Source organism: Schistosoma haematobium, chromosome 3 (assembly GCF_000699445.3).
Source record: "Schistosoma haematobium chromosome 3, whole genome shotgun sequence".
NCBI lineage: Eukaryota > Metazoa > Platyhelminthes > Trematoda > Strigeidida > Schistosomatidae > Schistosoma > Schistosoma haematobium.
The window spans coordinates 40076855-40207797 of record NC_067198.1 but is presented as its reverse complement, the minus strand read 5'-3'; the positions used below and the strand labels follow the sequence as shown (position 1 = coordinate 40207797).

The window sequence follows — 130943 nt, the reverse complement described above, 5'->3', positions numbered from 1 at the left end:
AATTTTAGAGGTAATGCAGGGTTTACATGAGATTTATGGAATCAAAAACTGATAAGTTGGGTTACGTAATAATTGAATAGCATTCGAAGAGTTCACATAATTTAAGAGAATCAAGTGAGTGGAAATGTATGAGGGAAGGGGTGGTTTAAGAATTCGTTAATGGAAGAGAAATATAGCACAAACTAAACATTAACAAAATAAATCTGATGATTAGAAAAATGGAATTAGCAGGGTAGTAATAGGTTTATTACAGTCTCTTTTTGAATACATGGATCCAGTTTGAGTGTTTTTATCGCGATCACTTTAGCGAAACGGAGAGAAACAGTATTTCATTGTCTGCTAATAATTGTAAAAGCATGGGGGAATGTCAACGGTATGCCCGGTGTCAAGTAAATGCCGAGCTATTGCACGGTTAACAGCCTTTGTCGCTCGCAGTCTCAATTTCTTTGGAACATGCTTGCAAATGCGAACATGTACTCTTCTCTCGGTTCTTCCAATGCATGTGCCTTGACACGTACATGTAAAGTGGAAAATGCGGTTGGAACTACTGAGAAAAGAGCACCTGTTGATTTTAGTTTGTTTGAATGAGCAGTTCATTTCCCATACCGTCGTTAGTTTTGCTGCTGGCTAGGTCACTTTCAACGCGGAATTTACTTTGTGATTAATTATTCCATTGATTTTGTCTGCTTTGAAGCGTAAGTATAAGGAGCAAATTTTCTTTTCCACTCTATCCTACTTTACCTGAGGGTTAGTTTTTGCATATTTCTGAATGAAATTCGCCGGATATACATTTCCAAGTGAGCAATTTGTGATGAGAATAATTTCTTCATCTAGCATTCCTTTGAGCGAATTTTGCGTGCGCGGTCAAAAAGGGTTCGTATGATACTCTTTTAGTAACTCATTGGATAGAAACTGTAGTAATTGAGATGAATTTCACTCTAGGTATTTTTGCGGTGAGCATGTCTTTGTAATTTGTCATTTGATGTTCTTCTGATTCCAATATCCAGGAAATGGAATTTACCTTCTACTTCGTGTTCCATAGTAAAATCTATATCCTAGTATGTTCTACTAAACAGATTGTGTAGGTGATGAATGAACACTGAAAGACGCACACATATATTACCCTTATTTATCCACTAAACTGTAGACTACTGTATAAGAATATGTTTGAATCAACAGTATCTATACTCTGTCATGTACAACATTCATTTTAAGGATCATGAATGAAGAATTTCTTTATTCATTTTTAATGAGACTAATCCTATTCATACATATGATCCATCTAACAACAATTTTATAAATCCCATTCAAAATAAATATTATTTCACATTTAAATTACACTGAACGTCATCTATTTGTGGTGCCACAATAACAAGTATGCAGAAATAAACATTTACTATTATTATTATTTGTTAAGGTGTAAATGTGTTCACTAATTTAAGTGTTAATTGCCAGCTCAATCGGTTTAACTGTAAGACAATAAAAATTCATGTGAATTGAAATCAATTATTAATTATCATTAATATTATTCTATTTGTTATTACAAACAATCTACTTAATGCTCAATTTATTTGAAATGATCAAGTATTACGTAATTATTATCTAGTAATTTACATCATGAACTGAATTGGTTAGACAAATATTGAGAATCTGGACTGAGTGGAAAAGTGTTTCATCATTGTCAAGTACTGTTCAACATTGCTCACCCTTAAAACTACTACAGTATAAATACTAGTAGTTCATGCATTTTAGCTGTCAACCTACTTTCATACCAATCAATCAACATCCTACAATATTTTGCTGATGAATTCCATAATTGGACAAATGAGTTGTTCACTTTTACATGAAACGACTACAGTTTCCTAACTAAATTCAGTCATTTTGTAGATGTGAAGGATAAAATCTATGCCAAACTCAGAATTAGAAATGATATTATTTTAAAGAAAAGAATCGTAGATTGTGTACACACTATAATGATCATAAATAGTGAATTCATATAGCTGTCGTTATTAAGTAACTTGGTAACACACTGTAGACATAGTCAGATTTCAAGATGATAGCTGTGAAATTATGAGGATTCTGAAATGTCACTCAATAATACTGTATCAGAAAAGCTAAGTTAAACAATACAATCAATAAATTGTTCAGTTTCACTCTTTACAACACTTTTGTGTTGAATATTGAATGGCGATCATTGATAACGTGTTTGGTTGTACGGTCTAGTCCTTGCAAAGAACAACGTTTTGTAAAATAGTGCCAATATTCATGATGTTGTGTTATCAGGTTTTGCATCATGTAATGTAATATAATTGATCATTCAACTGACTGTTCATACTAAGCTGTGGTGTTTTCAAATCCAGTAAATTCATGGTAGGAAAACCGAAATATCAAGCTTGGAACGGATCAAAGAAGTATTGTAATCTTATGCTTTTCCAGTCACATGGAAACGTTTATATATTAAAATCTATAACAAAACAAAGAAAATTAACAAGAAGACCCATGAGCTAAAAGAACACCGTTCTGGATAATTCTCTTGATATTTGGTTCTTACTTCTTGCTCAACTAACTGACCTACGATAGGAATTCTTCAAATAACCTATTGTTTTGTGTACGTGGATACAATAACAAAGTGAGAAATATAATTGAAGTGAGGTTTGTAATTAACCGGATATGAAGTAACCGATCCCTAATGTATTCTTCTAGTAAAGAGTTAGTCTAGAAACAGCTTCATGAAAGTTTTATTAGTTTCGTTTAATCATAACAATATTTACTCATTTATTATTTTTATGATTTTACCTTGGAAATTGAAATATAGTTGGTATTGTGAGTATCTTTACGATGGTGTCAGAAGACACATTTTCAATGTGTCATACACACAACGGTAATAAATTGGTTTCTGTTGATAACACGTTCTCTAAATAGGTTAATGAGAAAAGCAAAACTAGAGAGTGGAAGGTGATTGCGAAGTATCACTGATAGGTTGAAATTAGACGTATACACTATTAGATCCGGTTCGTGGTCTAGAGACTAAGCAGCTGCGTGAGAGATCAACAGTCATTTATAATCTTTCTTTGTTAGCCCGATTCACATTAAATAATTTCGTCATATTCGAGTTGCCTCACCTTTTTTATTTGCTTAATTCATCAAATTCAACATCAGCGAAAAATTTGCTTCCATCGCACAGAATCATTTCCAATTTTTTATGCAATTAGACTTGTTGATAACAACAATAAGTCTTCTTTCAGGTTTATGCATAACAGTATCAGTATTTTTCTTCTAGTGTTTTGAAGTCCTAAGATGTTCATATGTCTCTCTATTTTGATCCAGTTAGTTATAAAACGTTTTTAAAGTAAAAATAAGAGTAAGGTGTATTTTTATAATCGCTTAATTATCACAACTACTTACACTAGGTTCTAAGCTCGGATAAAGTAGGTGAGTTTGTTTGGAGTCAGCAGCCTCATCCCATAGAAAACAAACTTGCTGAAAAAAGACATTAGCCAGAATAAACAATTTAAAACATTTAAATTCTGCTGTCTAAGTTGAAAGATCTTTGCTTAGAAGGATCACGACGCCCCATAGGGAAAGCTTAGAATCTACGGTAGTGACGAGGCCGATACTTCTTCAAACAACCAGAGCTACAATTAATATAGGTACATAGAATGTTCAGAAAATGTAGGAGACGGGAAGGACTGTTCAAATAGTTACGGGAATGAAGAGATACAACTCGGTGGTGTTCGGAATCAGTGATATCCATTAGACCGAAGCTGAACAGCGAAGGATAGATTCGGGAGAGATGCTGCTGTACTCTGGTCACAAAGAAGAAAATGTTTCGCATACTCAGAGATTTGCATTGATGCTATCCAATGAAGTAAGTAAAGCACTCAACAAAGCATCATTCAAAACAAAGAAGGAGGAAATCACGATGAATATTATCCAGTGTTATGTATCCACCAATGGTAGCAAAGAACATCATAAAGATCAGTTTTATGAGAGGCTAGAATCAATCATAGAGAAGTGCTCAGGAAAGGAACTGCCCATTCTGATTGGAGGCCTAAACGTCGATGTCGGAATGTACAACACCGGATATGAAGATATCCTGGGACGACATAGACTGGGAGACTGAAATGAAAATGGCGAGAAATTTGCAGATCTATTCGCATTCAACAAATCGGTTTTAGTCGGCACAATATTGCCCCACAAACGCATATACAAAGCTACATTGGTCTCACCGGACCACACCACGGAGAACCAGATCGATCATATTTGCATTAGTAAAAAAATCCACAAGGTCAACCGAAGACGTGAGAACCAGGAGTGGATCTGACATGCTTATATAAGATTCTTCAACTATGCGTACCCACGATCCATGGCGGTCTATCATTTATCGGTTCATGATTTTAATGAAACTCAACAATCTCCACAACCCCACGCTGCTCACTAGAATATTGTTAAATTGACCCACTAACGTCCAACTTTCGCATATAATGTCTCAGTAGTAATATTTATTGAGTCCAGTGTTTATTATATTCTTGTATATGTATTTGATGATACAATGAATTATATATATGTTAGGATAGTCGGAAAAATATACCAATAATTATCGTGTTAAGTCTATGGTGGCCTTGGACCTTAAATGTACATTTCTTATTGGTCGATGTTTATTTCACTTGTTAAATATTTTGTAAATGTTGTTTCCTATTTTATGGTACGAAGTGGTTTGTTTGTTTGGTATATAAATATAGTATGTCTGAAATACAATGATTCATAACTCAGAGGCTGTGACTTGTGTTCTTGACTCAACTGGCTAGGACAGACAGCGAAGCAGGACCAATCAGGGCACTAGGTCGTCCTTACGTGTTTACGTGTCACTGTTACAGAAGCGATCGATAAATACGCTGCTTATCATAACCTGCAGTCTCACACGTTACAACAATATATATGTCCAAGTTCAGTTCTTATTCTTTACTTATCTACTTAAATACCTCTATTAGCATCTGTGGTTCAAAGGGCCCCGGTAAAAGTTCTCCATCCAACTCTGTCCTGGAAAATCCTTTCCACTTGTTCCCATTTATAATTCATCCTTTTTATGTCTGCTTGCAATTATCGACACAACTTATTCTTTGGTCTTCCTCTTCTCTGTTTCCCTTCAAGATTTCAAGTTGACGCTCGTCTCGTGATGTAGTTTGATGGGTTCCGTAATGTATTTCCTATCCACTTTCAGCATACTTGTTGACTGGAATTGGAATTTTATGTAATGTTCGCAATTCACTTTCATGAGATTGCACTTGAGTAATCGATTGTTTGTTATGTTTCAACTTAGTGGTAAGGGTGAATTGTTGTTAGATAAACGACGCAATGCTTTGTGATAAATCTCTCCTTAAATAGAGACTGGAAATGAGATTAAGAAAATGTATACTATTTGCTACTTCCTAAACACTTTTTGATAGATACATCCATTGAGATTTTAGTAAGTACACAGACCTACTCACTGATGAGACTAGTTCTCATTTACGCTAATGATTGATAAATTATTCTGTGAACAAGCAAGTGCTGAATAACCCCATTTCCTGTTGAAGACTATGAATGTGTTTTGAATGGTAAAAATAAGAAATTTTTCTTCATTTTTGAGAATTTCGATCAATTTATTTACAGTTATGTTTTTTTCAAATATGTAATGTATTAGTTGACGACGTATATGTTGCTTTTTGTGTTCTGTTATATTATGATTATCTGTTACTGCCTCATTTTGTGTTTGGTGAAATATTTTTATTGTAAATTTCTATTTCATCTTCTCTTCACACACAATTTAATATTTATACTTTACATAAGTTGACTTTTGTTTTGTAACATTCTTCTGATTTCGTATTTTATATCAGTTGACTAATAGTATTTTAGTATATGGAAATGTTTACTCAAGGAATAACAAATATATCGCTGCTCTTTTTCCCTAGATTCACATTTGATATGCCATAGTCTTTGTGTAGATCAGCATAGAAACATTTTTTTATTTGGTTCGATAAAACAAATTGAGTATTCTGTATCAATTTTCTATGGTTCTAAAGCCAATCTTGCTAATATAAATGTTTCTTGTTGTCCGATCTAGATTTCTGTAATTTTTGGTTTTTATTCTGTTGATAATCTGCATTGTTTATTATTTCTAATACTATGAGAAAGTTTGCTTTGAATTTTTGAACAGATTTATTTACTTGACTTTTTAACTTAATTTTACTGCTGATGTTTTTTAAACTAATCTTTTTAACCATGTGTGGTTTAGTTAATATTCTGTGTTGTTTTCAGATTGTTTTGTCTTGTATTTGATTGTCTTATTGAATAAGCTAATGTCTGTGTATAATCGATTTTGAATGATCTTGTACAGGTGATTGTTTACTGATCGACCGTTTATGATAAAATGTGGTGAAGAGATTTGACATGCATGGAGATAAAAGCGTAGCTGTTATTTATTTATTTATTTTTCAAAGATTGTTTATCCAATGTTTTAGTCTATCAGGTATATGTCTAGTCACAGAAATCAGGCTGCTCGTTCCTTTTAATTAGGAACTCTACCTGAATGTTCATGTTGGGACTTTAACTCGGTAGTTATCGATTTAATCGCTCAACTTGTTATCTTGTGAGTTACTTTATACAGATAGCTACTCGGTTTTTAAATCAGTATGAAATTTGTTATATGGAATGTGTTCGCAATTCCCTGTTTATTTTATTCTGAACTGGAATTCATGAGTTTTTATGAATCCTAAGAAGATAGGAGCTTGTTGATTATACTAAACAAAGGTTTATGGTCATAACCTTCAAAGGAATCTAGAGGAGCAGAGATCTAATCATTCGCAGTTCTGAGTATTCGGAACGGGAAATTATAACCCTTTACTTGTGACTTTACTATGTTTTCACTAAAATAGAAAGAAATACAATAGTTTTCTTTAAATAATGAAGAAATAAACTCATTTTATGCAGAACATGAATAGCGTTTTTTATTAACTACAAAAGTTTTTTGATTATAGTTGGGATTATTTACCGGTTAATGGAATTGATGCATTAGTCGAGTTTCCATAATTAGTAGTAAGGTTTTTGTCTAATGACCTGTATCCATCTTTGAAAACAGGTGATTCTGGATATTCCGGCTTTTCATTCGTGTTATCATTATAATCTTTATTATTAATATAATTTTTTTTTATGTAACTATCTTTTTTTTCGGATTTTGTCAACTGATTTTTATTCTGTGTCATTTTAATACCACCGGTTACATCAAAAATATTAAAAAACATATTTTTACGATAACCATTTGATCGTCCACGTGTTTGAAATCGTGAATAATACTTTCTTCGACCATATCTATCTGTTCCAGTATGTAATGCGAAATATGTACTTTCTGAATAACTGCCACTTTTTGCACTATTACCACGAGATTTTATTTGATTATTCCGATATGCATAATTATGATCTCTAGGACGAATAGATTTTTTATTTCTTTCAAGATGTTCATCATTATTATTACTTTTTTCTTTGTTATATGAATATTGTTTTGATTTACTATCGACATTCTTAGATTGATAGTTTCTTTTATGATTGTGATGATATGAATGTTTATTCTGATTATCATTATCATAATCATTATCAGCTTTAATAAATGTTATAAATAGTGATAATATAATGGATATAAGTAGTAAATATGTGTATTTCATAATTTTAAATTAATCATAAATACGTTTTACATAAATTCTATGTGTTTTATGTATATAATAATATCTTACATACATATTATTCCTTTTATTACTATTATATATTCAATCATATAATTAACTTAATGTTCCCTTAATCAATAATATTGTTCGAATACATTTTCTAGTATAATTAAAGTTCATTAAATAGTGCACATATAAGGTTTTACTGATTATAGAGAAATATGTGTTATTACCATTATTGTTATTATTATTATTATTATTATTATTATTTGATATATCTAATTTAAAGCCACTGTGAAATATTTTGATTTCAAGTTTTCTTTTTTTTATAGAATAGATAGAATGTAGCTAACAATGAAGTCCAAGATATTTATTCTTTCCATTTAAGATTTGTCATTTCGATATACTTATACTCTAGAGTTAATATTCATCCACTTCGTAATCCATTTAGTGATTATATTCAAATAATATATCACTTATGCATTAGGTATGAATTTTAATTCAATTTGTAATGGTTCTTGAATTTTTACGTTGTTATTATTTTTGACTAAATTTTGGTCAGTTTTAGTTGACGTTGAATTGAAAATTATACCCGTTCCATATTGAAGTGGTTGTGGAGAGTCAGTAGCTAAGTTGATAATACAGTTGAGAGAAAGGTTCTGGGTTTGCGTTCAATGATGACACATCAACACTGGAATGGAAATACATCCATCTGACAAAAAAACGCGTCGCACGTTTCCCTTCTAGTCACAAATATGTTTATTATATATTTTTGACTACTGATTGAAGAAGTAGTGGTTCACATGAATTGGTATAAATTTTACAGGAATATCAACGTTTTATCTACTTGACAGATACATGTTTATATATATTTTCATTAAAGTGGAAATCCAAGTTTCTGTACTTCTCAGTAGTATAGATAAAATTATTTGATGAAACATATCAGCTAATTTGTATGATGAACAAGCGTTTATTTTTATAAATGAACTCGGTTCTGAAAGAAGTTTACTTTTCCCAACACGGTGAATTTTTTTTTGACAGAGATTGACTGTGACAAATGCAAAGTAATTTCGATAGGAAAATAAATTGTTTAGCAACAGATGAATTGACTTTTCCTTAGCTAAATGGTGAAGTGAGATACTTTTTAGGAAAGTAGAATTCTACAACTGGAAAATAAATATAACAAAAAAATCGATGGAACCACTTGAAAATAGCTTAATTAAGTGAACCTATGTAGCTGACTGTCAGTAATTAACGTGTATCCTTTAACTGATTATCTTTAGAATTATCTTTATTCTTGGTTACAGTGCTGTCAATCTATATTTCCTAAACAATAGTGCATGTCTGAGAGACGCGGTTCTTACAAAGCAAGCAAATGAAAATGTGAGAAATCTATGTGATGACAGATAATAAGATACCTATAAATGTCATCATTAAGACACTGTTTTCAAATAGTCTCATAAGGTTAAAGGATTCCGTTAGAAGACTGTATTTATTTTACGCAAATAACTATACATTGTCTAATATTATCTGTTAAGCAACTAGATAAGGTTTGAATAAGAATAATATATTTCGGAAATCTCTTCGAGTTTGTATGATACTTGCAGCAGTTCGATATTATTTATTTGAAACACAGGAAGCTTACACTGTGATGGAAGGGTATACCGCAAGACAATTATGTATTATTTTAATCCTTTTAATTAATTTGTACTTATCTACATGATTAGTTAGGAATTTTTATCTATGGATACTTTTCATATGTGTGTGTGTGTGACTGTTCTTATGTTTGTTTATCTTGTCCGAAAAACTATTTCGACTACATAAGCTCGCTCAACGATTAAGATAGCAATTGATGGTCTCACCAATTTACACATATCATATAAAGTAATTCACATTTCCTAATGTAAAACACGACAATAGGCAGGAAGAAAGTGTGCTTATTGCGAGAAGTTACTAGTATACCTAGACTTCAATTGTTTTATTTGCCTTTTTCATTGTGTTCTGCAGTCTTCTGTACTGACTTTTCAACTGGCTTCTAAGTATTATGCCAACGTCTTGAAACTTTTCACTCCGTCTGACAATTGTTGCAACTTCGGTGTCACATTCCGCCACACACTACTTACAAACGATCTTATGGATAGCATATACTACAATACAACCTCTGTGTATTTTACGTTCGGTCGACTGAGTTAGCATCTGAAATACATTTATTATTGAAGCCTTTCACGACACAATTTTAAAATTATTCTGCCAATCGAAATTAAGAACGTAAAAGGAATGGTCTAGGATATATACGAAATGAACCAAGATCTGGGGTAACTTGGGCCAATTACACGCTGAAATATCTGAAATAAATCTGTCATTTATTTTGCTAAAAGAAACCTGATGTAATTCTCTTAAAACTGAAAGATTACTATCATATTTATACCCAATGCGTTGATGGGAATGTTACATTACTTGGTGGTGAATTGAAAATTGATGTGTCGTAACACTATATTTGTCAGAATACACAAATATTAAAGGTCTAGGTGATCAGTAAACTTCGCCTTGATCTAATATTAAATGGAATCCAATGGCTCAAAATTATGTAGCATTATGTTGGATCAATTGAGTGATTCGGATTTCAGATGCTAACAGCTATCTGTCTTAATCAACTGAAACGTTTTCAAATTTCTACCCCTATATTGTTGATTTAAAAGTTTCTGATATCAGATAATACTGATCGGATTACCGACAGCTTGGTTTTCTCATCCGTGATCTAGTTCACCCATGATATACTAGGTTGGTAGATGAGTTTTAAAAATAATAAACTATAGTTACTCCAACTTGAATGCTACTAACAAACATCAATACATATCAATGAATTTTGGAAATATGTGTTTCAATTCATCTAATACAATATATTAAGTAAATATAGGCAGTCACAATCACTCCAACATCTAGCCTGAACACATTTTTATAAGTTTCGAAAAAGTACGGAAAACATGAGCCAAATAATAATTTACTGTTTAAATTGTCATTATCTAACTAGTAAAATTTATTGATAGTGGTGAGTAAAAATTGAAACTATCTCGAGATCACAATTCTATAACCACATAATGACTGAAAACCTATGAAGGAATTGGATATATAAGCTGGAAACCTATGATGGAATGAGGTATATATGCTTAATATAATATTGACAAATGAAATATAATCATGATAGAGTTGATTGGTCAAGTAAGACAGATAGGTATTTGTGATGTTTCTGGAAAGTATACAGTCAAGGTAGAATATGTGCTTTCTTTATTTGCTTAGAGAATTAACATTTTTGATGACAGCTTTTATCACAAACGGAAAACAGTCGAGAAAATATTGAAATTAAAAAACAACATGAAAGTGCAGTGGAATGAATTTCCTGATATATTTAAGGACAAACTATAACCATAGGAAAAAAGTTAGGTTGTAAAGCGATTCACTAAACAGATTGACGTTTGATTGTATTGTACTGATATCAAAATCACGTTTCAAGTAATGAATCAAATAATTCCAACATAATAGTGAAAATTCCCATTTTACCATTTCGTAAATAAAGAAGGAACGAATTGAGCGAAGAAATTTCTTTTCAATTAGTTTTTCATCATGGCTCTACACTAATATATATACGTTTTACAATAATAATATAATACTCATCGAGTGGATACGTTACGTAATAATTACATAATGACATTTAAATTAACATTGATTAATTGGAAGAAAGAGGATTATTAATATTCAAAGTGATCAAGAAGTTGCTACGTTGCGTAATGTAAGAAACAAAGAAGGAACAGAAATTTAACGGATGGTCAATAGGATGGTGTGGAGATATGTCTGACAAGCTTATTTTGTAAATAGTTTTTAATATTATTGGTATTTATTTTGTCAATTTCTCACCGCATGTACATTTATCATTAAATGATTGTACCTGTTGTTTTAGTAAATGACCTTGAAGACTTTTTTAGTTGTGATACGACATAGCGTGACATATCGTTGCTGGTTAACAAATACACTGCTTCCCTCACATTCCTCGTTCTATTTTCATTCGAGATTGAGTTAACTGAGATCTAAAACAAATATTATTTACATTCATAGACTGTGAGAGCGAATATACCATACCTTACTTTGGATTACACCACTGGGTAGTTCATCGATACGTTTGGAATTACCAAGCATCTATAATTGTGGATTTATTGTACCAGATTCAAGCCGAACACGCATCATTTTGGGTGAACTTAAGTGAAGTTCCATTTTTATTGTATTTGTAACATTTAACTGATATATATTAATATTACTATTGCTTTTTATTAACTTTGTTGATGCTTTTAGTGTTTATATATCGTCTGGTCCACCACAATGGTAGTTACGTAAGAATTAAGAGATGAATATTGAGAAGTTATTAAGTTCAAAAGTAACAGAAATAAAATTACAAAGATTTTAAAAAAAGAAATGGAAGAAGTATGAAAAGTAGTTTTTTTTTTGAGGGAAATCTTAAACTGATGGCCAGGGCAGAGAAAGTGGTTGAACGAATCTCTTTTGAATGCAAAGGTCAGGTTTGTGAACATGGATTGCGATGGCTTCCGCAATGTGCAAGACGCGCACTCGTAAACCATGTGGCAAATTAGATGGGATATTGTAGATAACCTTAAAAGCTTTATTCAATTCGACTTGATGACCTGTGTCAACCAAGTGAGAGAATAGAACTTTTAATCACTTTTACCTGTCCTTTGTTTAACCACGACGGATGATGTTCAGTAATGAGATGACGGACTTACCGAATTGTACGCTCAATATAACTGGCTCCACAGGAGCAGTTGAAACGATAGATACACATAGATTTGGCGAATTCAGGCAGTCTGTCTTTGTTGGCTGTTCTTATTTTGGGATAGTTGTAGAAAATGGCATTTAATCTGGCAGCATTAAATGTTCTGTACGGCTCCATCAATTAATTTTACATCAGAAGATGAACAGAACGACAGCATATCATTTCTAGATGTCCGACTAAAAAGAAGAGCAGACGGAACTTTAAAATGATGGGTACACAGAAAGTCTGCATCAGGACAATACACTCATTTCCATAGTGCAGTTCCAATCAGATACAAAAGGAACTTGATAAAGATCCTGACACATCGGGCTAGAATGATTTGCTCTGAAGACACTATTGAAGAAGAATTGAATAATATTCGAAACCTACTTAGTATGAATGGGCATCCCATGAAATTCATCGACAAACATATGATGGAGAAGAAAACAAGGACAAAGATACCCACCGTCCATAAGAAGGTACTATTCATAAAACTACAATTCATAAATGACACCGTTGAAGGAATCTTGACTCAGAAACTAAGAAGAGCCGTACAAAAAACATTTAATACTGCCAGATTAAATGCCATTTTCTACAACTATCCCAAAATAAGAACAGCCAACAAAGACAGACTGCCTGAATTCGCCAAATCTATGTGTATCTATCGTTTTAACTGCTCCTGTGGAGCCAGTTATATTGGGCGTACAATTCGGTAAGTCCGTCATCGCATTACTGAACATCATCCGATATATAAACACTAAAAGCATCAACAAAGTTAATAAAAAGCAATAGTAATATTAATATATATCAGTTAAATGTTACAAATACAATAAAAATGGAACTTCACTTAAGTTCACCCAAAATGATGCGTGTTCGGCTTGAATCTGGTACAATAAATCCACAATTATAGATGCTTGGTAATTCCAAACGTATCGATGAACTACCCAGTGGTGTAATCCAAAGTAAGGTATGGTATATTCGCTCTCACAGTCTATGAATGTAAATAATATTTGTTTTAGATCTCAGTTAACTCAATCTCGAATGAAAATAGAACGAGGAATGTGAGGGAAGCAGTGTATTTGTTAACCAGCAACGATATGTCACGCTATGTCGTATCACAACTAAAAAAGTCTTCAAGGTCATTTACTAAAACAACAGGTACAATCATTTAATGATAAGTGTACATGCGGTGAAAAATTGACAAAATAAATACCAATAATATTAAAAACTATTTACAAAATAAGCTTGTCAGACATATCTCCACACCATCCTATTGACCATCCGTTAAATTTCTGTTCCTTCTTTGTTTCTTACATTACGCAACGTAGCAACTTCTTGATCACTTTGAATATTAATAATCCTCTTTCTTCCAATTAATCAATGTTAATTTAAATGTCATTATGTAATTATTACGTAACGTATCCACTCGATGAGTATTATATTATTATTGTAAAACGTATATATATTAGTGTAGAGCCATGATGAAAAACTAATTGAAAAGAAATTTCTTCGCTCAATTCGTTCCTTCTTTAATTTCAACAATGTGGGATAAAGCGATATACTACGTGTGTGAACTAAAGCTTTTGGAATTGTTGCAGGACGTTATTTTAATGACAAAATGATAATACTGATTCGCAAAATTTGAAAAGCGTGAGAAATTGAGTATATATTCCAAATATACAACTACTGTTTCAGCACAAATATATTACCTAGATAATCTTTCCGTTACTATGATGATAGTTTACGTATGTGATAACATGGATTAGGTGATAGTGTGTTCTGAGGAAAACAAAAAGGTTAGTAACATGGTAGTCTAAAAACGTTGACTGAAAACTCTTTTATAAAATTAGGTGAACTAAATTGCACTGACGAATTCGGTTTTCTATCACCTCGTTTCACTGTCAAACACCATATCATTGAGCTATCCGTGCCTTCACTGACATTCTGTAGGAATGAGGTGTATTTACGAATGCTTGATCATTCGGTAGTGACCAATACCGTTTATCTTTTGTCTTTCATGAGCTGATCGAATTCTATAGATCAAACTGGAATGTGGTTAAGAGTAGTCTAAGTGACTTGACATTTTCATTTCTATCGATCAGCATTATGAAGGACATGAAATACGAGATATTGTTCACTACACGGTGATCAACTTATTGTGAAATGGTTGTCATTTGGTTTATGTTGAATACTGATGTAATCAGCAAGACCTATCGATAATAACTAGATGCATTTGATCTCCGAGTCAATCTTATCCATATCATATCTTTAGAGTAATCACACTTTATCTTGAATAATGAATTGAAAACCAAATGTCGGAAGATTTCACTTGTTAAAGATATTTCATTGCGAATCGATTATCAAGGCATTTCATGTGATGGATGTGAAGTGGATAGATGAATTAAACTCATTGTAATCAACAGTGGTGTGATACTTGAATTATTTGTGAAAGTAAATGTGAAAGGATGGAAGAGAATTACTAAGTACCGAAGACATGTTCTGGTTCAGTTTGAAACCGAATGCATTTGATATGTTGGAACCGAAATTCAAATAGTCGTGTACGGATTAGACATTCATTATAATACTACGTCCTATACGAACAAAATTCAGTTTGAAATGACTACCTTATATAATGTATTTTAAACAGATTTCAATGAATTGTCTACGTGTAATCATCCGTACGTATCTTCTAAGACAATTGAGGATGAAATCATTAGAATTTATACGTAGACAAGTGCATCGAAAACGCGATCATTCTATCATTTTCTTGTTTCGACTATCATGTTCATCCTGTAACATGATTGATAATCCACGTGTGAATAGATTAAATGTACGGTGCAATTTGTCTGGATTGATAGGTGTGAATGAAAGGAAATGTTTGTGGTGTCTTTTGTTTTCAAATACATTTACCCACCTGTTCTTACAATGCATGGTCTGTTACAATGAATTATAAGAGTTTGCAAATGTGATTTAGAAGAATACAAATGGTTTTTAAGAGATTTCATCTTCCAGTGATGAGGGAGATGAAAGTAGTGAATTTTGTAGACGAGGAATCAATATGATGACGAGAGTGAACCTAATGTAGCTAACATACATTGGTTGTGAAGAATGATTTGAAAGAAAAGAATGAGGGATTGGTAGGAACAAAATCATATTGATTGTTGATGTGAACAGATGATGGATGGAATTCATTGTCAGTTTATGTCACTAATTCATGGTTGATATAGTTTAATTTGATGTGATTCACGAAGAAACAGTAATGGGAAATTGAGTATTAATTTCGAACAAGGAATCTTCATTAACGTGTGGACATGTAAATTTAAGATATTTGTTTAATTCATTTTCGACGTCACGGTGGGGTACTCTTTGCAAACCTATGAATTCCTTCAAGATGTTGAGCAGTAGAACTTTGATCACGAGTGTCACTTTCAGTGTGACTTCCGTCCTCACTAGATTTCCTACTGTTTCGAGAAGCTTGCGACTTATGTCCACCTGACATAAACGCATGTTGTTCTTCTTGGATGTATCCACCGAGTTTACTACGCTTCCGACCCTCCGAAATATATCCATTCACATCGAACACATCACGTATTTTCTTTCTATCGAAACTGTCTGCCTCACCATAACTTTCGAATGTGGTAGTTCGTTTCTTTTGACCATTGCGATCGTAGCCAGAACGTTTTCTGAATATGGTTTTCACATGTGATTTACTGCCTCGTCTACGTTTTCCGAGGAATGTTTGGTAACCGGTAGTATAAATATCACTTCTTTTTCGATTTGAGTATTTCAGTTGGAATTTTCGTTGTGAAGATTGGAATCCGAAATCGCCACTTGTACTTGAATGTGAATCTTCATTTTTTTCCCGAGAATGTTTAGTTGTGTTATCTCTTGTAACCATTTCCCTGTGGTCATTATCCTGTTTTGAGTTTCGAAATTCACGTATTTCGGACGTGCGATTAACTATTTTTCCTTGACTGTTAACTTTTACACATAGAAGTGAGTATAGAATAATTGCAAATAACAAACACATGAAATCTGTTCTAATTATAATTAGTTTGTATTGAAAATCATTGAGCTTTATGAATAAATTTATCCTTCATTTCGATACGTCGTACATTGATATTTACTCATTCGTTTATTTATTGTAATTCAGTTGTTCGTAAAAACTGATCATAAATTCGTATTTAATGAACATGTGATGGAATGTGAGCAGTGCATTCTGAGGAATCGATATTCAGCGTATTTTTATTACACTTCACGATGTATTTGAAATTTTCGGAGAATTGAAATATACAGTTTTCTTAATTTTTATGTACAATAAATGATTTTAGTAACTGTGTCTGGGTTCTGTTTCATGTTTACTCATTTTATATTTCATTTCATTGTTGATCATTGATATATCATGTTTGTACAACGTCGAATCCAAAAGCAGAAGTATGAAATACTACTGAGTAAATTCATTTCGCAAGTTACGTTATTAGTAGGCATTCACATTAAAAAGCGACTAATAAACCTTGAATTTTCGCTCGTTAACTCAAAATGTTACCAGTGTGGAGAAAGGGAATGAATAATATAATTAGTGTACAGATACACATATACAGAAAATGTATACGTGAAGAATTACAAGGACAGAAATATCAGAAGTATGTCTATTAAAGGTCACAATAAGCTAAGAAGAGAACTGGAGGGCATAGTTGACTCAATTGTCACATGGTGTCTGATCTATGAAATTCTGTAGAAAATATGTAATGAAAAACAGAGAAGCTGCTGCAGATGGTCAGCGTCTACACTGATTAACGTAAACAATAAAATACTTATGAAAGCTCTTTATGGACGAACTAATAACTACATTACCAAAGTTACCTTTGTGGGATGATTAGAAGTATTCGAATTAATGTGCTTACTAGGAATTCCAAAATAATGCGATTTAAAGCAATTGGAACCAGATGAACACAAGTGAACGTATAATATTTTGGACTCGTGATAAGTGTGCAATCAAGTACAAAGGAATCGTCAATTAGTACAATTACCGCTACCGCAACAGTTTGAAGTGGAATTTAAATTTCTGTAATCAATCGTACTTCTCTTTAGGTTCATTGTATGTTTATCCGACTGTGTATTGGATGTAAATTCTGTATGATCTAGAGTATACCCATTAGTATTAGAATTAACAGCGGAATTGGAACAGACTCACCTGGTTCCGGGGATTGTATTTGATCGAAATGTTAGTTGTGTGTACTTAAATCATTGGTATCTAGAATTCGAACCATAAATTTTCCAATATTCTTCACCACAATCTTTTCGGATGATTGAAGATCCTTTCCACCATGATATGTAACTTCTGCAGATTCAAAAAACCTCATATTCAAACGGGAAATCCTTCCTTTTGATGGCTTTGATTGTGTCTTCTTCACTACGGAATGTTAGGCATTTCTATATTACAGTAGAAATATGTCCACCCCTCTTCTTTAGTTCATCAGATGTTGAGGCACAGTGGAATTAGCAGCGGTTTTTAATGTCCTGACAAACGTTTTTTCTTGATCATTAGAACAAGGAAGCCTGATGTTTAGACGGCATCCGTGAACTATGACGGAGTCTTCAGAAGTAATAGAAGAGGCGAAGAGTTCCACCCAATCAGAACGTAATGAAGCTTTCTAGAATAACAACGCGGTATGCTACTATTGATCAGTAACATAACATGCCTCTTTGCGGATTGGTTGAATTATAATATTAGTTCAACAGACACTAATATTTAGAAAATACTCATGATTTTCTGTACATTTTGATTCTTGCCCAACGAGCACTTTCTTCAATCTTCTGTCTTCTCAGTTGCTATTTGGGATTGTTCTAGCGTCCGAGTGATCAGGACAGAATCTAAGCTTTACATATAACACCTGGAAGCAGTGAACAGATGTCTACGTCCTATACCATCCAACTAGGTAATGACTGTATCCGCAGTGAAATGAGAGCCATAATCGGTCACTAATACCATAGGGACCATCTCCCGACTAAAATCCTTCATAATGCTTGGATTTCAAAGTTTTGAAAAGAGCCTCAGCATCCTTGGAAAGAGAATTAATGGAGAAAAATGTTCAAGTTATTTGTTGGGAAATGAACTACGATAGTCTAAATAAATTCTCTGGCGGGTAACAGACGATATTGGCAAACGACTTAAAATCCTCCACAATTGTTTGCTCTACGACATATATCTGCATTTATCTCCGGTCATCGATATGTAAACCTTGACAAGGATTTCATTTCCTCAACGCTAAAATATCCATTATGAAGACCTTCAAGAACAGATTTACATAATAAAGGAGGAATAACAACACGATCATTTAAACAGAAAACACCATCCGGATTGGTGGATAACTTATCCCGCTTTGAAAAATAGATGGAAAATCTACGTTTCAGATTAGCATTCCAAAATTTTCGAATATCACTAAATATACATCCAAAGTGTCGACGAGTTTCTCGTGTGAGATCTGAACGTCTCGTCGCTAAAGTTTGCACTAATAAACCATCTGCAATATTGACAGGTTTATCTTGCAATGCGTGTCAAGAAATGTGGTCAACATGTTGAATTTGTTTGAGACTTCTTGACTTAATCGTATGGTTATTGGCACTCAGAGCTGTACTCCATCGTTGAACCATGGCAGCTGAGATACGTGCTAAGGATTTTTCAGAATGATAAATAAACTTTAAAGCTTCAAGATTAGTAACAATAGTGAAGTTTTTCGAATAAATATTTATGAAGTCGTTTAGCAGTCCAAAAATCAGCTAATGCTTCTCACTGAGTTTGTGAATAACTTTGTTCAGCAACTGTAAGTTTTCATGGAACACTAATTACTGGTCTACGTTTCTGCTCAAAAACTGCACTAGTTCCTATAGGTGATGTATCAGTATTAAGTACAGAATGTGCACTAGGGGAATAATTTAGATTTAGACTTCCACTAGAATTTCGTTTAACTAAACACTTGAAGAATGGTAGTTTACTATGTTGATCTTCCTTTGTGAAAGTGAATTTGATGTTTTGCGAGAATGTGTTTGTGTTTAAAGAAATCTCCAAAAGGGTTTTTTAAATAATGAAAAATGTGTTATGTACATATCTGCGACAGATGCATAGTCTGTTGTTACTGGCAAAAATATAAGACTCAATTGGAGACATAAATAAATTGGCAACAATCGGCGATACTGGAGATCCCAAGGCTACTCCTTTTGTTTGTTTATTGAAAGTCCCTGTGAAAATGAATATTGTTGAATTCAAGAACAGTTTGAGCGATTTCATGATTGAACTAATGCTTAATGGACATCTGCTAGATAGAGTATTTTCATTCTCTAGTAAATCATTCACGAAGTCTATGCATTTATCAATTGGAATACTAGTGCATAAAGCTACAACATCATTGTTTACCATTGTTTCGTTATCGTTGATGGATAATAACGAGATATTTGATTCTAATTCTTATGAATCCTGTACAACATTAATGAAGCTATGTTGAAGTGGCTTCAGTATGCTTCTTAGATATTAAGATAGAGCATATATGCGGGTACCAAAAATGTTTGAATTTTTCATTACCACCTTCTGACACACAAATTAATACAATGACATATCATACTAATTCAACTTGATCAAACATAACTTGACATTTACATATTCAGATCTATAATGATTTTTAATGTACGCAAAATATTCCACTTTGTTTCTTTTGCACTATTTAAACTTATGTTCATTTTATTTCGGTTATGTATTTACTCTGAAAAAGTGACTTATATTAAGTCCTGAAATATAAGAAATCAAATTTTCTACCTATTAGGGTGTAACAAAATATATACATATTATTGCGTTCACTTATGTTTAAATATGGTTTATGATTGATCTGCATGACAAAATAGGTCTATCACCTTGAATATGATATCATAGTTATTCATTCGTTTTTCTCCTCTGTTTCTTCGTACAATGTATATTTATTTTGCTGAATAATTGAAGCGGTAACTCAGACATGATGTTCAAAAATGAGATCCAATAAGTATATAGACAAATCAGCTTAATGAAATGTTAATATTCAGTTGATGAATATGCTGGTTTCTTCAATTTAACCGTAAACTATGTTACATTTATAGAACTTGATGGTTAAACTAAGTAGACTTTATTGAATGAAAATGTGAAATAAGAGAACAATTGTCAAAACTTTAACAAGGCAAGTGAAATGGAGATTCCTAAATGGCCACTTATTAAATAAAAAATCTTTTTGTATAAATTCATTTGCTCAAAGCAATTGAAACAAATGTAAAATAAATTCCGAGAGAAGTAGTGTGACAGATATATTGAAAATTATTCGATGAGACTATAATTTATTGACGACGTTTCAATGATGTCGTAATGACTTTAAGAAAATTCAATCATTTATTAGGGTCGAAACAAGGTTATGGATTAGTATGAGGAAATAGGATTAGGATTCAGAGTTGGAAAATGAGGTTATTAATTAGATTTGCGGTTTTCTCCACGAAGTGACATCACCCATAATGACAAAATGCTGTTCAACCATATAGACGATTGAATTTTGCGTAAAAATTCAAGACTTAATACCTTAAATCCTATTGACTCATCCATGAATTGTCTTTTCACCGATATTTTTTATTTAAATAAACGTAAAGTAGCTGAAATTTGATGTTTGATTTCGGTTTTTGGTGAAGTGAACTACATACAGATGGTTCGATATTGAGTTAGTTAGTTATTTATGTTAGGTGTATTGTACAGGGATTTCATTGAGTTCATTAAAGAGACATCACATTAAAATGCATTCCCATCACTTGATCTTGAAGAGAGATCTCAAACTAGTTTGTGTGTCTATTAATATTTATTAAGAAATAAATCTGCCTATCATTTCGTTAAAAGAAACGTGATGTAATTTTCTTAAATCTGAAAGATTTCTATTATATTTATACCCAATGCGTTGATGGGAATGTTACATTACTTGGTGGTGAATTGAAAATTGATGTGTCGTAACACTATATTTGTCAGAATACACAAATATTAAAGGTCTAGGTGATCAGTAAATTTTGCCTCGATCTAATATTAAGTGAAATCCAATGGCTCAAAATTATGTAGCATTATGTTGGATCAATTGAGTGATTCGGATTTCAGATGCTAACAGCTATCTGTCTTAATCAACTGAAACGTTTTCAAATTTCTACCCCTATATTGTTGATTTAAAAGTTTCTGATATCAGATAATACTGATCGGATTACCGACAGCTTGGTTTTCTCATCCGTGATCTAGTTCACCCATGATATACTAGGTTGGTAGATGAGTTTTAAAAATAATAAACTATAGTTACTCCAACTTGAATGCTACTGACAAACATCAATACATATCAATGAATTTTGGAAATATGTGTTTCAATTCATCTAATACAATATATTAAGTAAATATAGGCAGTCACAATCACTCCAACATCTAGCCTGAACACATTTTTATAAGTTTCGAAAAAGTACGGAAAACATGAGCCAAATAATAATTTACTGTTTAAATTGTCATTATCTAACTAGTAAAATTTATTGATAGTGGTGAGTAAAAATTGAAACTATCTCGAGATCACAATTCTATAACCACATAATGACTGAAAACCTATGAAGGAATTGGATATATAAGCTGGAAACCTATGATGGAATGAGGTATATATGCTTAATATAATATTGACAAATGAAATATAATCATGATAGAGTTGATTGGTCAAGTAAGACAGATAGGTATTTGTGATGTTTCTGGAAAGTATACAGTCAAGGTAGAATATGTGCTTTCTTTATTTGCTTAGAGAATTAACATTTTTGATGACAGCTTTTATCACAAACAGAAAATAGTCGACAAAATGAATTAGGAGATAGTCTGTTCTGAGTAAAAGAAAAAGGTTAGAAAGATGATGGTCGAAAAACTTCGACTGGAAAATCTTTCATAAAATTAGGTGAACTAAAGTTTACTGACGGATTCGGTTTTCTATGACCCCGTTTCACAGTCAAGCATCATATTATTGAGCTATCCGTGCCTCCACTGACATTCTGTAGGACTGAAGTGCATTTACGAATGATTACTCATTTGATTTATTACTGTTTCTTTTGGTATACAAAGATCTAGTTTTAAACGTTTGATTGCTATCGCTTCGGCAAATTTCAAAAGGTTTGAATTTGATCGTTTGTTGATCACCTTGAAGGACTTCAGTATATCGACTTCGTGTCCTGTATCGAGGAGATGTTTTGTGATAGCGCTGCTAAATGCTTTTAGTCCGTCTGATCTCAAACCCTTCGGAATATGTACTTTGAATCGGACGTAGGCTCTCCTTTCTGTTCTACTAATGTAACTGTTTTAGAACCACTTCGTCAACGATTAACCACTTATACACTGAAGGATTCATTTGTATTTGCTGATAGCATGAGTCACATAATTATCGCTGGCAAGTTTATGGTTTCTTTTGATGTGACATCATTGTTTACAAAAATACCACTTCTTGAAACCATAGACATAATTTGTCAGCATCCTGATATTCTACCTCTACCAGCAATGGAATTCAAACGACTATTACTCTTGTGTAAAAAAAATGTTCAGTTCAAATTCAACAATACTATATACCGACAAACCGATGGTGTAGCAATGGGAAGTCCGTTAGGCACTGTCCTAGCAGACATTTTCATGGCTAACCTCGAAAAAACCAAACTCAAAGGAGCGATTGATGAAATGATATATTATTCGAGGTATGTTGATGACACCTTCATCGTATGTATCAAACAACAACATGCAGCAAATCTGCTTAAATTTTTCAATGAAGCTCATCCAAATATTCATTTCACTATGGAACATGAAAAAGAAAACAAGTTCCATTTTCTCGATATAGCGATGAAACGAAGAAAGGATGGCACAGTTCGACGCTCAGTTTATAAGAAAGACACATGGAATGGGATTTATCTCAATTTCAACAGTTTTTGTCTAATCAATTGTAAAAAGGCACTTGTCAAAACACTGTTTCACAGAACAAAAAGAATACGTACTGCCGATCCACTAGAAGAGGAAGTTATGAGGCTTGTAAATTAAGGCAATATCGAGGCATACGCACAGTATGCACATATGCCAACAAGAGACTGATCAATTTCAGTCTTAAAACATCAATGGGAAGATTCAAGTAAAACAGTATCAAGTGAATTAAACTTCACCCCATTGCACAAGCAAGTGGCTATCAGGACTCAGTAGGTAAGTGGATAACGCGATGGCGTTTGAAGCGAACGGTGCTGAGTTCGGGTCCCAGAGTGAGCACCAACTATGAGATGCAGGTACATCCAGCTGACGAGTCCCAAACAGGACGAAAAGCGCGTCCTGTATTCCACTGCTAGCCACTATCTATCTTTGCTTGTAAAGATAAAATGCCTAGAGAAACTACAGTAAATAAAAAACCTGTTTTTATTCAACTCAAATTCAAAGGCGATAATGTCACAGGGTCAATCAATATGAAACTAAAAACTGCATTGACAAAAACATATCCTGCAGCTAAATTGATTGTCCTGTCCTAAACGAAATGTTCTTTGACACAATCAAAGGTCGACAGGTATCCCTTTCATGATACCACCAACTGTGTATACAAATTTACATGTATCTGCCAAAGCAGTTACATTGGTAGAACAGAAAGGAGAGCCTACGTCCGATCCAAAGTACATATTCCGAAGGGTTTGAGATCAGACGGACTAAAAGCATTTAGCAGCGCTATCACAAAACATCTCCTCGATACAGGACACGAAGTCGATATACTGAAGTCCTTCAAGGTGATCAACAAACGATCAAATTCAAACCTTTTGAAATTTACCGAAGCGATAGCAATCAAACGTTTAAAACTAGATCTTTGTATACCAAAAGAAACAGTAATAAATCTTTCTTTGCCCTGGTAACATTACCCCACCCTTTATTTATTACGTCATTCCAACTCTTTCTGAATTTTATAATTACATCATAACTGACCGATTTCAATTCACATTAATCTATTTTCAGTTGCTTCATTGAAATAATAATCTTATGTGTTTTAATTCCATGATTTCTAATCACTATTTCAATGTTCTGGAACCTTCCCTCACAAACTCTACACATTCGAAACAAAATTTTATGACCTCATTAACTCTAACTAAATCTTTGCTACGTCATGTTACATATATTCATCCTTCATCGCCCTGTTATGTATAAGTATAAGTATGTCAATATCTATAATAACTTTAAATTTCAAATAATTTAGGTTGTAAGCAGTTGATGAGAACCTAACGAAATAAAATGAATTGATATTATTCTGAGCCAACCTTTGTTCATGCTCTCTTTAAAGTAATAAATTACATACATTGGAGTATACTTATGGTGTCCGTTTTAAATTTCTCACTAACATCACAGTCGATCTCGAAATTTTCCGTGATGTGATTTATCTATTAAAAAGATAGGTTCATCAAGATTACTCAACGTTTTAGATCGTACTTTAGTGCATTATCTTCCATATTTTCATAACTTTGGTGTCTATCATGTGGAAGTCAGTTTTCTTGACAGATCGAAATCTAGCAGTGAATACTGAATAACACTAACGGAATTTCACATACTTGATTTTGTCAAAGATAGAACTCATTCTCGATCATTTTTCCTTTGTGCCCACAATGACATATTGTAGAACTGAGGTGTATTTACGAATGCTTGATCATTCGGTAGTGACCAATACCGTTTATCTCTTGTCTTTCATGAGCTGATCGAATTCTATAGATCAAACTGGAATGTGGTTAAGAGTAGTCTAAGTGACTTGACATTTTCATTTCTATCGATCAGCATTATGAAGGACATGAAATACGAGATATTGTTCACTACACGGTGATCAACTTATTGTGAAATGGTTGTCATTTGGTTTATGTTGAATACTGATGTAATCAGCAAGACCTATCGATAATAACTAGATGCATTTGATCTCCGAGTCAATCTTATCCATATCATATCTTTAGAGTAATCACACTTTATCTTGAATAATGAATTGGTAACCGAATGTCGGAAGATTTCACTTGTTAAAGATATTTCATTGCGAATCGATTATCAAGGCATTTCATGTGATGGATGTGAAGTGGATAGATGAATTAAACTCATTGTAATCAACAGTGGTGTGATACTTGAATTATTTGTGAAAGTAAATGTGAAAGGATGGAAGAGAATTACTAAGTACCGAAGACATGTTCTGGTTCAGTTTGAAACCGAATGCATTTGATATGTTGGAACCGAAATTCAAATAGTCGTGTACGGATTAGACATTCATTATAATACTACGTCCTATACGAACAAAATTCAGTTTGAAATGACTACCTTATATAATGTATTTTAAACAGATTTCAATGAATTGTCTACGTGTAATCATCCGTACGTATCTTCTAAGACAATTGAGGATGAAATCATTAGAATTTATACGTAGACAAGTGCATCGAAAACGCGATCATTCTATCATTTTCTTGTTTCGACTATCATGTTCATCCTGTAACATGATTGATAATCCACGTGTGAATAGATTAAATGTACGGTGCAATTTGTCTGGATTGATAGGTGTGAATGAAAGGAAATGTTTGTGGTGTCTTTTGTTTTCAAATACATTTACCCACCTGTTCTTACAATGCATGGTCTGTTACAATGAATTATAAGAGTTTGCAAATGTGATTTAGAAGAATACAAATGGTTTTTAAGAGATTTCATCTTCCAGTGATGAGGGAGATGAAAGTAGTGAATTTTGTAGACGAGGAATCAATATGATGACGAGAGTGAACCTAATGTAGCTAACATACATTGGTTGTGAAGAATGATTTGAAAGAAAAGAATGAGGGATTGGTAAGAACAAAATCATATTGATTGTTGATGTGAACAGATGATGGATGGAATTCATTGTCAGTTTATGTCACTAATTCATGGTTGATATAGTTTAATTTGATGTGATTCACGAAGAAACAGTAATGGGAAATTGAGTATTAATTTCGAACAAGGAATCTTCATTAACGTGTGGACATGTAAATTTAAGATATTTGTTTAATTCATTTTCGACGTGGCAATTGGGTACTGTTTGATTCCCTTTGAATGTTTTCGAAAGTACGATTATTAGACGTTTGATCATGTTTTTCATTTACGAAGTGACTCCCACCCTCACTAGATTTCCTATCATTTCGAGAAAGTTGCGACTTATGTCCACCTGACATAAACGCATGTTGTTCTTCTTGGATGTATCCACCGAGTTTACTACGCTTCCGACCCTCCGAAATGTATCCATTCACATCGAACACATCACGTATTTTCTTTCTATCGAAACTGTCTGCCTCACCATAACTTTCGAATGTGGTAGTTCGTTTCTTTTGACCATTGCGATCGTAGCCAGAACGTTTTCTGAATATGGTTTTCACATGTGATTTACTGCCTCGTCTACGTTTTCCGAGGAATGTTTGGTAACCGGTAGTATAAATATCACTTCTTTTTTGATTTGAGTATTTCAGTTGGAATTTTCGTTGTGAAGATTGGAATCCGACATCACCACTTGAACTTGAACGTGAGTCTTTGCTGTTTTCCTGAGAATGTTTATTTTTAGTTTCTCTCGTTTCCGTTCTACTGAACTCAGAATTGTGTTTATTTGAATCTGACATTCTTCTTTCCATTGTTTCATTTTTTCTCGAATCGTTTTCATCGATTTCATGGTTATTACTTTCTGTTACACATAGTATAGAGTCTAGAGCGATTGCTAATAACAAACACATGAAATTTGTTCTCATTATAGTTAGTTTGAAGTGAAAACCATCGAGTTATATCAATAAATTTATACGTCGTACATTGATATTTACTTATTCGTTTATTTATTGTAATTCAGTTGTTCGTAAAACTCATTATAAATTCGTATTTAATGAACATGTGATGGAATGTGAGCAGTGCATTCTGAGGAATCGATATTTAGCGTATTTTAATAACATTACGTTTATTTCATGTTTTTTATGAGGTGAACTGATTTATCTCGTTCTGTCATTCATAAGTGGATTTCTTTGAGTTTGTATTTTGTTTTATTTCGTTGACTTATTATCTATATGTATATAGATATATTTTACTGATTTTACTGTAAGGGATTTTACATTTCTATTCTTTATCTAGGACTGGTATTCAATAAGTGATGGGTTGATTGGACTGTAAATATATTGTTTGTTTATCTAACGTTTTATTAACTTACATGAAGCAAATATAATGTTATAGAAGAAGATAGTCTTGTTATGCATAACTGAATTGAGGATATATGGTTGATTGCTGACTATTATATACATCGAAACCAAGGTCAGATCATGATGACAATATTGTTGGGATACTTAATGGTTTTTGTAAATCTATTTATGTTTTTCACTAGGTATATACTGAAATGTTTGCTTTATTAAGTTCATAGTATGTTTAGTATCAATCGTGTATTCTTTATTGAAGAAATTTATTTGGTTAGAAATTCCTTGTCATAGATATTTTATATACTCGTTTAGTGATAGCGCGCCAATAATCTATTTTAATTCGTCGCATGTTATAGACTGGGCTTATATTTATCAATTTATTTTTACATTTATTCAAGAGTCATTCAGGTTATCTATTCAACAATCTATGTGCACGGAATTAGTGATATCTCAATGACTGTATTTATCGTTTATTTGTATTTCTAAACAGTACAGAAATATTTGAATGGAGTAAAGAGATTGTGACTAGCAATGAAATTCTAGATAAGTAATTCAGTTTATTTGGGACTCTTCAGTTGGGTTCGCTAGGATCCCAGTTTTAATGTTCGCTTTAGAGTACAAACTAAGTACACAGGATTTGAACCCAGGATCTTAGACCTCGGTCCGCAACCCTTTACTGATAATTATCATGTGCTAACTAGTGACTGGCTTCAAGATAGATTTCCTGGAGTTCTAGTGAGAAGTCTTGATAAGTGGAGTTCATTTATATCTGTTATGAGGCAGTTACTGAAGACAATAGAAGACGTTTGCGCAATATCGTGGATTAGTTGAAGTTAGACATTAACATTGTTGGATGCCGTCTTAGTGGTCTAGAAGTTAAGTAAATGATTTCACCGAGAACAGAAAATTTTCTTCGCTGAATTCTCTTTATTTTTAAATTGATATGTTTCACATGAAATGAGTAAAATCCTTAAATTACAACATGTTTTATGATTAATTCACTAAAATTTTTTGTAACTCACGAGCAGGAAATTTACTTATACTCTCTGATACACGAATTAACATTTTGGCGCCATGTAAATGTTCACCATTTTTAACATGAACCTTACAAGAGAAATAAACATTTCATAAAAAAATACCATACATATATAAGTAGTAGGAAGGGACACTTTTTGAAGTTACTAATATGGACACATAAGTAGTATAAGTGATGATTTAGGTAAAGTTAAACAAATGAAGAAAATTTTAGTGAAGTTTTATAGTGGCTAATATCAGAATACAGAATGCGTGTCTCGTTGTATTTGAGACTGATGAACTAGATGCAATTACATTCCAGTGTTAATATTTATATCGGGACTCAAACCTATTAGTTTTTGCTTGAAACACCGATTGGATTATGTAGTTTGTTACTGAATCCAGATGTTCACTGCTAGCTTATGAATAACATTATAAATAGCTGGAGATATCGTGAAAATTCAATAAAGATACATATAAGTCTAAAGTGATTAATCAAAGAACATTGTAGCGGATAAAAGCTTAATTATAGATAAATGATAAAATATGTAGATTTCAGTTAGTTTAAAGAAGAACTATGAAGTAAAAGAGTGCCAAAAACAGAGGAACCAAATAAAAGAACGATTTGAAATTTACAATAGAAGTAGATGATTTGTTACCATGGTAAGGAAAAATAAAAACACTGGTTTCTTTTTTAGCAATAATTTCAGAAGAGCACGGCTTATTTTTTAATTGGTCGCCTTAAAAGATTTAGTAGTGTCTACTTTATAATCTGATCATGAAAACAAGTAATTACCAAATTGATGCACTATTAAAAGTATGTAGACTACAAGTTTATTGTAAATAGCAGATTCATCTGTAACTACTTAAATAACTGCGTAATTTACCTCGTTCAAAATTGTTTGATGAGGTTAACGAAAAATATTACAAACCTATCTCTCTCAAAAGATTTTAATATCCTAACCTTATCGGTCATCATATGTGCTACCGACATCAGTGTTAGATGTTAAGAAAAAATCCTTGTCCCAAGCATAGTTTGCTCCACATGAATCTGTGTTAAATTATAAATCTATTGAGGTACGGGGTGCAAGTCCAAATTTCTAGAGTAGCATTAGGTCCTTCTCAAGTGACAGATATCCTTTAATGTTCATCATCTATAAGCAAAGAGTTTAACTTCAAGGAGCCATGTCAAATACATTTAATCATTCAGGATTGCACCATATACTTGTGTTAAATAACTTAGCCGTACAATTAGACCTGGAGAAAAGCAAGTGTATGGGGGGGAGCAACACGATATTAAATAGTTTTCATTGACTTATCACAATACACTAGTATAATTTACAATATTTTGTAGACAAAACTAATAACATACCTTTGCAAGTATATAAGAATGTAACAAAGTTAAATTTTCAAACATTTCAAATGGAACATGGATATTTCTTTGTCTTAATTCTTGTACCATACTGAACAACAAATCATGTGCATTTCGATAATTTCCATTGATTTGTTCTTCATTAGCTATAATCACAGCTGTTCTAGCTGCTTGATAAAAATACGCTATTTAGCGTATTTTTATCACACTTCACTATATATTTGAAATTTTCGAATAATTGAAATATATAGTTTTGATTAATTTTTATGCACAATAAATGATTTTAGTAACTGTGTCTGGGTTCTGTTTCATGCTTACTCATTTGATATTTCATTTCATAGTTGACCATTGACCTATCATGTTTGTACAACGTCGAATCCAAAAGTCGAAGTATGAAATGTTACGAAATAACTTCATTTCGCAAATTCCGATATTAGTAGACATTCATATTAAGAAGCGACAAATAAACCCTAAATTTTCTCTCGTTAACTCAAAATGTTACCAATATGGAGAAAGGGAATGGATAATATAATTAGTGTACAGATACACATATACAGAAAATGTATACGTGAAGAATTACAAGGACAGAAATATCAGAAGTATGTCTATTAAAGGTCACAATAAGCTAAGAAGAGAACTGGAGGGCATAGTTGACTCAATTGTCACATGGTGTCTGATCTATGAAATTCTGTAGAAAATATGTAATGAAAGACAGAGAAGCTGCTGCAGATGGTCAGCGTCTACACTGATTAACGTAAACAATAAAATACTTATGAAAGCTCTTTATGGACGAACTAATAACTACATTACCAAAGTTACCTTTGTGGGATGATTAGAAGTATTCGAATTAATGTGCTTACTAGGAATTCCAAAATAATGCGATTTAAAGCAATTGGAACCAGATGAACACAAGTGAACGTATAATATTTTGGACTCGTGATAAGTGTGCAATCAAGTACAAAGGAATCGTCAATTAGTACAATTACCGCTACCGCAACAGTTTGAAGTGGAATTTAAATTTCTGTAATCAATCGTACTTCTCTTTAGGTTCATTGTATGTTTATCCGACTGTGTATTGGATGTAAATTCTGTATGATCTAGAGTATACCCATTAGTATTAGAATTAACAGCGGAATTGGAACAGACTCACCTGGTTCCGGGGATTGTATTTGATCGAAATGTTAGTTGTGTGTACTTAAATGATTGGTATCTAGAATTCGAACCATAAATTTTCCAATATTCTTCACCACAATCTTTTCGGATGATTGAAGATCCTTTCCACCATGATATGTAACTTCTGCAGATTCAAAAACCTCATATTCAAACGGGAAATCCTTCCTTTTGATGGCTTTGATTGTGTCTTCTTCACTACGGAATGTTAGGCATTTCTATATTACAGTAGAAATATGTCCACCCCTCTTCTTTAGTTCATCAGATGTTGAGGCACAGTGGAATTAGCAGCGGTTTTTAATGTCCTGACAAACGTTTTTTCTTGATCATTAGAACAAGGAAGCCTGATGTTTAGACGGCATCCGTGAACTATGACGGAGTCTTCAGAAGTAATAGAAGAGGCGAAGAGTTCCACCCAATCAGAACGTAATGAAGCTTTCTAGAATAACAACGCGGTATGCTACTATTGATCAGTAACATAACATGCCTCTTTGCGGATTGGTTGAATTATAATATTAGTTCAACAGACACTAATATTTAGAAAATACTCATGATTTTCTGTACATTTTGATTCTTGCCCAACGAGCACTTTCTTCAATCTTCTGTCTTCTCAGTTGCTACTTGGGATTGTTCTAGCGTCCGAGTGCTCAGGTCACACGCGGTATATTAAGAAACTAAGCTTTAGATATAACTCCTGAAAGCAGTGAACATATGTCTACCTCCTATACCGTTCAATTAGGTAATGACAATATCTGTAGCGAAATGAGATCCGTGATCGGTCACTAATACCATAGGGACCATCTCCCGACTAAAATCCTTCATAATGCTTAGATTGCAAAGTTTTGAAAAGAGCCTCAGCATCCTTAGAAAGAGAATTAATGGAGAAAAATGTTCAAGTTATTTGTTGGGAAATGAACTGCAATGGTCTAAATAAATTCTCTGCCGGGTAGCAGTAGATATTGGCCATGGAGTCCAATTCGAAGGATGATTTTTAGATTTAATATACTCCATATTTGTCCGCTCTACGACGTATATCTGCATTTAACCTTGACAAGGATTTCATTTCCTCAACGCTAAAATATCCATTATGAAAACCTTCAAGAACAGATTTACATAATAAAGGAGGAATAACAACACGATCATTTAAACAGAAAACACCATCCGGATTGGTGGATAACTTATCCCGCTTTGAAAAATAGATGGAAAATCTACGTTTCAGATTAGCATTCCAAAATTTTCGAATATCACTAAATATACATCCAAAGTGTCGACGAGTTTCTCGTGTGAGATCTGAACGTCTCGTCGCTAAAGTTTGCACTAATAAACCATCTGCAATATTGACAGGTTTATCTTGCAATGCGTGTCAAGAAATGTGGTCAACATGTTGAATTTGTTTGAGACTTCTTGACTTAATCGTATGGTTATTGGCACTCAGAGCTGTACTCCATCGTTGAACCATGGCAGCTGAGATACGTGCTAAGGATTTTTCAGAATGATAAATAAACTTTAAAGCTTCAAGATTAGTAACAATAGTGAAGTTTTTCGAATAAATATTTATGAAGTCGTTTAGCAGTCCAAAAATCAGCTAATGCTTCTCACTGAGTTTGTGAATAACTTTGTTCAGCAACTGTAAGTTTTCATGGAACACTAATTACTGGTCTACGTTTCTGCTCAAAAACTGCACTAGTTCCTATAGGTGATGTATCAGTATTAAGTACAGAATGTGCACTAGGGGAATAATTTAGATTTAGACTTCCACTAGAATTTCGTTTAACTAAACACTTGAAGAATGGTAGTTTACTATGTTGATCTTCCTTTGTGAAAGTGAATTTGATGTTTTGCGAGAATGTGTTTGTGTTTAAAGAAATCTCCAAAAGGGTTTTTAAATAATGAAAAATGTGTTATGTACATATCTGCGACAGATGCATAGTCTGTTGTTACTGGCAAAAATATAAGACTCAATTGGAGACATAAATAAATTGGCAACAATCGGCGATACTGGAGATCCCAAGGCTACTCCTTTTGTTTGTTTATTGAAAGTCCCTGTGAAAATGAATATTGTTGAATTCAAGAACAGTTTGAGCGATTTCATGATTGAACTAATGCTTAATGGACATCTGCTAGATAGAGTATTTTCATTCTCTAGTAAATCATTCACGAAGTCTATGCATTTATCAATTGGAATACTAGTGCATAAAGCTACAACATCATTGTTTACCATTGTTTCGTTATCGTTGATGGATAATAACGAGATATTTGATTCTAATTCTTATGAATCCTGTACAACATTAATGAAGCTATGTTGAAGTGGCTTCAGTATGCTTCTTAGATATTAAGATAGAGCATATATGCGGGTACCAAAAATGTTTGAATTTTTCATTACCACCTTCTGACACACAAATTAATACAATGACATATCATACTAATTCAACTTGATCAAACATAACTTGACATTTACATATTCAGATCTATAATGATTTTTAATGTACGCAAAATATTCCACTTTGTTTCTTTTGCACTATTTAAACTTATGTTCATTTTATTTCGGTTATGTATTTACTCTGAAAAAGTGACTTATATTAAGTCCTGAAATATAAGAAATCAAATTTTCTACCTATTAGGGTGTAACAAAATATATACATATTATTGCGTTCACTTATGTTTAAAAATGGTTTATGATTGATCTGCATGACAAAATAGGTCTATCACCTTGAATATGATATCATAGTTATTCATTCGTTTTTCTCCTCTGTTTCTTCGTACAATGTATATTTATTTTGCTGAATAATTGAAGCGGTAACTCAGACATGATGTTCAAAAATGAGATCCAATAAGTATATAGACAAATCAGCTTAATGAAATGTTAATATTCAGTTGATGAATATGCTGGTTTCTTCAATTTAACCGTAAACTATGTTACATTTATAGAACTTGATGGTTAAACTAAGTAGACTTTATTGAATGAAAATGTGAAATAAGAGAACAATTGTCAAAACTTTAACAAGGCAAGTGAAATGGAGATTCCTAAATGGCCACTTATTAAATAAAAAATCTTTTTGTATAAATCCATTTGCTCAAAGCAATTGAAACAAATGTAAAATAAATTCCGAGAGAAGTAGTGTGACAGATATATTGAAAATTATTCGATGAGACTATAATTTATTGACGACGTTTCAATGATGTCGTAATGACTTTAAGAAAATTCAATCATTTATTAGGGTCGAAACAAGGTTATGGATTAGTATGAGGAAATAGGATTAGGATTCAGAGTTGGAAAATGAGGTTATTAATTAGATTTGCGGTTTTCTCCACGAGGTGACATCACCCATAATGACAAAATGCTGTTCAACCATATAGACGATTGAATTTTGCGTAAAAATTCAAGACTTAATACCTTAAATCCTATTGACTCATCCATGAATTGTCTTTTCACCGATATTTTATATTTAAATAAACGTAAAGTAGCTGAAATTTGATGTTTGATTTCGGTTTTTGGTGAAGTGAACTACATACAGATGGTTCGATATTGAGTTAGTTAGTTATTTATGTTAGGTGTATTGTACAGGGATTTCATTGAGTTCATTAAAGAAACATCACATTGAAATGCATTCCCATCACTTGATCTTGAAGAGAGATCTCAAACTAGTTTGTGCGCCTATGAATATTTATTAAGAAAGGTGTTTGAAGTTGATGTTGAATTTAATTATGAGAGTAAAATAATGAATGACAGCTTTGGATTAAAGTCCATTTCGTTAGTTTTAGGGTTTAGACATATTATTAAGAAACTTTAAGTGGGTTAGAAAAATGTAAAGTGTTTTCAAACAGTATATAGTTGTTCTGGTCATTAACCATCAGAAGCGTCATTCTTGGTTGCTTCTTTTTATGGTACAATTTAATATTGACCGAAAAGATGGTAGTTCAAGAAATTAAAACACAAGTATTTTCAATAATAGTTCGTTTAAATTAATTGATCTCACGTTAGTGGTGAGAAAAGCACGGTTGTAACGCTTCAGACTGTGAAACTGGGTTGCCTGGGTCTGAATCCACTATGGAGCATCAGCTCCATCAGGACCGGAGATACAACTTATTATTGAGTGTTAGCTGACACGAAACGTATTTCTTCGGTCTACTGTTAACTGCTTCTACCTGACCTATCTTTGGTGTTTCAGTCAACTGAGTTGCTTTCGTTCACTTCTTAATGACTAACAGAAAGCATTGTCAGGTGTACCATTGTGATTACATCTCAGTCCTACAGGATGTCAGTCGCGGCTCGGATAGCACAGTGGTAACGTCTCTGACTCTGAAGCTGCCGCCAGGGAGCACCTGTTCCCTCAAGATTACAGGTACACCTTGCTGAAGAGTGCCAAGTAGCACGAAGCCCGGGTCCAGGGTTTCTTGTTGACTACCTCCAACCACCATCTAAACCTCAATATATAGTCCCCGCAGTGTCGAGTCACCTAGACTGGTGGCCACATTGCAACATGATCGATAGCATTCGATCTGCACTAATAATAAGGACTAAACACGCATGACATTGATCACCACGCAGTGATCAATAAATTGTGATCAGTAGTACCATCCTCACACAATAGTTTCTGATGTGGATTATTCCGGACGTTTAAGATTCTAGTGGAATGTTATCAATGGGTCCAAAAAGATATTTACATGTTGCGTTTATTGAAAAAGAATATAAATCCACTGTCAGAATTATTGAGTATGGGTAAATATATAAAAGAGGTGAAGTTTGTAACATTTTGGATTTCTAGGTAGAAAAGTGTGTGATAATTTATGTGCTTTTTTGAGCATAGCAGCGAATATACGATCGTAGCTACACGCTTCATGGTTGACGATTATTTTATAAATAAATTATCCACAATCTTATGAACCCACTGAAGACACTTAAACTGATAAGGTGGGTTGCGTAATAATTGAACAGGATTTGAAGAGTTTACATAAGTTAAGAGAATTAAGTGGATGGAAATGTATGAGTGAAGTGGTGGTTTTAATGTAAATAAAATGAGGATTCGGTAAAGGAAGACCACATAGCAAAATGAACACTGACAAAGTAGTGACAAAAATGATTCATCGGTGTAGTAATAGGTTGATCGCTGTCTCTTATTGGATACAAAAATCACGTTTGAGTTTCTTTTATCTCAATTGCCTCAGCAAACTGTAGAGAAGCTGTGTTTCTTTGTCTGCTAATAACTTTGAAGACTTGAGAAATGTCAGTGGTGTGCCCGGTGTCAAGTAAATACCGAGCCATTCCACTGTTAAGAGCCTTTGTCGCTCGCAGTCTCAATTTCTTTGGAACATGCTTGAAAATGTGAACATGTACTCTTCTCTCGGTTCTTCCAATGTATGTGTTTTGGCACGTACATGTAAATTGGTAAATACAGTTGAAGGACCTGTCAATTTTTTGTTTGTTTGAGCAAGCAGTTCGTTTTACATAACGTCGTCAATTTCGCTGATGGATAAACCGCCTTCAACACGGAATTTACCCTGTCATTAATTTTTCTAATGATTTCATTTCCTTTGAGTTGAGTATGATAACTTGTCACTCGTTTGAATCGTTGAAAACGTATAAGTTAAATTGTATTCTAATTGATATTATGTGACATGAACTGCAATAAGTTGGTTAGAACGTGCATGTAACAATCACATTAACAAAATGGTGAGATGAAAGAGACAAATCATACTAAATTGTAAGATGGATAAAATCTAGTTTTAGGAATAACAAATTATCATTACATAGACTGTTATATCTATTGAAGCGTCTAAATTACACAATCAAGGTATGTGCAATTTGTCTAAAAAGCGGTTCTTTATTGAATAATAAACATAAAGTAGTTACAAACCTCAACTTGTAAGGTATTTGTGGTGTTTGCCACGTCCGTACATTCTGCAATAGTAACGAAGAATAGTTACAACATACGATATTGCTAATGACAGTTGATAGCTGTGTCTAAACTTGATAGCAGTTTATTAACAAGCTAAGACAATATGGCGATCACTGCGTTTAAACAACGAATAAACGACGATATAAAAACTGTGAATAACTGCTACAGGCATTGAAATAAACTAATTTAATGATAAATACAATAAATCTTATATGTAGAATATTACACGACGAACTTGTATTACAACATAAGCGTAGAAATTGCTAGGATTACAACTACTTACTGAATATTAATAAGTTGTATAAAACAGTGCACAAAAGAGTTGAAGGGACGAGAATAAAGACAGAGAACGTAAAGAGACTCAACATAGAATAAATTTATTCACGATCCCCTTTAAGCATCAAATTTCGGCAATGTTGCTTAGTCTATTATAAATCAAAGTTTGCACTTAGGAGGCATAAAATCTGGATACTTCGCTGAACTTAATACCGAATGATTTTTATTGGTTTTACTGTTATGTCGATTGATGGCTTATTGATGGAACTGTTTATAAGTATTTCGAAAGATATAACTAACAATAATAAAATGCATACATTAAACTTTACTTATGATGTATATTTTAAATTTCTCACTAACATCACAGTCGATCTCGAAATTTTCCGTGATGTGATTTATCTATGAAAAGGATAGGTTCATCAAGATTACTCAACGTTTTAGATCGTACTTTAGTGCATTATCTTCCATATTTTCATAACTTTGGTGTCTATCATGTGGAAGTCAGTTTTCTTGACAGATCGAAATCTAGCAGTGAATACTGAATAACACTAACGGAATTTCACATACTTGATTTTGTCAAAGATAGAACTCATTCTCGATCATTTTTCCTTTGTGCCCACAATGACATATTGTAGAACTGAGGTGTATTTACGAATGCTTGATCATTCGGTAGTGACCAATACCGTTTATCTCTTGTCTTTCATGAGCTGATCGAATTCTATAGATCAAACTGGAATGTGGTTAAGAGTAGTCTAAGTGACTTGACATTTTCATTTCTATCGATCAGCATTATGAAGGACATGAAATACGAGATATTGTTCACTACACGGTGATCAACTTATTGTGAAATGGTTGTCATTTGGTTTATGTTGAATACTGATGTAATCAGCAAGACCTATCGATAATAACTAGATGCATTTGATCTCCGAGTCAATCTTATCCATATCATATCTTTAGAGTAACCACACTTTATCTTGAATAATGAATTGGTAACCGAATGTCGGAAGATTTCACTTGTTAAAGATATTTCATTGCGAATCGATTATCAAGGCATTTCATGTGATGGATGTGAAGTGGATAGATGAATTAAACTCATTGTAATCAACAGTGGTGTGATACTTGAATTATTTGTGAAAGTCAATGCAGAAGGATAGAAGAGAATTACTAAGTACCGAAGACATGTTCTGGTTCAGTTTGAAACCGAATGCGTTTGATATGTTGGAACCGAAATTCAAATAGTCGTGTACGGATTAGACATTCATTATAATACTACGTCCTATACGAATAAAGTTCAGTTTGAAATGACTACCTTGTACAATGTATTTTAAACAGGGTTCAATGTGTTGTCTACGTGTAATCATCCGTACGTATCATCTAAGACAATTGAGGATGAAATCATTAGAATTTATACGTAGACAAGTGCATCGAAAACGCGATCATTCTATCATTTTCTCGTTTCAACTACCATGTTCATCTTGTAACATGATTGATAATCCACGTGTGAATAGGTAAAGTGTACGGTGCAATTTGTCTGGATTGATTGGCGTGAATACAAGGAAATGTTTGTGGTGTCTTTTGTTTTCAAATACATTTACCCACCTGTTCTTATAATGCATGACCTATTACAGTGAATTTTTAAAGTTTGCAAATGTGATTTAGAAGAATACAAATGGTTTTTAAGAGATTTCATCTTCCAGTGATGAGGGAGATGAAAGTAGTAAATTTTGTAAACGAGGACTCAATATGATGATGAGAGTGAACCTAATGTAGCTAACGCCCATTGATTGTGAAAAGCGATTTGAAAGAAAAGAATGAATGATTGGTAGGTACAAAATCATATTGATTGTTGATGTGAACAGATGATGGATGGAATTCATTGTCAGTTTATGTCACTAATTCATGGTTGATATAGTTTAATTTGATGTGATTCACGAAGAAACAGTAATGGGAAATTGAGTATTAATTTCGAACAAGGAATCTTCATTAACGTGTGGACATGTAAATTTAAGATATTTATTTAATTCATCTCCGACGTCGTTGTAGGGTACTGTTTGCACTAATTTTAATGTGATCCTGAGAGTCAGAATGAGATCTATGATTATGAGTTTCATTTGCAAATTGACTTCCACCCTCACTAAATTTGCCATCATTTCGAGAAAGTTGCGACTTATGTCCACCTGACATAAACGCATGTTGTTCTTCTTGGATGTATCCACCGAGTTTACTACGCCTCCGACCCTCCGAAATGTATCCATTCACATCGAACACATCACGTATTTTCTTTCTATCGAAACTGTCTGCCTCACCATAACTTTCGAATGTGGTAGTTCGTTTCTTTTGACCATTGCGATCGTAGCCAGAACGTCTTCTGAATATGGTTTTCACATGTGATTTACTGCCTCGTCTACGTTTTCCGAGGAATGTTTGGTAACCGGTAGTATAAATATCACTTCTTTTTCGATTTGAGTATTTCAGTTGGAATTTTCGTTGTGAGGATTGGAATCCGACATCATCATTTGTACTTGATTGTGAATCTTCCTTGTTTTCCCGAGATTGTCTATTTCTATTATCTCTCGTTTCCGTTTTCCTGATGTCAGAATCTTGTCTTCTTGAATCTGATATTCTTTGTTTTATTGTTTCATTAGATCTGTTGTCTCCACTAGATTCAATGGTAACACTGCCTTTTAGATATAGAATTGAGTCTAAAGCAATTGCTAATAACAAACACATGAAATATGTTCTCATTATATTTAGTTAGTAGTGAAAGCCATAGAGTTATGTGAATAAATTTATCCTTTATTTCTATACGTTTTACATTGATATTTACTCATTCGTTTATTTATTGTAATTCAGTTGTTCGTAAAAACTGATTATAAATTCGTATTTAATGACCATGTGATGGAATGTCAGCAGTGCATCCTGGTGAATCGATATTAGCGTATTTCAATAACATTACGTTTATTAAATGTTTTTTTCATAAACTGGACTGTCTTGTCCTATCATTAATATTTAGAATTCTTTGAGTTTGTAATTTGTTTTCTTTCGTTGACTTATCATCTATGTGTATATAGATATATTTTCCGTTGATACTGTAAAGGATTCTACATTTGTATTCTTTATCTATTACTGTTATTCAATAAGTGATTGGTTCATTGGATTGTGAATCTCATGTTTGACAGATAATTGCCATTTGGACATTAAGCTGAACTTCATGTTTTAATTTAAATCTCATGTTTGTTCATCTAATGTTTTTGATAAGTCGTGTAGGTCGAACGCTATATACGATTCCTAAGCAATCCCAGTAACCCGCAGTCTAGAACTACACAGCGATTTGAACTCCAGAGAGAAGACACAAATATGAGAGAAAACACTTTATCCCAAGGTTCGTTCTAGTACGGAAAATCAAGGGTATTTATAGATGTTGGCGTCTGTTAAATCAACATCTTATTTCAGCCAATTCGTTAACGTCATATTATGCTACCGACCAATGGTAGCACGCCACGCTGGAATTCTCGAACGTTCCATCGTACTCTGATTGGCTAGAGCCCTTCGACTCCTTTTTAGACCTCCGGAGGCTCCGTCGAAGTTCTCCGGAAGCCGACCCAACACCTCCCCCGAATAAGATTTCTTTCTGGGATCTACTTGTAGTTTGACGACTGGGTTGCGACGGCGTTCCATTATTCTTGTCGTCTTCCTTGTCCAAGGCTTCTTTTCAATGTTCCTGGGCGTTCGTAGCATTGGTGCGTCTAAGATTAAATCTAACGGGAAAATCGGCCGGTTACTTAGAGTCAGCACCGTTCTTTTGTCCTTAAGGATTTGATTTGCGTGACGTATACATGTCCCAACAGCTCCTCAAACTCTGTGCAGTACTCTTCCCAGTTTTTGCGCAACTTTGCCCGGCTCCCGTCGGTTCTTCCCGATGTAGGATTTGATGTAAACTTTGTCGCCAACACTGAAGTTTCGGATACTTGTGTCGTGACTGCGCTGATCCACTAATTTGGATGGCCGCATGGCATCGAAGACGGTTCGAATGCGCCTTCCAAACATGGCTTCCGCGGGAGACTTGCCGTCTGGAACATTCGGGTTCGGAGTGGATCTGTAGGATGTTAAAAATTTTGCGATCACCTTCCCGGTTGTCCCTTCTCCTCCCCCTTTCAGTAATGCTCGTTTAAAAGTGTTTACAAAGCGCTCTGCTTGTCCGTTTGATTGTGGATGATAGGGTGGAGAACGAAGATGAGTTATTCCATTTGTTCTACAGAAATGTTTAAACGATTCTGCGGCAAATTGCGAGCCGTTATCTGTCACTAAGGTCTCTGGTACTCCGAAACAGCTAAATAGGGTAGACAACTTGCGGATCGTTTCTGACGTTGTACAATTTGGCATGATATATACTTCCGGCCATTTAGTGAATGCATCTACGATAATTAGAAACATTTTTCCTTGGATTAAACCGTCAAAATCTGCGTGAAGTCTTACCCAGGGTCCTGCAGGCGTAGGCCAATGCTGAGGTTCGCATTTCAAAGGATTTTTAGCTGCTTGAATGCATGATGAACAGTTACGCCATTTATTCTCGATATCTTTGTCCATTGACGGCCAATAAGCATAACTAAGAGCCAACGATTTCATTTTATTGATTCCAGGATGACCACTGTGAAACTGCTTGAGAACCTTGTGACGTAATAACTTCGGAATAACAATTCGATCACCGAACATAATACACGAGTCAACAACCATTAGTGAGTCTCGTCGACGAAAATATTGCAAAAGTTCTCCGCCAAGGCGATTGTTTGGCCATTTGGTCTAGAGATAGCATTTAACTGTGCTCAGTATTTTATCACTTTCAGTGATCTTCTTGATAGTTTCAAAGGTTACTGGGAGTCCATTGATTGCGTCATCCAATACGCGATGAACTTCTTCCTCGGCTTTTATATTTGCTAAAAGAGTCTCCTCTGGCGTTTTTGATTGGGAGCCTTTTAATCTTGACAATGCGTCAGCTTGCCCGAAGGCGGTAGTAGACTGATACTTGATCCTGAAGTCGTAACCCAGAAGCGTGGTTGCCCACCGTTGGAGTCGGTTAGCTGTATGAACAGGAATTCCTTTTTTTGACCCAAAAATGGCTAGTAATGGTTTATGGTCAGTTAATTGTGTGAACTGACGTCCGAATATCATCTTGTGAAATTTCTTTACAGCGAAGATAATCGACAATGTTTCCTTCTCGATCTGACTGTATTTAAGTTCTGCTGACGTTAACGACCTAGCTGCATGTGATATCGCCTTCTCAGATCCATCTGGCATGATGTGAGAAATAACTGCTCCAATGACGTAGTTTGATGCGTCTGATGCCACTACAATGGGTAAGGATGGATCGTAATGGGTGAGCAGCATATCCGAGACTAGTACTTTCTTGATTTCATCGAAAGCGGCTTGGCAAGGTGCAGACCAACTCCATTTTACATTCTTCACCAGAAAGTTATTCAGGGGGGCACGTAATTGATGAAGGTTTGAAATAAAAGCTCCATAATGGCTAACTAGTCCCAAAATGGATCGTAGTGTGGAGACATCCGTCGGTCTGGGCATAGTTTTCACTGCCATGGGTATTCTCCGGATCTGGTCTTCTTCCATCTTTGTCGATTATAAATCCAAGGTAGCGTACTTTTTGCATACAGAAGTCACATTTCTCTGGACGAAGTCGAAGTCCATATTCGGCTATTCGCGTCAGCACCTGGTCAAGCTTCTTTTCTAAGTCTACTCTATCTACTCCCATAATTATTATATCATCTAGGTAAGCTGCAGCACCTGAAACATCTTGTAGCATAGTATCCATTATTTGCTGAAATATGGATGGGGCCGTCTTGACTCCAAAGGGTAATCGATTATACTGGAATAGACCCTTGTGTGTGTTTATGGTAAGCAGGTTTTTAGACTCGTCAGCAACAGGGATTTGTAAATAAGATTCTGATAAATCCAACTTTGCAAAAAGCTTACCTCCGTTCAGTTTAGCAAAAAGATCTTCAGGTAAGGGTAATGGATACTGATGAGTTTCTAAGGCTTCATTCAACCCGGTTGAGTAATCGGCACATAAACGAACGCTACCATTAGTCTTCTTTACTACTACTATCGGTGCGGCCCATTCTGAGAAATTCAGTGGTTCAATGACACCTCGTTTCTGAAGTCGTTCTAGTTCTTGTTCAACCACTGGTAGAGCAGCATATGGTACGGGTCTCCTAGGTCGAAAAACGGGAGTAGCTGCAGGCTTTAGAGTTAACAGTGCTTTGGCTTTCGTACATTCTCCCAATCCTTTTCTAAACACGTTTTGGTGTTAATGTAGCATGGCGTTTTTCTGATTCCATTCTGGGGTGTTGTCTGTACTTACTCGTCTGCAGATACTGTTGATAGACTAATCTGCTAGTTTAGGTGTTTCTATAAGGTCCAACCCCATTAAGTCTAGTGCTGGCTTCTTAGTAAGATACAATTTTGCATTTGTTGTTAACGTACCTTTAGAAACAGTGCATGGCACTTCTCCAACAATATTCAACTTCCCTCCGGATGCACTGTGTGCCAGCTGTGTTGTTGGGAAAACTATGGGTCTCCCAATGTTCTTCCATGTTTCTTGGCTGATTAAAGTAATATCAGAAGCTGTGTCCAGCTGAAGGCGGGTACGGTGTTTATTAATATCCAAGGTTACGTACTTTCTTCGGCGGCAACTTCGTACTGTGTTATGTGATACCAATATCTTGTTGGTTGGAGCACTATATCTGTATTTCTTTGAGTAAGATTTCAAGGAACGTTGTCTATAGTCTCTTCTCCTGCAGAAGTTTTCTTTATGCCCCTTCCGATGACATTTGCTACAACGATGTTCTTTATATAGGCAAAACCTCTTACAGTGCCAACCTCCACATGCCCAGCATAGAGATGATGATTTGTCACTGTTATTTTGAAAATTATGGGTACTGAAACCTTGAAAGACTTTTCTCTGAACTGCATTGACGTTATGGAAACAGTTACCGTTTTCTACCATTGAGGTATCATGCTTTAAATTTACTAACCTTTGGCACTCAGTAGTCTTGCAGGGTCATGTTAGGGCAGTGTTCGAGTTTGCTTAGGATTCTGGTTCGGATATCGGCATCTTCGGGTGAACGCAGGCTGCAGATAGATACTAAGCATTTAAACTGATCTTCAGACATGGACGACAATCTAAACCTCTCACATTCTCGGCTCACAGTTCCTGCATGCTTCACCCAATCATCTCCTGGTTCTTTCGTTAACTTTAAGCACTGGTAACAGATATTAAATAGAGATGATTGTTCTCCGAAGATTTGGGATAGGGTTTTGACTGTATCATCAAAACTAAAATCTCGTGGGTTCTTCGGAAGAATGAAGTTGCTATAGCGTTCATGTTCCATAGTCCCAAGTTTTCTAAGAAGTATTCTGACTTTTGAAGCATCATCTAGTTTGCAAAGATCGATATAAAACAAATCTTTATATTTCCTAAACCACGACTCAAAAGTTACACCTGCTAAACCATCAAAATTAAATTCATGGATGGCATTAATGACTGAATCAGTATGTGATACTTGAGATTCACTAGAAGCAGGGTTTTTCTCGGACAGGCAGAATTTCTGCATCAGGGTTTCCATGATTCTAATTTAGGACTCTTCAAACCTCTTTTCTTGACGCACCATATAAGCTTCTAATTGCTCCAAGGAAATATTCATTGTAGTTTTCATCCCCGTCGCCACTGATAAGTCGTGTAGGTCGAACGCTATATACGATTCCTAAGCAATCCCAGTAACCCGCAGTCTAGAACTACACAGCGATTTGAACTCCAGAGAGAAGACACAAATATGAGAGAAAACACTTTATCCCAAGGTTCGTTCTAGTACGGAAAATCAAGGGTATTTATAGATGTTGGCGTCTGTTAAATCAACATCTTATTTCAGCCAATTCGTTAACGTCATATTATGCTATCGACCAATGGTAGCACGCCACGCTGGAATTCTCGAACGTTCCATCGTACTCTGATTGGCTAGAGCCCTTCGACTCCTTTTTAGACCTCTGGAGGCTCCGTTGAAGTTCTCCGGAAGCCGACCCAACAGTTTTATTACCTTTCATGAAACAAATATAATGTTAGAGAAGAAGATATTCTTGTTATGCATAAATAAATTGAGGATATATGGTTGATTACTGACTATTATATACATCGATATCAAGGTCAGATCATGTTGAGAATATTGTTGGTATACTTAATAGTTTTTGTAAATCTGTTTGTTTTTCACTAGGTATGTAATGAAATGATGTTTTTTGAATTTCATAGTATGTTTGGTATCAATTGTGTATTCTTTATTGAAGAAATTTATTTGGTTAGATACTTCGTTGTCATAGATATTTTATATACTCGTTCAGTGATGGCGCGTGAATAATCTGTCTAAACAGTACAGAAATATTTAAAAATAAAGAAGTCGTGGCTAACAATGAAATTCAGGACAAGTATTCCAGTCTGTTTGGGACTCTTGAGTTGAATTCACTAGGATCCTAGTTTTAAGGTTCTCTTCGGAGTACAAACTAAGTACCTTTATCGATAAACAGTTAACATATTATCTAGAAAACGATTTATTCGATATAGTCTTTAACTTGCCCAGCGGTTACGATAATTTCATTATTATTAGTAAAGACTTGGATCATTCCGTTGTTGATATTTAGGACTGAATTTTGATTATTCATTGATATAATTGATATAAGCTGACGTATAATTGTATAAAATCATACTCGTTGAACAATTTAATAGACTCCTGGAGCCGGCATCTCATTAGACTATGAGTTGAATGTTTGAAGCCATAAGTTACGGTTTCACAGCCCGGATTCTGATATATACAACTGACGAGTCCTAAATAGAAAGATATACATGTTCTGGATTCTATGGTTAGCTGCAAATCATCTATTTTAAGTAACCTTCAACGACATGGCCATATAGAAGCAACCCGCCCACGATCCACAAATAAAAATAGCGACTGACCAATATCCAGTCGTAGATATTAAAAATATGATAATTCGGAGCCCTACCAATAGCAAATTATTTGTGATTAATAATATCTACTTCGACGTTTTGCTTTTACTCACAAATTCTGTAAACTATTCTACGCATTTAAAGAACTTCTGTTTATTTCAGACGCCTAATACAAATCACCACGTATATTTATACTTATCCATATATGAATAATTAATCAGATTTTTTAAAAGACTAAACTCTGAAGGAATTTTAAACCATCCTAATGTTGCGCTCTTTCTTCACACGGATTCGATTAGTATTTATCACTCATTGTTTTAATTTGACAAACTCAGATGATTACGTTGATAATAGGAATTGATAATTGTTTGGTTTTAGTAAATAACATTTTAACTAAACTTATTAGTGTGTATGATACTGCACAGTTGAAAAAGGTCACTATTGCGACCGTATAAAGAAAATTAATAATGAACTTCCAACAAATGATAATTTTTATAGTTGAGATCATGAGTCATTTGAAGCTAGACCACCATGAAAAACCTGAAAGCACCGAACTGCCGTTTCGTCCTATTGTGGGACTCCTCAGCACTGCGCATCCATGACTACTTCGCGGGATTCGAACCCGGGACCTACTGGTCGTGGGTTCTAGATAGAAAGAAAAGTTTTATTCAGAAAAAGATTAAAGAAAACTTATCCTTTTTATAAATAGATGTCCATCAGATAAAATGAAATATACCCACGATGTCATTATAACAAAACAAATATCAGACATAATTCCAAATTAATATGTCTAGTTTACTCAAATAAAGATCAGTCAGTCAGTAATAACATAGAACTTCGTACGTATGTACGGCAGTTCGAGTTGCCATACCACATTAGCACAGAGATGTAGTTTTTGATTCGAGTCAGTAGTACCCGTTTCCTAATAACTGCATTATTTACTCGGTGGCCTCAGGATATACGAGCAATACTTTGAAGACACCTATGATCAAATACTAGTAACCTGCGAATATCCTCTACTCTTACCGGCCATCTTTCACTGCCATAAAGTAGGACGGAACGAACTGCTGCATAGTAAACCCGTCCTTTGGTTAGTAGACGGATATCTCGCCTACGCCATAAATGACGCAAGGTGGCAAAAGCCAGTCCAGCCTTTTGTATCCGTGCTGAGACTTCGTCACACACCAGACCTCAAGAGTTGATGAGACTTCCCAGATAAGTGAAGCGGTCGACACGCTCACTTACTTAACTCCCTATCATTAGTTCAGGTGTCCATGCAGCCCAATCCTGAAGCAACATTTTGCATTTCGAGGGGGAAAATTGCATTCCGAACATGGTAATTTGAAATATGGTTTGTGATATGTTCTACTGATGTCGACAGAAATAAGTAGTGTGTATCAAACAATCGAAAGTGAAATACCTGGTGGTAAAAGGCTAAGATGATCAAAGAAATGAGAACGAGAAGAGAGAAAGTATGGTGTGAAACGAAATAAGTCTGAGATGACTGACTGACACTTTACAAATGAAGTATTTACTGTATGGTTCTTAGATTTTACTAAGATGCTCTGTAATTTTGTGTCCAAATACATCTGATTGTCTACACTTGTGTTCTCGTTCACTACAGTTTACTAACAAGTTAGGTATTTTAAGATATACTTCACTGGGGATTAACTATACGTTAATTTTGAAACTGTGTAAGAACGGCGATTTCAGAGAGTGTGGGAACTGCAGAGGCACCACTCTTCTCTCAATACAAGGAAACGTCTGCAACAGGGTATTTTTGCACAGAATAAAGGACTCCGTAGACGACCAACTTTGAGACCAACAAGCTGGATTCTGTAAGGATTGATCGTGTGCTGACCAAATCGTGACACTACGGAACATTGTGGAACAATAAATTAAATTGAATTTACCACTCTACATCAATTTCATTGACTAAGAGAAAGCATTTGATACAGTGTGCAGAAAAACACTATTGAAGCTTTTTAAATACTAAGCTGTGCCCGACAAGATAGTCAATATCATACGGAATTCCCATTATGGATTGAACCGCAAAATCGCGTATGGAGGACAGCTGACAGACTCGTTCGAAGAAAAAGCAGGTGTCAGGTAAGGTTGCTCATTCACCCTTTTTCTTCCTCCTGGTGATCGAGCGGACCATGAAGACGTCAACATCTGGGGAGAAGCACGGAATACAGTGGACATCTAGGATGCAGTTGGACGATCTAGACTTCACAGATGATCTGGCCCTTCTATCCCAAACGCAACAACAAATGCAAGAGAAGACAACCAGTGTAGCAGCAGCATCAGCAGCAGTAGGTCTCAATATACACAAAGGGAAAAGCAAGATTCTCCGATACAACACAGCATGCATCAATCGAATCACAATTGACGGAGAAGATTTGGAAGATGTAAAATCCTTTACATATTTGGGCAGCATCATTGATGAACAGTGTGGATCTGATGCAGATGTGAAAGCACGGATCGGCAAAGCAAGAGCAGCATATTTAAAACTGAAGAACATCTGGAACTCAAAACAATTGTCAACCAACACCAAAGTCACAATTTTCAATACAAATGTCAAGGCAGTTCTACTGTATGGGACGGAAAATTGGAGAACTACGAAAGCCATCATTAAGAAGATACAAGTGCTTATTAACTGCTCTGTGCGCAAAATACTTCGGATCCGTTGGGCGGACACTGTTAGCAACAACCTACTGTGTGAGAGAACAAAGCAGATTCCAGTGGAGGAAGAAATGAGGAAGAAGCGCTAGAATTAGATAGGACACACATTGGGGAAAGCACCCAACTGTGTCGCAAGACAAGCCCTCACATGGAATCCTCAGGGTCAAAGGAGTAGAGGAAGACCAAAAAACACATTTTGCCGAGAAATGGAAACAGACATGAGAAGAATGAACAAAAATTGGTTAAAACTACAAAGTAAGGATTATCACAGAGTGAGTTGGAGAATGTTGGTCGGCTGCCTATGCTTCATTGGGAGTAACAGGTGCAAGTAAGTAAGTAAGTTGCTTAACCACACTGGTAGGTGCTCACAAACCCGAAATTTCTGTTATAATGAAAAAATTTTTCCATTTTAGAACAGTAAATGATAATCATTTTTTAAAATTTATTTTTTTATTATAATGAAAAGAAAAACAAACTTTTATTTTAAATCATCGGAATAAATATTCTCATTACTTTATCACATTAATATTGTTTATTTACTCAATTCTATATTCTTCTTCTCATTTGATTCATCCTCACATATATCAACATTCAATGAATTAATCCATTGATTTAAAATATCATTTGAGTCAATTAAACGTCGAATACAATCACGTGTTAAATGAATATTACACATTGGACAAATTGGTGTTGGATAGTTTTCAACATATCTACAAGCAACCAAAAAAAAGTATTTGTATAGTATAAATGAAACTTATAATGTTTCCAATAGTGACAATTTAATTAGTATAAAACAATTTAATAAAGTCAGTAATTGAGATCATGAGTCAATTGAAGCTAGATCACCATGGAATATCTGGAAGCACTGGATGGCCGTTTCGTTCTATTGTGGAACTTCTCAGCAGTGACAATTAATCATTTGTTCAAAGGGTAATTTTACCATGGCTTTTAAATCATACAAACTGAGATCAGCTGAGAAACTGAAAAAAAAAACTCAAAGCGCACTAAACTAGTGTTTTGTTATTGTCTGTGAGTTCATAGAAGGGTGCACCAAAAGGTTCACAGATGAATGACTAAACTACTTTTAGGTCTTACAACTGAGATGGTTTAATACATACAATGTTACACTGAAGACTTGAATGAATCTCTAAATGAACAAAGAAAACGAATTCTATACAAAGTAAATTTACATAAAACGATAATTTAACGTGTCATGATTAGGAACCGCTGAAAAATACCACTTACAGGTTTACTAATCAGGATTCTGATTCTAATTTGGCCTATTTCACGTCTACTATTACCTCGACAACTTAGTGTCCCCAAGTTGACTAATTACACGCCTGACTAGTAATAATGATTTTCGGCCAACAGATCCTCTCTTTGTCTTGCCTTGATCCAAGAAGTAGCAAACAGCCTCTAGGATATTTATATTTCAAACAGACGTGGTTTATATACAAATGTACCAGACTACGATACACCATATAATGAAAAATAACAGTTGTGCATGAACAATCCCAAAAGTACTGTGAATTAGGTAGACTGTAATTAATTGACTAGGAATGGTAAATCGTATGACCGTAGCTGATAGGCTAATCAAAAGATTAAGATAAATGTAATGTGTATACAAAGTAATCCAGTTATTCAGTAATTATACAACAAAGTTATAGTTAATAATAATTCAAAAAAACCTAGTTCCAACTTTTGAAATATTCGTCCTGTTATAATGTAATTGAACTTACTTCATAAGTTCACTGTATAATGCAGGAAATCGGCATCCAGGACATGTGGCGAAATCATTTTTTACAACATGATAACCCTTTTAAAAAAGATAATATTTTAATTATATTAATAAAATAAGAAATTAAATTTCTTGTTGAATCAGTTTATATTGATTAATTTTACTTAAAAAAAACTTTTTTCAGGTAGATATATAACTAATAACTGAGATAGTAACTCACTGATGACAATGGTGGACGGTGGCGCAACATTGTGGATTGGTTGAAGTTAGACATTAACACAGTTGGATGCCAGGTCAGTGGTCTTGATGTTAAGCGCTCCTGCGCAAGACTAGTAGGTCCTGGTTTCGAGTCTTGTGGGGTGGAATCGTGGATGCGCACTGCTGAGGAGTTCTATGCTAGAACAAAACGGTAGTCCAATGCTTCCAGGTTTTCCATGGTGGTCTAGCTTAATTGACTCATGAATTCAACTATTAAGTTACTATAATATCCACAAAACCCTTCTCTGATTATAATATCAATTTAATCGATGTTAATTAACTTATTAAGTTGACAATTATAATTTGAAAGAGTTATTGACATAGTATCTAACAACATTTCTATTACTATAAATAAAAGTGATTCTGATTGAGACCATAAATCGATCAATGTTAGACCACTATTGAAAACATGGTAGCACTGGACGGCCGTTTCGTGGTTTACAGGTTAAGTGTTGGTGCGCGAGACCGAAGGATTTGGATCCCATTTGAAGGATTGTAGATGAGCACTGTTGAGGAGTTTTATACTAGGACGAAATGGACATTCAATGTTTCCAGGTTTTCAGTGGAGGTCTGACAATGACCGATTCATGATCTTAAACAAATCTCAACAATCTCTACCACTCTACACTGATGAAAGTGATTACTTGGATTTTCTCTGTAACAGTGATTCTTTAACAATCGAAAATGTATTAACTATCATTGTTTCGTGTAATTTAAAATGATCTTTTGTTTATTAAATAAAATACTCATTGAGACAATATGAAAACAACCAGCTGTCATCTGAATCAATGTTATACAGCTATTTGTTACGAAGTTATTTGGTTGTTTAGAACGTAGACTGATACTGTAGTGAATGGGAGTAAAACCAATTTATTATTTAATTCAAAACCACACTGTGACTTCGCAACATATAAAGATCATACATGAAATACATCATTTGCATATATTCCTACAGTTTATTTCATCGTTCATCTAATTCTGTTGTTATTCCTATTGCTCTACGTTTTTCTTCGTGTTCTCTTAAGCTTAATCTTATGCTGGCAGGCATTCCACTTCCGATTTGTGTTAAATACTACTTATATCTGTCAAAATAAGAAGTGCATACCACAATACAACGTTGGAATATGAGGTTGTGAGATTGTTCTCAAGAGATCTATGTAGTTCTTTTGTATTGAGAATAGGATTAAACAAGATTCTCCGATAAATTATATTTATTTATATAAGAGTGACGTTCACTTCACATATTATATATTCTCAAGTTACAATTGAACTTACTGTGATCACACAATATGGTATAGTACTTCTGCATTCAGTACAGTATAAACTAGTCTCTAGTAAAGGTGATCCACATGATGGACATGGTGTAGATGTTTCAGTAACAGAATAATTCGTTTGATTTAATATTGAACCATTATCACCTGACGAAACTCCAACATTATCAGTTTTTAAATCAGTTCTACGTACAAGTGTTTCAAACTTACGACGATATTTTACATCTAATTTATCACGATATTCAGGACGTAATAACATTGCAGCATAACTAAAACTTGTTGATTTTAAACCAGCTTTTTGACATTCAATAACAGTACTTGTTAAAATTGGAACAATATCTAAAAAATGAATAATGGTAAGACGAAATTCAGAATCAATTATTTATATTAATTTTGATAACTATCGGAATTCGAGTCGAAACTATAACTACCACTGATACTATCACTAATTCTACTACTCTGGCATTTTTCCTGATAATCTCATTTTAATACGCTAATACGGCATAGCAATTTAAATTAAAGCATATCAATACCAAGCATTGAGTTTGTTATAACTGGCTGGTATCTTGGAAAATTGAATGTCATTGAATAATCTACTGAGTTTTTTCACAATCGAATTTACGAGTCGACCTACGTTAAACTAACACTGAAAACCTGGAAGCACTGGATGACCGTTTTGTCCTAGTATGGGACTTCTCAGCAATGTGCACCTACGATTCCATACACAGGATTTGAACCCAGGATCTTAGACCTCGGTCCGCAACCCTTTACTGATAATTATCATGTGCTAACTAGTGACTGGCTTCAAGATAGATTTCCTGGAGTTCTAGTGAGAAGTCTTGATAAGTGGAGTTCATTTATATCTGTTATGAGGCAGTTACTGAAGACAATAGAAGACGTTTGCGCAATATCGTGGATTAGTTGAAGTTAGACATTAACATTGTTGGATGCCGTCTTAGTGGTCTAGAAGTTAAGTAAATGATTTCACCGAGAACAGAAAATTTTCTTCGCTGAATTCTCTTTATTTTTAAATTAATATGTTTCACATGAAATGAGTAAAATCCTTAATTTACAACATGTTTTATGATTAATTCACTAAAATTTTTTGTAACTCACGAGCAGGAAATTTACTTATACTCTCTGATACACGAATTAACATTTTGGCGCCATGTAAATGTTCACCATTTTTAACATGAACCTTACAAGAGAAATAAATATTTCATAAAAAAATACCATACATATATAAGTAGTAGAAAGGGACACTTTTTGAAGTTACTAATATGGACACATAAGTAGTATAAGTGATGATTTAGGTAAAGTTAAACAAATGAAGAAAATTTTAGTGAAGTTTTATAGTGGCTAATATCAGAATACAGAATGCGTGTCTCGTTGTATTTGAGACTGATGAACTAGATGCAATTACATTCCAGTGTTAATATTTATATCGGGACTCAAACCTATTAGTTTTTGCTTGAAACACCGATTGGATTATGTAGTTTGTTACTGAATCCAGATGTTCACTGCTAGCTTATGAATAACATTATAAATAGCTGGAGATATCGTGAAAATTCAATAAAGATACATATAAGTCTAAAGTGATTAATCAAAGAACATTGTAGCGGATAAAAGCTTAATTATAGATAAATGATAAAATATGTAGATTTCAGTTAGTTTAAAGAAGAACTATGAAGTAAAAGAGTGCCAAAAACAGAGGAACCAAATAAAAGAACGATTTGAAATTTACAATAGAAGTAGATGATTTGTTACCATGGTAAGGAAAAATAAAAACACTGGTTTCTTTTTTAGCAATAATTTCAGAAGAGCACGGCTTATTTTTTAATTGGTCGCCTTAAAAGATTTAGTAGTGTCTACTTTATAATCTGTATACATGAAACATCTCAACGTCGAGCTACTGACCACCGTCGAGTAAATCTCTTCATGAATGCTCTCCAGTACATCCAAAGTAGCACTTGTGTTTGTTCTGCCATTGTAACTGCTTTGGTGGGCAAATAAAAATTTATACACAATTCAGATAAATATATCTGCTAGAATAGAATCTGATCATGAAAACAAGTAATTACCAAAATGATGCATTATTACAAGTTTGTAGACTACAAGTTTATTGTAAATAGCAGATTTATCCGTAACTACTTAAATAACTGCGTAATTTACCTCGTTCAAAATTGTTTGATGAGGTTAATGAAAAATATTACAAACCTATCTCTCTCAAAAGATTTTAATATCCTAACCTTATCGGTCATCATATGTGCTACCGACATCAGTGTTAGATGTTAAGAAAAAATCCTTGTCCCAAGCATAGTTTGCTCCACATGAATCTGTGTTAAATTATAAATCTATTGGGGTACGGGGTGCAAGTCCAAATTTCTAGAGTAGCATTAGGTCCTTCTCAAGTGACAGATATCCTTTAATGTTCATCATCTATAAGCAAAGAGTTTAACTTCAAGGAGCCATGTCAAATACATTTAATCATTCAGGATTGCACCATATACTTGTGTTAAATAACTTAGCCGTACAATTAGACCTGGAGAAAAGCAAGTGTGTGGGGGGGAGCAACACGATATTAAATAGTTTTCATTGACTTATCACAATACACTAGTATAATTTACAATATTTTGTAGACAAAACTAATAACATACCTTTGCAAGTATATAAGAATGTAACAAAGTTAAATTTTCAAACATTTCAAATGGAACATGGATATTTCTTTGTCTTAATTCTTGTACCATACTGAACAACAAATCATGTGCATTTCGATAATTTCCATTGATTTGTTCTTCATTAGCTATAATCACAGCTGTTCTAGCCGCTTCTTTATATTGTTTTAAAACCATATATAAACGAAATAAGTATCTGGCATCTTTCACTATACCATCAGTTTCACCCATTAAATAAACAATAACTAAATGTGTTAAACGACTATCATTAGCTTCACCAACTACTTCAAGTGCTAAATCGATAGCTGGACTATTTTCTCGATAAGGTACATGAAGTAAATGTTTGATGGCCTAGAATAACATTCAAAAGAAATTACAGTACAATAAAAATGTAAACCGTGTCTTACAGATAAAATAAGTACTAAGTATAACAGCTGTGTTAGCTGAGCATTTTCCAGTGGTAAAGCTTTATTTTATAGCATGTAGTGGTGTAAGCTCTGAATTGTGTGGGGTGAACCAGTTCGTTTCAAAGGAGATGAAATTACTGAAATAATTAACCGCAAAATAAATGCCATAATGAAGATTGCTTATCGAAGCAATAAGACTGATAATCCTATGAGGAATAAAACTGCTCCTTAAAGCAAATGCAAATCGGCAGATCCTTTATTCTCAGTATGTCCAATTGCATTTATCCATTTACACGTATGTGGTAGGGCACATACAATGGCAGAACAGGGTGAAGGGTATAAGTTTTCATTTCCGGAAACGTTGCAAAGTAAATGAGACTGACATGTGCAACGGATCTATATAATGCAATAGCTAGGCATCCAGTGTATAAAGAGAATATTATTGACATCTCTCAATTCATCAAAATTATCAGCAAACAAAATAACTCAGCTTCTCTTCGTTTCTCTGAAGCGATTTTAAAGCACAAAATATATTTGTGTGTCCAGAAAGTAACAGTAATTAAGTTATCATTACCTTGATTAATTAAAATTTTCCATTAAACCATCTGCAATTAACATTAGTTACTGTATCAGCTCTATGTTTATGAATCCCATCTTCGAATAACCTCACGCTTGCTTTTCATATATATAATTCACTTACGTTCATTGTTTCTTAATTTGTACTGGTTTTTCGAGAATATCCATTTGTAATAAATACTACTTCACATTTATACAAGGTCTTCCGAAAACAACTTTACTTGAATAGTAACAATGTGCAGATTAATGACTAGCTTCGAGTTCAGTTTCTTCCTCTGCAAACTCCCTTGGAGTGAATTAGTTCCTAGCACTGATTGTATGGTTGTCAATTTTAAAATGTTTTTTAAATGCCAATTTGTTGATTTCAGCCTAAGACATGAAAAGTATCTGAACACTGTATTCGAATCGCATGAAGTTTATACTAAGGAAGATCCTGAAATAACAGCTATGTCAAGTAGCGATTATCTCTCTGCAAGTTTTCTCTTCTGTTCACTATTGATCTTTCCATGAAAGAACTTTTTTATGACATTATATAAAAAGGCTAAATTATTTTAGCATTAGTCGAGACTAATGTTTACTATTTGCAAATTCTTGTATATCACATATTATGTTATACAGTCCCTTATTATTTTTTTTCTGTTGTGTAGTGTTGACAGAAGTCGGTAAGGTGAATCGTGATTCAACTTTCATCTTTGAAATGTCATTATGAATGAATATTTGAAATCTTTCAAACTGGCAAGTTTTATTTTATCAGATACAGATTGTCCACTTCATTTATATCTCTCTTGTTTATATTCCAGCAGAACGAGAGGTATACACATTAGCATATGTAGGTCCAAAAGCTCTACAACATCGTATCGCGAACATGTAAAATGAAACGAAAAGATTGTGAGAGCTAACATAATCAAATCTTATACGCTGTTGTTCAGATCCTGATTTTTGTAGAAATATTTAATTTAATTTAATATAAATTTACATACTTGGTCTGTGAATATATATTAAACTCATGAACAGATAAATGTTAGATCACCATTGAAAACATGACAGCATTGGACGGGTGTGACTCAATTACCTACTGAAGATAATGAGAGATAGTTGCACAATATCGTGGACTACTTGAATTTAGACATTAACACTATTGGATGCTGGATCAATGGTCTAGTGTTTGAGAGTTCGCATGCGATACTGAAGGTCATGGTTTCAATTCCTGCGTACGGAGTCGTAGATTCGCACCGCTGAGAAGTCTCATACTGGGACGAAACGAATGTTCCATACTCTCAGGTTTTCATTGGTCGTTTAACATTGATCCGTTCATGATTTTAATGAAAATCTATAATTCTGTACTGACGGATATATCTACATCTATATATATATATATAACGTACAACAAAGGTAGGAGGAACCTAGTGAAACGTTGTACACTGAGAACTCCACATTATTATTAACAAGTAATATTGAATAAACCGATCATTATTATTATTTTTAAATCTTAATGAAAACATTGAATCGATGGAGTGATTGGCATTAGAAATTAAAGTTATCGATAGGTAGCGGTTAACAATCACCTGATTATTTCGGAAATTTCGGGAACCGAAGTTGGTATTAGTATAATATAAATCATTATTAGTGATTAAGATCATAGTCGAATAATTTTGTAGTGTAAATATTAACTCATTTAATGTAAATTAGTTGTGTGTAATTTTACCTTTTCATATTGTTTAGCTAATAAATAATATTTACCAGCTAAATACCAATTCTTTTCATTTTCAAAATAACATGCAATATTTTGATATTCACTGACAGATGCATTCAAACCTAAAATACAATTAAACAAATGGGTTAATGGATAAATATACATTTAAAAAATATTTTGTTTTAAATATAACAGTCAATCTATTAACAGTGATTTGTTAAATTACTGATTAAATATCATTAGTAGTATAATATTAGTCCGAATACACCAAATTGTATTGATATAATGGTTACAGATTTCTGACAACAAAGAAAAAAAAACACAAATTCTTAAGATGTTATTTCATCTATTTAAGTCAGTCATTTTATGACGTTGTAAGAATATAGAATTGTAAAACAGTTAAGTACATAAGATTCCCTTAGTTTACAAATGTATATAAATTTATGTGCACGCATTAGTGATTTATTTTGTGAAGGAAATAACTTCTAGTTATGAAGCTATCAAATGAAACTTTTAATTTATTTTCTTATTTTTTTTAAAGGATTTTAGTGGTAAATAAGTCTCCAAAATCGATAGTTCTGTGAGTTTTCGATATTTGATACTGAGCTTAATAATTTAACCGGACACAACTAACTGAAGGTGCTCCGTCACTCATACACACCAGATCACGAGTGGGTATATCATGCTACACATCCCTTGCAACTGCTGGCCAGCTTAGACAAAACGTTTCTTGACACATAGATAGCCTTCCGAATACGACTTCGAACTCCTTAATTTGTGACTATTGATTTGACTGAGTTTGTACAATTCAATTATAAAGATGCTGTCGAACTCCGAATACCAGATTCTGGATTTTGGAGCGAAATTCATCCATGCATTTGGCTAAATAGCGTTTTGGCATTTTAGCTGATATCAGTTCGTGATGAAAGCCATAAATCTAATTCTTAACCCTGACCATCTACTGTGAATTCTAATCATAATTCTTCACACTGGTTTATGACTGTCGTTTAGCCCTAGTTTGTAGGAAGGAATTCTCAAAGTCACTATAGCGTCTCTCAAAGGCCGTCCGTAGATTATAGTCTCACCCATGTTTACTAATAAATTGTCTGAAGAGTTAGGGAGATTGAATTAATAGAGAAATATAGTTGTTCATCTACCAATAGAGGGGTATCATGCGTGGAAATCGTTATCTACAATTTTCTGGTTCATGATTTTTAGCGAGGTTCTTTACGCAGTAAGGTTGCTAACTTCACATACCTAGACTTCTTCGTCTACTCAGGTATAGGATCAGGAGTAGCCCAATAGGGGCCTTGGACGAAGTTTGTTATCTATATTGTCATTCTTAAGACACCAGTTTGCCTACTATTCAGTGACGGGATGAAAAAATCATTTCTTTGTTGATTTACAATTGGCAGAGCAAATCGAAACAAACACTAATTGATTTGCGTGTTTTGTACAAACTCTATGGAAAAAAATAGTGAAAATTTGATATGTTTAACACTGTCGTTCTTACTCTTTGATGACCGAAAGAATATTTTTTGGAAATTTCAAACATTCTAAGCACTTAACAAAGGTATTTCACACAAACATTTTATCTAATGAAACATAAAATGTCATTTATTTTTCAAATTTAGTATTTGAATTCTTGAGTCGATCTAAGACAGACCACCAATGAAAATCTGAAAGCACCGGTCGATCGTTTCGTCCTAGTGCGGAACTTCTCATCAGTGAGTCAGCATGTGGGACTCAGACCCAGAACTTTTGGTTTAGCGCGTGAACGCTTAACATCCGGACTACTGAGTCGGCATTCAATGGATGTTGATGTCTAACTCTAATCGATCCATGATCCTTCACAACCCTTCATTCATTGTCTGAAGTGGATAACTGTCTCCACCTGACACGGATGGAGTCCACTGGTCACGGCTTAACACTAGAACTCCAGGAAATCCATATTGAAGCTAGTCACTAGTGAGCATATGATTATTATCAGAATGGGGATTTTTGAAAACTAGTAATTTTAATAGTTGAATTCATGAGGCTATCTAAGCTAGATCATCACTGAAAACCTGTAACATCAGTCTTTTTTGTTGGAAGGGAGAGCATTTGATTAACTCACCCCTTTACTTTAATTAACATTCACTGAATGGAATAATAACAATAAAAGAATTAATCATACCGATAGCCTCTGCATACAATTCCATTTTTTTATGTTTTCTTGCTAAATCAAATGCAATATTGAAACATTTGGATATTACAAGAAATTGTATGGCTTTAGTTTGATCATTATTTCTAATGAAATATTGTGCAATCATTTTAGCACCCTCGATACTATGCGATTTATTTAGTATACGAATAGCTTCATTAGGATTATTCAACTTTTCAAGTTGTAATCTAGAATGAAAAACAAACGTGAAAATGTAGGTTATTATTTTTATCACTGAAATATTTACATTGTATTGTGTGCTTGTTTCACCGGAGGTGATTAGCAGATATTATTGAGAAAACCATCAAACCATATCTGAAGTAAGCCCTTACTTGGAATTTTTGAAGTAGAAAGAAAGAAAGCAGAACAAAGAACACATTTAGTCGAGAATTGGAGGAAGACATCAAAAGAATGAATAGCACTTGGAAGCAATTGGAAAGGGAAGTCTAGGACAGAGTTGGTTAGAGAATCGTGGTCGGTTGCCTGTGTTTCACTAGAAGTATCAAACGCAAGTGTTGTATATGTTTTACGATAGAATTTATTCATGAAAATAGCGATTAGAACTTATACTATTTGCTATTGTACAATGCTGACATCTAGACTTCGAAATAAAAAACGTACATACATTATTTCGGTTATCTAATTATATGTCGAAAAAGACATCTTAATATCTTAGATTTACTTGCGTTTGAATATCAAACATCTAACTCGTTCATATATTTTACAAAGATGATGTTGAAAAGTAGAATTTGCATTTACAATTTCTTCACTAGTAGTGAATAAGCTCAAAGGATTATACTTGAAAAATATCCAAATATCCGACGATATCATATCGTCAGCTGTATTACAGACCAGTACCTTTAAATAAACCTCAACAGGTCTGTATAGAAAATTTTCCTTTTCCGTGAAGTAGAATATAAACCTACTTGTTTTAAACAAGGACAGTAGTCTTAACTAAGTTCTCTATGAACTACAACTGTAACTCAGAACAAAATTCACGTTACTCAGTTTGGAAAGAGATTATTTACTTGTGCTTCAGTTGAACGGACATGTAGAAACTTCTCAACACTTTAAATAATCGTCAATATTTGGACGGCTAGTTTGACAGAAATTAAGTGTCAATTATGTAGAAGACAGTATATGTAAGAATCCGTCGGTAAATCCCAACTGTCTGATCGTGTTCCTTGAAATGGTATAACTCACAGGCTTGAGACGTCAGGTATGTATCATTTTGATCCAACAGTTCTTTATAAAAATGAAGTAAGTTTTCTTGATTGAAAGTACTTTTTCTTGATGGTACCTATACTCGAGCTGTACGCCGTATTATATACTTATTCATTACTTTTTTAATTAATGTCCCTTTACTTTTTCGTTCTCTTCACGACGTTATCTCTTTAGTTTGCTTATCGTATAGCATTTATGGTACATAATCGTACCAGATTTTATATGTATTCAATAAATAATTGATATTAAAATGCAATTTACTTCAAACATTTTTTAACGTTTAAAATCTTTGTTCTTTAAAAATAAAGTTCGTACACGAGACCGAAGGTCTTATCTTGGGTTCCATTATCAGTTGCAGGGTCATGGATGAGCAGTGTTGGCGAGTTTTACATCAGGACAAAATAGCAGTCTAGTGTCTCTAAACTTTCATCGGTTGTCTAACTGTGATTCATGATCGAAATAAGATTCAATAATATTCACAAATCGACACTGACAAACAGATTATCATTGGATCTAAGTTAAACAAAATTAATTCGACTTTAATTCATTTATGTTAACTGTAATTTAATATCGACCAACTTAAGAACAGTAAAACATATTGACTTGTTAAAATCATCACTTTTATTCATTTTATATTTTAATCAAATTTAATTGTATATACAATAAATTCACCTTATTACTGAATCGAAATCATGTGCTGCTTCATAAGCTTCAACTGCATCTTTGTACGCTCCATCAGTTTCACGTGCTTTGGCATATTGTAAATGTAATCGTGGTGTATTTGTAACATGCATTAATAATTCACTAACTTTTATATAATTTTTACATTTCAGATTAACAGTTACTGCTGATTCATAACATCCAGCTAATTCGTATAGATTAGCCGCTTCTTTCCAATGCTATTTCAATATAATAAAAATAATAATTTTAAGAAAAAAAATAAACTAAATGAGGGTAATTTCAGATAAATTACGAAATTATAAAATACATCTTTTTAGCGGCAAGACTACAATTTGTGAACGAACCAATCAGATTTAAGATAGCAGGTCTCAAATTTCGGCGCGAAATTCACTCACTCATAATCTTAATTCCTCACACTGGTTTATGGCTCTCATTTAACCCTAGTAATTAGGAGGGTATTCCAAGGTCATTTTGGTGTTGCTCAAAGGTCGTTCATAAATGATAGCCTCACCAAAATATTATATTACTTGGTCGCCACTTGGTCACGTAATTCACATCGATTACAATCAGGTAGTCTGCATGTGCTAATATGACTCAGATCAATATTCAATGATTAATGCAATATCTTGTTTGACCAGCTCTAAATTTTCTTCAACCTATTTCTACACTGTGGAGACTGTGTATCAACATACTGATCTTATTTGTTTTCAAAGAAATGGTGGTTCCAACCGACAGTGATCAGATAAAATGATAAATGTATGCGATTCTAGATCATTAGTGTTCTGTATAACGACATTGCTTAAGTTTGGACCAATGGAAACCTGAGCTTTGACTATAAACTAACGTCGTTTTATGGAATATATTGAATAGTCGAATTCATGAATCAAATGAAGTTAGACCACCATGGCCGTTTCTTCCAAGAACGGGACTCCTCAGTAACGCGCATCCACGGCCCCGCCTCGCGAGATTCGAATTCCAGGTTTTCCATGGTGATCTAGCTTTAATCACTCTTATATCCACAAAAACCCTCTCTGAATATATTGAATAGATCTGTATACAGACCTAGGTCAATAAGGTAGTAAATATTTGTTAACGATAAATTTCTATGTGGCAATTATGGACATGTTACTGATCTTCTTGGTTTACTCCAGATGTTCGCAAATTTTAGATCATGAAATTCGGTGAAAAGCGTATAAAAATGTGTACATAATTTATAGATCATAGTTACCACTTTGCATGATTCTTGCATAACGTGCATCGGCAATTTTATAATTTCAGAAAATTCATTTTATGCATTTTACATCACTCTTGAATAATTTTCATTGATAACGGATGGATTGTAATTATCATTGGAATGTAGGATTCTAGTTTCATTCTATCTGGGACTCGTCAGGTGGATGTATTTACATTCCAGTGTTGATGTTTATTTCATGACTTGAGTCAAAAATAGAAAGAAAGGCTCACCCTGGCACTCACCTTTGGCCACAATTCATCTATTCTTCAAATATTGTGATGAAATGGGGATATCGATGCTATTTGCACATACATTAACAAATCCTGGTCAAAATTCAGTCTTGAATATCAACAATGGGATAATTCAATCACCTACTGATTGTTATTGAGTAGTCATAAGACACAATTTAGGATGTTTCTATCCATCGATCACAAATACTTTAGAGACATTACAATGAAACAAACATAAACTTAAAGGGATTTAATAGGTCGAAAACAAAATTACATTCATATAATTTTTAATGTTATTCATTGATTCAACTCACTTTACACTTTTCTAAAATATCAGCACATTCTTTTTGTAGACTAGAATTTCCACTTGTGGAAGCCAATTCAATACCTCTGAGAGTAGGATTCAAGTAGTTAAATTTTCAAGTAAGATAAAAATTAAAGAAAAGACATTGAAAAAGAAACATACTTTCTATGTCATTGTTGAATGATTTTCAAAATTAGTAAGATACACATAAACATTATTTTATAAATCTTTTAAAGAAATTTTATGAAACAAATCTCATTATCTTGAATTCAAGTCTTGCCTGTAGAGTCGTGGATGTGCACTGCTGAAGAGTCCCATACCAGTCCATACCAGTACGTCCAAGCTTCCAATGGTGGTCTAACTTAGATCAATCCGTGAATTTAACTTATATATGTTTAAAGAAAACGAATGCATTAATTCTTACTACAGCTTGTAAAAATAGACAGTTATCAAATCAGAAAATTATAACCAATTCAAATATAAAAAGCTTATTTAATTATTTAATAATACTAAATACATTTTAAAAATTATCAAAACAAAATACCTTTTTAAATCGCCAAGACGAATGGCGTTTCGTGCAATACCAGCATTACACAAATTGATATGTTTTGACCATTCTTCTTTATTGTAATCATATCTTTTTTCTAAAAAAATGTATCAACGATACTTGGAATAAAATGTTTTGGAAAAACAATTAAATGTTTTTGATTTTGCATTGGTAACATTCAAGGATGAAATCAATCAGTCTGTGTTGTCATACCTGCATTCTTGGCGGTTTGCTTCGATGAATGTTAATGTTACACATCTTAGTATATTTAGCATATGACGAGTTGTGGAATTAAGCACATACATTTCGTTCTATGTGAGGCTCGTCAAATAAATAAACCTAAATCCTTGTGTTGTTGTTAACACAGGGACTTGAAACTTGTACATTTCGTTTTAAACGCTCAATGGATTATCCACGAGTCCTGAATTCTACTGATAACCAAATACCAAATACATTAAACCTGTAACATTACACTATTCCGAGGAGATTTGTTCGGGATTTGCATATGGCATTAGAGACTAATTGATTTCAGTTCCGAATATCAGCAGCGTGGAATTACTAACATCTTCAACATTCTGAACACGTTACGCATTATTTTGATTCAATGGCTCAGTGGATAACACATAGGGCGTTTGAAACTATGAGCATTGGGTTCATGTTCCAACGTGGACAACAATACTGGAGTTTATGTACATCTATCTGATAAACCCCATATAGGACCAAACTAGCATTTGGGATTTGACAAACGACCAAATAACAAATAAACCAAAAAATTCATAGACAACAATATTAATACTTTGTGATGGTTGGTGCTTCTCTTTAGAATTCCATAAAGATTTATCTTCATTATTATCACTAGATGGATTTAACGCACGTTCATAATGCATTAAAGCATTGATATAATCACCAGTATATTCCATTTCTATAGCGTATTCACGACATATAAACGGGATTTCTTTTGGTGCTAAATTACGTGCTAATTGAAGTGCATCTTCCCAATGTAAAAGATCTCGTCTCATCTAAATTATAAGTAAGGAAATTGTTAAAAAAATAACAAATCTCTATTCATAACTACTGCTTCTAGTTGAATAATCTACTTTAAATTACACAATTTAGAATCTATTGTTAAGTAATCAACAATTTAAAGTGAACAAATATATATATATATTAATTTCTAGAAAGCATGGATATGTAAACCTCGATAAACATGGCATTTGGATTTTGAGATGAACGTTTGTAACTCAGACGAATGATTTTTGTGAAGTTTGTGGTGGCTGGTCCTATATCGAACACACATAGCTTATTCTAACTTTTGGACAAACCAACTTATCCATTCTCCTCAAGATACATTTTGACCTTGTTAATTATTCGCTTGTCAACCTTGATTATTTTTATGTAAGCGTATAAGTGTACAATTCCTATCCTACTTATCACATGTCTGTAGCTTATTTTTGTGTGACTATGAATATCGATTAACGCTTGATTAAATCGAGTTGGTTCATTCGCCTTCTTCACTGCACGTCATTTCGCTACGGTCTCCTCTCTTCGCTTCGTCCCTCTGATTGTCTGTCCAGATCAATGAGTGTACAAAATATATGTATTCAAAAATCCGTTCTCGTATTTGGCTTATTTATTTCCGTTATTTACTAACGTATGTTAAGTTGATAATTATCTGCGAGGATTGATGACATGAAAAGAAAACCTTTATGTTTTTCTGCTAAAATCGTTGTTCTTAATGTATTAGAGTTTATAACTGATATGTTGGATATGCTGCCAGGAAATTACTAAAATATTTGATCAAGTATACTATAGCGTTAGTTTTTATGCCACGTAAAATCATTCAAAGATAGAGGGTATTAACTGACTCTTTCGTTCAATTTTTCATGACTCTTCAGTAGTGGACTTTTGCTACCTTTAAATTGTTTTTGGATTTATATTGAATTGGTTTGGTTACATAATTGTAGATAACAGTTAATCGAATTTAAAATCAACAGAATAAGCTATTTATACTATTCTTCTACGATCTTTATTCCTACTCAATTCAAATTTAGGGAAAAGAAAAGCTTTGTATAAAACTTAAGTTCAATATACATACTTCTAATGCTGCAATTGGTTCCGATGAGATTAAAAATAATTCTTGTGCTTTATCAAATTCTTTTAAAATCATTGCAATATAGCCAGCAAGTAAACAACGATCTTCAATCTTTTGAATTCGTTGTACAGCTAAAATAAGACCAGGATCTTGAATAGATCGAAAACACCTGATTGCTAAATTATTACAAAATGGAGATCAAAACAAAATAACATTATAGACATTTAAGGAAGTCAGCAAAATTGATCGATTTAAAACGTAAAATGTGAACTTTATTTGCATGAGAAATCATTGTATAGTAAGTAGCAGGGGAGTTCAAGACGCACGTTTCATTCAATTTGGGACTTAATAGTTGGATGTACATGAAGCTGGATATTTCATTATGGAAACTTAAATGCAATACTCATCACTTCAGTAGTTAGCGCGTTATTTACTAGGTAGTGGGTTTGAATAGTCATCGTTAAGCAGGCTACAAAATTGTAGACTAGAATTAAGCAGACAACCAACAGCTTTCCTAGATAATGTTATCTTATGATGAAAATCATTTTTTCCAATTGTTCAAACGTTTATAAATAACTGAGTCACATAAATAATCTGGTGTATGTTTATCTAACCTTTGACGATGTAGCAAAAGATAGATCTTTTAATGAAAGAAATTAGGTTTTAAAAATGGGGCATTATTTAAAAGATTGATATAGTTTTGTCAATAAATGTAAGTTTCATCCGGTTATAAGCATATATGCATACTGCGCATACTAGTAGGTACCTGATTTAATTAGGACGGAGAGTTAATCAAATACATTTTTAACACTACTAGGTGACAAATACATGCGGGCTATTATCATTTTATTATAATATGTGTCGGATTATTTTTATTGTGTTGAAAAAACAGAAAAGAGAAAATGGTAATATAAATAGTAGAACTAAAACAAAACATATAGTATAAACTGGTATTTGAGATTCACAGGTAGGTGTAATGTGCGACAACGTGAAATAATAACAGTCAGTCAGTCAGTAACAACGTAAAACTTCGTACGTATGTACATCAGTTCGAGTTGCCATACCACATTAGAACAGAGATGCAGTTGTCGATCCAAATCCCGTAGTATTAGAGGTAGCAAGAGTATAAGCAGTAATCGAAAAGATTAGAGTTTGAAGATGTTATTCAACGAGTATAATTTAGTGAAATAAATTTGGAAAGAGAACCAAAAGACAGAGAATTCAGAAGATTAGAATTTGGAAGAACACAAAGAGCGGATTCACTTGCGCCATTGCAAACGATTTTGAGTCATGTCATTCAAGGTCTCTAACGATCGGTTGCTATCATCTCGCGGTCCCCAACCAGGTAGTCTACACCTACCAACATGGCTCAGTCCACTTGTCAGAGACTTCATTAATTTGTGCCATGTTTTGGTCTGGCTGTCCCTAGCTTTCTTCTAGCCTACTCCTACACCATAAAACGATTTGTGTCGAGTCGAAAGTCATTTAATGATTGACTGGACTCAATGATAGGATATACGGACATTTTAGAAGCCAAAGACATAAAGGGACACTTAACTACTCTGGGTGGAAAAAACTCAAGGTAATAGATAATAGCCATTGAATAAAAGCCTTTTAAGGTGTACAATGACAAGAAGAGTGAACAGTTTACATCACAGGCCGGTTTTAGCCAGACAACGATTGAAAACCATGAAATAATGCGAATCTACTTCGTTCTAGATGAGGCACCTTATCTGCGTACACACAAGGCCTTCTTAAAGACAGAACTCAGGAACTTCGGGCATCGCTGAGAGTACAGTCTTCAGATCACTCTGTTCTTATCCAATAATCTACGTTTCTATATTCAGAAAATAGCTACACTAGACGACTACCATACGTTTCAAATAATGATATATGTCACATCCCACAACATGTTTTAATCCCACTGGTTACCGCTCCAGAAATTACCTCTCGAAATTAGGTATTATTGAGTGAGGAAGTTACGTAATTAAACTTAATAAGAAACACCGTCAGTGTGTTTTTAGTATCTTATACTTACCTAGGTCAAAATTCATAACACGTAAACAACTCATACCCAATTGACTCCATATTTGTTGTGAATCCAGATGATTAGCAAATATTTCGGCAACTTCAGAGCAGCCACATTTTAAAGCTTGTTCAAAGTAGGTAACCATCTAAATTGAAATAGGGTGAAAATGTGTTTTATTTCGCAAAATATTATTATTACTGGCACCACTTTTTATTATAGCACACGTGTCGAAAAGTAACCGAAGCTAGAAATATGGATAGATGTACCATGACTTCGTGACTTACCGAAAGCGCAATTGTCACAAAAATTGTAGGTCGCAGGTTAAATTCAATGAATTATCATGAATAACTGTTATTGAAGATTTATAAACCTAGAAGAATTAAGTGCCTACTGCCCTGTAGTTTTCAATGAGTTTCTGTCTTCTTTAGTCCGTGACAAAAAGTATCTTAAATTCGAAATAATCTCTACAAATCAAGAAATTCAACACTTTCAATATTCAGTTCACTTGCCATTGTAAGTTTAAGTTTATTCTTCTGGTCACCATTTAAAAGTTGTTAACTTTGCCAGTATAACTACTCAAATCCACACATCATCAGATTTTCATATCACCTAAAATTATCACTTTCCCGAAATGTGTCTGTACAATTGATTACATCATAATCTTGTTAACTTATTTATGTGGTTTTGATAAATATTTTTGATTGTTCATATTACTAAACAGTTTCTTCATAAATACTTCTTGTAAACGTAATAAATTTGTGAACTTGGTAAGGGTATGAAAGGTACAGAGATTATAAAATGGAATGAACTCCTTTTATCCAACAATCTTTATTATTATATGCAAAGATGGGTAGTGGCTAACAGTGGAATCCAGTACGCGCTTTTCGTCCTGTTTGCGATTCGTCAACTGGATGTACCTGCATCCTAGAGTTAATGTTCACTTTCAGGCTCGAACCTGATACCGTTTGCTTCAAATACCATCGCGTTATCCACGGTACCGAGTTCTAGTCTCAGAGTGGACATCAACTCTGAGATGCAGGTACACCCAGCTGACGAGTTCCAAACAGGACAAAACGCGCGTTCTGGATTTCACTGCTAGTCATTATCCATCTTTGCATATGATGCTTGTGAATCAAGGCTATATCAAGGCAATCCACATAGGATGCAAATATGCCAATGACAGACTGATCAATTGCAGTCAATGGGAAGATTCCAACAAATAATACCAAGTGAATTTAATCTTTATTATTGTTTGTTTGAGATTACAGGGAAATACATTTAAGAAATACGAATAAAACATCAGTAATAAATTGATTATGTCATAGCTTTTAAAGTAACATACATCATGATAGGATAACTTTTTTATTCCGGTAAATTCGAAATTTTTTTCATCAATAGTTAATCCTTTTCTTTTAGCTAATTAAAATGAAATATTAATTAATTAATTATTTACTATATAATCGAAATTGATGTGTTGTTAATAATTGAGTTAATAAGCGTCCAGTTGGACTAAGCATACATAATTCACCATTTATACTGCACAATGGTAAATGATTATTCGGTAGACGTGTAACTCCAATTAAATGACAATTTCCAACTTGAATAGAACAAAACAAAACAAAACAAAAAGTTAAAGAAAATGATGAAATCAATGAAGTATTCTATATGTTTTGAGAAGGAATATTTTTATGCATTGTAAAACAGATTATAATACACTTCATAACTAATAACTCTGTGATGGGTATCATTATAGATTCTGTGTAGTTTATTGTATATATTTACAAATTAATTAGTTAGATGTAATTCTGGAAAATGCATTTTTCGAAGTAAAGTGATATTTGTAGCAACTATCAGACTATATGATAACATGGGTTTACAATTATCATAACCACAGTTTCTATAATAAACGTGAAGTCATTGACTGTTGGTCTGAGTCTTTTTGGTGGATAGTTTCAATCAATGGTTACGGATATTAGGTAATATGCATCAGTATCTTTCATGGTGGTCAAGGGTTTAATTCACCCTTTATCTCTCTTTCAACCTGAAAACTAAAGAATATCATCATACTTACTTTTTCAAACTGTTTTTTCAAACCATAGACTCTTTTTCTTTGTCATTGCTATTGTATTATTTCAAACTCTTTTGCTATTCATCATGCTAATTTTGTACATAGCAATTTGGATCAAACCACTTAATTTTAAATGAATATGTTGCATAATGAAATAAATTCAGTAAAAGTAGACTATCTAAACTTACATGATTTTGTTTTCAATGATCACTTGTTAAAACAATATGATATAAGCTTAAAATGTAGTGAACTTAATTCATAATTCATTATCGTACTAGTCATATCGGATACATTTTATAGTTACTGTTATATCCTAGCGAAGACTAAATTACGGGTAACATCTGAGAACTATTAATGGGCTAATATTATATCAATATTCCTACTGTATAACTCAGTTCAGTAACTAGATTATGTATACTTATATTCATCTTATTATAAGCTTTATTTTGACCTATAGATTATTATGATATGATTTATTATTCCTAAATTATGTTCAATTTATTAACTACTGTCTCCCACGTTCACAGTCACTTTTTGGCTTGATTTTGTATAAATGTTATTTCCTATTATATGGAGTGATGCGGTCTGTTTGGCTGATATATAAACCAAGTATGTTTGAAATAAATGATTCGTATAGTGGAAGCTGTTATTGGTGTTCTGGACTCAACTGGACGGGCTAGGCGAGCAAAGGACCAATAAGGACACTAGGCTGCTCATACCGGTCGAACGTCATTGGTTTGGCACAGTACTGAGATCTTATAAGTCATATTTCGATTGGCGAATAAATCACGTGATAAAAAGTCGGACTTAAAGACACAACAGTTACCTACTTACAATTCTCACTTTCTTGTTTTGTTTACAATTGTCAGGATTGCTTTGGGTAAACAAGCAATTCGTAATCGTGCATATTCATTTTTTTCTAAATTCCTATGATATTATTATTGTTCTTTATGAAATAATGAATGGAATAGAACATTAATTCTATCTTGTATGATATTCACAATATTTTAATTCACTACTAATTATAACGATATAAAAATCATTCAGTTATGCTGACAACAAGGTTTTTATTTGAAATGTTTTCTTGAAACTATTATGAAAGCAACTACTTGACTGATTTAATCAAAAAATTTATATACATACATGTATACGTGTTTATATTTTACAAATATATAAAGCTGTTACATTGCAATGTTTATTTATGTGAGGACAGTCCATGGGTGAACTCGAGGAAGCTCTAAGAAGCTCAGAAAGAGCCAAAGATATTCTATCCAATCATCCTTTGGAAGAAGATTCCAGAATCCCTGCGTGTAGCTCCCCTACTGGACAAATGCTGATAACCCCCTGTATGTGGATTGAAGGAATATAATTATTTTGTTTTTACTAAAAACTATAAATACCTGACAGTTCTGTACCATAATTGACACTGTTTTGGAATAGAATTCCTTTCACTTGTCTTCTGTTTTCTCATTTGCGACTTGGAGGATTCTAGCGTTCGAGTGCTCTAGTTGTACACGGTATAATAAGAAACTAAGCTCTACATATAACAATTTATTTACAGGTATTCAATCTGTAAATGTGGGATTAGTCCATGAAGCCATTGACTTTTGATGTCAGTCATGCTGGTACGTTCAAACTAACTGATTGGTATCTGCATGATATTTGTGATTAGTGGTTGGCTATTTTAGGTGATATAGCTCAGAATCAGTTAGTTCTATGCAGAAGTAGTCAATCTTTATCTTCTATTTGGTCTTGGATTTTAAAACCACTTTGTACTTTTTATTGCATCACTTTATTATCTATGCGTATTATCTATGCTTAGTTATTTGCACACCTACTAATACTACTACTGCTTCTATTAATCTGGTATCTCGCTGTTCTGATGTAGTGTGTGAACTTCAGCTGATACATATATTTGCCAGGCTCTACGTTGCTTATGACCGAGTGAATCACTGGTTGACAGCGATGGTCATTGAGAGACACACAACCATCATAGATACTATTAATAGTTATAGTACTCTGACCTTTGTGAAGATAATTTCATCTCTCAGTGCTAATATCATGTGGTAATTTAAACCGATGTACGTTTATTTCAGTTTATACTTTGCTTATGACTGACTGAACTTGAAAACAATGTTATCAAGAAGAAATATACTCTTTTTTAATAATAAATTAACATAAATATTAGTATTTCTGAAGCGAAAAAAGGGCAAATTTGATTAAAATAAAAACTTACATATTGCTTCAGTAGTTAATTTGTTAGAATCGGTCTTATCATTACTAAATTTAGTTGATGTTACACTGTTACTTCTAGCTGTGTCATTATTTATATTTTTATTACGATTTGTAATGAGAATGGGATCGTTTTGAATTTTATCAGTAATTTGCTTCGTCGGTATCTTCAATATATCATCAACTTTTCTTGATGATGCTATTACTGATAAGTTATTTAGTATACATTCATTCATAAAGTAACGATAAACATTGATTCGTAAATTGTCGTAAGCAATCAACAAAGGCTAAATACAAAGTAAAAATCAATATTCCGTGAATAAAGAAACTATTGATATCTGTCAATTAACAATTTAATTATAGTATTCAGCTACCTGAAAAATCACTGAAAACAAGAAATCAGTGGAAATGATTTCTTCCTCATATAGAACATTTTAGTCAGTGTGTGTGGTCGGAAACCATCAGCAACAGCCTATTGTGGGAGAGAACAAACCAACTTTTAGTTGAAGGGGAAATTAGGAAAAGACACTGGAAGTGGGCAGAACGTATAATTAGGAAATCATCAAACTGTATCACGAGTCAAGCACTAACTTGGAGTCCTGAAGGGAGACGGTAAAGATGAAGACCAAACAACACATTGCATCGAGAATTGGATGCAGACACCAAAGGATGGATAGCAACTGGAAAGGATTTCCCAGGACATGGTTGGATGGAAAATGTTGGTGAACGGCCTATGTCTCTCCACGAGGAGTAACAGAAGTACGTAAATACGCACTAAGAAAAACATATTTGGACAAATCGGTTGAAATCCTATAGTTTCCATTACCAAGTTCAGTTAATTTGTGATATGGTGTGACGATCGCATTCAGTCATTATTAATACTGACTGTAACATTTCTTGAGATAACTAAAGTACCTGCAAGTATTTCATTTTGTGGGTAAATAACATGAAAAATAGAGTCTCAGAATGGTTTAAATCTTAATTTAAACACTAGTTTTAAAACTAAACTATTATAGTATTGTAAATGTATTGAATTGTAAAGTAAACATCATGAAAAAAGGTTTGAATTTTCACTTGGGTATTCAAAAAAGGAAAACAATTAATATCGTAAACTTCCAATTCTAATTCCAATCAATTAGAGAAAGCATGATATTTCTATTCGTTAGAAAGTATTGAAAGATTATTAAGTGTGTAGTGTGTTCAGCTCAATTATTTTTAACGAAAATCTGATCATATATGGACTTCTTGAAAAAAATATAAAAAATAAAAGGTCAGATATATGGACAGTGATGGTTCAATATACAAGAGGATAGAGAGATAAAGATAGTATATTATACTGATTGATTGGAGGTAATCAATAGGAAATCCAGAACCTAGGATTCATGCTATTTGGCGCTCATTAACGGATTGTACCTGGAATATTGATGGAAATGATACTCTTCGAAGGATTCTAACCCAAGTTATCCAGCTTCACAGTCTGGGACATTATCGATAGGCTATTCGTGTCAGGACTAACGTCCTATAGGGATACGTTATTTATCATGACTAATCACTGAATATTGTGACCATTGTTATGTTTACCCGGTTCTTTGGTGATGATTAAATTCTAACGATCAAGCGTAAGATACAAAACAAAAAAAGCTGTTAAACTATTTATACTGATATTATATGCATTTTATAATAAGTTAATAAACACCATCTAAGTGTAACGACACACAGGCCTACTGTAAACACCAAGTTGACAGAGAATTATATTTCTACAAAATGTAGTTGTCACACTAAGCAAAGTTCAAGTCTATCATACTGAACAAAAATTTATACCGAGTCATTACGAAACATTTTGACCTCATATAATATTACATTGAAAAACCCAATGTTATACTCATTTTTTTGTTTGTTTGAATCTTTCCATTGATATTTAGGAATGCAATTGGTCAGTTTCTTATTGGTATATAGGCATCCTTGTGTGGATTGCCTCGATATTGCCTTAAGTCACAAGTATTAGAAGCAAAAAAGGATGGTGGCTATCAGTGGAATCCAGGATATGCGTTTCGTACTTCCAGCTGACGAGTCTCAAATAGGATGGAACGCGTGTCCTGGATTGCACTACTAGCCACCATTCGTCTTTGTTCAATATTATACTAAATAAAATATATAGTTTAATATTGATACCCATGTCAAATATTACACTGAAAATAAATAAAATGTTACTTTGAAAATAAAAACTAATGTCATGAAATGATACATTTAGAGGAAAAATGTGAAATCACCAACTTATTATTATTAACAGTTGCCTGAACCATTTTTTAGTCTCTTTAAGAAATTATCATGGATTCAAAAGGATTGTCAAAGTCTTATCATAAAATTTAACTTATATTTTATTTCCTTGAAGAAGTTTGGATCAGATTGTTAGGTGAAACATTAATGGTATGTAATTCTTAAATTACTGAGATTATTGAATATAAAATTCTATTAGTTAAGATCATGAGTCAATTTAAGCTAGACCAACATGGAAAACCCGAAAACACTGGACGGTTGTTTCGTCATACTGTTGGACTATCTGGTTTTTAATGGTACCTCAAATGAGATCAGTTTGTGACGAATATAACCTATAAATTAGAATACCACTTTAAATGAGTCATGGATAAGCTGTCAATGATGGACTTATCAATGTGTTTTCTTCATGTGTCTACAAATAATTTATTCCTAAATTGAACTGCCTCAGTAATATTTTATTCTTTGTTCTAATGCTAGAGAGTTGTGTAAGTAAGTGTAATTCTATAAAATAATATTGGTAACTTCTAAAAAATATCGACGGATAACTTACATTCTCTGTATCTTCTAAATCCCATAAAATATTATTTATTGAGGGGCAAAATTCTGGAATTTCTATGAGTTGACCATTAGCCTTGATGAAAATAAAAGAATGAATAAATTAGAATTAGAATTAAGTGTTTATATCATAGGGAAGTAATCTGCTATAAATAGATCAGCTTTTTTATTATCACATGTAAACGAATCATCAAACAGAAACGAAAATATAGAACATATAACCAATTATAATTAAAAATGATAGTGTGCTACTGTTAACCTGTGATATTGACTGATGTTCAAGTAGAGTAAGGAAAGCTGAGGGTATTTTAACCACTAAAAAGAATTTAACCATGAAGTTATACACATATGCCATGACTTATAGGCACACTAGCTGATTGTAGTCTGTGGTATTGTCATAACTGGGTAGTTCAAGATGTTGTAAAACATGGTTCAAAATCAGTCTCAATGACATAGATGTATTCATTCTTTGTCTTCAGTTATATTCTGAGTTATGAAATTGTTTTCGCGCTTTATAATTCACTAACTCATTCTTTCTTCTCCAATTATAGTTTTTGTGCCTAATCGTGAGTACTTCACTTCTACTCAAAGTTTGTGCTAAAGTTGTCGTTCGGAAGAATGATGAAAACTCCACGACCAAACCATCCAGCTGAGAGAACAAAACTCCATCCAAGACATTGTGCTTCTTTCTAGAAAATCACTGTGTGAAGTTGTACATATAATTATTAGTTCTTACAAGTGAATCAAGACGTAATACCTAATAATAAAATTAATAATAATAATAGTTTGTGAGTTATAAAGAAAAGTATTTGAGAACAGGGAATGAGAACTCACTTCTAAAAGACTTCCTTCTTTTTAACTTTTCTTTAGTTGGGAAGTGACTCATGAAGAAACTAGGAAAAGCTAACACTTATGATAAATTCAATATATGTCAGTAAGTCGACTGGCTGTCACTAATCTCATTGCTTCAATTACAGTAATATACTCATTTTAAGTGCTTATAATAAAGATTATTTAATCTAGTTATTGAGAAGATATAGTAAATCAAAAATGTAATCAATTCTGATAAAACCAAGTTTCCGGAAATTCATTTGAAATTATCTACATATTTTGGTTCTGAAAGTAATATACATTTTCCAGATAGAAAGTAACAGCATTTAACAGATTAGCAATCTTGGACTTGTATACAAAGATTATACAATTCTATCTATAACTTTGTCTATTCAATACTGATATTATTATTGAATATCATCATTTTTGTATTTTCAGTATAGAATTGTGGAGATTGTTGAATTTCACTGAAATCGTGAACCCATCTAAGTTAGACTACCATTGAAAATCTCAAAGTACTGGACACCATAATATGAGACTTCTCAGCAGTACATATCCAGGTCTGATTTTAATCATTACTAGCCGTTGGCTAGTCATCCGATGCAAAAAATGCAGTAATTTTAGATAAAAAGACAAAGTAAAGGTGACCAAACTGAGAATTAAATCCACTACCATTCTGTTCAAAAACTAACACGTTATCCATTCCTTATGATTTCTATTTATGGGGATTGGTATTTTTTTTTTTGTTGACGTTAATTTAAAAAATGTCTAATAAAACTTCATGATTAAACGGAAATATCAAGGTAATTAGCTCAGGATGCCCTATATTGCCTGTGAAGACAGATCATTTTCAGTCATTAACATCAACAAAAAGAAGGTACAAACCCTTACTATTAAAACTGAAGGTAACTTATGACCAGCAAATGGAGTTTCGTCTTGAAATCAGTAGAAAATTGAACATTAATAATCCGAAAAACATGCAATAGAACCCTCTTTCAACAATTTAGATTCCTTAATTTATTGCCGAAATACAAAAGTAACTTACTGGATTATAAATAAAAGCCAAACCTTTCTCATCGACAAATGCTACACGTGTTCCAATTGCATTAGGAAAAATATGAAGTATGGAACAATTATGCTGATAATTATTCGCATAATTCCAATTCGAAATATTGAAATGAAATATTTCACCATGCTGTAAGAGTAACAGAATTAAATTTATAAGTTTTATGTTGAGGAAAGAACAAAAATTAATGAAGTGTAATATACAATGAGAACTCCGCCTGGAGCCCTTCCAGGGGCTACTGCCGGTCCCAGGCCCGGATAAAGGAGGAGGGTTGGGCATGGGGTTAGCGACTCCATCCCGTAGAAGACTAGCTCGCTAAAAAAACGCTAACCAGAAAAAAATGATTCAATATACAGTGAGAAAATTGTCCACTCTTTTATATCATTGGTTGAATTCGACAATAACATCATTTAATTAAAACTTTATAGAAACTAATACAAACATGTATTGAGAAGTCAAAGCAGTTACTATTATTAACAGAGATTTTTGTAATATATCCTCTTGAACACAGAGTTATGACTGGTATCATTCAGTGAGGGCGCATGCCAAAGGGAGCACATAAATAAAGGCAAGTTTTAGTATGGCAACTTGCTTAAGAGCGAGCACTAAAATAGTGATTTAATAGTTTAGTGTAGTTATGAATGTTATTTACATCTGTAAATTTCTAGAAAACATTCGAGTATGTTTAAATGCCCGGGTTCAAATTACGTTTTATTTCACGTGAGTAGTCTAGCATTGGTCTACTCCCATATTTACAATTAGTTTAGTAAATGATCTTACTCCCTTGTACATTTTTGTATATCATTGCTGGACCCCTATAATAAATTGTTCGATTTTTAATTCATTTAGACTGCTTCACTTTTACATCATTACTCAAACTATGTCTGGAAGTTGATATGGAGTCAGACTGGCAGATTCCTTGGCTACGATTTGATATACCACTTATGTTGAAGGAGCAGTTCGACGTTTTGATACTGATTGTTTTTGTGCTTGCACTCTGGCCTCCTGTGGTACATGAGTATTTTTTGTTGGTTACTTCATTATAATTCCATGTTTAAAGTAACAAATTGACTTACACACTTCGCTGTATGATGTCTCGTCGTTAATCCCTTCCTCGTTTCTAAAATTGTAGTCATTTACCATCAAGAAGTCAGAATCCTTGATTAGTTCTATGTATTCTTATGCCATTCCAATCACGTATAAAAAATATACTTTGGAACGCAGTTAGTTGTTTATAGATATACTTTGTATCAATTTGAACAAGAGTTTTAATGTCCTTTAGTAAAAAACCGTAACTAGTGGGGTTCAACCAAATCAGATATGGGATAAATATTACCAATAGTATTGAGATTAGATGGTGGTTGGAGGTAGTCAACAGGAAACCCTGGACCCGGGTTTCGTGCTACTTGGCACTCGTCAGCAAGGTGTACCTGTAATCTTGAGGTTAGTCACGGCTCGGATAGCTCAGTGGTAACGTCTCTGACTGTGAAGCTGGGTGACACGAGATCGAATCCGCCAGGGAGCACCAGTTCCCTCAAGATTACAGGTACACCTTGCTGACGAGTGCCAAGTAGCACGAAACCCGGGTCCAGGGTTTCCTGTTGACTACCTCCAACCACCATCTAATCTCAATACATAGTGCCCGCAGTGTCGAGTCACCTAGACTGGTGGCCACATTGCAACATGATCGATAGCATTCGATCTGCACTAATAAGGACTAGACAAGCATGAGATTGATCACCACCCAGTGATCAATCAATTGTGATTACCAATAGTAATTAATCATGGTAGCCAATAGGGAGAGTTAACTGAGGTTAAGAGTTTAAATCATTTGATATCAACTCAGTAGTTTGAGGTTGTGATGACCATCGAGTGACTTGAAAACCTTAGATTCGATTCCTGGTGGCATCATGTAGATTTAATGCTATAGAACTTCATACTAAGAACAAATAACTATCCCAGATTTCCTGGTTTTCCATAGCTTTCTATAGCTTTATACGATAGGCAAGTTTCAACTATTAGGATTTAAACTATCAATTTAGTAATATGTTTACTGCGAAATCCAACAAACCCAAGAAGCGGTCATTAATTACTACTAATAGAAGTTAACCAGCTCTTTATCATCACGTATACACTCATAAAATGTAGGATTTCAAACTCCAAATTAACTCTATAAGTTACTTGATCATAAGTTTCATTTAGAATAAACATGAAGTGAATAGATACTGCAAAGCTATCAAACTATTAGCAGTGTACATTCACGATCATGTATGAAATGAATGCTTGTACATTAGATCATTTTTATATATATACAGAGAGAGAGAGAGAGAGAGAGAGAGAGAGAGAGAGAGATGAAATTACTTACATTTGTTGAATAAATTAGAAAATCATTAGTTAATTTAAACGATGTAATCTTTAAATCAAATGAAGTTGACTGAGGAAATATACAAGATTCATGTGATAAATGGTTGGTATCATCATTTCGTAAAGTTTTGTTTAATTTATTTTGACTTCTTGCCATATCTGATTTGTCAGGAAACGTTTTGGGATTTATCTAACGAATAATGAAATAATAATAATAATAACATTAATAAGGTACATTATAAATGATTACAGAATGCAGACCAATTTACTACAATGATCGTATTCAAGTAGAAGGAGAAAAAAGAACATTTTGACAACAATAAGGGTATAACATCTGAAAATTTATTATTCTTTAGGTTGTTTAGACTGAACATTTATGACAAGATCAGTAATAATGTGAAGCACAAAATGAATACAAAATGTATGATCAGATGTGATATTATTTTACAATACGGTAGTATTGATGAAATATACTAATTGTAACAGTTATAAGTCCTGTAAGCATAGTGTATGAATACATGGATTCGTTGAAAAGTTTTGTCAATTTGGTACTACACATCAACTGTGTCTTCAATTTGAAGTAGTGGCCAATGTTCCTATTTAGATCTATAGTGCGTTGAGAGGTTGTATGGTGGGATTTAATTTGTAGAAGACAGTCAAATCGTGATCATATTCATTTCATCAAAGATTACATAACACTCATATTTTCTACGCCGAAAATTTGTGGACTTCTGTAAAGAAATTTAGTCTGCCAGTAATATAAAATGTACAAACTGACTCATGTACATCGGTTTATGTTGCCATACCAAATTAGTAAAGCGATATGAAGTTATTCTAAGACAAATTCCAAAGTACTAGTATTATTAATAGTAATAGTAGTAGTTGCAACAATAATAGTATAAAAGTTTAAATTTAGAAATAAAAGCTGTAGGGAGATTTCAAGACTCATATTTTAGATGGAGGAATGAATGAACCTCTAACAATTAGTTATGATAACCAAAATGGACCCTGATCAGGTAGTCTACATCTGTTAGCATGGCTCAGTCCAATCGTCAGTGTCTTCGTAGACTGGTGCCACATCTTGGTTTGATCGTTCAAAGCTTTTCTTCAGTATGCTACTAAATCAGACAACACCACTCGTCGAAGTAGTCAGTGGGCCCAGTTGAAGAAGATTTGCCACCTCGTCAACCGATTTGCTATATTTACTTAGTATCCTATGCCTGGCCCCGGAATCGCTCACTTGATGGTGTTGAAGCACACGAGTGAGGATTCGAGTACTAGTAACGTACGAATATCCTCTATTCCTAATGAATATGCTTCATACCCATGAAGTAGAAAGAAGAAAACTGCTGATAAGTAAAATCGTTATTCTGATGGCAGATGGATATCTCGTCTACATCGAAAGTGATACAACTTGAGAAAGTCCTGTTATTTCATCAAACACCAGACCATCAGTAATGATGAGGCCACCAAGATAGGTGAAATGGTCTATACGCTGAAGTAATTGACTCCTTATCAATGATTCAATAGCTAATAGAACCACGAAATTTGAGTGTTGAAGTAATCACATAAGTTCCGATGCGTAATAATTAATTTTGGATATTATATATATTTTTGGGGTTTTGAAGGAAATCACATTAATGTGATGATCCTCCTATTCTTCTTTAACCCCTTGATTATTATTCAATATCATATCCTAAGTCTTGAATCACTTTGAGATGCAATCAGTTCTTAAATTCTATAGAAGAAATCAAAGTTTTCAGAAAACAATGAAATTCATCCGTTTATTAGCTTTGTATTTATTACCCGTTTTCTAAGTGATTCTTATGAAAGTGTTTATCTTTGCACCTATACACGTACTCGGGATGTTGTTTTAAAATATATGTATGTATTATTTGTCAATACTTTTAAATCCGACAAATTGGGTTGAAAAGCTATACACAGAGAAGAGGATGATGGTAATGATGGGAAAGGATAGCTCAAGACAGCCGTATCAGGTAGTTAGCTGTACTGAATTCCTAAAGAGTTATTTAAAACTAATCAGTATACATTTATGTCAATCAGACTGACAGATTAAAAACTTTGCTGATCACATTCATCTTCAATAGCATTTTCATCTACATTTTACAGAGTTCTTGAACAAATAAACATATTGAACAATCTAGTAAGTATAATAATCTTTTTTAAATTTATACTCACCCAGTGTAATGTAAGTTTTCCATCTGGTCCACAGGCTGCAGCATAACTTTCATTCAAGCTTATTCGATCCACAGTAGTCAAATAATCATATTCCGATATTAACACGATTTCTGTTGATTAAGTTATTGAGTGACAAAGATTATGATGGCTAATAACTAACACATAAATATTCACAAAATATATAATACTAACCATATAACCGCTTCATTTAATACTATTTCATCTCATTAGTTTACGAATAATCACTTTAACGGATCCAGTTACATATTACAATTATCACATGAATCCTGACCGAGTTTGTACCTCGTGTGTACAAACCAGTTCAATAGTCAATTACTTGAGGGATTGACGTTATATTTTCATTTGTTCGATTCTAGCTACTTTTTCCAAATACATATCTGTCAATTTTAGGTGGTTAGAAGTACTTGACAAGAAACCTTGAACCTAGATTTTGCATCACTTGGTACTCATCAGCAAAGCATACTTCTAGAGCAATAATGATTGCTGGTGATTCGAACCCGGGTCACTCAGCCTCAGTCTGTTCGAATAGATATACCTAGCCCCATGTCGTCTGTTTCATCTAGCTGGTTTGAATCTCATTAGAAGTATCAATTCCCATAAGGCCGAAGGCATAGCTTACTGATGAATGTCAACTAGTTCGAGATCTAGATTCAGTGTATTTTGCCGAGTACATTCAGCCACCTAACATCGAAACTATATGCAAGTGATGTTGAGTCACTGCGAATAATGGACACATTAAGACTTGATCGATAGAATCCGATCAGCGTCATTGGCTTGGAAAACATGACATTCGTCACTATTTAGTGATCAATCAATTCAATTACAAATCTGCGAAAACTGTTCTTGTTTTGTTTAATTTTTTGGAAAAAACGAATTAGATGAAATAATACCATAGATGAAATTATGTTCTTTTTGATTGGTCTACATATTAATGTCCCAAATATAGTCAAGCATGTTAAAATGAATTAATGAATAAACATTTTAAAAATGTATGTACGAAAAAGTACACATACCTGATTTGGTCAATTCATAAAACCAAGCATGATTATTTATCCCAACAGATAGATATTTTTGTCCAAGACCAATAAACGTTGGTTCCGTTTCAATTTTTAATAAATACGATGAACGATATAGTTCAGGTAAGTCAGCTATTTGCTGAAAGTATAAGGATAGAATATCGATAATGAGTAATATAAAAAAAATGTTATGACCTATTGATAAAATAGTTACTTATGTACAATCAAGTTATGTGAAGAATCATATTTCAATCTAATCTACTTTGATCTATTCTTGCAAGACATTCTGATTGAGATCTGTTTAATTCGATCTTGACAATATCGACATTTGATTAGTAAGTTAGGAATTTGTCAACTTTCATTCTTGTTTTATGCTACTGTTATGTTGGTTAGTTTATTATGATTTTGTATCATTTAGAGTAAAGTATATCATCATTTGATGACCAATTAGTTGCACTCTTTCTATTTTTTTATAGATATACTTGGATGATTTCCACTTGAATAAGTAATGCAAATTTTCCTTTTACTTAAGTTTTTATTACGTAGTTTGATAGAAAACAATTAATCATTAAATTCATTATCATTTCATTACATAACACTAATAATTACCAACCCTTAACTCATTTCAGACTCATGTTTTCAACCAAACATGCTTAATATTATCAGCTTGTGTAAATAATTTCATTTTATGTTCCACACCTTTAAAAGGATCATACCGAATACTGGATTGTACAAATGTTGAATAACCTAAGGTTGAAATTATTCTTTTTATCCATATTTTCTAAAAAATTTATCGTCCTTTACTTACAAATAATTACCTTCCCAGTTGTCTTTGTATTATTATATATCTAACCATTTGCAAACCATATTTATTCTAGCCTTATTTGTGTTATAACTTGTGGTCTGTGTGCCCTGTTAATGTATACGTAATGATACCGCCAATCAGAGAGCAGTGAATTACCGATCGGATCAATGACGCGTAAATCCTGTACGAGCAGCCTAGAGCCCTGATTGGTCGTGCTTCCTGCCTAGCCCAGCCACTTACATTCAGAACACCAATCTCAGCTTCTGCAATATGAATAATTTATTTCAAACATACGGGGTTTATATACAAATCAAATAGACCACACCGTACCATAAAATATGAAACAACATTTGTACAAGAATCAGCCAAATGTGGCTGTGAATGAGGGAGGTAGTAATTAATAGACAGAGTTTAATTCAAGAATGGTAAGTCGTATAATAATAGTTCATAGGTCAAAATAAAACTCATGATAAGAGGGACATGAATATGTATAGTTTAGTTATTTAACAATTATACGATAAAAATATACACACAGTATCGGTCCATAAATGGCTCCCAAAAGTTACCATCCATTATGCGTATCGGGGCATAACAATTTGTAACTGATGGGTAATTAGAGAAACATGTGGCGAATATTATCATATTCTGGATAAGATTTTGATAATTCCCCCCTTCCAACTTAGTTAAAACGTGTGGACGCAAGTAAAGAGACTTACTTTTCAAGTGAGCAAAAAGATATGCTGGGGAATCCTGAACAGATCAAAAGGTTATATAGTAAGTGAGAAATGTAACTGTAGATATATAACTTCTGTACATATTCATACACACTTTAGCAATAGAACTCCTTGTTTTCGGATAGCTAGCTAAGTTTCAGAAAAAGTGAACCGTATAACATAACTAATTGTTGTTTTTAAGCAATTGAAGCTCAAAGGTCATAAACTGGCTTCAGGTGGATAAATATGGGGTCTACTCCGCAGTGTGAACTCACAACCTAACTAGCATCGCGTTCAACTTAGACGAATTGAACCTTGTAAACGAAACTGATTTTATTATAGAAATAAATTGCAAGCAAATCCAGATAGTAACAACAAGAAGTCACATTATGTAACATCTTATATTGATTGATCATCTTATTATATATACATATAAGTACTGTAGGAAAAATCAATGTGTACATAAACTTTATCTTAGAATATTTAACAATTGATTAGGTTATTTAGATATTTAATTTGCAGTTACGAATGAATAGTCTGTTGTTTCAGTAACATATATTTTATGTCAAAACTTTGTAAACTGACGATTTAGCCATGTTTCTAGTTTTTTGTTCGTAAAAATAGAATCTTTATTTTGCAACTACCTGGGTTATTTCAGTTATTCAAATAGATTATCATGAAATGTAACACTCTTTAGAACTTGCATGGAAAAATACATTCTTTAAGTATGTGAACAAAACTTATATTACGCCGTTTAGCACAAATCATAAAACAGTGTTTGCTTACTATAAAGAGATTATCAGCAGTTAATGTAAATAAACCAGGTACTACGCTCCTAGACTATGTAGTTCATTATAGGTAAACAGAGTAATTCAAGTCAAAATATCGTGAGAAGACGAAATTAGGGTAAATACTTTTAAAAATTAAAAATATAAACCCAAACAGTGAAATGGAAGTATCAACGAATTAGAAAATGTGTGTGAGGCACGAAGACGTCTTACGTTATGACTAGTTGTAAGTTAAGCTACTTACTAATATTGAGTAGTAAATAAATGTACAAAAAGCAAAAAGATGAGAGAGGAGTTAGGGAATAGATTTGACGTACATGCGACTTCATACAAACTTTTTAAAACTGCAAATAAGTGAAATAAAAACCACAAATTCCTTGAAGAACGTAGAATTCATGAACCAGTTAACTTATTCATTCCAATCAAATTGAATTTTCAAAGTATATAACATATAAATAATAAGTTCTTATACACATAGTAATTACCTTAGCATTTGGAATAGGTTCCACAGTAACCTCCAACAAAGAAGTTAATCTTGCCAATAGATTTGTACTATTTGGAGAAGCTAATGAAGCTAACAATGGTAATTGGCTTAGAAATACATGTAAAAGTTTTTGTGGTGTACAAATAGCCATTAATTGTCCATCATCTGACCATTGTAACTGATACTTCAATAGATTATTGTCAATACTTCCAGTACTCATATTATTGTTGTTATTATTTGAATTATTCAGTTCTTCTTCTTGCTGCTCCAATTCAATAATTGCAGTTAGTTCACGAATATTTTGAAGGTCATGGATTTTGACGCTAAACAAATTAGAGAAAAAAAATCGTAGATCGCTTATATCATTATTCGTAAGGAATTGAATTATACTATGGTTGACATTTATGACTGAATTTTTAATCATTTTTCATTGATACGTGTGGGTGCTTTGTAGACTGCTTCGATTATAGCAATTTCATAACAGACCTTTTCAGAATAGATCGAATTTAGTGATCAATGGAGCTTAAGAATCTCGTCTCATCCTATTTGGGATTTGTTAGCTGGATGTACCTGTCTTTCGCTGTTAATGTTCAGATTTGAAATCGAACTCAGTACCTTTCTCTTTAAATGTCAGCACGTTATCCATTGAGCTGCAGAGTCTAGACCACCACTACCTTGTTGAATGGATATGATGTTTTAAGTGTTATTAGTGAAAATGTGAGTCCCACTATGAACATCATAACTGAGATGTAAATGTATCCAGTTGACGGATCCCTCATTATGTGAACCACTCGTCCTCAATTCCAATGCTAGTCGCAATTTAAATATACCAAACACTTAATAATAATTTTTAAAATACCTAATTAAATTCACCTAATATTCTTAAACAGGTGACTAATATACACCAAAGTACTAGTTATTTAGGCTGAATCAATAAAAACAATCATAATGATCCTTTTGAATTCCGTTTTTCACTGTCTGAATTCGAAAATGGCTTTAAAAAATAAGAACATATCTTTTCTGTATCAAAGAGTTCATGTTTAATGTATAAATAAGTTAAAAAAAAACTAGATGAATAAACAGATCTGTCAACATCAGATCTTACATAAAGAATATTTTCCTTGATTTGTCATGTTTTCGTAGCAATTTAAACGAATAATTAATAAAGGTGACTAGAATTAACATTTAACAGTAATAAGGATAGAAAAATCATTAGATAAATGACTTCCACTTATCATTTAAACTCTTTATTCATTGTTTTTGTGGCATTTTGAAGATCTGCGGGGTTTTTATACCTATCTACATGATTGGCATCAACAATAATAAACTTTTAAGGCGAACGTCATATATTTTCTTGATTACTCTATGATAATTACAAGTAATCTAAGTGATGTGCTTACTAAGAATTTCCAAACCAGTACAATTAAAGACAGGTAGAACTAGACTAACTCAACTGGACGCATGATATTTGAAATTCGTGATAAGCGCGTATTCAATTACAAAGGAATCACCACTTAGTGTAAATGCCACACATCCTCAGGTATCTTGGAGTATTATCTTACTTTAGACGGTGCTATACACTTTAGTAAGCTGTGGCTCCCCATAAATAAACATCCCAGTAGTTGAAGTATCACAAACCGACCAACTGAATCAGTTTCGTCCAGACCGTTTACATCTAATCTCAAAACTGATCACCTAGTGTTTCCTCCATAGTGTTTTAATGGCATATGTTGTCAAGTAGATTTAACTAAGAGATATCTCATTAGCTTTAATGGTTATATCTAACAATTGAAGTGCAGCATAAAGTAAACTACTGCCTAAATATACATTTACTCTTCGATGGGTATACAGAAAATTTGGCAAGGAATTTTTTAAATTGACGCATTAATTTAGTAAAAAAGCACCAAATTAAGTTGCTTGTTGATAACATGACAAAAGATACCGAAAACCAATAAAGCGGCATGTACAAAAGTGAATAAGTTCAAATGATTATGCTTTGTAGTAATGTGTTAAAAGAAGTTTGACAAAAATGGAAATGTGTTAAAACATAGGAGGGTAAGATGTGTAGAGAGATGATAAACAAATGAAAAACAATAATATGTTCACGGTTTAGGTAAAGACGAACGGCAAATCGGTTGGTAGCACTGTGGTTGAAGACTGTTAACTGTTGAGTATAAACTCTAACTAGTTGTATTTATTGCCTTGAGGAACAAAATGAAGTGTCTGAATTACTAAAAGTGACATCACACTAGGCAAGGACAGAATCTAGCATTGCGCATCATCTATGGGTACTGTAACTCCGAAACAATTTATGTTTAAAAATCCACATAACTTACCAACGATCTCCCACAGTTGCACATCGATTTAAGACCGTAGACACTGAAATATCATGTAAACTATCTTTATGATCACAAATTTGATAGATCTCCTTTAAAAAGAGAAATAAACATCAATTTGTTACATTAATTTTTTGAAAAAGGTGTGTTACTTTTCCGAATTCACTTGACTGTGTGGAAATCACAACAAAGTAACCACATGAAAATCCAACCATAATGTATCCATCACCGAACCAGTGGTATGCAATTAAATCACCATAGGCCTGACGAAATGCCAGCTCCAATGGATTTTCGATGTCGTTCAGATTTAGCAAAAATAATTTCTTCTTACCAATGATGCAACTAACCTATACAAACAGAAGTGAGCAGTAACGAACAAACAGTTAAACCATTGGTACTGTTATGAAGAGTTAATTCATTATATTGATAGTGTAATGTTTTTGCCATACTGCAAACAATAAACAGGTTTATGGATAGCCCTAAGTTTTATTTAAGATAAAAAACCAAAGTCTGCAACCAGAGCTTTTAGGTTTTTATGCTAGGAAAATCTAAAATTCACCTGCTTTTGTCCTTGCTATAATAAATGTTATTTTTATATCTACTGAGCATCTCGAGGGATGAAAGTAATGTTAAAATAAGCCTTCCATATCTTGAAGACTGCTTGTACGTCGAAAGTGACTTCTTTAAATAGTGGTGAAAGTGATTTTCATCAAAGTACACACCACACCAGGTGGTCGGTTGAAAGAATTCTTCATAAAAGTTTATTTGACTTCAGAGAATGAACACAGATAAGTTCGTCTTTATCGTCCTCCTGCTGAATGGATGATAGCCCAGTTAACGTTTCATTCATATAACTTGTAAATGAACCCACTTATAGGCTTAAGTCGCCCTATATCTGACTCCAATTAGGTCGTATGACTGATTGTTATTGGGATACAAATCGTGTATCCTCGTATATAGTTACCAACTTAAATCGCGTTAGCGAATAACGGAATTAAATAAATAAAATACGAGAATGAATTTCGAATACGTATGTTTCATACAATCACTGGTCCAAACAAAAGATTGGAGAAGCGAAAGCAGAGAGCGAAGCGAAGTGATGAGCAGTGGAGAAGGCGTGTGATTCAACTGCATTAATTAACTACATTAGTTTTTGTGCTTAGCATGATAGATGAACAGCCACAATCATAATGTAAGACATACTCATCAATATAAAACTACTGACTTAATGTGAGTCAAACCTTGACTTACTGTATTGTCTTCACTTCCGGAGGTAACGTCAAGTTTCATCCGGCCAAAGTCCAAACCTAAAGGCTGATCATGTATTACGGTGTGTTTAATTAAATCGCCTTCGGAAGAGTTTATAGTGATGCTTTTATCGTCGCTTGCCAGTGCTATAATGTTGTTTCTGTTCCACACAGCACATGTTATTCTTCTGGTATGTTTTCCGAGAAGCGATGTTTTTCTATCAATAAGCAGGTCATGAAAAACTCACTTTAGATTCTTGTGATTGTATATGATAAGGTTGCCTTTACTTGTCCCGATAGCTAAACGACTTCCTACCTTAGACCAAGACAAAACAGTTAGGTTATCTCTGCTGATATGTCCCTAGATTCTGAAACATTTACCTCACTCCAGTATGAATTTGGCTTATTTTGAAAGAAAGAGAATCCCATAACGTAGCGGAAGATGTTTTATCATCGATAATAGCAAGATTGTCACCATCAGCATCCCAGGACATGGAAATAGCCTCTCTATAGCTAGTAGAAAAGGCGGCTTAATTACCCGGGTAAAGGTATTTCCAGTTTCTTCTCACCATGACGATCAAAAATATCAACTGATTGATTGAAACTGTTGAATATGTAAAAATAAAACTAACATAAGAACTACCCAAAAGCAGCTATATATGATGATCTACAATTTTGCAGCTCGAATGATTTTTCACTGATGCCATGAGAATTTATCCTAGTTGTGAAAAGTTTCTGAGTTATTTGAGTTAATTCTGAATAGCCTCACCTTCATTATTCTCAAATTACCGCTGAAATAAGCGTCCCTAGATTAGCACCATTCAAAATGTTCTATGATGAATAATTCTTCTAAATATCGTAGAATTTTGTCATTTGTTGACCTATTCATTGTACGCCAACAAAACTTTCAACTTAAGAAACCCTGGAAATCCATAGTTGCCAAAGACCAACAAGGTTCTATTTCACTGTTTCCTCGTCGAGTCAATCTTTTTAGTATTGATAATATCTCAAAGGCTTTTGTATTTACTTAGGTCGGATTTTTTAGTTACGGTAGCACACACATCTCGGCTTTTGTGTTCAGTGTCTGTCGCTTTTAAAGCCTTAAAAAGCACTTACTCTAGAGATTAGTTTTTCTGCTTGTTTATTCCTCTTGCTCATTAAGGGACATTTTGTTGTTCTCTCTGGGAGATCGCTTGACAACTTTAATGGCTCAAGTGAAACCTCGTTGTGGTAGACCAGTATGCTCTTCTTCGGTCGAGGGGGGTGTACAATGTGACAACTACAAAAATTGGTATCACAACGTCTTCATCGATCTTACACAGGCTTGACATAAAAGGCACAGGAACCCACTGTCACGTTGCTTGTGCAAATCATGATGCTCTGCAGAGTCTCTGCCGATTCTTGAAGCAATTGCGTTGCTGAACGTAGTTAGGAGTCTGCCCTCAGATAAGCAGGCAGAAGTAGATGAGATTACAGTTTTCGAGGAAACAGCGAGCGTTGTCGTGAGCCCAGTTATGGACTTGAGTGAAATCATCAAAATGGACCTCATTAAAGAATCAGATAACAAACACACAGATGTAGCCATGGTTACGAGAAAAACGAAAAAGTACGCTGAGGAGAAAAGAATTATAGGCAGCTCTAAGATATGTGAGTCGACGGTTCAAGCTTCGGATTCATATATCATCGCAAAACAGACTATTACGGAGCACAGCTTGAGCGGTGTATATGTTGAGATCATGAGACATAATATGGTAAATGGTTGGCTTACAGTTATCCTCAGAAAAGTAAGGAAACGGTGAGACTTTTGCGTCTGACTCGAAATTGGACTGCAGGGACGAGATTTCAGGCAAATACCTTTACAACTTGTTAATATGGACCTCAGTGATAGGCCAGTCATTTTTCGTAAGTTAAGAGAATCCTCCGTAAAGGAACCAAAGGCTATATTTGGGGACGATCTCAGCCACATTAAATCCTTAATAAACAAGCTACTCTCAGAAACAGTTTCAGGAGCTAACATCTGTAATCTTTATAGAACAGGACAAAAAATGGATTCTGAAAGTACTCAAAAAATCCGTCTCTTAAAGGTTGTTCATGCTTCGACTTAATAAAGAAACCTGTTGTTGGGAAATTCAAGCAAACTGATTGGCTCCAGAATATACGTCCGTGAGGATCTAAGTCTAGTTGACCTTATTAAAAGACGATTGGCAGAAGTAGTAATAAACGAGCGCCGCCGAAACAGTGAAAAAACCTCGTACTTAAGGGTTTTCAAATTCTGAAAATTTGAAGCAAAGCGATCCCTAATCCGCTCTGAATGGTAAGGGAAAGATCTTCATATGATTAAAGATGTACTACACAAATGCTCGTAGCCTACTAAATAAAATGGCGGAGCTCGAAACAGTGGTGGATATAGAAAACCTTGACACCCTTGTTGTCTCAGAAACATGGTTGAAGATGACACAGGTATTCAGTGTTTGACAACGCTTCTACCAGTAACACCTTCTAATATGATTCGTTCCCACCCAGAGAAATCAAAAGACAGAGTCGAGGAGATCGGGTGAGTGTATTTGGCGATAACCAATATATCGGAATCCTCTGATCTAATCTGGCTAGCGATTGCGTTAGGTGTTGGGCGCAGCGTTACCACACGTGATCTAGCGCGGATGCATGACCGAGCGCCTTCAGCTAGATGAGTCCACTAAAACATATGGTCAGCATCCAATGTCGAAAACTTACAGAGCTATTTATTTTGGGGATATATTTACCGCTACAGATCACTCCCCCTCCTAGTGGGGCAGTGACGACCCTAAGACGTGGCCAGCCAGAATTTTAAACCCAACGAGTTTGTCGTTGGTAAACACTCTTCTGATACCCTGCTAGGATTAGCAGCGTCTGGTCGTCTTTCCTTACTATATGGGACCGGGGTACAACATAGTAAAAAAAGAAAAAGTTACAACGAAAATTTCGACTCCTCGTAAACTGCATAGTTCTTTTCCAGCCGTCCTTGAAAAGAAAAAATAAAATGTAAGTGCATGTCGAAATACACTCATATGTGCGTAAAAAAACAATGTCGGCGAAAAAAAAGGAAAATAAACTCAAGCACACGTAATAGCGTTAAAAAAATAATTTTTTGTTTGTTTGTTTGTTTTCAAATAAAAAATATAGATATATAAGCATATTAAAATTGTTTTTTTTGAAATATTATGTATCGTAAAAAGAAAGACCGAGATAATATAAAATGTCGAGTAGTGCCTTACGTGCAGTAGTCGTTTAAATGTTCTGGAAATCTTACTCTTCTTCCAGAACGCGCCGTCTTAAGTTTATTTTCAGATACATTCGGAGTATCATTGCTAGTGTTTGTTGTCGGTTGAGGAATTATGAGTGTAGGAGTCGTGTTGTGCGATTGTACCGAAGGAAAGTCGACGTGAATAGGATTTCCTTCTAAATACGCTGCTTTTAAGCGATCGATGCTGATGCTATCGTTTGTTCCGTTCTTATCGACCATATAGTACTTAGATTCACGTTGAAGAACTTTGAAAGGTCCTTCGTATGCTGATTCGAATGGTCGTCGATGCGAGTCTCGACGAACGAAAACGTGTGTACTATATCGTAAGTCAGGTTGAACGAAAACATCGGTTGATTGTGGTCGAGTGGAAGCAGGTTTAACTGAACGCATTGCGTTTGTAAGACTGTTCGTGTAGGAGGTTAGATCCATGTTCATTGAAGAGGATGAAGAATCCACGAATTCTCCTGGAAGTCGAAGTGTCGTTCCATAAACGAGTTGAGACGCAGTGTATCCAATGTCAGCTTTCACTGCATTGCGGATACCTAGTAAGACGAGTGGAAGAGCGTCGGTCTACTGTGAAACGCTTGCAGCTGATAGTGAAGCTTTTGGTTGTCGGTGAAAACATTCTACCAACCCGTTTGCTTGTGGATGGTAGGCGGTCGTTCGGAAGCGGGTGATTCCTAAAAGCGTGGTCAGACGACGGAAAAGTTCAGATTCAAACTGCCGTCCGCGATCTGTAGTGATGGTTGAAGGGCAGCCGAAGTTTGCTACCCATCGTTCGACGAAGGTGCGGGCTACTGTTTCAGCAGTGATGTCCTTGATAGGTACTGATTCTGGCCATCGAGTGAAACGGTCAACGCGGGTTGGGAGATAAGAGTATCCATTTGAATCTGGTAAAGGTCCTACCAAATCCAGATGAACATGGTCGAAACGAGCGCCGGGAGTTTTAAATGAGCCAAAGGGACATTTGTTGTGTCTGATAACCTTAGATTTTTGGCAGCTTACACAGGAGCGTGCCCACTCCCTCACGTCTTTATTCGTGTCAGGCCAGCAAAAACGTCCTGCTATGAGCTTTATGGTTGCACGAACACCTGGATGAGAAAGTTTGTGCAACGTATTGAAGACAATGTGTCGGCACGATTGGGCGATCCCTACCTCTAGATGTGTCACAAAGTAAGGTTTCCTTACTTGTTCCCATCTGTTTGATGCGTAGTTTAAGGGTTGTGGACGATAACTCGTGCTGAAGATCAGTGTCTTCTTGCTCGCTAGTGTTTAGTAGTAAAATTCAGTTGATTGCTTTTTTATCCAGTACGGCTGATAGACTAAACTGTGGGGGTGATATGGTTATTCTGTAAACGAAAAGTGCCTTGATCATACAAGCAGTTGAGACAGTGGCACAAGATTTAGGGATGTGTAGGGTGGTGCATTTCAGGCTGAAATATGGACGGCAGGATGCAGAATTAGTTGTGGTATGCCACAGTGCAGATTGTGTAGTAGACGGCTTCCTGCTAAGCAAACTTAAGTCCCGGTGTAATAGGGGAAGAAACCATAATTGCCCTAGCCTTATTTCAGCGCATTATAGATCCCACCAGGTATGACACACAAAACTCATCTCTCTTGGACCTAATCTTTGCTCACGGTGATGACGTCACTTGCTTAACTTTCCCCCAACCTTTCAGGAGAAGTGATAATGTAGTCATCTTATTCAAGTACATGACTGCGCTGACACATTCTAACATGTGGAGGGCAGATATGAAGGAGATCAACTCTGGAGCATCGATCGAAAACTGTATAAGTGATTCAGGGGCATCAGCAGAAGACGTGTGAACTCATGTTCGGCGGTTATTCAATCGAGTAACTCAACCATTCACACCCTGGATAGTCCCAATGGAGAGACATGGCTTTTCATGCCTTTAGGTAACACTCGTTCTATTGATTTAAGAAACCAGACTAGTAGTGAATAGTCTTTACTTAGTTCGTAAGACAGCCACAGTGGAGCGAGAAGTTACCTGTCCAAACATACAAAGCTTTCCAATATTCAGTATAAGGTAGTAGGAAATATGATGCCTATACGAAAAAGGGAAGTGAACAACGTACACTTAGTTGTTTGAAGTCAAAGCTCAACTAATCAACCTACGTTTTTACAGCCATCCTTGGATAAACTGAGATATTAGGCGTTTTCCAAGACAAAAGGAGAAATTCCGAAACATTGTTATCATCATTGGGACAGCAAGTAGAGTAGAACTCTACAGGTTGTTACGAAATAAGTGTATAATTAAGATCCGGGAATCTCAGACGAAATATGAAGAGCAGTTAGCCCAATCTCTAATCAGTCAGCCTAAGAGACAATTCCCGTACATAAATTACGTGACGAGGAAGCAACATTGAATTCCCATCCTAATTGGGGATGGGAGTAAATTTGAAATGATAAAGGATGATCATAAAACAGTAGAGGCTGTTGCAAACTATTTCTGGGCAGTTTTCACTCAGACGCCTTTTCTAGACGAAGAACTAGACCCAAATAGAAAGTCGACAAACCTTCCACTCACCGCAGACCTTGATAAAGAGGATATACTTAAGGCTCATAGTACTTTAGACACGGCAAAGTCAACAGGGCTGGATTAACTATACTTCGAAATCCTGAGACAAATTGCAGAATATATTGCGGCCCCACCTACTGTGATATTCAATATGTCAGTTGACCACGGTGTGTTACCTACGGACTGGAAGGATGCAGTTGTTACCCCAATTCACAAGACAGGATCTGGACAATTTCCACCAAACTACGGGCCTATCAGACTCACCAGTGTCGTAGTTAACATACTGGAACGAATAATCAAGATCATAATGATATTCGTGTACACCAACAACTTGTTAACATGGAGAACAACATGGTTTAAGGAAAGGTTTATTTTGCACAGCGAATCTCCTTACACCAAGATAGAGATGGATAAATGCTCTAGATAGTGGAAAATCAGTGAATTTTGTGTACATAGACTTTAGCAAAGCATTTGATGAGGTACCAACAAACAAATTACTCTTCAAGCTGGAAAATCTAGGCATTGTCGGACCTCTCCTAAAATGGCTTGACGATTTCCTGGCTGGTCATGGGCAGAAAGTAAGCATAAATTCCAAGTGCTCTACCTGAAAACCAGTACTTGGTGAACTCAAGGCTATTTTCTAGACCCTTTACTTTTATAGTGTACGTAAATGAACCCCAAAGTATAGTTGAGTCCCCAATGCTGACGATGTAAGAATCTGGCGAGAAATATCAGGAGACGCAGATGCATGGGCACTTCAGGTAGACTTAGATATTGTGATTATCTGGTCTGAAGCGTGGCTGATACCTATCAACGCCGCAAAGCGTGTTTGCATGAACATTGAGAATACAAAGGTAAATAGATACAGAATAGAGGAAGTGCCTGTACCCATAGTCCGGTTTCACAAGGATCTTGGGTTGACAGTGAGCCGTGATCTTAAGACCACGGCGCACTGCCGGCAGGTTGCAGCTAAGGGACTTAGAACACTATGAGCCTTATGACGGACACCCGCCAAGTTAGATACTACTATGTTTACAACATTAAATGCAACCGTGGTGAGGACCAAACTTCATACTGTGTTCAAGCTGCAAGGTGACTCGGATATCCTGGAAAAAGTACAGAGGGAAGCTACCCGTGAAATTTCAGGACTCGGGTGTTCATCATGCAAAGAGAGGCCAGAAAAGTTAAAGCTCCCTACTCTGTCTTATCCCAGATTAAGAGGTGATTTTGATGCATAGAATTGAAGATACCACATGTGTAGAATCCAAACTACGGTTTGGATAGATGAACAGTCGTCCAGGTACGTTAGACACGCTCCCTTGACCGTCGGAATGAAAACAAGTAATCGGGTAAATAGCGGTTCTATAATTCATCATAAATTTATATGTAAATCGTTACCTAAACAAATATTACCACCCGGCTATTCAACCAATAATTGTTCAATCAATCAAATCTAAATTACAATAAATAAAGAAGTTGATAAAAGATGAGGGAAAATTATCAGTCACAACAAATGAACGTTATTCTATCCTGACTGGATAGAACACACACAAAAGGAGGAGCAAACCAATATGGCTACCGCCAAGAACAAGCGTCAAGTAAAACAACACTGATGCAGTTCGGGAAGAAACACGAAAACTTAGTGAAGGCGTAATGAAAATAAAAACTGTAATAAAATACAAATATTAACAATTCAAATGTAATCAAAAGACAACAATGTACAACTAAGGGGATCAATAGGAACAAAGGACAAGTATATACATGGAGGGATTTTCACAAACACACAAAACATTCAAAATGGATCTTACAACATATATTTGGAGTTTGACGAGATCTTAATCAGTAACACCCCCTATGATCGAAACGTGCCCACCAGTTTAATCTGATGTCAGAAGCATAGAGTTTCGAAGATATATTTGATAGACTATCAATATATTGAGAATTGACTGATCTGAATAGGCTGGCGCTTGTAGAAGTTAAGTATAGCGTACCCACTCGTGACATGGTGTGGTTGCGTGATCGAGCGCCTTCAGGTAGTTGAGTCCAGTAAAACAACTGTGGTCAGCATTAAATGTCGAAGGCCTACAGTGCTGTTGATTTAGGGAATTTATTTACTGTTACGGGGTACTAAGAAATGATTTTGGACCTAATACATCCTCTCTCAATTTGAGTCCTTAATGTTATTGTACTCTGATGATATAAAAATCCGGAGATAAATATCAGGAGACACAGACGCATGCCTACTTCAAGCTGACTCCAAAATTGTGATTGGCTGATCTAAAAAATAACCGATATCTTTCAATGAGGCAAGGCGGGAACGGACTTTGAGTGCTGGCATGTCCCCTACGATGTGCTTATTTACCTTCATATCCTCGGCGTGACGGCAAGTCATGATCTTAAAATCACGGTCCACTGCCAAGAGGTTGTAGCTGAGAAGTTTAGAACGATTTGGGCTTCTAAAGAACATTTACCCGGTTAGATACTATTGTGTTCACTACAGTATACAAAACCTCGGTGCGAAAAAGGAACTTTAAATGTGTTCAGACTGTAAGCTCTTGTTTAAAAGATGACTTGGATACCTTGGGAAGTGTAAAGAGGGAAGCTGCCCGAGAGATTCCAAAACTCCGAAGTTTATCATACAAAGAGCGTCTTGAAAAGCTAGGCCTCTTCACTTTGTCCTACCGCAGGTTATAATACAATCTGATTTTGATGTATATAATAATAAGAAATGATTTTGGACCTGATATCTTCTCTCTTTTTCTTCCTACAAGATTGGGACAACTCAGAAGACATAGCAGGCGTGTAGAAAAGCCAAGAAAGAATAAAACACCCGTAGCACACAGGTCTTTATACAAAGTCATTAATTTTTGAAACCTTTTGTCCGAAGCAGCGGTGTCCTCACCTTTAACTTTCCCATTCACGAGAAGGCTGGGTATTTACAGAATCCTACTAGAAAAGGACTAACATAGGCCGTAGGCCTTCTGTCCTTTCTAAACAAATCGAAAATTGAAATAAAAAAAGACAACAAAAACCTAGAAGTGTTTGATTTTCATACCGTCTATTCTTTTTATTGATCTTTATCCACTGCAAGTTGGTTTAATCATTCGTCGAGGTTTCACTGTCAAGAAGTGTTTTAGCTTGACTCAAGCCACCTTGAGCTTTTGGAGACCTGATAAAAGACTACCGCGTAAATTTTGTATTTGAAAATAAAGAAAACGGCACAGGGTGTTCCCGGACTTAAACCGTTTTTGATTTGGCTTTCAATGATTAGTCTTACTACTGAAATTGCTTTATAGTTAACCAGCTTGCGTTACAACGATTGGACAGATCATACTTAGTATCATAATCGTGACAACTCTCGATGTTCCTTTCTATAAATCTAATAAAGACATCAGAGATAACCACGGAAAATCTGCAGCAGAAGGCGAAATCCTCTTTACGTACGTCGCTACTTGGGGTACGTCATATATCCAGTCAGGTGATTATCGATTTCGACGAGGCTGCATGACGCTCATTGTAATCGCCCAATACTTCGAAGTGTTAGGATTGGTTAATCTATAGGATACTTGCCGCTGATGCCCTGAGGTCGGAAGGACCAAACCGCTTTTTTCGTCTAAGATATATGTATATATAAACTTTGGAAGGCTTTCATTCCTTTAATACTCGATTTATTTGAAACTATCTGTAAAATAGATGATTTCGGAAGCTCAATAATTAAATCTGCTTGAGGAACTAGGTCAGTTCAAGGATAAGGGTCAGAAACTATGTGAAGAGTTGTCGAGTCGCCGTCAAGCGCAGAACGCGTTTTGGCAGACGAATACTTCCGAAACAGCGATCTGTTTATTCTTACTTTCTTAGCATTAATTGATCATGGTATTATACGCAATAATTTTACGTGGACAATTTAGAATTTGAACGTCTATGTTTCAACCATAAAAACGTCTGCAAAGCATGAAGTAGAAAGTCTACGATATGTTATAAAATTCGCCAAACACCTAGATAGTTCCACCCTACAAGTTTCACAAGTCGAGAAAAGTCTTAGTGTCTTGATTATCTATGATTCAAAATCAAGTGTGAAGTGTAACACAACTACCTTTAAAACCAACTGCCCAATTTCGGCTAGCCTGGTGGGAAAACTTTTCACTCAGTTTTCAACATTTATATTGTCTTTATAAGTGTAAATCATTAACGTAGGTGATCTATGTCGATAATTGAGGTCCACTTGAGCTTGACCGGAATGGTGTAAATTTCCGGCTAACATCGATGTCTCACGTCTCAGTTAATGCTCAACGTGTACCGCTCTTTCGTCGTACCTACTTTGACGACAGCATAAGCTGAACATTGTGTTTTGGTCGAAATTTATTGTTAAGAATAGGTAGAAGAAACAGTGTGACCACTGCTACGTGGGCAAGTCCGTAGTGTGCGGTTAATTGATACATCTGGTTATCCCTGACCTTGAAGAGGATCCACAGGCTGTTTGACATTAGTGACTTGCCTTCTGAATTATTCAGCTAAGGCTCAGCGGCATTTCACTGACGCTACAATATAATAAAAACACAGTTTCTTTCATTTCAGAAGAATTGAAATACTCTGAATTGTATCCAAAGACTATGGGATTAATTCGTAGACTCAAACCCAAGTTTTAAAAGGGCAGGTTTAAATCACCAGTTTGTTCTTTGGAACAAAGGCCACACAGAGGCAGACACATGATGATTTAAAGCACCTTCAATATATTCGGACATCTTCTAGAATAATTACGCAGCTTCGGTTCTAACAAAAACCTCAGAGGTGATACCCAAAAACTAGAGGTGTGACACTGAAAAGTGGACCGTCGATATATCTTTTATTTGTAACTAGTAGTCAAAACTTGAATTTCTTTGTCATTTGAAATGTTCCGAGCATTTTTGTACGAGTATTTCAAGAGGAAGCTGAAATTTTTCTCAATGACCAAAAGTTGTGTCAGAGGAAGAAGTCCATTAGTCCAAAGCATCTTCAAATTTGTTCTAAACCCCTTGGACAACATGAGCAATTTGTTTCAGTTCCTACCATTTGTCCCTGAGGTCGACCTTTACAGAGGCGGGGTGGGATGAAGGCTGTTGGTAGTGAGCGGCTAAGGCCGTTTCTTGTCGTTAGCCTCTCATTTATTTTATTTGCATCATTGCTTGTATATATCACTCGCCGGTTACCCTCAATTCCGGAGTAAATACATATTATTCCCTTACTTTAGCTGCCAGGGAACATCGAGGACACTTTAAATTTCCTCACAATGTTGACGAGTTAAAAAATATTGGTCTAGTCCTGTCAGAATACCAAGACAATTATTACTGGCAAATATTAATTCTGATAAGCACCGTTTTCATATTGTATCCTTTTAGTTCTACTTGTGTGTAGTGCCGATGCTAATCGGTTCTAATAAGTTTAATTCTCAGGAAAACGATAACATCCTTAACACGTAAGGTTATCCGCCAGTTCTTACTAGCAAGAAGCTTGTCAGTTTTATTTTGCTGTCATGTGCCAGACGTCAGTCATATTTTTGAGGTTTCAAATACATCAGGATTTTCTCTGCTACTGAATATGTGAGTTCTGTTATTCGGTAGACCATCGTGATTGGTATGACAAACAGGTATTTCTGTCTGATACTTTTTAGTGCAACTCACAGTGATTCGAGAACCATTCGAATTCAAACCTAGACGATGTAAAAACCCTTAAGAATCAGTTTATCTCCATGAAGTCATCGTCCGTTCCTGTTTCTGAGGGTCGTTTTTTGTTGCGAATAACTCGGACATATATTTTAGTTACTTAGAGCTTGTGCGCATCACGTAGCAGCATGTCTCCGTAGTACAAGTAAGGGTTACTCAGGTGCTTCTTCTGTTAAGTGTCATCAGATTGTCTTCCTATTTTATTGGTCTTATGGGTCCTAACAACAGCTGCTAGTAATAGCTTATTAAATAATGACTTGAATTGTTCTGGATCTTACTCAAACCTTGTCCTTGGACTCGACAGTCAATGGCGAATTGTGAATTACATAAGGTAAACTTTTTGTGACCCACCAAGTCCTTGTCTTATCGTTGGACATTTCTAGTTCATTTCTCTGCATCTCCGCAACCTCTTCCATATAGATAGATGTTGTAGAACAAAACATTTTGTGTAGCTGTCACCGCTGTTGCTTGCTACTCTTCATAGATTCGTTTTCTACAACGATTACTTGTCCTGATCCTCCTTTGATTAAACTTCGAAATTTAAAAAAACAGACAGTGATATGCAATCAATCCAGGACACTATAAAGGTTGTTTTTGCAGAAATCAAACAAAAATGCAGGAACGGTCATTAATGCGGCGAAACCATCAACAGATGCTTCCCAGTTCCGCTAACTAGAGAGGGAAGTCCAAGTTCGAAACATCCTCAACAGTAAACAGACTTTAAATTCTGACTTGTTAAACACTCTAGTTTCTAGAAATCATATTTACTCCATATATTTGGAAAACTAAGTGTGTAGATGTTGCCTCATGTATATTGTTAAGTTTCTAAGTATCACGGTTTGTGGCTGGTATCAGATTACTTGGGGTTTTATTTTACCGTTTTTTGATCTTTATCGTTCTTATTACGTGCACATAACCGTATTATGTAATCTCATTACGTATAGATGACAATAACCAGTTATCGTTTCCGAGTTTACTCCACGATTCGAATTTAGTGGTTTAGACCAATGCCTTGAGTATTTTATTCTGAGTTTGAAATATGCTGAACTTTAGATGGTTGGGGTTTATGCTAACTTGGAATAAGTAGTTAGGAATAGCGCTTGTGCTCATGTAATCACATTCTGATTACGAAACGTGTATAAAGAGCCTCACTTGTGCTGTTAAGTATGGAGATCCCTTTCTGTCAAACATGCCAATGTGTCATTACTTGGTGTTGTAGACACCTGTTTCGTAAGGTTAATTTAGTTGTTCAAACCAGATGTTTCTTCCATTTCTACTGTACTAAGATACTATTTCGTTCAAAATGTTAGTCGGTCAACGTAGTGACTTTCTTGGGGCTCTAGTCGCTTCGTTTCACGGCCGATGTATTATTGCTTAACTTGTGTATCCTGATGAAACTTTTTAAATTGTTTCTTAACTGAAACATAGCCTTCAGTCATTCATGATACCAGGTTCGGTCGTGTGTGTGGTTCTACTGGGATATCTGTTCCCTTTCCCAGTCGCTGTCATTATTGTAGCTTTGGTAAGCCACCACAAAATTATCGATAAGGTTGTATTTAGTGTTCGGCGATTGGGGCGTCACTGTGCTATCTTCTCGTTGGCTTTATCGGTTCCAAAGTACTGATGTATTTCATCCCTGAAAAAATTGAATTATGTCGTCAAGCAGTAAGTTCGGATCATCCATCTTTTAGTATGTTTCAGATTCAACGGTATCGACATGCAATGTTTTTTTGTATATGCTGTTTGCGAATCTGTCCTTTCATCCCAAATTGGCTTGTGAATATTTCTTCTCCAATAATCGATATCCCACTGGTTCATTTCTTCTTCGGAACATTTGTAGGTAAGCTTTTTACACTATTATGTCGGTAAACTTATGCGGCTGTTAAATTATTCCAACACTTATACCGGTGTTTAAAAAGACCTCTCATAAATGATCTGAACTATCTTATTAAAAAGTAAGAAAATCAAAATCTATGGGATCACTGGTTGTCCCCAGCCGACCATCTCTGTTTGGAGTCAACACGGCAAGCCCATTTTCGCTGATTTGATTTGCATATTTTTTCTGCTTTAGTGGTGTAAGCTCATATAATTTGTATAATTATTATCATTGGTCCGTATACTCAGTTTCCAACTGAATAATTAAGTTTGGACCTTTGACTTTGATAGTGAGACTGAGAAACCAGGTAATCGTCACAGTAGGTTTTTAGGTGATTTAGTGAATAAACCTGTAATAGTCAATATAGTTACAAGTTGAATAACTTAGCCTGTTTTGTATACGATTTTTCCAAATTGCAAATAGATCTCACTTATATTTTGTATGGAGTAATTCATCGATATTTCAGCATTCCTATATTTTTGTTTTCTAGTATTTATTTCAACTTCATGTAACACCACTCTTGTCTTTTATTTTTCTATTTTTTTACAGGAGTAGTTCCATTATCATTGGTTTTCATTAAAGCAGGAACTGTGCTTCAAGAACTCACAGATTTAGGCGTTACTTCTTTAGCTTCATTTTCAACACTGATTATTTTAGCTGGTTTATCACTTCTACCTTTAGTCTTTCGTAATCAACTCCGTGAAGCATTTTTATAGTCGACTTTATGTTCCCTCACTCTTGTTATGTTGATTGATTTTGTGTTCATCACACATTAACTGGATTAGCTAAAGTATCTAGAAGTGACCACATTGTACATATTTTTTGGTGGATGTTTTAAAATATTTCTGATCTATTTTAACAGTGTTTAATTGGATCCTGTGATGATAAAAGCAATATTGCGGAATTCTTCATCTTTCAATTCTATTTCTGTGATCTACCAACTATTAACGCCACACTTGGTTCTTATTCACGCTATTTTTCCTATTACCTATTATCTTTCAGTGATTGGCTGTATACAGCTTGTTATCAGATTGTTTCTTTTGTTATTTGGGTTTAAAACTCAGTCACTACATTTATGTGCATGTTCAGTTGATTAATTTATGTTAATATACGTTTGCTGTTACAGAATCTGCCTTTATTTAATGAAGTGGGGAAGCTAGGGATCGTTGTTGGGCTAATATCAAATAACATGAGAATGGTAAAAACGGGAGGTTTCAGATGTGGTCTTATATAAACTGTAGTCTGTAAAGACTAGCGTTGTCAAGTTTTTCCGGTTGGATCTGTGTATATACTTAAGGAATTCCAGTTTTTTCTATTATACGCCTCATATGCCTTTTGGCAGCATAAAATTATAAGCGTTAGTCGTCTTGCATTGATTTCTTACTTCAGGCTGATGAGTCTTACTAAAAGCGTATCAAGTCGAAATCTTTAGGTTTTTCTGGGAAAATATGACTCCTCAGTTGCTTAACATCTCTTTATATTATCCCGTGCCGAGTCGTTCGGACTATAATTTGGATACGCAAGAACCTACTGTCATTTGACACTGCTTCGGTTTGGGCACACGGGCAGTATCACAGCCCTCACACATATCAAATGAGATCTGTGTGACGCATATGTATTTGATGCCTCCTTGTACAAATATATGTGTTAAATAATTGACACTGATATGGAGTGAATGGTATCAGGATTTCGTGTAACTTATTTAGGGGTGTCATTTAATTTATCGTCTCCGTTTGAGATGCAATTTTCATATCCTGTAGATGTGTATTGACAGTTAGATATTAAAGTTCTAGTTTTGGGACGAACTTTTCTGGTTTTGTCGTATCTGCTCCTTAAAATGTATAAACCAACTTTGCTTATTTGTTTACTTAAGCATATGGTATGGATTATGAAGTATGTCACAAAATATGAGCACTGGATTTTTTTGTTTTTGAATTTACAAAAGATGTAAAATTTATTTAAATTCATGAATGGCATTTACGAGAGATGTTGCTTGGAAAGTTAAGTTTGCTGGCGTCAGCTAGAACAGATTAATTTCTCATCAAGTTCTTAACATCAGCGGCATTTCTCGATCCAGATCTTCACCTGGAAGTGTAACTGTATCTCAATAATTTAACCTCGGCTTATAAACACTAGTCAACTTAATTGATAGGTGGTATCTCAATTCTTTACAAAATATTCACAAGAACCTGTAATCTATTGCTGAGTTACAAAAACTAATATTTATTCATTACTTATTTGTTTAAACACATAAACATTGATACAAAGGAGCACCGAGTCCATATGCGCCACATAAATCACTCGATTTGTGTTAGGGCTGGGATACTACCCAGGTGTCCAAACGGAAGCAGATGGTTTTCTTAAGGGGCCACATCCGGAGCCTTCGACCTAAAGGTCTGAACCATAAGGCAGTAGAGCAATGTAAGGAGGTGCAGAACCATGGTAGCCGGAGACCGACAATTGGTTTATACGCCATTTGTTGCTTTACGATCCTGTGTCACATGTTCATCATTTGTTTGGAATCAGGGATTTCCAACTCCCCTAGGTGGATCCTCCATATCCATCAACTCGGTTAAAGCGCCAGATATTCGATTTTCGTCCTCTTAATTTCGTAAACAATACCCTCGCCGCGAGAATATCAAATGAAGAACAGAAAGGTTTTCGAAAGAATTAAGTTTAATTTACGAAAAGGGTTTACCAGTGACACAGCGATCAGATTTTATCTATTCTAGAGCCTAAGAACTGTAAATTTGAATGTTTAATCATTAATACTTAAATTACATACCATTTGATTTCTATCAGTTATCCCATAATATTAATTTGTAGGAAGAAACAAAGAAAGACGTACTAATCAGGAATATAATCTCTTGTTACAGAATATGTACTGGCTAACCAAATTTGTCCCTGTATAGAAAAGCTTACAAAAATAATCACTACTAAGCTTAAAACATATGCGAAATTCACAAAAATAACAATGATTAGTTACACCTTGACATGATGAAAGAATGAGCAAAGGAAAAATGATATCTAACAATAAACCGGTAAGAATTTCAATAATTCGAAAAAGGAAATATACTCAACAATTTCATATTGTAGTTTAGTTTCTTTCTTATTGGGGTATTGTCTATTATTGTTGTCAGGTTAAACAAGAAAACAAATTTATCAAAAACCAGTAATATACTGAAGGAAAACAGTGATACTTATTATTGTGCCTATCATTACAAATACAATGAGAATGGCACACACAGAGAGAGATTAAAGAAATAGACAATACTATTATTACTGTCATACAAAAAAGGTATCTGAAGGTAGAAAGTATTGATAAATGCGAAAATCTTTACTGGCTATAATAGTTGGTTAATGAGTTTGTTACATTGTCCAAGTAATCGTTGGTGGCAAATTTATCTAAGTGATTTGGGTGTATTGGATTTGTTGATAAATATTGTAATTGTTGTCTTAAACTTTTTGATGGTGAGATACAACTTGGAATTGTTTGACTATCTATAGTTATTGAATAGACTTTTGCATGTTTAACATTACTATGCATTGCAAACACTAAGTGACCATTCATATTGAATAGTTATATTTAAATTGTTATGATTGACAACTAAAACTGAACAAACAAAGACTTGAGACCATTCTTATAAAGAAAAATATATTGAAAAATAGTAGCTTGCAATGGACTACGACGTGTGAGATTATGGTTACCGTACATTAGCTTTGTACACGATAAGTTGTTTTGCCTTTTGGGTGGATTTAGTTGTGAAACTTTCACTGTATTTTTTGATATTGTCATCATCATAGTTAAGAAAGAAGTGAGCTCTTCGAACTTCTCAACATTTTGTAAACAGGTTGTTTTTCTGACAACAACAATCAATCAAATCCTAGGTCAACAGAACTTGTTAGTTGATGATGGAGAAATCCTAAGTATGGGTTGATAATATTCTCTAGAAAAACATTGAAAGGTTCACTAATAAACTAACCAATACAGAGAGCTCGAGATCTAAAATCCTCATTCTGAGTTGTAAACACATTTCATCCTTTTTATTTCACTAGATTTGAGTTTCGATGTTGTAACTGAGTTACAAAACAAGAACTTGTCTGATGGAGAGGTGGTTTATTAGTTGAGTCGCAGATTGGAATATTGCCTAATCTATTAGATTTTCTCACAGTCGAGTAGTGTCTAATAGCCTTAATAAGAAATGTTTGACCTAAAGTAAAATACATAAATTTCCAATTGGTAGGAAATTACACTAATAATGTATTTACTGAATATTATAACTTAACCAACACTCGGAAAGTGGTATTCTATTTCGAACTTACACTAATCACCAGGAGACAGTTTATCTCAGTGTATTGTGGCTTTCACGTTAGACTTTTTATTTTAAGTTCACCAATCATTGTTAGAGTGTAACATTATTTTGAGTTGAATAATAAATCTTACATTTGAAAGATAGATAATGAGATACTAGATAGATCAAATACATTGAATTCTGGTATTTACCTAAAGGAAATGTTTAATTCTTCTAGTTTTAGAGCCCTTGATAAACTTCAGCTTTATATATAAAAATAAGTTAAATGAGAGTACACAATTTGATATATATAGTAGCCCCCAAATGCCCTGGCACGGCCGAGAGTGGGGAGAGTTAGCACTCGCTCTCGAAATGCTCTCACATGACCACGTGCATACCACCACTGCCAGGGAAATCCTACTCACTGCGTTCTCGTTGCAGGGGTGTTGTCTACGAAATCGAGAAAACGAAAGGCAAATATCTGGTGCTTTAACGGAGTTGGTGGACACAGAGAGTTCACGTGAGGAAATTGGAAAACCTTGATTCCAAACCAATGATGCATATGGGCTCCAGTATCCTGAAGGAACAAATGGCGTATGAACTAATCGTTGGTCACCGTGTACCATGGGACTGCATCTCCTGACGTTGCTCCACTGCCTTATGGATTAGACCTCTAGTTCAAAGGCTTGGAGTGTGACCCCCTAAGATAACCACCTGTTTCGTTCTGGACACCTGAGCAGTATCCCATCCCTCAAACAAGTCGAGTGACTTATGTGGCACATATCTATATGGTGCCTCCTTGTACCAATGTTTATGTGTTCAAATGAATAAATAAATAAAATTGAAAAAGTAGATATTTCTATCAATTCTTTAAGAAGATGTACTTCAATAATTTAACGAAAGATTTCATTATCAAATGACGTCAACAGAGAAGTCTCTGTAAACACGTGTAATCGATATGTACAGTTGTCTTATTTAAAATTTATATATAATTGGCATGTAAGATATGATGAAAACTAAACAAATCTTATAGATATTATTACCAAGGTTTGACTTGATAATTTCAAATAAATTGAGCATTCAGATCAGATCAAATTATCCAAGTGTAAATGCAATTGTTGCAATCAGATTTGGTTATTTATTCTTTAAAGAAGTTGCTTACAATGAGTCACAAACCGTCAAAAAAAATTAACTTTTCTACTCATTGGAATATTACAAATATATTCAGTCAGTCAAGTCAGTCAGCATTAATGTAGAACTTCGTACGTACGTACATCAGTTCGAGTTACCATACCCCATTAGCACAGAGATATAATTGTCGATTCAAATCCAATGATGGTAGAGGTAGTAAAAGTATAAGCAGTAATCGGAAAGATTAATTACACTTATATTTATTAATATCAGATGGGTTTTTTGGATATTGTGGGACTCCTACAATAGGACGAAACGGCCGTCCAGTGCTTCCAGGTTTTCCATGGTGGTCTAGCTTCAACTGACTAATGATCTTAACCATTGAGATATTTATATTGATTTATTTATAAATGAGTCCTAATTTTTACAAACATCAATGTTACTATTGACCCAATAGGTAGAAAAAAAACAACTTTCTATGCTTCATATTTACTAACAACATTATTCAGTTCATGGTATTAATTAATCTTCATTAATTATTATCAGTAAACAGTAACTAGATTTCATACAATACAATTAATTATATAATTTAATAAAATTCATATCTTATCACATGTATTAGTTTTGTTGTCAGTTAGCTTTATATTGATCATAATTAATTTTTACCATAAACCATGGTCATTTAATCTTATTCAGCAGAGAACATGTGAAAACTATGTATGTTAAAACACTATTGGAAATCATAAATAAATTGTTTGTTTGTTTTTTAGAGGGTGGTTGGAAGTAGTCGACAGGATACCTTGGACACGGGTTTTGTGTTACTTGGCACTCGTCAGAAAGGTGTACCTGTAATCTTGACGGAACTGATGCTCCCTGACAGATTCGATCCCGTGTCACCCAGCTTCATAGTCAGAGACGTTACCACTGAGCTATCCAGGCCACGACCTACCTCCTGTATGACTGTGATGTAATCACAATTGATTGATCACTGGGTGGTGATCAAACAATTGTTTTTTTGTTTTGTTGTTCCTTTTGTCATGGATTAGTGAAATAGTACGAAGATATTTATTATTTATGATTGTTTATTTACAATTCAGTGATTATACTCAATAAATTAACATGACATCAATTATAGATAACGATTTCATTTATTTAAAGAACACAATTTTTAATCATTTCACTATGGGTAGTTTTTTTCTTTCAACTTCTGAATACATACTTCCACTATTCTGTAAGATGGTAGTTGAAGGTAATCAACAGGAAACATTGTTGGGCCCACCAAGTGATCAGTCAATTGTGGATAACTATTCTATGTACATTGTTGGTTGGCACTATGCCAAATTAGATTTTACACTTAAATTTTTAGGAATAAGCAGAACATTGAAATTAACACAAAATATCTACCAAAAAAGAATGCAAGAAAAAATAGATTTAAGAAAAAATTAACTACAGTCAGTAATAATCGTTGATCAGATTAAGGAGATATCATAATTAGAAAATCATTTTGTCTAGTTGAATTCATGTTAATAAGTCGTGTTTCTTGATTTATCTGATAGGATTTATTTATATATAAGGTGGACTAAACAAGTCAGCTGTTCATCCTCATATTATTACTTTTTGAAGTATTTATTTTCTTTAATCGTATATATCATCAAATCTGTTCTTTGAAAAGTTGTTTCAGTCACACTTTATCTTCAGTTTAATTGATAACTCTATCTGAACAGTTTGACAATATAGACAGTATAGGGAAAAACTGACTATGTATATGTACGACTGTATTCTTTGATGTTAAATAGTTGATTTCTTCCCTGTTCTTCTTAACTATAAAGTATAATCATCTTGCTCAAAAACTACACGATTAAGTTGTTTTGTGGAATTCAATTAGTACTGAGAATTACACAATATAACAGTGCGTAACTGTTCAGCAATTAAGCAGTGTTAATGAATGTAAGTTCAAAGGCAATAAAGGGGAAAGACACAGAAATTAGAATAAATACATTAGTTTTAACTTCTTACTACTACTACTACTACTACTACTACTACTACTACTACTACTACTACTACTACTACTACTACTACTACTACTACTACTACTACTACTACTACTACTACTACTACTACTACTACTACTACTACTACTAACAATAATAATAAATGAGTAGATTAACACTAGAAATTATAGGTTCGACTCCCCGTGGTAATGTCGTGGATGCGCATTGATGAGGAGTCACATACTGGGACGAAACAGATTTCTATAGATTCACGATTTTACATAGTAGTCTGACTAAGATTAATCCATGATGCAAGTTATGAAAACTTAACAATATCTACAAAACCCTTTTACTATTAGATATAAAATGAATAAAAGTAGTGTGGTGTATACTACTTATGTCTGTTGACATAATTAGTATGCAATACCAACCAAAGTTGAATGGCTGGCAGCAGGAGGTTAAGAAGATCGAATTGAGGTAAATAGAAAGGAATTGTGAAGTGAAAGAATCATACGGAATATAAAGAACAATTGATGAAATATTTGCCAATGAAGTATTTAAAGTATGGTCCTCATATTTTACTAAGATATTCTATAGTTTTGTAAGAATAAACAATAAATTGGTCATCCTCACCTAAGCTCTCGTTCACTACCGTAATATTCATCACATTAATACTATTTCTAATATCATTCAAAATGGTGATCTGTCTGAAAAGAAAAACTATCATATTTATGTAATTACTTTCGACAAATATAAGACAGTATTACAATTAACAAGTATAACCACGAGAAAGGAGAATTCAGTTGCCATAATTAAAAAATGCCAACTTCACGAAGTATTTGTTCTTTATTTGGTTTGAATACAAGATGCTATTGTTAAGAGTTCATATCGTCCAAACAATGCTTCAGGGTTATTATCAATATTGATCTAGTTGTTGTCTGTGTATTCAATTTAAATTTAATGGAATAATTCTAGAATTAACTAACCTATTTATCTATTCATGAATTTCTTTTTTGAAATGAATATTAAATAGATTTACATTGAGGAATATTAAAAATTCAAATAGCATGAGAAAGATATTTTATTATCAGAATAGGGGTTTGTGGAGATTGTAGTAAGTTAATAGTTGAGTTGATGAGTCAATTTAAGCCAGATCGCCATGGAAAACCTAGAATTATTGGACGGCCGTTTTGTCTTAGTATGGGACTGCTCACTAGTGCGCATCCATGATCCCACATAGGGGACTCAAATCCAGAACCTTTGATCTCGCACGCGGACGCTTAACCGCTAGATCACTGAGAAGGAATCCAACAATGTCTAACTTCAACCCTCCACGATATTGCACGAATGCCCTCCCCCGTTATCTTCAGTGAGTAATTCAGATGGGAAAGACCAATTAATTATTAATTTCACAATTACACTGTACTTTAGTCAAATATGAAAATCATACAATAAATACACTATTTGCACATCTTCCTTCAGTTATCCTGCACATACGTCTTCGAATTCGGTTATTATTCCAGTTCGATATTCTCAATCTTCTGCTGACAGGCACTCCACTTCCATTTGGTACTACATACTACTTATATCTGTCAATATAAGTAACCTATACTACAATAGAACAGAATACTCATCATAGTGAAAAAAACACCAGATTAATTGAAACTGATGTAAATCATATTTAGACCACGTTCAGTAAGATCCATCGGATTCACTTTGGAATACCATTCACATGAAGTGCATTTACGATTTTCACATTTCAGTATGTCATAACTATTATTTTCATTTTGGTAGACTTATCTTTGAATAGATACTCCATTTAACTTGAATGTTACTCTTCACAAAATTACATTGAAAAAACACCTGAATATATAGTGTAATATATAATTTAAATGTTCATAAGACACTGTTGATATAGCTCATTATACAGAGAAGACAATCAGTAAGAATTGCCCTGGTATTTAATCACAAGCTATTATGAATGCAGATATTATGATTATCGATAAACGTCACCCGTTATATAACTAAGTAGCTATCTGGACTTAGTACCCCAGCGGATAACGTGTTGATATTTAAGTCGAAAGGTACGACGTTTAAGTCTCACTATGAACATTAACACTAAGCATACACTTTTCATAGATGCTGCATTGGACAAAGTGCTGATCATGGATTCCACTTCTGGCTGTTATCTGATTTTACTAAAAATGTATGAGTTAAATATCATTAAAGTGTAAAGATTAACAAAATTGATTGAATGACGTGAGTAGATGTATCCGACTGAATGTGTTGTGAAGTAATCAGGTGATTTAATAATAAAAATATACAGAAATTTAGCTTCATATTAATTAAAAGTAAATAGATTCCTTTTAAACGCATACACATTTGGCTTTAATTGTCTGATTTCAAGCATTTACAAAAGAACAAAACAAACAAGATAAGATTTGTATTGATTAAAACCTTGGAATCATTCAAGTAATATTTTTCTTGAAGCTAAGTTTATTCATTTTCGTTTATTATTTTGTTATTCAGTATAATGTAGAACTTGTTAAGCTAATCTCGTCGATTGTCTTCTTAGTAGTTTATGTTAAAATGAGCACATATTATTCATATAGTTGTACTTGTTTCTCAATTAAAATAAAACTTTTCATGCATTTTTTTTACATAACAGCTAGTAGTGAAACTCAGAAGCAACACACTCAAACTTTCCTATAGACGTCGCTCCACCAACACCGGAAGAAATCAGGATAGTCGTCAGAAAAATCAAGAAAGGGAAAGCAGCAGCACCTGACAATATATCAGATGAAGCTCTGAAGTCAAACACATAAGTAACTGCAGGTATGTCTCATGTTCCGTTCAGAAAGATTTGGAAGAAAAGTGACAACGGACTGGAAGAACAAGGACACCTCATCAAAATACCAAAGGAAGGAGATCTGAACAAATGTGGAAACTGCACAGGCATCACAATACTTTCAGTACCAGGAAAAAGTTCCAAGAGTGTTGTTGAACCGGATGAAAGATTCAGTGGACGCCCAACTTCGAGATCAACAGACCGAATTCCGTAAGAATCGGTCGTGTATAGACCAAATGGCGACACTATGGATCATTGTTGAACAATCAGTTGAGTGGAACTCGTCACTATACATCAACTTCATTGACTATGAGAAGGTGTTTGACAGTGTGGATATGAGAACATTATGGAATCGTCTTTGACAATATGAAGCGAGTATCCAAGAAGATCGTCAATATCATCCGGAATTCATACGACGGACTACTGTGCAAAGTCGTGCATGGAGGACATCCGATGGACACATTCCAAGTGAGGACCGGAGACAGGCAAGGCTGTCTACTCTCTCCCTTCCTCCTTCTTCTGATAGTGGGCTGGATTATGAAGACCTCGATATCGGAATGGACGGCTCGGAATAAGTTAGAAGATTTGAACTTTTCAGATGACCTAGCTCTTCTTTTCCATACACACGAACAAATGCAGATGAAGACAAATGGTGTAGCATCAGCCTCTGCGTCAGTAGACTTCGACGTACACAGGCGATAAAGCAAGATCCTCAAATACCACATGGAGAAACTCTGTGAGATATGGAATCTTTCACGTACTTGGACAGCATCGTCGATGAACGCGGGGGATCTGATGCAGACGTAAAGGCGAGGATTGGCAAAGCAAGGGCCGCATTACTGCAATTGAAGGATATATAGAACTCGAAACAACTCTCAGTCAACATCAAATTCAAGGTCTTCAATGCGAACGTCAAGACAGTTCGACTGTACGGAGCTGAAACATGGAGAACTACTACAACCATCATCAAGAGGATACAAGTAATTATATGCAGTCTTATACGCAAGATACTCAACATCGATTGGTCGGATACCCTCAGCAACAGCCTTCTGTGAGAGAGAATAAACCAGTTTCCAACTGAGGAGGAAATTAGGAAAAGACGTTAGAAGTCGATAGGACATACCTTACTCAAATCATCAAACTGCATCACGAGGCAAGCCCTAACTTTGGATGCTGAAAGGAAGCGGAAAAGAGGAAGGCCGAAGAACACACTGTGTCGGAATTGAAAGAAGACATGAAAAAGATGAATAGTAACCGGAATGAACTGTAAAGTATCGCCCAGGGTAGGGTTGGATGGCGAGTTCTGGTGGGAGGCCTATGCTCCTACATCTAGGGGTAACAGACGTAAGTAAAAAGAAGAAATCTAGGGAACGGAGTTTGTCCTATTCGGGACTGATCGACTGCATTTATGTGTTACCATGTTTACAACAATATTATGACTTATTGCACCAATCTTCAACTTGTTATTTGCTAAGATACTGAGACACAATGATCCATATATCATCAAATCCACTTCCTGATTAGTAACAGCATTATAAATTTAAAATTATGAGAAAAACACCAGTAACACTTACATGACTCTCAACAGTTATTATTCGCTCATGAAAATCAGTTGTTACACATTTCGGTGACATTAAATCTATCTGAAATTCTCCTAAATAAATAGCAATGAATGTATAAATTTGTATTGCTGGTGTTCGGTTACGTGATACAACCACTAGACCTGAATATATTGTATCATGATCAATATTCCAGCCATCATTTTCTTGATATAATCGAAACTGATATTTATTTATATACTATATATTACAAACGTGGATTAGTAAAGGGCTTATTCAATAGGATCAATCATATTTTTACTAGCGATACTATTGAAGTAGAGACGAAATTCTTGACAGATGCGTTAATGAATAATGGATATTCATTGAAGTTCATAAACCGCTGGAAGAGTTGCAATACGATTAGACCTATGATACTTCTAAAACCCATAAAACGAGTTTGCATTATGCTACCATTTCGAAGCAACTCAAATAGTCTCATTTTGAGACGGAGACCTAAATTAGTCATCAACCGCACATTTTATGCTGCCCAACTTGTCATTATCGAAAAGACAAGGTATATGTTTCACCAAAAACCCAAACAGCACGTAAGCGATTGAACCACATCCCATTATGCCGATCAGTTTACATGTATGTGTGGTAACACGTACATAGGGGGAGGAGCAATCGTGATCTGCAATTAAAGGTGGCGGAACACGTACCAAAATGGCTGCAGAAACAAATGACTTCCGATGATCAAATAAGATCACAGGATGGACAGACATCATCCTCCATTGTGAAACATTTGATTGAGACTGGTCATAAAGTTGATATCAAGTCAGCCTTTGTAGTTTTGTACAAAAGCCTTTAAGGACGTATACTAAGGTTTATGCAAGCCCTGGCTATATCGAAACTGAAACCCCCTTCATGCGTTCAAAAACAATTTGTGCTTACACTTAACTTACCCTGGTAATACTGATTTATTATCCAGAGTGATTATCACATTGTTTTTTTGTGTACTTTATTTTTCTTTCACTTGATGTTGTTTAACTTGTATCTTCCCATTGTTATCTAGGACTGCAATTGATCAATCTCTTATTGGTTTACATGCATCCTGTGCGTATTGCCTGGATTCCACTGATAGCCATTATCCATCTTTGCTTACTAACAAGTACTATTTTAAGAAGATAAAGAATTTTTTCGAAAAAAAAGATTTCAATGTTTAAGAATTATAAATTATTGAAATTCTAAAACCAATTGAACCATATGATATTTCATGAACACAAAATGTGTCATTTGAATATTGTTACCCATTCCGAATGAATAGAAACTATTTGAATAAATATAAATCATATCAGCTGATATGAAAGAAGTAGATTAACAAATGAATATATATATACATTAGTGCAAAGGAAATTTCATTAGTATGATAAGTTTGATTGAATATTCCATTGTATAATCAATCATTGTCACAAACAGTTTTCAATTCAATAAAGTAGGATATTTAGCCACTTGATAAAGAAAAATAATTAGTGTTATACTGTTTGTAAATTTGCTTTAATTTAAAATTAGAAGATCAGCTTACATGTCTCAAATTTACTAAAACAAGGAAAATAAATAAATAAACAGGTAAGAATTATTCATATCGAGCTCAGAGGTTTTGCCTCCAAGTGCCTTGGTATGGTCGAGGGTGGGGAGAGTTAACACTCCTTCTCGAAGTGTTCTCACATGGCCACGCGTATATAGCCACTGTCAAGGAAGTCCTACTCAGTGCTTTCTCGTGACGGCGGTGTTGTTTGCGAAATTAAGAGAATGAAAAGCGAATGTCTGATGCTTTGACCGGGTTGGTGGACACAGAGAGTTCACCTAGGGTAGTTGGAAAATCCTAATTTTAAACCAATTGTGCATATAGGCTCCAGTACCCTGGAGGAATAAATGGCGTACGAACCTATTGTTGGTCACCGTGTACTATGGGACTGCATCGCTTTACGTTGCTCTACTGCCTTATGGTCCAAATCTTTAGGTCGAAGGGTCCGGATGTAGCCCCTTAAGAAAACCACCTGCTTCGGCTTGGACATCCGGGTAGTATCCCACCCCTCACACAAATCGAATGATTTATGTGGCGCATATGGATTCGGTGCTCCTTTGTACCAATATTCATGTGTTCAAATAAATAAAACGTGCACATAACTGTATTAGTGTCTATGTAATCTCATTACGTATAGATGACGATAACCAGTTATCGTTTCCGAGTTTACTCCACGATTCGAATTTAGTGGCTTATACAAATGCCTTGAGTATTTTATTCTGAGTTTGAAATATACTGAACCTTAGATGGTTGGGATTTTGTTGGGAAATTCAGAAAAATATCCCAAAAATTATCCTATTAAGTCTAATGCTGTCCTTGAACGTGAAATTGTGTTATTTTCCTACTGGTCAATATTTATTTCACGTGTCATTTTCCTGTTGCTCAATATTCACGGTAGTCCTAACTATAAATATGCCTTTGTCTGTAATGTATTATTCCTATTCCTATTCTTATTCTTCTCCTAACCCCATGAATAATTTCATCTACGGTTCGTGTTCTGATATATTGGAGATTGCGGAACAGTATTGGGGTCGTACTGGGATATCTGAAGTTGGTCAGTGGGTAGAAATTAGAGTAGCCACCTCGCGTTCCACAATAAATTTATACTAACTTGCCCACATACAAATCAAGTGACTTGTGTAGCGCATATGTATTCGGTAACCATTTGTACCAATATTTATGTGTTCAAATACATAGAAATAAATTCACTTTAGCTTAGAAATCAAACAAATCTGTTAGAGTAATTAAATAAGTTAAATATAAGTCAGAAATTGTTTGATACAAAGAACTTAACTTGGCAGTATAAAAAGAAAAAATTGTAATGATGAAATGAATCTGATAGGTTAATTGGATCCTTCTGGTGGTTGTTTAGTTTTATGATATAGATTGCTTAATTGTAAAGTTTTGATTATCGTCTTAAACAATATCCAGTCCTACTTTAATAAGATTCCATTAGTTGTACTAAGTTTTCTTGTTATGTTATCATTAGAATTATGAACGGAGAACATAAATAATAATGACTTATAAAGGAAATTATTGGCAATGTAAGTCGAGAACTTAGAATGATCTTATGCTCTTAATTATAAGAGATAATTTGAAATTAACTGTCACTTTTCCCTTTCAGGTTTTCCATGGTGGTCTAGTTTCAACTGACTCATAATCTTAACCATTGAAATTACTATCATATCCACCACAAAACCCCTTCTGATATATCGAAATACTTCAGTGAATGCAGAAAACATATGACATTTTCTTATCAGATTTTTATTCAATTAAACATCATTTAACTTTGGAAGCAAATGAGAATTCATAGTTTTTAACTAGCAAACATTTACACTCTTACATGCATTAAATCACTAAACTGAATAGGATGTAACTTAATGAAAGTCGGGTTAGAAAATGAGAATAAGATTGTCTTTTTTTAAAAAAATTTCAACAAAAGATCCTTTCAAATGACCTTTGTATTTATGTTCATAAATGAAATAAAAGATATCCAATTTTTTTTTGCTTCATAACACAAATAAACTGTTCGGTTAATGTATGGCATAGAGATAACCTAGTCAACATTGAAAGGAATACTTTCGAGTTTTTGAGTGGAAATTTACAACAAAAAAATCAGTAATATTTATCTTTGATCATATAAAATGTGTAATCGAAATACATTTGTATGGTGCTTGGAATACTTCAAATAATCAGTAAAGATTTTTTGTATCATCGTAGAGTTGAAATGAGAGTTTTAATTGTATAATTACTCATTTCTTCATATATAGATTTTACATAATTGGTGAGTCAGTTTTATTACAATTCACTTAGTTTTTAGTAAACTCTAGAAGAAATAAATGTAAGTGAGACTATAATTTATGGACGATTTTTGAGCGACACTAGGCTAACCTCAAGAGTGTCCACTTAGTAACTAGGACCAAATGATGGTTATAAACCTGTGTGTGGAATTAGAATTATGATTTACAGTTGATAATTTAGGTTAGGAATTAGATTTATGGTTTTCATCACGAATTGACATCAGCTATAATGCTAACACTATTCATCCGAATGAATGAGTGAATTTCGTGCCAAAATCCGAGACCAGTTATCTTATACCTGATTGGTTCGTCCATAAATTATAGTCTCACCAATATAAAAGCTCATTTTCTTGGTATGGGGATAACAATGGATCACCTATAATTCCATCTCTCCTACCTCCCAGAGGGTTTATTAAGAAACGTTTTACAGAGGATAATGAATTTTCAATAAAACTATATATGATATGAGAAAGATTCAGAATAAAATCATTCATTTGAATAAATTCATACTCAGATTGATTAAAATTAGAAACCTGATATTAAATCTGGAAACACTAGTAAACTTGTTAAAAGTCCAAATTCACTTTGTATTGTTTTACTTGAATCTTCCCATTGATGTATAGGACTGCAGTTGAATTTAAACTTCACCCCATTACACAAGCAAGTGGCTATTAGGACTCAGTAGCTAAGTGGATAACGTGATAGAGTTTGAGGCGAACGGTACTGGGTTCGAGTCCGAGAGTGAACATTAATTCTGAGATACAGGTGCAGCCAGCTGACGCGTCCCCAGTAGGGTGAAACGCGCGTCAAACTGGTTTCCACTGCTAGCCACTATTCATCTCTGCTTTTTAAAAGTCTATTAACCCTAACAAGTTTTATTACTTTTTTTGTGAAATTCACCGCTCATTAATTGAAAAATTGTCCTTAACATGATACGGTCACTTTATGAATCTTTCAATCTCTTCTTCATACTATACGATTGACCGATTTATTTAGTTCATAATGAAGCAAGTTCATGATTGAAACAAAATAACATTTAAATAATTTCGTGTTTTAATTTAGTTTCTTAAAATGATGATATCATTTAGTGATTAAATGATATTTACGTATTATATTATTATCATTTCCATATAATCTAAAATAGATTTATATCAGAAGAGGTTTTGTGGAAAAACCTGGAAGCTGTTTAGTTCAGTTCCTATTTTATCTCGGTTTTCAGATCCTTCCTTGTTGAATCTCAATTAACAGTCAGTGCTGTAACTTGTACTTTTTACGCTGTATTTCTAGTCACGAATTAATGATGCTTATTAGTGGACGTACAAAGCAATATATTATAACTAATCTCACTGAGTTCTGTGACTTCATACACTCAGTGCGACTGTTTGATTGAGAACCCAGGATTAACAACACTACAATATTAAATCATTCCATTACATAGAACAAATGCAAATGTGTTTGTTTTCAAAATCAGCTGATTGGATAGACCTGTCACTATTCGTCTTTTGAAACTGAAATCAATCATCCTGGGTTTTAAATATGGATACTTTATTCAGAAGTTTATTAGTTTAGTGAGTGTTAACTGTTGCAATTTATAACTGAAAACGCCTTTTTTGAACCCTTCAAACCTTCGAGAGTTAAAGTGATACATTCTAAGAGTCCCTGTGGAATAAGTCCTAAAACAATTAAATATATTTGTAAAAATTTGAGTGACAAATCTGACGGATAGGAAGATATGCATGTTAAACCAAATAAAACCATGAAACAAATTCACTTGGAATCAATTAAACCTTAGTTTTAACAGACGATTCTCCAAGTATTACTGTCTATCAGGGATTTAATGAAAATTTATGTAAAAGATACTTTTACCCAGTGCATATAAGGTTTTAAATAAATGGGAAATAAACCATTAGGAATTCGTGATGAAATCTTTAGAATGTCAACAATCATAATGTTAAAGGTGTCGTAAACATGGATCGCTAAGGACAGGGGTACATTTTTATTTGTTCGAAGTTAACTTTCAAGAAAAGTATACTTCCAGAAGATGTGCTTGTGACATACAGATGTATAAATAGATAAGGATGTGTGTATATATTTCTATGTTCCATGCTGTCATTTTGTCATCTTGTTGAGGAGTTTACGTACAAAACGTGTGTGTTGTATAGAATTTTTTTTAAATCATCAATTTGTTTGTTATTAATGCAGAAAAACATTGATCTGCAGGTATATGCACTTGACAAGTCCCAAATAGTACGAAACACTCCTCTTGGATTGTTTTACGAGCCATCATCTATATATAAAAAAACATTATGATTTAAAATTGAAAAACTGATTATGAAAGTTGGACAATCCATAAACTATTGGATAGATTATACGCCTTATTTAACCTACGTACATACTGACTATTATAGACAATGCTAAATTCATTTTCAGCAATACTATGTAGTATTAACCGTTAGATATGATGGTGGTTGGAGGTGGTCAACAGGAAACCTTGAACCTAGGTTTCGTGCTACTCGGCATTCGTCAACAAGGTGTACCTGTAATCTTGACGGAACTAATGCTCCCTAACAGATTCGATCCCGTGTCATTCACCTTTATAGTCAGAGACGTTACCACTAGGCAACCCGGGCCGCGACTGACCTCCTATAAGACTGAGGTGTATTACAGGAGGTCAGTCGCGGCCCAGATAGCCTAGTGGTATCGTCTCTGACTATGAAGTTCCGTCGAGATTGCAAGTACACCTTACTGGCCAATGCCAAGTAGCACAAAATCTAGGTGCAGGGTTTCCTGTTGACTACCTCCAATCACCATTTTATCTCAACATAGTGCATGTGACGTCGAGTCACCGAGACTGGTGTTCACACTGCAACTTGGTTGATAGGATCCAATCTTCAGTAAGAACGACCTGATATACATGACATGGATCACCACCCAGTGACCAATCAATTGTAACCGTTAGATATCATAGGTCGCCATCAAGAATACACGATATTGGACAGCTATCTTACTTAAATTTATCAATGGTTCCTCTTAAATACATCACCATAAATATAAAACAACTTTGTTTAAAAGTGTTAGTCAAATAACTTGCCAGATTTTTCAATACTTTAAAATGGTGAAGGCATTGATTTATTACACGAAATAAGTCCAAAGGTTTCAATCATATGTCCTTTATCTACCAGATAATTATTCACCTATTAATATGAACATATATTCATTAATATATTAGCTGATCTAATTCATAAATAAAGTAATCATTATTGATCATTTCTATATGATACTCATTCGATAGAGTAAACGTGATTATTAAATGAAGCCATTATGTAATTAAGTAATAGTATTAGTACAAGTTATATTGTTATCTTTTTCACAAATTTATCTTTATTATTCACTTTTATATTGATCTTATTAAAGCCACTTGGAATCATACATTTCAATATGTTAATGATGAGAGAGTTAGTTTGAGAGAATTTTAGGCCCTGGGTTGAATATATGTATATCACTTAAATTAATTATCTCTTTTATCAACAAAAAGAAAGAGATCAGTTTAAATTCACCTGATATTACTTACTTGAATCTTACCATTGATGAATAGGACAGCAGTTGAAGAGTCTCTTAACGGCATATGACAATCTTGTGCGTATTGCCTCGATATTGCCTTAATTCACAAGCATTATATGCAAAGATGGATAGTGGGTAGCAGTGGAATCCAGTTTGACGCGCGTTTCGTTGTATTTGGGACGCGTCTGCCGGATGTACCTGCGTCCCAGAGTTGATATTCACTTCAGGACTCAAACCCAGTAATGTTTGCTTCAAGCACCATAGCGTTGTTCGCTTAGCTATTGAGTTCACATGACCACTCACTTATGTGACAGATGTGTATTCTCATTTAATTTTTAATGGTTTAAATTATCACATTCTTGATATTTTGACTAAACTGTGATCAGTTTCGTTGGTACATGGATATTGTGTTCTGATTGCCTTATTATATACCCATGATGAAATAAGTATATATATATATAGAGAGAGTAAATGGAATGTGGCTAACCTAATTTGGTTATCTATTTACTCTGAATAATTAGCTCACATTAAGCGACGAAGCGAAAAAAATACAATTTTTATACTCATTGAGATATAACAAAATATTTATTATTACCGTTCACCAGAGTTAGGAAAAGAACAGTGAAAGAATGATTTAGAAGTGATTAACACATAATAATAAATAGACTGGAATGAAGCTTTTCAAGTTATTCATTGTATTTTGTGAGGCTTTTCACCTTGTGAGCATATACGGTTATTGTACTCAGATGAATCTATCGGGGTCTACCGCAACAAATCAAATCACTGTATTCATAAGAAATCAGTACAACCACTTAAGCTTTCCTGGTGGACGCTCATTACTGAAGAATCACATGATATGGCGAAACACCCGTCCAATGCTTCCAGGTTTTCAATGGCAGTTTAACTTTGGTCGGTTCATGTTTCCAGTCAAATACAGTTTTTTTTCATTATGTAATCGATCCTCCGATTACTTATGGCACGAAACGCATTAAAACTACTCATATAGAATGGAGATATGTTGGAATTTACTTACATCTGAGAAAGAAATCTATCTCTAGGAATTATTCTAGTGAAGAGTTATTGAAGTAGCACAACACAGTGATTCTATAATTTGATGATTTTATTTCATTTGACAGGTGTGATAGATTGTTTTCCTGCTTGGTGCACTATTTTCGTTGCATTATTGAACACAGTATATGAAATTTTAGAAAAATATTTGTAAATGAACTGATTGAAGCCAGCAGAGAATTCAGTATTTTTACTTATGATACTGTGATGATCTGTGACCAACCTATCCTGATATTGACACCGAAAAAACCGAAAAGAGTGTTTGAAAGTGAGACGTTAGAAGCATATATTGGTGGAGTTTGATCATTCTCAGCATTGCTAGACAAATTAGTATTATATACAATCTCCTGTAGATGCCCATTAATTACACACGGAACAGAAAGGGGTGTGGAGGGGGGGAAGGTAGAAAGTGGATTTCTTCTATGAATAATACGCATCAGCTTATTTTTTAATTTTTATGAAAAACCAATGAAAACACTCCTCAATTAATATGAAAATTTTAAACTACTGAAATGTTATTTAGTAGTTCAAAATATTTGCAAATAGTTTTGTGTTCATTGTTATGGGTAACAAACCGAACATGAAATAATAATTTTCGGAGGTTTATTGTAGCAACAAGTCGTTTTCTAAAGGCAACTCACTGTTTAACGGTTACTAAATGTTAAAGCCGGTACCAGGGAAAATTTGATTGTTCCTCATGTGGACGCTAATTTTTTTTTTATTGCTGTTTTTCGCTCGTGAATTTTTTTTCTTTGAAATGGTCTTTTGGGTGTCATTTATTTATGTTATGCAAATTTTTATTGATTTCGGAGAATTTATAAGTTCTCCTCCAATAAATCCTGGCATATTGAAGGAATGTTGTTGTTTAATATTACTACCAATTATAAGTCGAATATCTGCACGAATGTCAATTTTTTTTTTAACTTTTGTGTGAAATAAACTGTGTATATTTTGAGTATATTTCTTTGAAACTAGTTCTCATTTAGTCTGTAGGCTTAGAAATACGCGCATTTCTTTAGTGGGCTCACGTAACTGGTTCATCTATCCTTCGTGACTTTTTTTGATGAAATGAATGTAATTGTATAATTAATTTACTATTGATTTTATTTTCTCTTCAATCACATTCTATTTGTTCTGACAAACACATAACTCATATTTTGTTTTATCAGAAACGGAAGAATAAATAGAAGCTATTTTTTCTTGGACTATTAGAATTTCTGTCATATGATTGATTGGAGTGGAGGAACATCATTTTACAGAGGTCTTAAATGTTGCTGAGATGTACTATTAGTTTAGTGAAAGTTACCAGATATTAGATACCAATGTGAGAAGCCTCTATATAGTGTAAATAGCATTAAAACCATGGCAAAGGTACTTTTTTATTTAGTTGAACAACGACAACTAGTGCAATTTACGTCTAAGTTTTGAGACAAATGATTTTATTAATGATCATAATCTATTATGAAATAAGTCAGTTGGTTCGTTCAAAAGCTCCTGTAGTTAGTTGAATAGACTGAAAAATGTTTCGTTTTTTTCTGTATGCCACATTTTGACATGAATTTAATATTTCAATATGTTTATGATTTGACTAGTGTTAAGATCCTTGAAATTTGTTCATAAATGTTTTATTAAGTTTCATTGACAGAATCTAATTGACGTTCAAAAGAACACTTTCTCTACAATTATTTATTTATTTCCTCTAGATTATATATTGTAGGTCATCACCCAGAGAACAAACCAGATTCCAGTGGAGGAATAAATTAGGCAGAATCACTGGAAGTGGATAGGTCATATATTGAGGAAAGCACATAACTGCGTCACAAGACAAGCACTCACTTGGAATTCTCAAGGTCGAAGGAGGAGAGGAAGACCAAAGAACACATTATGTTAAGAAACGGAGACATATGAGAATAATGAACAAGAATTGGATAGAACTAGAAAGGAGGGCCTAGGACAGATTGGGTTTGAGAATGGTGGTCGGCGGTCTATGCTCCATTGGGAGTAACAGGCGTAAGTAAGTAAGCACGTAATGTTTGATATATTCATAGGATATACTGATGAACCTCAGAGGACATACTTACGTTATAACATCAGAAATTATTTAATGAATGATCGGAAAGTTCTGTGGAGCTAAAAAAAATATTTTTGATTTGTCATATAAGAGTTAACGGCGAGACTATAATTTATGAACGGACCAATCAGATTTAAAATAACAGGCCTCTGATTTTGGCGCGAAATTCACTTACTCATTCGTTTAAATAACGTCTTGGCATTTTAGCTGATGTTAGTTCGTGATAAAAACCATGAATCAAAATCCTAAACCTGACCATCAACTGTAAATCATTATCTTTATTCCTCAAACTGTTTTATAACCTTCATTTATCCCTATTAAGTAGGTAGACGCTCTCAAGGTGACTTTGGAGTCGTTCGAACGTCACCCATAAATTACAGTCTCACCGAACTACCATTAGTTGTAATACATTTTACATGCCATTATGGGAAGGTATGTTTTATGCTCAGATTAAAGATATTTTCTAGTATGAAATTACTACTTGCCAGATTTATAATCTAACTTCTTATAGCCTTACGCTCTTAGTTTACTTTATCAATAAGCATGATAAATCACAGATATTATATTTATTTACCAAAGAACTTTTGCTCGTTATATTTGTCTTTCTAATTTATAAATCATGTTGAAAATCCTTCAAGTATACTGTTGTGTCCAAAATAGATTATTTGGGTAGCATAAGGTACCGCATAATCAGGTCATAGAGACAAGAAGGTGGTTGTATGATCTATCTCTAGTTCGATTATCACTTAGTTCACCTATGTTCCCAATAGGAGTCGTGACATTCTATGCACTTATTTACACACCGATCAAAGAACCATAACCAAGATTTTAATACTTATTGGTCGTTGAGCTCTTTCTAACCTAGTAACTAACCAGAAGACTAAGACAGTAAACGGATTATCTCTCTATTGTACTCAATTTAATCACGACTGAAAACTCATACAATAGTATAGCTGAAATGTCTGATTACACAACAAGCAATACAATTAAAAAGATTACAATATTTACATAAATGACTAAATGATACAACATCAAGGTAATGAAAGAATAAATAATTACTGATATGACTAGAATAATAAGACAGATGGCAACAATTTATAGATCAAACAAAATGTTGGAAATAGATTAGTATAAAAACATAACATTAGAGCTATCTACTAATTATAGAGTAAGAATATAAACAATAATACTTCGGTTTAGGGATAAACTCGACGTTATCAAGTTATCAAAGTGTATCGTAGTCAATAAGTACAGTTCTATTTTCATTTATTTGGTCAATCAGTTGTAGGTATTTGTGAATAATTTCGATTATGGAATTATCTGAAGGTATGGCTTTTGGTATGTTGTAATATTTTTTCAATCATACTGACTGTCCTACACTTCCGTACAATGATGTAATGGTATTTTTGTCGTGGAAAACTAACTTTTTCATGTAGACCAGCAAAAACGACAGAGAATGAGACATGTCCTCCTTCATGGACTAAGCTAGCATAAATAATAACTCCCGCTTCATTTTGGTCATTTATTCGGTGCAAGTTGAAAATCGTAAACAGGAGTAGAGTTTATCCTCAGCAGTCATACTTTGTATGATAGTCTCGAAAGTTATCCACCCTCACTAGTTATCCCATTGTATTATATACATGTTTTTTAAAACAGTTTCAGTTGTCTTACAGTCATTTGTATTAGGTAGAACTATCATTTACGATAAGAAAATTCATAATCTTTTTTCTTAATCACTGTTTATTATTCTAACTTCTTTATCATAGACACCATATTTTTATTATCATAGTATTTTATTTTAATTTTTGATTATACTAAGATTTTTCAATAGTGGATCACAGTGAACTTTGTACAAATGCCCGTTTTATAGAGTTCTACTGAAGTCAATGAAGATTTCCATTCAAATTTAACATGGCTCGAGCCAGTTATTCTCATTTGTCAGTAAAATAATTATCTGAAATTGGAGAGGGGTTTTGTAAATATTATCGTAATTTAATAGGTAAATTCATGAGTCAATTGAAACTATACCACCATGGAAAACCTGGAAGCACTGGACAGCTGTTTCGTCCTAGTATGTGACACCTCAGCAGCGCGTATCCACGATCCCGCCCAGTGGGATTCGAAGCCAGGACCTAATGGTCTCCAAGAGGTTTTACCTGTGGTTCTGGTGGGAAGCCGTAATTAGTGGGGTTCAACAGGGTCTGCTATGAGATAGTAACTCACTGAAGACAATGGTGAACGGTGGAGCGATTTTGTGGATTGGTTGAGGTTAGACAGTAACATCGTTGGATGCCGGCCAGCTCAGTGGTCTACTGGTTAAGCACTCACCCGCGAGACCGATAGATCCTGGGTTCGAATCTGGCGGAGAGGGGCGGGCGAAAGTTAAAATTCATTACAAATTACATATAGAATCATCAATGATGGAAAAGACTTACAGTTGAAATGAAAGATTTCAATGAAATTGCATTCTCTCTATTGAATGGTTTAATTAGAAAGTTGTTGTTTTTTCTTTCTTCCTACTAGTTAATGGAGTTATCAATATAAACTATCAGATATGTATTCAATAGCTTAAAGGTATACAATGCTTTAGGGCAATTTATTAATAATATATATTCTAAACTAATCGAGTTAAATTAAGTGTCATAAAACAAAAACACAAACAAAATTCTTACTGAATATTGGAAACTGATTATGTTGTGAGCTTAAACTGTTGTCATGACTGTTGTTATGACTTTTGAGTAGTATATATATATGATTAATCCTTACTTTGGAAAATATTTGCATAATCTAATTAATCTAGAAGCAGAGATGACTAAAATTCTAACATCTAGTTTGAAATTGTTTTTTTGTTGTTGTTTCCAGCTGATTTAAAATAAATTAGAATCGTTTGAATAAACAAATATTTGATCCCGAATTGATATTTATCATGTAACTAAACAAATAATATTAATTAAATCGAATAGTTTGAAATATATAGACATTAAATATTATTTAAGTCAATATCATACGGAATTCCTATGATGGATTAAACTGCAAAATTGTGCATAGAGGACAACTGACAGACTCGTCTGAAGTAAAGACCGGTGTCAGGCAAGGTTGCTTACTCTCATCCTTTCTCTTTCTCCTGGTGATCGACTGGATCATGGAACCGTCAACATCTCAAGGAAAGCACGGGATACAGTGGACATCCAGGTAGAAGTTGGACGATCTAGACTTCACAGATGATCTGGCTCTTCTATCCCAAACGCAACAACAAATGCAGGAGAAGACAACCAATGTAGCAACAGCCTCAGTAGCAGTAGGTCTCAATATACACAAAGGGAAAAGCAAGATTCTCCGATACAACACAGCATGCATCAATCGAATCACAATTGACGGAGAAGGTTTGGAAGATGCAAAAACCTCTACATATTTGGGCAGCATCATTGATGAACAGGGTGGATCTGATGCAGATGTGAAAGCGTGAATTAGAAAAGTAAGAGCAGTGTATTTACAATCGAAGAACATCTAGAACTCAAAACAACATTCTGTCAACCGACACCAAGGTCAGAATTTTCAATACAAATGTCAACACACTGGAGAACAACGAAAGCCATCATCCAGAAGATACAGGTGTTTATTAACAGTTGTCTGAACAAAATACTTCAGATCCGTTGGCCGGACACTATTAGCAACAACTAACTGTGGGAAAGAACAAACCAGATCCCAGTGGAGGAAGAAATGAGGAAGAAGTGCTGGAAGTGGACAGGACACACATTGAGGAAAGCACCCAACTGCGTCACAAGACAAGCCCTCACTTGGAATTCTCAAGGCCAAACGAGAAGAGGAGGACCAAAGAACACATTACGCTGAGAAATTGAGATAGACCTGAGAAGAATGAACAACAATTGGATAAAACTAGAAAGGAAGGATCAGGACAGAGTGAGTTGGAGAATGCTGATTGGCGACCGATGCTTCATTGGGAGTAACAGGTACAAGTAAGTAGACATTATTTAAGAATGATCTAAAATGTGTTGTTTTTTTCTATATGACGTTGTGATGTAAGGTCAGAATTTTCAATACAAATGTTCAGACAGTTCTACTGTATGGGTTGGAAAAATTGAAGAACCACCAATGCCATCATCCAGAAGATACAAGTGTTTATTAACAGTTGTCTATGCAAGACACTATCAATAACAATGTATTGTGGAAGAGAACAAACCAGATTCCAGTAAAGGAAAAAATCAGCAAGAAGCGCTCAAAGTGGATAGGTCATACATTGAGGAAAGCACCTAACTGCGTTACGAGGCAAGCCCTTACTTGGAATCCTCAAGGTTAATGGAGGAGAGTAAAAACAAAGAACATGTTACACCGAGAAATGTTGACATACATGAGAAGAATGAACAAGGATTGGATAGAACTAGAAAGGAGGGCCCGGGATAGATTAGGTTGGAGAATGACGGTCGGCGGCCTATGCTCCATTGGGAGTAAGTAAGTAATTTGAGTATTAAATAGGAAAGATTAGTTCAAAAAAAGTTCTCTTTTCGGCAAATTCATTTTCAAAGCTGTACAACCGCAAATATATATACTTATTTTGCAGGATGACATTAATTATAATAATACTGATAATGAACTTCTGTTAGACATGGTGATAGCGAGGTAAAATAAACTAAATTATTTTTAAAAAAATTTAAACAAGGAAAACTTAATAATCGTTTGATTGTTAATAGCTTAAGTATTCATCAAAAGATAAGGAAATTATCCTTGGGAAGAATGGCTCAGCTTCATAAGATAAAATGTTGAAATTGAGATTAAATGTAATCTGGAGGATCGTAGAAACAGAAATAAACCAGTTGGGAGTAGAAGATTTAAGGGGAAGATAGAAGGTGAAGCAGATGGCTATAAGGGAAGAAAAAGAAGAAAAAAATTACGAGACATTAAGACCATGGTAGAAGAAGAGGTTGTACCAATATCTTTTTGCACACACGATTCTGGTTTTTTCCAGATGTATGGCTATTGCTTCGGCAATGCAAAGAAGATGCAATCTAATTGTCTTTAGAAGACTTCTACTTACCTTGTAGATAACTTTGAACGTAGAGTCTATCTTGATTGAGCCGTTTTATCCTCTTCTTAGCCACGCCGGATAATGTTATTGAATTCTTTTGGATAAAGTACGCATCGAACGACCTATATATCTAGCTCCACATGAGCAGGTAAATTGGTAAATGCACATCGAATTGGTAAGATGAGATAATTTATCCTAAGGATTATTGATGAACAATGATCGACTGGAAAATACTATTCGAAACGTTGCTGCGAAGAGTGTTCTTTTTAAAGAATCAGAAATTCTCCTCTTTAAGAAGTATGTGGCTGTCACCCATAAAGTCAATATTCACGTATAATGTTTTCTTTTCTGCTGAAATTATTTATGTTTTCGGCGGCTTCGGTTTTGTTCTTATCAATGAATATAGAAGGATACCCGTTTTTTAAAAGTATCTCCTTCAAAAGGCCCAATTCTTCATCTATGACCTCGTGGCTACAAATTCCTCGTGTCATGGATGGATTCTGGCTAATAACCACAAAGCATAGAACAGTTGCTTCGTCTCTGTATGGAACTTCTGGCCGTGATTACTTGTGACCATGTTAGAAATTGAGTAAAGTAGCTATTCGAATCTTAGCAACACTTTTTTTCCTTCTCAGTATTCATTTGCTATCCAATGAATTACATTTCAAATTTTAGTCAGTTCATAGTTTTGCTTGGGCGTCATTCATTATGACAGTTATTACCTGTCCTATGCTTGATATGTGAAAATTATAATAATTTCTAACAAGTATGAATTTTCATGAATAAC

The 130943-nt window shown here is 34.2% G+C and overlaps 7 protein-coding genes across 9 annotated transcripts; 1 reads left to right on the top strand and 6 right to left on the bottom strand.

Annotated features, from left to right (window-relative positions):
- Window positions 1-6959: 6959 nt before the first annotated feature.
- MS3_00005781 (uncharacterized protein) lies at window positions 6960-7697 on the bottom strand (the record flags this gene model as incomplete). Its single annotated transcript, XM_012944011.2, has 1 exon — window positions 6960-7697. The coding sequence occupies one exon, from the start codon at window positions 7695-7697 to the stop codon at window positions 7023-7025; it is 675 nt and encodes a 224-aa protein (XP_012799465.2). The 3' UTR covers window positions 6960-7022.
- Window positions 7698-10518: 2821 nt separating this feature from the next.
- On the bottom strand, window positions 10519-17305 carry MS3_00005780 (uncharacterized protein). Its single transcript, XM_051213861.1, has one exon. It carries the CDS (start codon window positions 16544-16546, stop codon window positions 15866-15868), a length of 681 nt encoding a protein of 226 aa, XP_051069875.1. The 5' UTR covers window positions 16547-17305; the 3' UTR covers window positions 10519-15865.
- A 1741-nt stretch (window positions 17306-19046) lies between these two features.
- Window positions 19047-20524, bottom strand: MS3_00000140 (uncharacterized protein). Its single transcript, XM_051208026.1, has one exon. It carries the CDS (start codon window positions 19931-19933, stop codon window positions 19595-19597), a length of 339 nt encoding a protein of 112 aa, XP_051069874.1. The 5' UTR covers window positions 19934-20524; the 3' UTR covers window positions 19047-19594.
- Window positions 20525-25862: 5338 nt separating this feature from the next.
- MS3_00005779 (uncharacterized protein) lies at window positions 25863-27315 on the bottom strand (the record flags this gene model as incomplete). Its single annotated transcript, XM_012946925.3, has 1 exon — window positions 25863-27315. The coding sequence occupies one exon, from the start codon at window positions 27313-27315 to the stop codon at window positions 26590-26592; it is 726 nt and encodes a 241-aa protein (XP_012802379.3). The 3' UTR covers window positions 25863-26589.
- An 11974-nt stretch (window positions 27316-39289) lies between these two features.
- MS3_00005778 (uncharacterized protein) lies at window positions 39290-40218 on the bottom strand (the record flags this gene model as incomplete). Its single annotated transcript, XM_012939477.2, has 1 exon — window positions 39290-40218. One exon carries the CDS (start codon window positions 40216-40218, stop codon window positions 39496-39498), a length of 723 nt encoding a protein of 240 aa, XP_012794931.2. The 3' UTR covers window positions 39290-39495.
- Window positions 40219-46252: 6034 nt separating this feature from the next.
- On the bottom strand, window positions 46253-90127 carry WDR19_1 (WD repeat-containing protein 19). 2 transcript variants are annotated; one of them, XM_051213859.1, is made up of 30 exons: window positions 90096-90127; window positions 89970-90061; window positions 89865-89930; window positions 89708-89833; window positions 89575-89673; window positions 89331-89544; window positions 88232-88426; window positions 88080-88171; window positions 85745-86066; window positions 82951-83092; window positions 81917-82026; window positions 79719-79907; window positions 77333-77482; window positions 75452-75532; window positions 72629-72911; window positions 69778-69921; window positions 69667-69740; window positions 68334-68469; window positions 66299-66471; window positions 65000-65222; window positions 64201-64300; window positions 63667-63742; window positions 61880-62106; window positions 59957-60171; window positions 57793-57902; window positions 55087-55455; window positions 53546-53627; window positions 52434-52768; window positions 50902-50978; window positions 46253-49872 (listed from the first exon to the last, which is right to left on the bottom strand). In XM_051213859.1, exons 4-30 carry the CDS (start codon window positions 89818-89820, stop codon window positions 49695-49697), a joined length of 4509 nt encoding a protein of 1502 aa, XP_051069872.1. In that variant the 5' UTR covers window positions 89821-89833; window positions 89865-89930; window positions 89970-90061; window positions 90096-90127; the 3' UTR covers window positions 46253-49694. The 2 variants fall into 2 exon arrangements, with proteins under 2 accessions (XP_051069872.1, XP_051069873.1); XM_051213860.1 differs by lacking the exons at window positions 46253-49872; window positions 50902-50978; window positions 52434-52768; ... (12 more) ...; window positions 89970-90061; window positions 90096-90127 and adding an exon at window positions 83216-83833 and having other exon boundaries at window positions 62700-64300.
- A 9945-nt stretch (window positions 90128-100072) lies between these two features.
- Window positions 100073-104235, top strand: TMEM41B_1 (Transmembrane protein 41B). 2 transcript variants are annotated; one of them, XM_051213857.1, is made up of 6 exons: window positions 100073-100348; window positions 100384-100512; window positions 102277-102370; window positions 102409-102513; window positions 102550-102688; window positions 103274-104235. In XM_051213857.1, exons 1-6 carry the CDS (start codon window positions 100236-100238, stop codon window positions 103438-103440), a joined length of 747 nt encoding a protein of 248 aa, XP_051069870.1. In that variant the 5' UTR covers window positions 100073-100235; the 3' UTR covers window positions 103441-104235. The 2 variants fall into 2 exon arrangements, with proteins under 2 accessions (XP_051069870.1, XP_051069871.1); XM_051213858.1 differs by having other exon boundaries at window positions 102284-102370; window positions 103274-103852.
- The last annotated feature ends 26708 nt before the right edge of the window (window positions 104236-130943 follow it).

Bases quoted from the DNA above. Each gene is read 5' to 3' on its own strand.
- MS3_00000140 (XM_051208026.1), bottom strand. From the start codon at position 19,933: ATGGTAAACAATGATGTTGTAGCTTTATGCACTAGTATTCCAATTGAT.
- MS3_00005780 (XM_051213861.1), bottom strand. From the start codon at position 16,546: ATGTGTTTGTTATTTGCAATTATTCTATACTCACTTCTATGTGTAAAA.
- TMEM41B_1 (XM_051213857.1), top strand. From the start codon at position 100,236: ATGAAGGCTGTTGGTAGTGAGCGGCTAAGGCCGTTTCTTGTCGTTAGC. The intron at 100,513-102,276 runs GTATCCTTTTAG...ACTGAAACATAG, and splicing joins ATAAGCACCGTTTTCATATT to CCTTCAGTCATTCATGATAC. The intron at 102,689-103,273 runs GTAAGCTTTTTA...ATTTTTTTACAG, and splicing joins CTTCTTCGGAACATTTGTAG to GAGTAGTTCCATTATCATTG.
- WDR19_1 (XM_051213859.1), bottom strand. From the start codon at position 89,820: ATGTCCTGGGATGCTGATGGTGACAATCTTGCTATTATCGATGATAAA. The intron at 77,483-79,718 runs GTAAGTAATTTC...TTACTCTTACAG, and splicing joins TTCTAATTTATTCAACAAAT to CATGGTGAAATATTTCATTT. The intron at 60,172-61,879 runs GTGAATTTATTG...TTTTCATTCTAG, and splicing joins GATTTCGATTCAGTAATAAG to ATTACAACTTGAAAAGTTGA.